This window comes from Sminthopsis crassicaudata, chromosome 3 (assembly GCF_048593235.1).
Source record: "Sminthopsis crassicaudata isolate SCR6 chromosome 3, ASM4859323v1, whole genome shotgun sequence".
Classification (NCBI taxonomy): domain Eukaryota; kingdom Metazoa; phylum Chordata; class Mammalia; order Dasyuromorphia; family Dasyuridae; genus Sminthopsis; species Sminthopsis crassicaudata.
Window position 1 is genome coordinate 537,230,280 of NC_133619.1, and position 144,179 is coordinate 537,374,458.

The window sequence follows — 144,179 nt, forward strand, 5'->3', positions numbered from 1 at the left end:
GAATAACCAAGAAGAAAAGAGTCAACTAGCCTTGTGCCTGAAGTTTTAGAACTTTGTGACAAGTATGGAGAAGCTGGATTTACTTATTAGGCCAATGTAGTCTTTTACTTTTGTTTTCATTATTGTGAGAAGAGCAGAGCTGTTTTGGGTCGTTAAATTTTTGAATGTTTTTTCCTTCATTATGACTCACAAGAAGGAAAGGAAGCTCCCCAAGGTGATGGCCACACATCATGGCCACAGGATGCCCTTTGTGTAAGCTGAATTTTTTCTTTTTCTTATTATTTTTACCAAATGAATTCTGACAAAGCAAATGTTCACCAAGTGATAATATTTAAAGCTAGCCAGATTTATCTGATATGATACTTTATTCCTACCATGGTAAAAATATTATAAAATAATGCAGCTTAGAAATTTACTGTTCATACCCTAAAAAATTTTAAAATAGTATTTGTCAACTCACACTGACAGTAGAAAGGTAGTCATAGAGCTGCATGTAGATTTCAAATGTATACATTTCTGGAGATAAAGCAGTTTAGGATATTTCTGATGGAAAAGCTATTTATGTGTTTATAGCTGAACATTTAAGACTTGGCATCAGTTTCAATATCTAGAGTTGATGCAGAGGTTTGTGGTTCCTAACTGGATTGTTGATAGAAGAGAATAAGATTTCATTTTCTCACCAAAAAGTGATTTGTCTGCATTAGCTCTCAAACTGATGACACGCTGTGTTTATGGCAGTTTGGGAATGTATTGCTTTAGATACAGTGATATTGTTAGGAAAATCTTTTTTTTTTTTTTTTTAATATTAAGACATCTTTATCTTCTTACTAAAGACAGATAATGATTAAGGCCAAGGTTTTCATTCCCAAGTCTTACCAGAATAATAATATAATAATTAATGTCAATAACATATAATAATATTGTTAATACTAATAATATATAATATAATAATAATATAAGCTTCTTTATAATTTGCATCATTTACAGCAGATATTTATGGCAATTTATTAATTAAGTCTTAGAGGTAAGATAGACTTATGAAAAGACCCCTTTTGTATACTAGGTAGTAACTCCAATTGGTATGGGCTAAATAGAGACCTACATGATGAAGGTGGGCATGGGCATAGCCATAATAATGATTTACATCCTACTTGCCACTTTGGGGGACATAGAGACTGGATCATAGAGCCAGAAATAATTCAAGCCCTCTCTCTGACACATGTTGACTATGTGATCCTGAAGAGGTCTCTTAACCTTTTAATTCCATAAACAACTTTCTAAGACACACAATATACCAAATTTCATACGTGGCATTATTAAAAGTTTCCAGCATAGTTTTCTTATTCTCAGAATTTGGAAGAAATGTTCAAATTGGAGTGCTTCTATTACCCAAAGTGAAAACATGTTCCCTACCTGACTGTTGTAATTCAGTAGGAACCCTTGGGTAGTTTAAAAACTGAAAAAACATAATCAAAAATTAGGAAAATTATCAATAGTCACCATCCACAGTAGATGGGAATTTTCAAGAATTACTGTTATTGGAGTTGTGAGTTTCATCCTTCTGGAGAAATTGCTTGAGTAAAGCATTTTTATTTATTTTTTTTCATTCCACATGGTTTTAAAGAATTCTACATTATGATGTATTATATTCTTCATCATGATGACCTTGACTTTCAGCATCTCAAATAATTTATAAATATTTCTTCCCATATATGGTAGTGAGGTCCTTCATACTGTCTAGGGACAGTATACTGCAGACATTGCCCAACAATGAGGCATCATTACCAGCAGATATTTATGGCAATTTATTAATGCAGAAACAATGTGGCTAGACTTCCTAGTCTCTTAACCCCTATACAAAGACCCAGAAAACTATGCAATGCAATCTCTCTACCTGTTCTTTGTGTTAAAGTATTAAAATTTGTTCCTTACTTATGAAATCAGGGATTGAAAAGAGACACTTATTGGCTTCTGGCTAGTTCATCTACTTCTTTGCTGGATCCTCCTCCAGAGCAAGTCTCCTATTTTTAGGTGTCTCTCATGGTTCTATCTTGGCCCTCTTCTTTTCTTTCTCTGACACTACTTTATTTAGTGATCTCATCAGCTTCCATGGATTCAAGCTAATGAGATAATGAGATATTAGGTTCTTACTAAGTGCTAAGTCGGTACTTAACAATTCTCTAGTTCTGGCCTTTACTGGGAGTTTTACTTGTGAACTCCTGGGGGAGGAGCTTGCATGCTTAGGAGGAGCAAGTTCATTGGTTGAAGTACTTTTCCCCAGAAGCTCTTGCGTTATCCCATGCCCATTCTCTGGGAGGATAAAAGAGGGCGGCACTCCAGAGATAGAGAGTCTCTGTTCTAGGTCAGAGTTAGAGCAGCTCTCTGGAGGAGAGAGAGTCTCTGGTCTGGGCCAGACTTGAGGTGGCTCTCTGGAGGAAGAAGTCTCTCCTCTAGACCAGAGAGTAATAGGCAGTTTCTGGAGACAACAGCATGTTACATATTGGCGTCCACAAGGTGGGGCAAGGACTTTTGCTTATCATGACAAGGACTTATTCTGAGCCCTTCAGAGGAGCTAGACCGGACCATTGCAATTTGGCGCCCAACATAGGGCAGACATAATCCTGATTCCAGTGGAAAAGACTTTCTGATGCAGAAATAACCGTAAGTATCAAGGAAACTTTGTTAAAGATTAAGTGAGCGTTCTAATAGACAAATAAGGAACTTAACTTGTTAAGGGCTAAACCAGCAATCTCTTATAGTGAAATGGGTCAAACACCTTCTGTTCAAGGAAAATGTTTAGAGAGCATCATCAAGGTTATGAAAAACCAAGGATTGATTATAATTTTGGAGGAGATTACTGAACTTTTAAAAACTGTGCAGGTCATATGTCCTTGTTTTTCTCTGGAAGAAGAAATGGATCTAGATGAATGGGAATTAGTAGGAAAGCAATTAGGTGAACACTACAATTCCAAACCAAACTCAATTTCCAAAGATACACTTCATACTTATAATTTAATCCAAATGGCTTTAAAAAAGCTATTCTAAAGGAAGAGAAGAAGGAGCAAAATGGGGAAGTGTCAACTAAACTAGGTGAAAAGGATGAATCAGATAACAATGAAGTTAAGTACAATTTTGAGCAACAGGAGCATTTCCCATCTCTTCCCTCAATTAACCCTTCAGGGGTGGAGCAAGAAGGAGGAGGGGAAGAGGCAGAAACACAAATAGAATTGCCTGTGAAGCAGCCTAAGCCTATGACAAGATTAGAAAAAGCATTGGTTAAAGCTAAGAGAGAAGGACAGGATATAAGTGATTTTATACATGCATATTCTATGATTGAAGATATTGACTCTGTAGGTCAAAAAAGGAGAACCGAGAGGTAAACCTTTAGATTTGAATAAAATTAAATATTTGAAAAAAAGTTGTACCCTTTATGGGGCTACATCAGCTTATGTTAAAATGTTACTAGATGGTTTGTCTTATGAAGTCCTAACTCCAAATAATTGGAAATCCATAGCAAGGACATGTCTAGAAGCTGGACAAAATTTGTTATAGCTTGCAGAGTTTCATGAATTATGTAAAATCCAAGTCGGATGTAATTTGGAAATAGGAGTTAATACACAATTCACTTTTGAGCACTTAGCTGGTGAAGGTCAGTATGGAGAGAATTCAGAACAGATTAATTATACCATGACAATATATGAGCTGCAATAAAAGCTTGGGATATCCTCCCTGGACAGAAAGATCGTGGAGAGGCTTTCACTAAAATAGAGCAAGGTCCCAATGAACCTTTTGCAGATTTTGTGGGACATTTGCAAACTGCTATGCAGCTACAGAAATAATGACCAGACATCTGGCTAAGGAAAATGCCAATGAGATTTGCAAAAGAATTATATGGGGATTAGACAAAGATGCTCCTTTAGAGGAGATCATAAGAATATGTGCCACAGTGGGAACAAATGCTTTTTACACCCAGACTATGATGAACGTGGAAAGACAGGGTCCCTCCTGGCAAGGGACTTCTAGAGAAATTCGTCGATGTTTCCAATGTGGAAAAATTGGGCATCTAAGAGCTCAGGGTAAATATGGAGATAAAGTGAGAAGACAGGGTGAAAGAAGACCTAAAACCCCATGTCCAAAATGTAACAGAGGACTCCATTGGGCATCGGAGTGTAGACTAATTCAGGGAAACAGGATGAGGGGCCCAGGTCCAGAGCCCTAGGCAAAAAAAAAAAAACTTGGGGCATGATGGCAGCTGATGTTGCACCCAAAGAGCCTTTAGAAGATCAGGATTCTGATTTGATCAGCCCGCAGAAAAGCAATCACATGGCAGAAAGGGATTACCTGATAAATCAGCCAAAAGGCAATTAGATTGCAAAAATGGATCACACTTGGGGAGAATACAGGCCTTTTAAACCAACAGGGCTGTGTCCAGTGCAAACAACTCCAATGTAGTTGCCAGATGATGAGAAGAGATTTAGAAAGCGGTAAATAGAAAGTAATTAGATAGGTTAACTGCCTGGGAGAGAGGGTATGCTTGTATTTCTTCACATGGAGAAGGAAACAGATGGGTGCCAATGAGTCATATTCACCTTGTCCATCGGAGAGAGACAGAAAAAGAGAAAGACCTCAAAACAAAGGAGAAAATCTAAGAAACATCTGACATTGAAAGAGCATGGCTAATAAGAAGACTGTTAAAGAACTTTAAAAGCAGCAGGAATCATTGGATTTCCTAACACAAGATGAGACTTATGGACAATGGACTTGTGGACATTTTTAAATTCTCAATTTATAACATTTGATCATGTTATTTGTTACATACTTCTAGCATGTACTATGTTATTTTGTTACTATGTTACTATGTGTTTATGTAATCTATGTAATTATGTGTAATGCCTCCCATATTGATGGATTTATGTTTTAAGGTCATGATCACCCTATATTCTAAATCAAAAGAAAGGGGGAGACACTTAGTAAGAACCTAATATCTCATCTCATTAGCACTTAGTAAGAATCTAACAAATTACCATCTTCCTGGTGATGATTCTCAAATCTATTCTGTCTTAATCTCTTTGTTGACCTCCAATTTACCTTTCAGAAATTCTTAGGCATCTTAAGCTTGATGATCAAAAATTTATCAAAAAGATAAATTCATTATCTTTGCTCCTAAATTCTCCCCTACTCTATTTTCCTTATGACTATAAAAGGCAACATTATCTTCCCATTTCTTCACATTCACAACCTAGGAGTCATCCTGGATTCCCCTCTCTCTCTCTCATCTTCCCAATATCCAACCTTGCCAAGGCCTGTTGATTTACCTTTATAATATCTCTTGAATTCTCCCCCTTGCTTCCCTGACACTGCTACTACCCTAGTACAGACCTTCATAATCTCACATCTAGATTATTGTAGCAGCCTGCTGGTGATTCTGCCTACATCCTTCATTAAGGGACTAAAATGATTTTCCTAAAGTTCAGTTACTATTATACCACTCCTTATTAAATAAAGCCCAGTCACTTCCTATTGCTTCTAGCATCAAATACAAAATTCTGTGCTTGGTATTCAAAGCCCTCTATAGCCTAGCCTTCTTCCTCCTTTCTGTCTTCTTAAACCTTATTCCCCAAATATGACACTGGCTTCGTTGTTCCAGGAATAAAAAACTGCATCTTTCAGCTTTGGGCATTTTCTCAACCTTTTCCCCATTCCTGAAATACTCTTCCTTGTCTGCTCTGACTACTGACCTCCTTGGATTGTTTTTCTTGTTATTTATTTGAGTCTGACTTTACAAAGGTTTTCTTATCAAAGATACTGGAGTAGTTTGCCATTTCCTTCTCTCCTGTGTCCCCATTTTACAGAGTTACTTGACTGAGCCCTTATTTGAATTCAGATTTCAGGTTTCAACTAACATCCTGCCCTTAGTAGGAAGCTTTCCCTAAACCCTCTTAATTCTAATTACTTCCCTCTGTTAATTATTTTGTATTTATCCTATATTTGTCTTGTACATGTTGGTTTGCATGTCCCTTGCACAATACTCCTAAATACTCACGTTGCTTACAGACATCTATGTCCTGGGAATGTACTATTTATCAAGCAGTACTTTAGAAAGTTCTATTTGTAAAAAAAGTATTTCATGGGGCGGAGCCAAGATGGCGGAGAAGAAACACACGTCTCTGTGAACGTCCTCACTCCCTCACAACCAATTAGATAAATAAGTCTCAGAATTAGCTCAGGACTGATAGATACCATAAGGACTGGAAGCACGACTTACCAGCTGAAGAGAATCTGGAGTTTCAACAGGAAAGGTCAGTTCCCAGGGGAGGAATAAGAGAGACCAGCACAGACGGTGGGGTAGTGGCACACTGCACCCATTGCGCTGGGAAGGTCTCTGGGATCAGAGAAGCCACTGAGGTAAAGGAATCTGGCACAGGCTGTTAGCTCTTCTCTGCTAATTATTTAGCAGTTCAGAAGAGAAAGCCAAAATATTTTAAAACTCAGATTGGATTTTCCCCGGACCCTGGAGGTGACTCAGCAGATCTCGGCACCAGGGGGTGTGGCCTCAGCTACCACCAGAGAATAGTTAAGAGATTGACAAGTGGGTGGATATGGCCCAAGGCAACACACACTGCCTAGCTTAGCTGGAGGGAGTGGAACTCAGCTCCAGGAAGTCCCAGAGAAGCGGAACCTTTGAACTAGGGACCGCGGTTTCTGGCAGACACTTCCAGTTTGAGCACAGGGGCTTTTCACTGTCACCTGCTGCAGACATCCACTCCCCACCCGGACACATAGGCTGGGCTTTGTGCTGTCTTTACTATTCTACGCCCTCAAAGCACAGTAGTGCTAATCACCTCTGAGGCACTTCCAGGGAGGGGGTGGGGAACTCTCTCCCAGAGCTCTATCTTAGCTCAGGCGCAGGAGCCGCTGCATCCATCTGGTCTGGAAGGAAGCTGGTAAAGAAGTAAATACATAATTTCCTACCCCAGGGACAGACCCCAAAAGATTTTTTAAAATATGAGCAAAAAAGCTAGAAAAACCATAGATTCCTTCTATACAGAGAAAGAGCGGGTATCCAACCCCGAGGAAGTTAACAGCAGAGAGTCAGCAGGTAACAACCCAAAGGGGAACGATCCCTGCCCCCCATCACATAACTCTCTCCTAGAAGAAACTCTTAAAAAATTGAGGGAGATTGAAGAAAAATGGGGAAAGGAAAGGGAAGCTATGATAGAGAATAACAACGTCCTAAAATTGGAGTTGGAAAAAATAAAGAATTCACAGGAGATGCAGGGAAACAAAATTTATGAATTAGAAAAGGTTAAAAAAACACAGGAAAGTAGGATTTCTGAATTGGAAAAGATAAAAAAGTCTCAAGAAAATAGAATTTCTGAATTGGAAAAAGAAAATAATTCTCAAAAAAAAAATTAGGGAAATGGAAAAAAATTCAATAGAGCAAAATAATTCATTTAAAAATGAAATTGGGTATTTACAAAAAGAACTAAAAACTGTGAAAGAAGAAAATAACTCCTTAAAAGTCAGGATGGAACAAATAGAAATGAATGATTCACAGAGAACCCAAGAATCAGTCAAACAAAACAAAAAAAATGAGAAGCTGGAGAACAACATCAAATACTTACTGGGAAAATCTATAGACCTGGAAAATAGATCTAGGAGAGATAATCTGTGGATTATTGGACTTCCAGAAAACTATGACCAAAAAAAGAGCCTAGATTCTATTTTACAGGAAATTATCAAAGAGAACTGTCCAGAGATAATAGAAAAAGAAGGGAAAGTAGATGTGGAAAGAATTCATCGAACTCCTTCTGAAATAGACCCTAAAAAAAGAACACCACGGAATATAGTGGCTAAGCTGCAGAATTACCACACAAAGGAGAAAATCCTGCAAGCAGCTAGAAAAAAACAATTTAAATACCAAGGTGCCACAATAAGGGTCACCCAAGATCTGGCTGCCTCCACATTAAAAGATAGAAGGGCCTGGAACCTGATATTCCGTAAGGCAAAAGATCAAGGACTGCAACCAAGAATGAACTACCCAGCTAAGTTTAGCATCTTTTTCCATGGAAGAAGATGGTCATTCAATGAAACAGAGGAATTCTATATGTTTCTAAGAAAAAAACCAGACTTAAACAAAAAATTTGATCTACATCCACAAGACTGAAGAGAAACAGAAAAAGGTACACAGAACCCTTGAGAACTGTAACTCTGTTGTGGGTATATAAAAAGTACTCAAGGATAATTTGATTTTACTGATAGAAAAGAAAAAAAGGGGGGTGTAGTAAAGGGAAGGAGGTCGGTTCAGAAAAAGGGGAAGGAATGATAAAAAGAGGGAAACTACATCCCAGGAAGAGGCATAGAAAATACACCATATCTGAGGGAACTTAGTGAGGGGGAGAATCATTGTGTGAATCTTACTCTCATCAGGAGAGGCTCAAAGAGTAAATAATTAACATATTTGTTTTTCAGAGAATTTTCTCTCACCTCATTAAAAGGGGGGAGAGGAAAAGGGAAAAGGAAAAGGAGAATAAGTGAAGGGACTTGGAGGGAGGGGGGAGGGATCCTAAAAAAAAAAAAAAAAAAAGAGGGAGGGTTGCGCGTCACAAGGGGGGTCTGTAAATTAAATATCGGGGAGGGGGATCAGGGGGGTCAAGGGAAAAAAGCATAATCTGGGGATTATACGATGGCAGGAAATACAGAATTAGTAATTTTAACTGTAAATGTAAATGGGATGAACGATCCCATCAAACGGAGACGGATAGCAGATTGGATCAAAAAGCAGAACCCTACAATATGTTGCCTACAGGAAACACACTTAAAGCAGGGAGATACATACAGAATAAAGGTAAAAGGTTGGAACAGAGCCTATTATGCTTCAGGTAAAGCCAAAAAATCAGGGGTAGCTATCCTTATCTCAGATCAAGCAAAAGCAGAAGTAGATCTCGTTAAAAAAGATAAGAAAGGAAACTATATCCTGCTGAAAGGTAGCATAAATAATGAAGCCATATCAATACTAAACATATATGCACCAAGTGGTATAGCATCTAACTTTCTAAAGGAAAAGTTAAGAGAACTGCAAGAAGAAATAGACAGTAAAACAATAACAGTGGGAGATCTCAACCTTGCACTCTCAGATTTAGACAAATCAAACCACAAAACAAACAAGAAAGAAATTAAAAAAGTAAATAGAATATTAGAAAAACTAGGTATGATAGACCTTTGGAGAAAACTGAATGGCAACAGAAAGGAATATACTTTCTTCTCAGCAGTTCATGGATCCTATACAAAAATTGACCATATATTAGGACATAAAGATCTCAAAATTAAATGTAGGAAGGCAGAAATAATAAATGCCTTCTTCTCAGATCACAATGCAATAAAAGCTACATTCAGTAAAAAGTTAGGGGTAAATAGACCAAAAAGTAATTGGAAACTGAATAATCTCATCTTAAAGAATGACTGGGTGAAAGAGCAAATTATAGAAACAATTAACAATTTCACCCAAGATAATGACAATGATGAGACATCATATCAAAATCTTTGGGATGCAGCTAAAGCAGTAATAAGGGGAAATTTTATATCTTTAGAGGCTTATTTGAAGAAAATTGAGAAAGAGAAGATTAACGAATTGGGCTTACAATTTAAAAGGCTAGAAAAAGACCAAATTATAAACCCCCAACCAAAAATTAAACTTGAAATACAAAAATTAAAAGGAGAAATCAATAAAATTGAAAGTAAAAAAACTATTGAATTAATAAATAAAACCAAGAGTTGGTTTTATGAAAAAGCCAATAAAATAGATAAACCTTTGGTAAATTTGATCAAAAAAAAGAAAGAGGAAAATCAAATTGATAGTCTTACAAATGAAAAGGGGGATCTTTCCACCAATGAAGAGAAAATTAGAGAAATAATAAGGAGTTACTTTGCCCAACTTTATGCCAATAAATTTGATAACTTAAGTGAAATGGATGACTTCCTCCAAAAAATATAGGCTCCCTAGATTAACAGAGGAGGAGATAAATTGCTTAAATAGTCCCATTTCAGAAAAAGAAATAGAACAAGCTATTAATCAACTCCCCAGGAAAAAATCCCCAGGGCCAGATGGATTCACATGTGAATTCTACCAAACATTTAAAGAACAATTAGCCCCAATGTTATATAAATTATTTGAAAAAATAGGGGATGAAGGAGTCCTACCAAACTCCTTTTATGACACAGACATGGTACTGATACCTAAACCAGGTAGATCGAAAACTGAGAAAGAAAATTATAGACCAATCTCCTTAATGAATATTGATGCTAAAATCTTAAATAAGATATTAGCAAAAAGACTTCAGAAAATCATCTCCAAGATAATACACTATGACCAAGTAGGATTTATTCCAGGAATGCAGGGCTGGTTTAATATTAGGAAAACTATTAATATAATTGACCATATTAATAATCAAATTAATAAGAACCATATGATCATCTCAATAGATGCAGGAAAAGCATTTGACAAAATCCAACATCCATTCCTACTAAAAACTCTTGAGAGTATAGGAATAAATAGACTATTCCTTAGAATAATCAGGAGCATATATTTAAGACCTTCAGTAAGCATAATATGCAATAGAAATAAACTGCAACCTTTCCCAGTAAGATCAGGAGTGAAACAAGGTTGCCCACTATCACCATTACTATTCAATATAGTACTAGAAATGCTAGCCTCGGCAATAAGAGCCGAGAGAGAGAGATTCAAGGAATTAGAGTAGGAAATGAGGAAATTAAACTATCACTTTTTGCAGATGACATGATGGTATACTTAGAGAACCCCAAAGACTCTGCTAAAAAGCTACTAGAAATAATTCAAAATTTCAGCAAAGTGGCAGGATACAAAATAAATCCACATAAATCTTCGGCATTTTTATATATCACTAACAAAATGCAACAGCAAGAGATACAAAGAGAAATTCCATTCCAAACAAATGTTGAGAGTATAAAATATTTGGGAATCCATCTACCAAAGAAAAGTCAGGAATTATATGAGAAAAATTACAAAACACTTGCCACAAAAATAAAATCAGATTTAAATAATTGGAAAGACATTCAGTGCTCTTGGATAGGCCGAGCGAATATAATAAAGATGACAATACTCCCCAAACTAATCTATTTATTTAGTGCTATACCAATCAGACTCCCAAGAAACTATTTCAATGACCTAGAAAAAATAACAACAAAATTCATATGGAAGAATAAAAGGTCAAGAATTGCAAGGGAACTAATGAAAAAAAACTCAGAGGAAGGTGGTCTAAGTGTACCTGATCTAAAGCTATATTATATAGCAGCAGTCACCAAAACCATTTGGTATTGGCTAAGAAATAGACCGGTAGATCAGTGGAACAGATTAGATACAAAGGACAAAAAAGGGTACATCTATAGCAATCTAATCTTTGACAAACCCAAAGTTTCCAACATTAGGGATAAAAATTCATTATTTGGAAAAAACTGTTGGGAAAACTGGAAATTAGTATGGCAGAAATTAGATATGGATCCACACTTAACACCATATACCAAGATAAGATCAAAATGGATCCATGATTTAGGCATAAAGAGGGAGATAATAAATAGATTAGAGGAACAGAGGATAATCTACCTCTCAGACTTGTGGAGGAGGAAGGAATTTATGACCAGAGGAGAACTAGAGATCATTATTGATCACAAAATAGAAGATTTTGATTACATCAAACTAAAAAGTTTCTGTACAAATAATACTAATGCAAACAAGATTAGAAGGGAAGTAACAAATTGGGAAAATATTTTTAAAAACAAAGGTTCTGACAAAGGTCTCATTTCCAAAATATATAGAGAACTGACCATAATTTATAAGAAACCGAACCATTCTCCAATTGATAAATGGTCAAAGGATATGAACAGACAATTCTCAGAGGGAGAAATTGAAACTATATCCACTCACATGAAAGAGTGTTCCAAATCACTACTGATCAGAGAAATGCAAATTAAGACCACTCTGAGATACCACTACACACCTGTCAGATTGGCTAAGATGACAGGAACAAATAATGATAAATGTTGGAGGGGATGTGGGGAAATTGGGACACTAATACATTGCTGGTGGAGTTGCGAAAGAATCCAGCCATTCTGGAGAGCAATCTGGAATTATGCCCAAAAAGTTATCAAACTGTGCATACCCTTTGACCCAGCAGCGCTACTACTGGGATTATATCCCAAAGAAATACTAAAGAGCGGAAAGAGACTTATATGTGCCAAAATGTTTGTGGCAGCTCTTTTTGTTGTAGCTAGAAACTGGAAGATGAATGGATGTCCATCAGTTGGAGAATGGTTGGGTAAATTGTGGTATATGAAGGTTATGGAATATTATTGCTCTGTAAGAAATGACCAGCAGGAGGAATACAGAGAGGCCTGGAGAGACTTAAATCAACTGATGCTGAGTGAAATGAGCAGAACCAGAAGATCACTGTACACTTCAACAACAATACTGTATGAGGATGTATTCTGATGGAAGTGGAAATCTTCAACATAAAGAAGATCCAACTCACTTCCAGTTGATCAATGATGGACAGAGGTAGCTACACCCAGAGAAGAAACACTGGGAAGTGAATGTAAATTGTTAGCACTAATATCTGTCTGCCCAGGTTGCATGTACCTTCGGATTCTAATGTTTATTGTGCAACAAGAAAATGATATTCACACACATGTATTGTACCTAGACTATATTGTAACACATGTAAAATGTATGGGATTGCCTATCATCGGGGGGAGGGAATAGAGGGAGAAGGGGTAATTTGGAAAAATGAATACAAGGGATAATATTATAAAAAAAAATATATATATATATAATAAAAAAATTATTAAAAAAAAAAGTATTTCATGACCAGTGAGATTTAATGTGGCATAGTGAATAGAAAAGTGGCAACCAGAGTTTAAATCCTGCTTCAAACATATACTGGATAAATGCCTTTGGGCTAATTATTCAAACCGTCAATTTAATTTAATGTAATTTAACTAATTTTAATTTAATATTTACATATTACACATGTAATAAAATATATAATAAAATACATTTAAATTTAATTTAAATTTAAAAATTAATTTAAACAGGTCAATTTAATAAATGCTTTGTCTCTATTCCCTTCCTCCATATAACTTTTGTTGTTGTTGTTGTTTGTTTGTTTGTTTTGCCTGTCCTGTCACAAAAAAATCTTTAGACTAAAAGAGATCTTAGAAACTATTTAAACCAAAGCCAGCCTTTAAAAGTAGTGCAATAAGAATTCCCAACATAACATATCCAATATGTGTTCATCTAGCTTTTGCTTAAAGATTTCTAGTGAGAAGGAACCTATTATCCCTTGAGGAATTCAATTTAATTTTTGTATAACTTTGATTATTAGGAATTTTTTCATTAAATCATCCAAATTTGTCCCATTGGAATTTACATCTATGGCTCCTAGTTTTGCTTTTTGAGAGCAAACTAAGTTTGATCCCCCTTTCATGTGATAGGCCTTCAAGTACTGAAGAGGGGGCTTTTATATTCTCTTCTGCAGATTAAGCTTCTCCAAGTTCTATTAATTTATCCTCCTGATCCTGAGTTCAGTCACCCAATTTCCTTTAGGTATCTTTAATTTGTACTCCAACTGTAGTCTGACCAGTTACAGCAACTCTATGTTGCTAGTCATAGGCATAGTGTTTCTTAATTTAGCCTATAATCACATTAGTTTTGTTTTAGTTTGACTTGTTTTTTTGGATATTACAGATATAGTTTCCAATGCAATAAAATCCAGAGATGTTTTCCAGGTTAACTATTATGTAGCAATGCTTCCTTCTATAGGTAAGAGTGAGTCATTGATGTTTTTTGAGTTTGAGTTATTTGAGTTTTGATGATTTTTTGAGGATGAATAAAGCCTGAAAAATGATCCTTGACCTTATCTTTTTACCTGGGCACATAGAGTCTGTTTTGATTCTGGCACTTGTTCTTCAATCCAGAATGATGGATCCTTAGATACTAATTATTGCTTATTGCAAGAGCCACTTTATGTTTTCTGGTTTCTTCTTGAGCAGGAACTAATCATAGTATTTTCTTAATACACAATCAGGAAGATTTCAACCTTGCAGGCTCTAATACCAGCTATTCCTCCCCAATCTTGTGTCATTCATAGAATCAATACACATCACCCATAGCTTCAATGACATCAGTTATTACACACCTTAGCTTATTCTAGGCTATAACATCCTTAATATTATTAAGTATTACTCTTATAGGACAATGTTACTCTCTGGTAGTTATCCTTTTGTTGCCAAAATGTTTGTATGTATATACACATATACATTTGTATGTATGTATATATGTGTATAGACACATATAGACATATGCATATATTTGTTCACACACATATGTTCCTATGTATTCACAATGACATCTTTAAAGATTTCCCTTTTCTCCTTTTGACTATTTTTTGTTCAGTTGTATCTATCATGTCCAACTCTTTGTGACCCTACTTGGCATTGCAATGGCTAATTTTACAGATGAGGAAACTGAGGCAAACAGTTAAGTGACTTGTTCAGAATCATACAGCTAGTAAATGTCAGAGGTTGGATTTGAATTCAGGTTTTCCCAATTCAGGTCCAGTTACCTTTTGGCTCTTTAAAACTTTTTAATTTTCTTGGGACACCTTACCCTCTGAAATTTTGTGTCATAAGATTTTGGTTATTATTTTTTTTCTCTCAGGATATTTTTTCCCTCAAAAATTCTGAAACTTTTTCTTTCCAAGTCAAAGATATTTAGTATAAAGGTATGCAGCGATCTCAGACATCATCTAGTACAATCCGTTTGTATTTCAGTTAGGGACACTGAACATCAGGAAAATAAATAGTTTTTTTTTAAGTGGATATAAATAATATGTCAGAGATAAGATTCAAACTCATGTCCTCATCCTCCAAGACTGTACATATCTGATTGGATATTATCACCCTGGGTCTAGAAGAGACCTCAAGACGCTATCTAACCTAACTCCTTCAATTTTTACAGATGAGAAAACTGAGGAATTCCCTTAGCTCAAGGAGAGATAGGTTATAAACAAAGAGAACCCATGCCCTCTGATTCTAGAATCATGAACATCCAGAATCATAGAGTTAGAGATCATTAAATCCGAGGCTCAAGTTTAATAGCTTGCCTAGAGTCACACAGCTAAATGTCTGAAGCAGGAATAAAGCTCAGGTTTAATTGACTCCAAGTCCAATACTCTATTATGTTATTGTTCAGTTTATTTGGATATGCCTAACTTTTCATTACAGCACAGACCATAGCATGTTAGACTCTTTATCATCGACTATTTCTCCAAGTCTTTCCAAACTTGGGCTCATTCTTTGGGGGAATATAAACTTGACATTTTTTTTTTTTTATCTTTCTCTTTAATCTTTTTGGTCACCCAATTAGTTACTATAATATTCTCATTATATTTGATTCTCCTGAGGATGCAAACAATTTTCCATTGGTATGCTCATCCTGAATAAATAGGAAAATAAGGGAAATAAGAAACAGGGAAAATAGGCAGCTTACATAATGTGTCCATGCCTGTTTTATGTTATGTAATGCTAATTGTCCATTTAAAATAATGTAGAGATTAATGAAGTCAATCAGTCCATTAATAACATTTTTAGAAATCAATGCATCATAGGGAATTTAGTATGCATCTTGGGGAGTTAGAGAAACAAGATGAAATAATATTTACATGATACTTTTGATGCTATAGATTTCTTTAAATGCAAAATATTATGAATATTGATTTGCTATCTGCAAAAGGTAAGCCTTTTTCTTGTAGCTAGAGATCAATAATATTTAAAATTCTTCATGGCTTGTTTAAAGTTTCCACAAATCCACAGATTATCTCTTTTATTACTTTCTCTTCCTAGCTCCATGCTATTCCCCATCTGGTTAACAATTTAAAAAACATTAGTTAAGTACTGTCCTATCTAGATCCTCTCTCCCAATTTAGTTAATAATTTTAAAAAGCATTTAAATATTTGCTGTGTTAGAGGTTATTAAGTCCAGAAGATCAAAAAAACAAAACACAAAACACAAAACACCCAACAATCTGGAAATAGTCCCTGCCTTCAGAGAGCTCATTTTCTAATAAAAGAAACAAAGGCACACAGAGTATATACTGTATCTACAGATAGAAGGAATCTTTAGGGAGGAAGATACCAGCATGATTTTGACTTACAAACACTATTCTATATCTACAGCCTCCTCTTGAAAATCAGGGCAGATTAATGGCTCAGAGAGCTAATCCTAGAAAGAATTTTTTAGATACCATTTTAATCATAGTAGTCAACATTTATACAAGACTTTTAAGTTTACAAAGTGTTTTAATTGAAGGGTGTACATATTTAATACCAAAAATATCAGGGCAGATTAAATTGTACAATGACCTTTGGGACATTATTTCATTTGACCGCCCACAATAACCCTTTAAGTTAAGTGTTATTGTTATCCCCTCTCTTGCAGATAAGTAAATTGACCCAGGCAAGGTCACATAGCTAATATTTGTGATAAGATTCAAATTCAGGTCTTCCTGAGTACAATTACAATGTTCTATCAACTGCACCATTCAGTTGCCATCTAATTCAGTCTCCTAATCTCACAGATGACAAAACTGAGACCCCACAACTCAATAAAGCTTTATTAAGCACTTGCTCTGTACAAGGAACTAAGTGCTAAGTGCTGGGGAATACAAAAAAGAGGCAAAAAGCAGACCCTGACTTCAAGAAGAATACAATCTAAAAGGTGACTGACTCAAGATTACATAAATAGAAAGATTCATAGGCAGGATTTGACTCATACTTCTCTGATCTCAGAACAAGTTATCATCCCACGGTTCCAGTTCTACTTGAGACTAATAGTGGGAATGGAGGAAAGGGGCTGACTCATGGTACTTTCAATAGCAGTTGGCTATATACCATCTGGAGGTCAGTTCTTTGGTCAGCTTTGATTACTCTTCTACACTCCTGCTTCTCTAAATATTTACCTGATTATCTTTCAACCACTTAGGGGCTGCCTTAATTCCTTTTCATAGACATCTGTTCTATTTATTCCTATCTTTTTCTCAAGTGATATTTAGAATGCACCTTTAAAAATATTTTATTTTTGTTTTGAACTTAACATATGAAAAATAAAATGGGTATTTCCATATATGTAATATGAGAAAAAAAGGAAACTAGATTTCTGTTATATGTAGCTTATTTTTCCTTTTGAGTACATAAAAAGTTCATCCTAGAACTTTTAAAGCTTTCCTGCTTGTCTCTGTTTATTTTGGGCTTTCTTTTTTTCCTTTCTGCATTTAAAAAAATGATATCTCAATTATCCATTTTCTCATCTATTTTTTTAGATTGATAAAAAGAGGTTTATTGTAGGAATTTGGAAGTAAGACATTTAATTTTTTCAGTTAGAAAGACTCCAGGGCCGTAGGTGGCCGCTGGGTGGGCAGGAACTCTTATGTGGCTGGAAGGATGTGGCTGGACCATGTGTTGGGGGGAGGGCTCCTGCTCATCTAATTTTTTTCTAATCTTTCTATCCCATCTTGCCCTTCCCTCACTCCTCTCCCACCATCATTTGAAAAAGAAAGTTCCTGCAACAAGCATGTTTAGTTAAATAAATTATATATATATATATATATATATATATATATATATATATATACATATATATGTATATGTATATATAGATTGACAGAAATATGTTTTATATAATTTGAGTCTGACATCTCTTTGTCATGGTTGCTCACTGCATTGATAAAAGTTCTTTAAGTCTTTCAAAATCATGTGTTTTTTAAAATGACTTTTGATGTTTGTTGTCTATGACTACAATTATTGTCTATTATGTCTACAATTTTCTTTATATTTAAGTAACCCCACAATCTTAATATTAATAGAATACATATTTTGCTTATAAATTTTAATATGTTATGGTAGCCAATTTGCTAATACTTTATGTAATGCTAGTTAAATTCTTTTAATGTGTTTGAATTAATATTCTTTAGGGATATTGTTCTATAATTTTCTTTATGGCTTTCTTAGCTTGGTCTCTACCTAGTTTAGGTATCGGGACTCTATTTGTCTTACAAAAATAGTGTGGAACAGTTCTTTATTTTTCCTGTTTTCAAATAGTTTATATAATGTTGGAATTAATTGTCATCTGAATGTTTAGTAGAATTGACTTGTAAATATATCTGTTTTCTTCTTGGGATTTCACTTGAGCCTTATTGGATTTTTTAAAATATCAAGCTATTTAAATAACCTATTTGTCCTATTAATATGGTATTTAATAGTCTTGCATATAACCATTCACTTTATCTAAGTTATCAATTTTGTTAGCTTCTCATTGGTCAAAATAGTTTTTCATATATTCTTTTCTTTCCATCTCAGTTAATTTGATTTCTACTCTTTCATCCTTGATATGAATAATTTAGCTCTTATTCTCTCAGATTAGCCAATTGTCTATCTTTTTTATTAGTTTTTTTAATAGCTCTTACTTTTATTTAGTTTAATTTTTATCATTTTTATTTTCAAATTTCTAGTTTGAAATGTAGTTAGGTGTTTTCATTTGTTGGTTTTCTAGTTTTTTAAGTTACATGTTAAATTAGGTGATTTGTTCTTTCTTTTGCTCATAAAATATTTAAAAATATGAATTTCTATCCTAAGTACTCCAACTCATATTTGGTTATTTTTTTCATTACTGTTATTTTATTAATCAAATTTCAATTAAATTTTTGACTGAGCAATTCATTAACTTAAAAAATTAATTTGTTTTCTTCAAAAGATTTATATTCATTAGAATGTGTATTATGTTGTTATCAATAAAAGATGTATTTAACATTTTTGCTTTTCTGCATTTTGCTAGTTTTTATAATTTAATACATGGTCTTCTATGCATGGCTGAGAATATCTAACTTTTCTTTTTTCTATTCCCATTCAGTAATCACCAGGTATCCATCACCCTTAATTTTCTAAGTTCTATTTATGTTCTTAACTTATTTGTTCTTTCTCTTTTCCTTATTTATCTGACTGTGAAAATGGCATATACATGAATTTGATTATTACTTTTCCTTGCAATCCAATTAAAATATTTAAATGCTATGTCATTCACTATATATACTATTATTATTACCATATATTTTTTTTGGCAAGACAATTGGGGTTATGTTAAATGGCTGATGCTGGATTTTGATTCTGATTTTGATGCTGGATTTGAATTCAAGTCTTCTTGACTCCATGGCCCATGCTCTATCCATTGTGTCATCTAGATGTCCCTGCATATTATTATTATTAATATATTATTATTATATTATTGCATGATTCATTATGGTGCCTATAAGCATAATTAATTATTTATGTAGCTGAGCATCTGTTTCTGCTCCATAGTCTCTCTTCTCTTCCTTTTGCTCAGCTTCCAAACATAGGTTTTTTAACTCTATTTTTCCCCTTTTAATCTTCTTTTAATGCTTCTCATCAAATATTAGTTTGTTTTATTTACTATTAGTTCCTCACCTAATATTGATCTCTCTCTTAAATGCCCCTCTTTCTCTATACTTGCATCACTTGAGGCACACAAAAATACTTGCATCTATTTTGCATTTAATGCAATTTCATACTGTATTCTCTCTTGTATTTGTCTCTGTTCTTTCTCTCTTTGTGTGTTGTTAGCCTTCCTTTAACTTTGTTCAGATTAAAGTGACTTTTATGAAATGCCTAAACTCTCTAGTAGAATCTTGTCAGTGAAATCCTGCCTGTGGAGTAGCCTTCCCTTGAAGAACATGTTATTTCACTGGTGTGGGTACATCCTCCATCAGTGTAGATTGCCATGTCTTTTTTTTCTCTGGGATTCTTAAACATGCCTTTCTAGAGATATTTCCTAGAGGATCCACATTTTTTTCTTTTTCTAAAAAATGAATTTTTTATTTATAACATTATTTGCTTCTAAAAAATTGAATTTCAAATTCTCTCCCCCTCAATAATATTCCATTTTAGTCATATGCCATAACTTGTTCAGCCTTTACCCAATTGATGAACATTTTCTCCAAGTCCAATTGTTTACCTCCACAGAAAGAGGTGCTATAAATATTTTTGTACAAATAGGTACCCTGGAGTTGTTTTAATTTTGTACTTTTCTAATTATAAGTGACTTAGAGCATTTTTATATGATTATTTATTGCTTTGATTTTTTCTGAAAATTTTCTGTTTATATCCTTTAATACTTTATCAATTGGGGAAGGGCTCTTATTTTTATAAATTTAACTCAGTTTCCCATATATAATTGAGAAGTAAGACCTTTATTAGAGAAATTTGCTGTAATATTAAAAAAATTACTGCATTGTCTGTGATACCTTTTAACAAAATGTAGTTTCCCTGTATGTCTTTTAAGTAGGACTATTTTTGCTTTTGTTTTCACTGAGATCATGATTTCTACAACTTATTTTTTAACTTCAGCTGAATAAGTTAGCTCTAGAATAGATTCTGAATAGATTCTGCTCTAGACCTTTATTTTAACTCTGCGTGTCTTCCTATTGTTAGTAAATGACATAAATAACAGATTCTTGGAGTCTGATTTTTTTTAAATCAAGTGTTATGCTACCAGGAGCCACCTGCCAGTGTAGACCTGTAGAATGGATCTCTTCATGTGAGAGGAGGATGATGATCCAAGGAGACTGAGAGGCAGTTGCTTTGTCTGACCTCTCTCCTCTTCCCTCTTGCCTGCAATTTATTTCATTCCCAGTTCACAAACAACACCTGTGTCAGCAAAGGCTGCCCTGCAACTCCTTCAGATGTTATGATCCACAGCTGCGAATTGACCTGTCCCTTAACCCAGGCATGGTCCTTAACAATCAAGCACAATCATTTTAATTGTTAATTTAAAGACACAGAATTCTATTACAGAAGCATTAATACATTCAAAGTCCATCACAGAGTGCCATAAGCATCAAAAAGCAATTCCACATGATCTTTTACAGTTTATATTTACATCTTAAATATGGATATCAGTTTCTAAGTGTTTTAGGCTACTTATTAAGTATGTTAAATAATAATAATGTAAATAATATCAGGGATTTTGTGATATAAAAATAAAGGTAAAATTTTTTTCTCCTCCCCATGCCTACTGAAGATACTTTTTCCTACCCTATCTATTATACTATCTATGGGATTTTCATTAATTATTTTCAAAAGCACTAGATCTGACAGTCAGAAATATACAAAATTTTAATCCTCTAAAAATGAAGAATCCAGTGCTATTCCTGTAGTGTATAAGTAACTGCAAGGCGTGGGATGCAAGAGAAAAGATTTACATTCTTTTTTTTATTAAAGCTTTTTATTTTTCAAAACATATGTGTGGACAATTCTTCAACATTAGCTCTTGCAAAACCTTGTGTTCTAATTCCCCATCTCCTTCCCCTATGCCCTTCCATAGATGGCAAGTAGTCTAATACATGTTAAACATGGTAGAAATATATATTATGGATTCTGATTTCTAACCCATACTGATTTATGTTTTTATTTTATGGGTAAACTCATCCCATTCACATTCATGGTTATGATTACTAATTATGTATTTCTCTCCATCCTATTTTCTTATGTTTCTCCTTTCTTTTTATCTTGTTCCCTCCTCAAAAGGCTATTTTGCTTCTCTCCAATGTCTTAATCTTCCCCCTTTATCACCTCCCCCATATCTTTTATCCTCTTCCCTGCTTATATCCCTATTAAGTCAGATAGATTTCTATATCCTAGAGAGTGTGTACAGTCTTTCTTCTTTAAACCAATTCCAGTGAGAGCAATGTTCATGAACTGACCATCCCCTTCACCATAAAAGATCTTCTTTTTGTGCTTCTTTTATCTGAGAAGAATATCTCCATTTTATCCCTTCCTTCCCCCTTCTCCTAGCCTATCTCTATTTCTTACTTCATTGTTTTTTTGGATATCATTCCAACTAATCAACTCACACTCTTCTAGCTGTTCTAATAATGAGAAAGATCTTAGATACCACAAGTGACATCCTCCCTTATGGGAATGTAAACAGTTTAAACATATTAAATCTTTTATGATTCCTCTTTTATATTTAGTTTTTTTTTAATGCTTCTTTTGAACTTTGTGTTTGAATGTCAAATTTTCTATTTAGCTCTGGTCTTTTTATCATGAATGCTCAAAAGTCTTCCATTTCATTAGATAGCCATCCCTATACCCCAAAGAATTATGCTCAATTTTACTGGATAGGTTACTCTTAGTTATAATTCTAGTTCCTTTGCCTTCAGGAATATCATATCCCAAAATTTTCGCTCTATTAACATGGAAGTTACTAATTCTTTTCTGATCCCGACTATGGCTCTATGATATCTAAATTGTTTCTTTTTGGTTACTTGCAATATTTTCTCCTTGATTTGGTAGCTCTGAATCTGGATAGAATAAATCCTGGGAGTTTTCATTTTGCATTCTCTTTTAGGAAATTATTGGTAGATTTTTTCAATGTATTTGCCCTTTGGGTTCAAGAAATCAGGGAAGTTTTCTTTTTTAGGTTTGTTGAAATATAATATCTAGAGTGTTTCTTTGATTATGGATTTCAGGTAGTCCAATGATTCTTATATTATCTCTTTTCAATCTGTTTTCCGGGTGAGTTTTTTTTTTATGAGATATTTCACATTTTCTTCTATTTTTTCATTTTGTCAACTTTGTTTTATTGTTTCTTGATTTTTTTCATGGGGTCATTAGCTTCCATCTACCCAATTCTAATTTTAAAAAAAAATTCTAATTTTCTTTAGTGAGCTTTTGTACTTCTTTTTCCATTTGATAAATTCTGCATTTTAGGAGCTCTTTTCTTCAGTGGATTTTTGTACCTCCTTTTCCATTTGGCCTACTCAGCTAAGGAATTCTTTAGTGACTTTTTGCATCTCTTTTTACCATTAAGCCAATTCTGTTGTTTACGATATGTTATTTTCTTTAGGATCATTTGTGCCCCTTTTAGAAAGCTGTTAATTCTTTTCCCATAATTTTCATATTTTTTTTCCCACTCCACTTTCTTTTACTGTTCCACAATTGTTAGTGCTCCTCTGTGCCCTGAGAACTGTGATTAGGGCCTCATTTCCCTTATGATAAGTTCACTTACCTTGTAGTATACTTTCCAGGGATGTCCACGTTGATTATGAGATTGCCACATGCATAGCCAAAGGGAGACTGAAGGAAAGTGTGGGAGATATTAGACTGACTACCAAACAGAAGGTCTTCAGAACCATTGTGATGACCCCATTGTTGTATGCTTGTGAAACCTGGACCTTGTAACAACACTGTGTCAGGACACTGAATTGCTTCCATTTGAATTGTCTTAGGAAGATTCTGAAGATCACCTGGCAGGGTAAGATGCCAGACACTGAGGTTCTTTCTTGAACTAAACTGCCGAGCATTCCACCTCTACTGCAGACAGCTTTGGGGCTGTCCATATTGTTCAAATGCCAAATGTATATTTGCCCCCTGGTGTGTGTGTGTGTGTGTGTGTGTGTGTGTGTGTGTGTGTGTGTGTGTGTGTATGTGTGTGTGTGTGTGTATACACTTTTTTTTTTTTTTTGCAGAATTCACAGGGTAAGTGCTTACAAAGTGGTCAGAAAAAGCAATACAAGGACGTTCTCAAGGTATCTCTTAAGAACTTTAGAATAATTATCTGACATGGGATACTGGCACCTGATTGCAGCATGGCGTGCCCTCATCAGAGAAGGTGCTGTGCTCTATGAGCGAAACAGAATTTAATTAGCCTGAAGGAAATGTGAGATGCACAAAGTTAGAGAATCCACTGGACTTTTCCCAAGTACTATTTGTGTCCGACCTGTGGCAGAGCATTCTGAGCTCGTACTGGTCTGATCAGCCACAGTCGGACACACTGGACCTGAGTTCTAACATGATGATGTCATTTTGGTCCTGAGAAATAAGGACAACAACCATCCACTAACTCAGAACCAAGTTCGATAACCTAGAGCTGCTTATGGCAATAGAGTTTCTAGCAAAGGGTCAACTTTAATCATTTTCTGATTAGTTGTACAATTCTCTTACTGTCTCTGGGTTGAGAGCTCCCAAAGCTTCTGTTGCTGTTGTCCCTGTTGGGGCCCCTTCTAATACTCACAACTGGTATTGCTTCTGCCCACAAATACTCCGGACAGTGCCACAGAACTTCTGCTGAGCTCCTAAGTTGTCTGGGCTGGGAAACTTTTACCTTGATCTCTTGTTGGCTCTATTGCTCCAAAATTTTAAGCTCTTTGGACAGGAATGTTGAAAGAGTTCAGCTGGGTTGCTGTCTGTCCTTTAGCATTCTTTTGTTTTATTTCTTCTAAATACTCTTGCAGTTCTTTTTTTTTTTTCAAAGGCTCTAGTTGCACTCATAGAATTTTTTGCTTCTTATGGACTTATCATATGGGCTTCTCTTAGGGCAATGTATTTTTTTTCACTACTTTCACTATTTTCTTATATCTCTAGCCTCAGGTTTTGGATTGGCAACTTGTGCTTGATCAAACACTGGTCTTTTATTCTGGTTGGTAAGGGGAGCCTTGCTTGGTTTTGAGTTTAATGGCTAAGTATAAGCCCTAGCTTTTTGCAGAAATTGTACTTTGTAGATTGCCAGGGTTCAGGCTCAGAGTGTTTTGGATGTTAGTCTCAGTCCTGCCTCTTGTCCCTTCTAGGGATCCTACTTTCTGCTGTGAAACCAATATGTCTAAAATTTTGCCTTTGGTAAACTCTACTTTGTCTATTTTCTACTTCTGTAGTATTCTGGTAACATTTTTGTGCAATTCTTCCCTAGATGGAGCTGATTGTTTTCTTTATCATTGTTTCTTCTACTAAATTTTTAGATCTGGGGTATTTGTAGAGGACTTGAGTCCCTTTAGGTCCTAACACATCAGAATCCCTTTAAGATAAGGCTACTAATTATCTCTTTAATAGTTCTCTGCAACTCACTGTGAATTCAGAAATTTTGTACCTTGTTTAGATTTTTAGTCCAGAATTCAGAATGATTGAATTTTAAAATATTATTTTCTACAACCACATAAAGTTATTTACTCCTTCTAATTTGTCTCTCTCCTCTCCTTATTCAGCTCTTTTCAAGGGAATGATTCCTCTCTTTTAATAAATGGCTTTTTAAAGAGAAAAACTGCTTATTTTTTAAGTGCAACTTTGAAACTATGAAACAAAAGATGGCACAAAAAGTAAAAAAAATAGTTTCTATACTCCCATAGAAACTCAAAGAGAATGTAAATATTTTTCATTGGCTCAAGATCAGTTCAAATGTTCTTATTTCTATTGACTACTTCCCTTGTCTCTATGTTTTCTTTTTGTTTAAAATTTGGCCTTTACATTATAGAAAAACCTGCTTGTTTTTACTTCTTAGGGGATCACTCATTTAAAATTTGGTTTTATTTTTACTGTATGTTTTGAAAAGAAATATCTTACATTCTAAATAAGACATAAAGTTGAAAGAAAAAAATCCTTAAGGCATAGATGATATGTGAACTACAGCTGTTCATCTTACTAGCTACAAATGCTATTTGAAAAACAACATTGCTTTGAATTTTTCGGGATTTTTCAGTATGATGCTGAAACCTGTTCTCTCTGCCTACCTCTCACTATGGTCTTAAACCTTAAAGGATAGTTATCTTGCTATAATTTGATTTCTAGTGAATGTATTCAAACATCAAAGGATGAATGTGATCTTATCCTAAGTCCCACATGGGCAGTAAGGATTATAGGATCATTAATTTAGCACTGGAAATGGTCCTAAAGGCCATTATCCAATACTCCTCTTATTTTAAAGATATGTTAACAGACGAGATATTAAGTGAATTACCTTAGGCTAATATTTACCAACTGTATGAGTAAGAAGGCACTTGAATTGCTATTCTCCAATTCCAGATCCATAACTTTTAGGATAGGGCTGATTATTGATTCTCATCTGGTTTGTCAATAAATCCCTAAGTGCTAAAAGGGAGTGGGCTCTGCCAATAGTACTGAAGACTGACCTCTGACAAATTTTTGATTAATTCCAAGAAGAAAGTTTTCCTTTATCTTCTACTCATTTCTGTGTATTAAGATCTCTTACTTTCATCATTGGAAGCTGGGCTGCAGGCACAACTAGGAATTGGGTGTCTTGATGCTACCCTAGATGACCCTGATCATCTAGAAACTTAGCATTGTATGTTTTCATTAGGTCTATTCTTTGATATTCTAGATTTGGAACTGGAAGGAGCATCATCTAGTGCAACTCTCTCACTTTTTACAAGGAGACTGAGATCCTGAAATTTTAAGCAATTTAACTAAGGTATTACATGTGGACATCATATGGATTTTGTCTTTGTGTATGATCCTATTACATTTACACATAGATATGGGACATTATTAAATAGTAAGTGAAAAAAAGAATTAAGTTTTGACTTTCAGAATGAATAAATTATAGCATCAAGCACGATTTTCAAGATTTTAATTGTTGCCGAGAAAAATCTATATATGCACCCACGTAATAATTAACTAGGTGGGTAGCATTAGATAAGAATAAAACTTTCTTCCTATGGCCTTTTGGTATATTATTTTGAACTAAGTTCTTCTTTATACTCTAAACATCATCCTTTAGAGTTCATTGTGTTAATTTAAAAGGATAGCCTGAGGTTGAACAGCTAGAACAAAGCCTTAAGGATCTTGGTGGAAAGACAAAAACTCCCAATTCCATGAAAAATTCTCCCTTCATCCACAGAAGCTGCTTCTGCCCAGGCAAAGGGAGACTTAGTAAAAGCTTATTAAAGAAGAGGAAGTTTGCTCTTGAGGGGAAAAAAACCCCAAGAATTGTGACTCAGTCATTCTAATTACTCATCTGAAAGACTTTCAATTCAGTTGGTGTATGCATAAATTTTCACTTAGTTTTCTGATGTATATTAAAAAAAAATTTATATAAAACCCTACTATAATATGTGAACCAAGGTATACTGTTACAATGAAAACAAATATTTGGCTGGATTAAGCCATTTCTTATGCTTGTAAGCAATATTTTTTAAAAATCCATTAATTTTCACTTCCAATTTAGGATGGAATCAGAGCTAAAGTTGTAAGAAACTCTCGACACCATCTTGTTCATATACTTTCATTTTACAAAAGAAGAAATTGAGACCCACAGAGATTATGGGATTTTTCCAAGATCACACAGTTAACAAATATCAGAGGTAACAAGTACTAGGTTTTATGACTCCAAGTCAATGCTTTTTCCAATGTATCAAACTCTAAATAATTTTCTTTTTGTTTTAAAAAAGTTTTTAAAACACCTTTTTTTAAAAAACATATTTTTAAAATTCCCATTTATTATTGTGACAATGGAAGTAATAAGCTCAGTGTGGTCAGCTGTCTTAATTAATTAATTAATGCCTATATTAATTAATGTCTTAATTAATGTCTATATTACCTTGGAGACAGACTAACTTGTGAAATAAATAAGTCACCGTTTATTGAATGAGCACTTTATTCAGAACACTAGTTAGGGCAGTATTCTATTGGCAAGTCCTAACTCAAAATGACTATTCAGAGATTTCTCAAAGTGAAGAATAGAAGCTTATTAGGATCTCATGAGAAACAGACATCTACTCACTGAGGTTCTCCAGTGAAGGGGAGGTCAACTTCCACAGAAGTCAGAGGTGATTATATAGTCACAAACCATAAGAATCCATGGCATCCCCCTTCTCTTTATCCGGTTGATTCTCAGTACCTTGCTTAGTACTTGAAAATAGCACAGGTTTGCTAAATTCTAGTCAGACCCATATGGTTGACTTAAATTTTATGGTGGTCAGTTTTAGATGGTTTACAACTGTTTACTTGAGCTAGTATGAGCATTCTATTTCATTTTCCCAAGGCCATCAGACCTTCATAAACTGAATTTAAGTTATAGGTTCAATCTATCTTAATAATTTTATGAAAAACCACAAAATCCCTCATACTATTACCTTAATAATGTAGGTTTTAGCTGATGACAAGTTCATTATAATTCCACAGTGCATACTTCTTTTTTTTCCACCAATGAGGGGAAGTTACAAACTACTGAATTTTAACAAACTACTACTACAACTACTGAATAATTTAATTGTTGTAATAGTAAGAACCTCTTCAATAGCAATACAGGTTGCTTTATGAAATGTCTGAAAAGAGGTTACAGAATTCTAAGTTCTAATCTCACATAATCAAATAAGAATGTTATGGGAAAAATTAGGTAAAGAAATGAAAGCCAAAAAAAACATTATGAAAAAAAGAATTAGTAGTTTGTTAAAAGAGACACAAAAATACTGAAGAAAATGGCAGAATTGATCAAATAGAAAAAGGGGCACAGAAGTTCATTGATTAAAATTCCTTAAAAAGCAGATTTGGCTGAACTGAAAAAGAATTACAAAAGCTCACTGAAGAAAACAATTTCTTAAAAGTTAAAATTGTTAGTAGGATGGGAAGGGAATGAGAGAAGGGGAAGATGAAGAAAGGGATGGCAGGTAAAAGTAGGCAATGGCTAGAAGCAAAAAAAGACTAGAGGAGGGGTAAGACAAAAAAGAAAGAAAGAAGGATAAAGAAAGAAATAAGGATAAACAGAAGAAAACAGGATGGAAGGAAATGTACAGTAATAATCATAACTCTGAATGTGAGTGGGGTGAACTCACCCATAAAATGGAGAAAGATATCAGTAGATTAAAAACCAGAATCCAACAATATATCGTTTACTACAAAAACACCTGGAACAGAGACAAAGTTAAAATAAGGGACTGGGGGCAGAAACTATAATGTTTCTGCTGAAGCAAAAAAGGCAAAGGTAACTATCACAATCTCAGACAAGGCAAAAGCAAAAATAGATCTAATTAAAAAGAATAAGTATGGAGACTATCTTGCTAAAAGAAGCAAACCAAAGACAATGAAGTAATATCAACATTACATATATACACCAAATGGCATGTCATCAAAATTTTTTTTTAAAAACGTTTTTATTATTGTTAAGTTGTAAAAGAAAACATACATCTTCCTATGAAAGAAATGAAATGAAATTTCATGTGAAATGAAAATGAAAATAAAAGCCTTCAAGAAAAAATAAGTTAAAAATAAAAAGAAAGATAGAGAGAAAAAAAGAGAATGCTTCAATCTGTATTCAGACTTGATCATTTCCTTCTCTGGGTATGGTAGAATTTTTCATCATAAGTTTTTGAGAGTAGTTGTGGAAAATTGTACTACTGAGAATATCAAAGTAATTTACAGCTGGCTATCTCAGAACATTGCTATCACTTTGTATACAGTCTATTTCATTTTGTTCATGAAGGACTTTTGAGGATATTTTTCTTTTTTCCTAAGAGCCTCCTGCTCATCATTTACCAGAGAACAATAATATTCCATCAAAGAAACTTGCTTCAAGTTTTTTTTTTATACAATTACCATGACTAACTGTATTCCCCTCATTTATTCTCTCTTAATTTTCTTTCTTATTTGATTAAATATTTTCTAATTACATGTAAATTTTTTTTAATTTTGAATTATAGATTCTCTGTCTACGAGAAGACAAACAATTTGATTGCAATTATACATGTAAGGTCATACTAAACACATCTCTATATTTGCCATGTTGCAACAGAAAATGCAAACAAAATAAAACAACAAAAAAAGAAAGTTCTTAAAAAAAAGTATATTCAATCTACATTCAGAGTTCATAGGTTCTCCTTACAGGGGCAAATAGCATTTTTCATCATGTCCTTTGGAATTTTCTTGGATCATTGTCTTGATAAGAATATCCAAGTCTTTCACACATGATCACTGATAGAAATACTGCTGTTACCACATGTATGTTCCTCTGTTTCTGCTCACTTTACCGTGCATCAGTCCATACAACTATTCTCTTGTTTTCCTGAAACTATCCTAGTTATCATTTATGAATACTATAGTATTTATATTCTAATCATAAGTATTCCATCCTAATCATAAGCCACAAATTGTTAAAATTTTTTTACATGTAATTGGAAAATATCTAATCAAATAAGTAAGAATAATTTTTAAAAGTTAAGAATTACCTGTCAAATTTAATTTAACTTGATATTAGGTTTCTGAGGTCATTTTCATTTCTAAAATATTAGGATTCTCTGACTTGATAAAACTGATTTCTTTAGATACATGAAAGTGGTTGATCAGTTTTCCATTTTAAATAACTATAGAAGAAAGTGGAAAACAATTATTCCCTTTCACCTCTAATATTCTGTGACATTATGTATTGAGATTAAAATTTGTACAAGGAATAAAATTGTTTTTAACAGCAAAAATAATTAGTAAACTGTGGAATGGATGATCAAAAATATTAGGGAATTCTTTGTCCCTAAACTAGTCTAAAGGAAAACGATCAAAGACTTTCCTATCATGAGATTATTTTTAATGATGATTATAAAAGTTAATGGCAGTCATCTCTCTCTCTTTTTTTTTTTTTCAGAAAAGCTACAGTGTTGAAAGTGAACTTCTATAAACTTCAGCCCACAGATTTTTGAAGACATTTTGTTTTTTAGTATACACTAAAAAATCAAGGATTTCAAGCCTAAAAATAAACTTCTGTGAGATCTGTTTACTATCATAACATATACAACACTATACCAACTACATGGATGAAAAGTGAATTAAGTTAGGACAAGAATTATTTTACTAATGGAGGGGGGAAATCAACAGAAAGGGAATCCTGAATCTTTGTATTCCAGATCTATTCTACAGTGAGTTACTATTAAAATATATCAGAAATGACGTATTTGGACGTATTTTTAATGATATTCAGTATTTCATTTTAAAAAAGCTTAGGGAAAATATATTTAGAATTTTTAAAATTTATGCAATTGTGTTAAAACATAAAATGATAAATATTTTTATAGTAAGAGCAAAATAGTCTTAAAATTAGTTGTAATTTTAATTATTTTCTCCTGGACTATTTTGTCATTCTTCTTTTTAAAGTTACTTTCCATCTGTATTCCTCTCAATCTGAGTCATAAGGTCAGAAATAAATATTTAGAAAGATGTTAAAACTTTGGGATTTTTTGTAAGCAACAGCAGTGATCGCATACACTTTGACCCTGTTAAAAAGTCTCAGGAGAAGGCTGTGTTAGGCAGAGTTAGGAAGTATATAAAAAAACATGAGATCTGCCAATTTGTAAAATCTTTGGAAGACTTTTTAAAAAAAGTTTTTTTCCCTCATTTTCCTTTTTTCTATTTTTCAGGGCTCTTTATTAAGAATGAATTTGTCTGAATTTTATATTCAGAGCCTCTTACATCTATAAATTGAGTTTTCTAATATAGTGCACTTTTTTGTTTGTAAGTCAGGGAGTATTCACTTTTTTGTGAATAGTTATATATCTATCTTCCTTTTTTCTTGCCTTTCCTGCTACCACACGACACAAAGTTGTGTTTTACTTTTTGCAGCTAGAAGGTACCTTGAGTTATAATAACTAGACGCTGTTGATACCAGAATTACCTTATTGGGCTGAATAGCTCAAAAATCTGGAAACAATAATAAAATTAGCTTTCTATTTGTTATGAATGGAAAGGAATGGTGATTTGAGTAACTCAAACTATGGAATAAAAAAATCATGCCTGTTATTTGAATTTGAATATGGACATTTGTGTCACAATACTTACTACTTACGTCCTTACTATTTGACAGCGATTTGCCACAAGGATTATATACCATAACTAGATGGGATTTTTGCAGGAATGCATTGCTGGTTCAATATTAGGAAAATTATCAATTGATTATATTAAAAACCAAATCAATAGAAATCACATGACTATTTTAATAATACAGAAAAAGCTTTTTGACAAACTACAATACTCATTCATATTAAAAACACAAGAGAGCATAGGAATAAATAGAGCTTTTCTTAAAATGATAAATAGTATCTATCTAAAACCACTAATACACAACTATTATTCAATATTATACTAGAAATGGTAGTTCCTAGCAATAATAAAAGATTAAGAAATGAAAGGAAATAGGATAGGCAATGAGAAAACTGAGCTATCACTTTTTGAAGATGATATGATAGTATGCTTAAAATTATAAAAAATCAACTATAATAGTAGTTGAAATTAACAGTTTCACCAAAACTATAGGATGTAAAATAAAACCACATATATCATCAATATTTCTGTATATTACCAACAAAGTCCAACAGTTAAGAGATAGAATAATTCCACTTGAAATAATGGTAGATACCATTTATTACTTGGGATTCCACCTGCCAAGACACACCCAGGAATCATATGAATGCAATTGAAAAACTTTTTACACAAAGTCAGATCTAAGCACTTGAAAAAATATTAATTATTCATGAATAGACTGGGCTAAAATTAATTAAGAGACAGGCCTAAAACTTATCTTCTGATTCCAAAGCTTTCCATATATACATATATATATATATATATTATAATGCTCAAAAACATAATGAAGGATTATCTATATTTGAAGAAATATTAAAGTTCATAAGGATGGGTTTTGCAAGAGAGGATTGTGTCTTAAAGTATGAAGATAATATTGAGGTAACAAAAATGTCTCATTCAACATGGAGAAATGAAATTGCACAAAATAAATTGCACAAAATAAAAATAAACATCATTTTACATGTATTGTCTCTTTAGGATTTCCAACCTTGGGATATAGATGCTATTGGTATTTTTATTCTTATCTTCTAGATGAGGAAACTAACATGTACTAAGTTTTCCCTGTATGTTTAGTATATTATTCTCTACATCATATTGCCTCTCTAAGGAAAGGAATGTGGAATTAAAAAATTCTGAATATGTAGAGAATTATTTGAAATTGCAAAAAAAAAGTCTGGCAGGCACACTGTCTAGACAGTCACGTAGCATCTATTAAGTATCTATTATGTGAGAAGCCTGTGCTAACTGCTGGGGATATTTAAAAAAAGGTCAAAAGATTTTAAGAACTCACTGTCTCTTTCAGGATATAACATGCAAACAACTATGTACAAATAAGATATGTACAATATTAATTAGGGCTAGTCTCAGAGGGAATGTATTAAGAGGGATGAGAAGGGTTTTTTGCAGAAGGTAAGATTTTAGTTGAGATTTGGAGCAAACCAAGAAAGCCAGGAGATGGAAATGAGAAGGGAAAACATTTCATGCGTGAGGACAGAGTTAGGAAATGGAGTCTATTGTGTGCATAATAGTGAGAAAGCCAGTGTTAGTAAATTGTAGATTATTTGGAGGGCAATAAGATGTACTAAGACTGGAGATATTAGAAGGGGCTTAGATCATGAAGGATTTTAAGAGTGAGAATATTTTATATTTGATCCTAGAAGTAAAAGGGAGCCAATGAAATTTATTGAATTGGGTGATATTATCAGACCTTTGTTTTAGGAAGATCAGCTGAGTGAAGGAAGAACTACAGTGGGAAAAGATTTTAGGTAGTAAAACCAACCAAAGAGTTCATGCAGTTAGTCCAAATGAAGTGATTAGGGCCTGCATCACAGTGACTACAGTATGAGAAGGGAGAAGGATTCTTTTATAGGATAGATGTTATGAAGATACTATTGATAAATCTTGATGAAGATTGGATATAGAGGGTGAGAGGAAATGAGGAGTCAAGAATGACACTGAGGTTTCAAGTCTGGGTAAACAGGAGAATGGTGGTAACCTTGACAATAGTTATATCAAGTAGTACTGCAAAAAGAGATACCAGAGTTGATGTACAAGTGTGCAATTGGTTAATGCATATCTATATTAAAATATTTTCCTTTAATTGAAAACTAGAGAGGAGATGTGATATAACTTATAGGGAGCTAGCCCTCATGTTATGACAATGAAGCTTCAGTTGTTTCCTCTGGAACATCCTGGATGTGTGACTCTGGGAAAATAACTTAATCTCTTAGTCCTCAAAATAATTCCCTAATTCTATCAGTTGGAAAAACAAAAAAAAAACAAACCCCAAAACAAAACAAAAAACCCTACTGATCTGCACTGGTAGAAAAAAATCTTGCTAAAAAGGTTCCCTATGTAAAGAAAATTACAGGTCTAGTTTAAGAAAACAGACACTTAAAATAAGTGTAGTAAGGAAAAGAGATTGAGAGATTGTTTTTCTGTGTTCTATAAACCTTGATGAGTAGAAACTCAAGCACTCAGGCCAGTCCAGCTCTCTTGAATAAGCAATAATGAGGATGTTCTCAGGGACAGATTGATATCACCAAAAGAAGAATGAGTCACTGATTGCCAAACTTATGATACAGTATATGCATCCAGTTGCTAGGTAGCAGAAACAAATAGCAGCACAGTAATGTGCACTATTCTAAAAATGTACTGATTATTTGAAAAGAGATAAATGTAAGACCCAAATTAGTCAGATGTGGAAAAAATCAGAAATTAAAAGGAGTACAAAGTAATAGACTATACACTTTACTCCTTACTCACTAGTTCTCAAGCATTAATCAAACTTGTGTTGCTAAAATCCATTCATTGTGTAAGTGAAGGCAATATCTATTGGTTTTCTTAGATAAGTTTGTTCCCTCAGTATTAAATGAATGGATATTTATGAATACATTTAAAATATTTTTGTTTGGTTAAATAATTCCCAATTACATGTGAAACTATTTTAACAATCATTTAAAATTTTTTCGAGTTCCAAATTTTCTCCCTCTCTTCCACCATAATCCCTCCTTGAGAAGGCAATTTGACTGCAAGTATACATATGAGATCATGTCAAATCCATTTCCATATTAGTCATGTTGCAAAAGAAAACAAACAAAATAAAACAAAAAACAAAAATTTAAAAGTATGCTTTAATTTGCAAGAGTTCAACAACTCTCTATGAAAGTGAATAGTATTTTCATCATGGATCCTTTAGTATTGTCTTGGATCATTGATTTGACTGGAGTAGCTAAGTCTTTCACAGTTGATCATCCTTACAATATTGCTGTTACTGTGTACAATGATCTCCTGATTCTTCTCACTTCCCTTTGCTGATAATAGTTCATATAAGTCTTCCTAATTTTTTTCTGAAATCATCCTGTCCATTTTTAAATAGTTCAATAATATCCCACTAAAATGACTTAATACAACTTGTTCATCCATTATCCATTTGATAGACATCCCCTAGAATTTCAATTCTTTGCAAAATCAGTTGTTACAAATATTTTTGTACACAGGTCCTTTTCCTTTTAGTTTTCCTCTTTGAGATAAAGAACTAGTGGTATTATTTCTGCATCAAGGGTATGTACTGTTTCATAGCCTCCTGGGTAGATTTAAAAATTATTCTCCAGAATGCTTGACTAGTTCACAACTCCATCAACAATGCATTAGTATCCCATTTTTTCCATATTTCCTCTAGCATTTGTCATTTTCCTTTTCTGTTTGCTTTTCAAACTTCAAGACATTACAAAAACTAGCTATTTTATAAAATAAAGTCAGATATTAATTTTAAGGCTTTTTTCTGTGCATAGTAATCATTATGGATAAATTGGATTGATTCATTTCAATAAACATTTACCATGTACTACTGCTTACAGAGCAATATATCAAGCTCTGAATAAGGTATATTTATATTAAACACACTACCTTACTTCATAGAACTTTCTATGAATAGGGGAAAAATTATACAAATAACTTCACAATATACAGATTACTGGGCCTGGAGCCAAGAAGATCTGAGTTGAAATTCAGTTTTAGACACCTATTAGCAGTATGCTCCTGGATAAGTCATTTAATACTCTATGTGCCTCACTTTCTTCAACTGTAAAATGTGGATAATAATAATAACATCAATCTCAAAACTCCTACATTTCAGTCTCAGGGGCTGCACTAAGATGAACAAAAAAAAGAAAAATTACACCAACTTTTCCTCTGTTATTCTTAGCTTGTAGCATTTTAAGTTAAATAGTTTACCTTCAGTGTGGTAGTTGACCTCAATTTATTATTTTTGCCAACCGTGAAGAGTTAGAAGACACCTGCTTCATTAGCTTCTGGCAATACTCTGACCCAAAACATAAGCTTTGCACTTTTCTGAAGGTCAACCGATTAAGAATCTGTCAGGCTATAGTGGGTAATTGTAAAGGCCAAGAACCACCAAGTAAAATGTGTTGCTATACTTCTCCATTTCTCCATCTTGTCTTCACTCCTTTTTATCACTCTACAATTCAGAACTCAAATGGCAATTTGAACATCAAAAATAACTTTTCACTAAAGGAAAAACAGATGAATGTTTTTAATTTTTATTTTTAAATGGTGATAAGATTTGTCCGTGTAATTTTAGGTATGATTTAACTTTTTAAAAAAGAATTTTAAATATTTATACTTTAAATACTTTGCTGAATTATTTATAAATGATTTTAATTGATCACTCATTTGTTGAGGAGCAGTTTGTTGGGTTGATATGGGTAGTACAGACCTTTTCCTTTGTCTAAAACACTAAAATATTTACTCAGAAAATGTAGAAAGTAAAGAGCAAGAGAACTGGCTCTGGAATTGAAGAAGCTGGATTTTTATCCTGCATCTTCCAATTATTATCTGTGTGACTTTGATTAAGTAATTGAAAATTTCTGTGCCTCATTTTACTTATCACTAAAATAAAAGAAAAAGGTTAGATATTCTTTTAAGGGCTTTTCTAGCTCCAGAGCCTATAAGTTTTCTCCATAGAGAATATCAGAGGAATTTTATTCCTGTGGGGAAAAATGCATTTCCATATCCAGGAAACATTTTTGAAACCAATAGCTAAGTTTTCAGATGATGCATTCCTAAGGGAATTTTCATGACTGGAATCTACAGAGCCAGACACTGTAGATGCTCAGGACCTGGGTAAAGCAGACTCATTTGCAGATTTGATAAAAATGTAAATCACAACATGCATTTGTAAGTACAATTAAAGCAATCTAAACAGATGCACACAGTAAATGTACACTAAGCTTTAGTGGTCAATCTAATAGCAAATGCTTCTAAAACATCTGTGTGGCTATTCTGCTGTTCCTTAGAAAAAGAGCAGATGGATGTATAATCTTTTCTATAGGGTGGGGATCAAAATGGCTCTGAATCTCTGATGAAAATAGTAAGTAGTGAATGACAAAGCAGAGAAGAAAGTTGTAAGTGGAGATAGATAAATCTGTATTCAAATATAGCTTCTGGCATAATGTGGATCCCTAATTTTGTGGCCAAGAATAAATCATTTGATCTACCTGAGCCTCTGTTAAACAGTCAAAGCCCCTTCATATGACAGCCTCTCCTACTTTTCTAATCTTCTACACCTTAATTCCCAAAATGTACTCTGCCATCCAGTGATTCTAGCTCTCTGTTCCATGAACAAGTTACTCCATCTTCATCTCTGCTCTGGCTGTCCCCCATGCTTAGATTGCTCTCCATCCTCTGTTCTAACTACTAACCTCCCTAGCTTCCTTTAAATTCCAGATAAAAATCTCTTCATTGAGTAGAAGTCTTCCTCGTTCCTTCTTAATTCTAGTGCAGCCCCTCTGTTAAATAATTCCTATTTTTCCAGCACATAGCTTGATCTCTCTTTTTTTGTTCTCTTTGTTTCTTTGTTGCTGCCTTTCTTTTTTATATTGTCTCCCCCCTTTGATTGTAAGCTTCTTGAGAGTGGGGATTTTCAGTTCCTGGCATATAGAAAGTGAGAGAACTTTATTATTAATAATCAGCTTTTATGGAGATCCAGGCCTTTCCCCTCTTCTATTTCCTTGTTCCAAGACCAGCTTTTGAAGGACATTATTTATCTCTGCCAAAAATTTACCCCACATATACCATCTTATCTAGGTGAATTTCTGCTTGTTGTGTTCTAGTCAGGTTTAGGTGGGGATAAATTTTTTGATTAGATTGCTCAGGACTGAGGAAAATTTAGAAGTAAATTACAAAAGTTACACCTACAAAGCCTTTATCAGAATAGGTCTACCTCTCATTGTAATATTCATTCTCTTATTAAGTGTTAATTAATTAGAGTTGTTTGTCACTTTCTGGAACTTCTCCAAATGCATATATAAGCTTAACATCATTATAAATTGCCAAATGACCACTCCTTTTATTAATAAAATGCTAGTAACATTAATAAAAGGATTAATTATCAGAAACTTATATCCTTTGAACTTTTAAAATGTCAGAGTAGGTTTTTAATAAATGGTTATTGATTGATAAGATAATCCTTATAGTGCCAGCTTCTAGATAAAATTTTTTCAAGATATATGTAAAATGGTTTGCAGACTTTAAAGTGCTATATAAATGTTAGATATTTGTAAAGCAAATTACACAGTAGGTTTCCTTAAGAGATTGAAATTTTTATTTACTATATCCCATCACTTAATCACTTAACAGCTCAAGGTAAATTTCATTAAGTGAGTCCTGACTTTATCTTGGCTAAGCTCACTAGCATACAATGTGAAGATTCTATTCTCCCCCCACTTTTTTTTTTGAAAATTGGGAAAACATCTGCTCCTTTTTATTCTTGGGGTACCTCTCCCATTTTTCATAATCTGTCAAATATTATTGACATTGGCTCAGCAATTAGTCTGACTTAGGATGTCATAATCAGGGTTATCTAACTGCTCTTTTACTATCTCATTACTCATCTTGGGTATTTATTCCCTGTCAATCATTTTTTCTTCTCTCATTCCCAGTATAAAAGTCATTCTCCTTTTCAGAGAAAAGATATTTATAATACCTAGCATTTATATAGTGCTTCAAGGTCTGCAAAGCACTAAAAATACCTCATTTGATCTTCATGACAATCTTGGGAGGTAGGTACTATCATTCCCATTTTATAGATGAGAAAAACAAACAAGATTTAGATGATTTGCACAGGGTCACATAGCTGTTAAGTATCTGAATGTAGATTTGAACTAAGGTTTTCTTGACTCTAGTCCAGCATTCTATTCATTGTACCACCTAGAAACAAAGAGCCAAAAACTCGGCCTTCTCCCTGTTTTTTAGGTTTATCATTGTTTCATTCATCCTTACCAGAGGTCCTGTCCTTTCTTTAATCCTGCTTTTTCTTTCAATGTAGATAAAAGAAACCCTTTTTGTTGTCCATTCTTACCTTTAGTTCTTTTCCTCCAATTTTTAATAGGACAACACCACAATCATATTTATTTTCTGATACCCTAAATAGCTTCTATTTTCTGTTCCTTTCTTTTTTAATATCTAAATTTACTGTGGAGTTACTTTCGTGTATATATCAGATTTTTTCAGATAAATCCCAATTTATATCTCATTGGAATGATTCCAGATCTTACTCTTAAGTTTTTTCCATCTATGCTGTGATGAAACATTGTACTCTTTGGGATCCTATTTCTTTTTTCTCTGAACTCTTTGAAATCTGCTTTTCCTAAGTCTTTGATACATTTCAGATGATCTCAAGCATTCTTTGACTTTTCTATCACAAAGTCTAGTACCAAGTCGTCACTTCCCCTACAGACTTTCTCTTATTTATATACTCCAGTAACCAGTGACCTTGTTAGTAATCAGAGTTGGAACTGACTTTTTCCTTATTGGTTCCTCCACTTCTTGAAGGAAGAAAAAACCAATTTTTTTTACTAAGGCAAATTATTAGCTGCTCTACTTTTGGCAATAAGAGAGCTCCAGCAGGTGTCTTGATAAATCAAGTCCCTAGTGACTCTGATTTAATATCTTTGTGACAGATTGTTTTCCCAATTCCTCATGTATTTCTTCTTTCAAAGCAGGTGTTTTGTAGTATATTTCAATGACAAATTTACTTCTGCTTCTCCTTCCTTTGGCTTTCACCCAAATACTCTCTCTCATGTTTTACACCTTCTAGTTCTTAGATTTCCTCACATGAACATACCTTCTTAATATAGAATAATATCCCACCAATCTCCTCTGCCCCACTTTTGCTTATTTCATTTCTTTTAAATAGTATATACCAAATGAGAAATAATCCAATTGCACTAAGGCCCAGTAATACCTATGAAGTCAAATTTCCCCCTTGTCTAAGATCTCTACTTCCTTTTGTTTGTGGTTTAACCATTGGATTTTTTAAACATATAGATACTTGAAACAATGGGTTTTACTTCTGGGTCTTTTCCTGTACTTTTTTCCTGTGAATTTTTGTTTCCCCCCCTTCTTTTTTTGGCTATTCTATATAATATCTAGCTTTGTGAATATGCTGACATGCATATATATAAATATATGTATGTATTTAAATACAAATACATATGTACATATATGTGTGTATATGTGTAATATATATATATGTATATATATATATATATATATATATATATATATATATAGTGTGTGTGTATATATGTATATCCACACACACATATTTTGTTTCTCTCCTTCAGCTTCTCTCCCTGTATTAACTAACCTTGCAAGAATCTTAGAAAATATATTCTTATCAGCTTTTATTAATTGTGTTTCATATCTTGCTCTCTGATACTTAGTTGTTCACTTCCAAAATTTATTTATCTAAATATATCCTTTAACTTCAGTGGGACAAAGTAAAAAAATATATAATTTGGACCTTTATGGTCTTGTCCAAGACTTCATAATCATTGGTGGTCCTTTTTAGATTTCTTCTGAAAGAGTCATTCATACCTGTTTGAATCACTAGAAGTTGGTAGTAGCAGTCAGAGATTAAGTGACTTATCCAGGATCTCATAAATAATAAGCAATTTCTGGGTTTGAACTTATTTCCAATACTCTATCCACTGAGCCACTAATCCACTAAGCTGCATATAGCTTAAGGAGAACCGTGATAAGAAGAAAGTTCCAATAAATAGCAAAATAGTTATAATAGCACTTTTTGTGTTAGCAAAGAATTGGAAAAATAAAACAGATCTATGTTGATTGGAGTATGCCTCACCAAATTGTAGTACATGAATATGTTGGAATATTATTGTGTTGCTGTAAGATGAGAAGATGTGAAGAATACAGAAAAGCATGGAAAGATCTACATGAAAAAATGATCATGATGATGAAGTAAACAAAATCAAAAAAGCCTCCCAAAACAAAAGCAATTACACATGACTATGACAATGTAAATGGAATAATAAAAACAGAAAAAAAAGTCAAAAGTAAATGTTGCAAAATTAAAAAGAACAAGAATGGCTCAAAAGAAGAGCTATAAAAAGACAAATTCCACTCTGTCCCTTTGCAGAAGCGGGAGATTCATATGAGTTATACATTGCATGTATTTTTAGACTTTTTCAGTATACATTGGTCAGTTATTATGATTTTTTTCTACTTTTTCTGGAGGAGGGCTTTAAAATAGTATTTGTTATATGGAATGATTTTATTGGAGGTGACAAGGGAGAGATAGTGAGAAAATTATGGCAATATAAAAGGACAGCAATAAATTTTCTTAAAAATTTTTTTCCTTAAAAAATCAGCTTTGGATTATATTAGAGTTACATTGAATGCCAGATTTCCTATTTATTTGTTACATTTGAGACTTTCTAGGCTTTTCCTTTCCTCATTTGTAAAATAAGGAGATATGAATGTATGATCACCAAGTTTCCCTTCAGTTCACATCAAGTTAAGGTTTTGGCCATAATCTAGTAACGTCTTTATCTGTGTGCCATGAGTCAGCAGATCTCTCTCCTAGAAAAGGAGGTGAAGGACCTAGGAGAAATATTCTTCATTTCCAGGTTGTTAAAGAAGGTGGAGGATTCCTAAAGAAAATAGAAGCAAGACTTCACAGGGAAAAAATATAGGAATTTGAGATAAAGAAGAGGAGTAGCATCAGGATGATAGAAATAAAGAAGGCTATATAGCGAAAATAGAAAAAGTACTAATAATGCAAATAAAATTTTAAAAGAATTAAGTTTCTTAATAATAACAACTAAATTTTATATAGTAGTTACTATGTGTCAGATACTGTGCTAATTAATAGCTTTACAATCATATTTTTTTCACAACAATCCTAGTAGTTGTTATTTTTATTCTCATTTTATAGATGAGGAAAATGAGGTAAACAGGTTATGACTTTTTCAGGATCATACAGCTAGTAAGTGTTTGAGGTTGGTTTGGATCAAATTCTTTAACTTATTTGTATACTATGAGGTAAACTGAATAGTTAAGATTCTAGTAGTTTTACTACAGATTGAATTTAAATCTCTTATTTATTTGAGTTTTGTTGTCCTCTGATACTTCTACAATAGAGAATTGTTTTTATTTGAGGTGGAAAAGGGTTATCTCAATTTTTAAGGGAAAATTATGATAGTGTGTTTTTTATAGGTTTTTGAAAAAGTTAGTCTAAAATCCCTACTTACATAATAGCCAGTTTCAATCTCTTCATCTGAGGAATTTGTTCATAACAAAGCACATAAATGAAATTTGTAGGCATTGTAAATTTTATTACAAAATTAAAACATGTTACAAATATAGATTTGAGTAAAGAAACATGGTAGCAAGAAAAATAGAGTTGGACTCAGAGTTGTGAAGAATGTTATTCAAATGCTTCCTCTGGCATAGAAAAGCTGTGTGATGTTAGACAAATTACTTAACCTTTATGTACATCAGAAACTTCTCTCACTAATCACAGAAGTTACATTGGTATTGGTGGAGAACTACTACAATCATCTGGTTCCCACAAATGAAATCACTGATTTCCTCCTATATTTGATTCTTCCTATTCCTCTTATATTTGGGGTAATATCTGTTTATTGGTTGAGAATATAATTTAGGCAACATTGAAATTCAATAGTAAATTAAAGATGCTATCAAATAAGAAGGATTCTTTTCAAATGAAAACTTTCAAAAAACTTTTATTATGATAACTAATGAAATAGAAACAAATGAATTAAAATTAAATACTACAGTAATGGTGATAGAATGGCAGAGAAAGGAAGCATATGATGATAGGAGTTACTTGACAATGGTAAGGGTAGGAGAAGTCTTTCAGAATTAAAAGAATATATTTTCTTTTTTTTTAAATGGTCTGGTTCTATAATTTCAGATATGGGAACATCACTTCATCTGTGAAGACTCTCAACTGTATGGCCTTAGAAAGTTGTCTGGCACTGGTAGATTAAATAATTGACTGTAGTTACATACTATGTGTGGGGTTAGGGTGAAAACTCTAGAGATGTTCTGTTCTAAGTAAAAAGGAAAGTTCTGAGAGTTAAGTAATTTAATGGCTAGGATTCAATGAGCTTAGTTTTTCCAGGTCTGGAGGGCAGTGTGAAGAAATGGTAATCTGTATGAACTGTGTATACCAGAGGAAGGAGGGGGGTCAGGAATGGTCATTTAAAACTTAGGCAGGCCATGAGGGTTGGCTACTTTTGTTAATTCCTGTTATTTACCTTTTTTCCGGGTTTGCTCTGGGTTAATTACTTTGAGGTTAACAATCTTCTCATCAGGGGAACGTGGCTTCCAGCCTTTCAATTCTACCCCCAGCTGAGCATCCTGAGGAAGTATTCTGTTTTCTACTCTGGAACTGGAAGGAAATAAAAAGGTAGCCAGAGTATGAACAAAAATTGAGTATGGAACAGGTGGCTTTATTTACACAGAGTAAGGGAACTGGAAAGCAATAAAGAATCAGAGAATGGGGTACATTTACTTGGCAAGCATATTTGTAAGTCTCATTGGGATCTTAGAAGCAAGGCTGATATTTAGCAATTTTACATCTCACCTTCACTGAATTCAGACTGATCAATGACAAATAGGCTCTTTTCTCCCAATGGCTTTTCTCTGGGTGGACAAATTTTTCCTTCTCAGTTGCTGTTGCTGCTATTGTCAGAGCCAAAACTGCTCTTGTATCAGATACCATTCTGCTCAGGTGCCTGGGAAGACAGGGAGATGACAATTATCTTTTCAAGATATCACGAGTCCCTGTATTTGGGGGAAAACAAACAAACAAACAAAAAAAAAACACAAAACAGTAGTTGGTTTTATAGCAGCTGCAGATTTGTTTTCGGGAGGGAGGAATGAAGAGTATTCTCATACCATTCTTCCAGAGTACAGAAAATCTCTCATATCCAGAAACCTGAATGATTGAGAGTTCTGAACGGTTGTTTTCAGTCACATCCGACTCTCAGTGAGCCATTTGGGGTTTTCTTGGCAAAGATACCGGAATGGTTTGCCATTTCCTTCTCCAGCTCATTTTGTAAATAAGAAAACTGAGGCAAACAGGAGTAAGTCACACAACTAAGAGTCTGAAATAATATTTGAACTCAGGAAGGTTCTGACTCCAGAACCTGCACTCTATCCACATGCCACCCACTTGTTTTTCAAAATGGGAGTGGACCACAGAGTGAAAGGTGGGGGGAGATTGGTGGGGGGGAGGCTTTATCATACATCTCTCAGGGAATATTACAGAGTATTTTTTTTCCTTACAAAACATACAAGGATAAAAATATTTTTAATGGATACTCGTGTAATGCTGGTGTTGGTGTTGGTGAGGGTTAATTGACTCCTTGAAACATATTTGAGCATTCAGATTAAGATCACTTTTGCTATTTTCCTCATGAACTCTAGCTATTAGTCTAGGGTACGTAACTGAATAAAAGTGAAGGGAGCTCTAAGATTCCTATTATATTGGGGAGATTTTCCTCTAGAGATAGGAGAAAAAACAGCATATAAGTTATACAAAAAGAAGACTTAGAGAAGAGGCAGGAAATACAGTGAGAATGTAGCTGATAACTCATTTTTTTCAGATATAATGGAGAGGGGATTCTATCAGGTACAAGTTAACCTAAATAGTTCAGGAGATTCTTTCCAACTCTAAAAACCTGTGATTTTGTGATTTATTGTTGAATATCTAGGGCTGGTATTCAGGAGAGTAGGTGGAAAGTAGACAGGTTTAGAAGTTCCCTCTTGGGCATTTGCTACCATTCAATGTGGGCGAGTAATGAGCCTTTGAGTCAGTATGTATTCAATGGGATGTGAGTCAGTTCTTTGTCAGCATAGAGAGCATCAGAAGCTATATGATGGTGTGGTGGAGGAGGGTTTGTTCCATTGTGGATATCTGGATAATTTGATGGTGAATTTCAGATCTTTGGATGGGCATTTCTGGAGGGATTGGGAACATGGTGACAGTTGGAGTTGTGACTACATACAGACTAATGATCTTTGAGCTAGGATAGTGAATGCTTAGGTTTTATTACTGATCCTCATGTATTACTATCAATACTTTGGGACTATGATGATGAAGCCCTGGTAGATATCATATGAAATTGGCCTAGTTCTTTACCCTTAATTTGGACTCTTGTAATGGCAATAGTATTTTCAGAGCCAGAGACAAAATCTGAGTGTGTATTTTATATAATGATAGATTTTATTATGACTCATTTTTATGATTCTCTCACTGTTTTTTTCACAAGCTGCATTTGATATATTGTTGACTTTGATTTGCAGATTGCCTCATTTGTCATGTTGCCCTTTAGAGAAGTTTTTATTCATTGCATTTTTCATTGCTTCCCAAGTGACTGAAAGTTTTTACTTCTTGTATTTTATGGCATACCAATATTCATGGATCCTTATAGCCAGTACTAAGGAGTTAAATTTTCTGCCCTGATTCTGAGGAACACTTCCTCATCGGTCCACACCATATGAATGTAGCTAAAACTAACCCAGGAAGCTCAGCTTCTATTAGTCTATGCTTTCAGTTTATAAGAATACAAAGTGTTAATCAAAACTGCATTTCTTTGAAGTATATGGTGGTTCTATATCTTGTGCCTTATGAGCAATCAATTTTATATTAACTTTGATAGCAAAGTTCATAATTGATTAATTTAAATAGCCTATAGATATGCCATAACTTTTTTTTTTTAACTCTGGTATGATAGCACTAGCCAATAAGGTACAATTGTTTATGAAACAATTTTGCTTTATGAAAAGCAAATCAGAACTATACTTCTGAATAACCTTGTCAAACTCCTTCGCTAAGGCTATGTTGGCATCCTTGACTGGTCAGATATGGTTTGTATTAAAAATATGGTGTCACAAACAACTTGATTGATTCAACTAAATTATTGCTTAGTGAATACAGATCCAGAACAAAGATAACTAGGTATCACAGTTTAGGAAAGGCACTGAGAAGCTGGAGAATATGTAAGGAGAGAAGGGCAGATGAGAATGACCTTGAATCTATGTCAGAAGAAGATAGGCTGAAGTAAGTCAATGAACATTTGTATGTGAAAGGTACTGTGCCAGGTCTGGACATAGAAAGACAAAAACAAGTTGTTTTTTTTTTCCAACATGTATATATATATATAAAACAAAATGCAACCACTATGAATGGAGGGGAAACCAAGTCTTTCTCATTTTACAAATAAAGTAACTGAGGTATCTACAGATGAAGTGACTTACATAGGGTAATAGCTAGGGGGAATTTCAACTCATATTTTCCTTATTTCAAGGCAAATCTTTAATCCACATGTCCACAGCTACTTCTATTGATACAAGAGGAACTTGGAAAATGGAAATGAAGTGAAATGATCAGTGGAAATTATCTGGACTCTTATTTAACTCTTGTTGGATTCTTTAATATGAAAAAAATCAAGTCTGGTATATGAAAAAAAATATCTGGAGACCTTAAGGTTTCTTAAGATGTTAGGTTCTCACTTAGATTTGTAAGCTACAGTAAATTTCAATTAATACTTGTAAATGTGTTAGAACTGCTATAACTGTGAATGTTTAGTCTAGAAAAAGAGAAGACTCAGAGAGAATATTTTAATAATCCTCATGTATTTGAAGGGCTGTCACACAGAAGAGGGATTAAGATTTATTCTGTTTGGTACCAGAGGGAGATCCAGGAATGTGTAGAATTTGCAAAAGAGACAAATTAAATAGAAGGGAAAATAAACCAAACAAATGAAAAACAAATTATTTTTTATTTAAATATCTTTTTAAATTTTATAATTATAACTTTTTTTGATAGTACATATGCATGAGTAATTTTTTACATTATCTCTTGCACTCACTTCTTTTCCAACTTTTCCTTTCCCTCCCTCCACCACCTCCCCTAGATGGCAACCAGTCTTATACATGTTAATTATGTGATAGTATATCCTAGATACAATATATATGTGCAGAACCGAATTTCTTATTGCAAAGGAAGAATTGGATTCAGAAGGTAAAAATAACTTGAGAAGAAAAATAAAAATGCAAACAGTTTACACTTGTTTCCCAGTGTTCCTTCTCTGGGTGTAGCTGATTCTGTCCATCATTGATCAATTGGAATTGAATTAGATCTTCTCTTCCATCAGAATACATCTTCATACAGTACTGTTGCCGAAGTGTATAATGATCTCCTGGTTCTGCTCATTTCATTCAGTATCAGTTGATGTAAGTCTCTCCAAGCCTTTCTGTATTCCTCCTGTTGGTCATTTCTTACAGAACAATAACATTCCATAACATTCATATACCACAGTTTATCCAACCAATCTCCAATTGATGGGCATCCATTCATTGAAAAACAACTTAACAATTAGAACTGACCAAGAATGAAATGGGATGCCTCAGAAAGTACGGCAGATATGTAATAGTGAGGTTCCCATCAAGCTATAAATTAGATTGGGTGATTGTTGCTATACATTCCATCAGTTCTAAAGTTGTGAAGTTGTTCTGTTTAACCCAGAGGTCAGAACTGAGAGCAATGGGTAAAAGCTGACCATGGAAAAATTTATTAATATCACTTGTGATTAATTTTAATCTAAAATGAGAGAGTTGGGCTAGTTCATCTAAAAGATTCTTATGATTTGATGCCCAATGTTTTATTTAAATATATCATTTTCCACTCTAAAAATAGATCTGACCACAGCCAAAAATGCCCTTTCCCCTTGATGCACCTAAGAAAAAATGTTTCCTCTTCAAATTTTTTATTGGTCAACAGAAACTTCTGTTATCCCAATGACCTTCAGGACATTTTAATTTGCAAAGTTAAATATTAGACTATATGTTCATATGATACTTTCTTAATCTCAACATTTGTTATTGATTTTTATAGTTTTAGTCACAATTTTTAACTTTTATATAGGCCTTTATAATAGTTGGTGAAAATTGAAGAACTAAGTTAAAAAAAAGCTGGATGTCCTCAAACATCTGAATACTGGTCACTGATCTCAAGCATCTGGAATTTGTCTGAATTCCTCCCTCAATTGCTAAATATTTTTCATTTTATAAAAATTGTCTTCTTTTACTTTCTAGCTTGTCACACTCAGTGTTCCACACTATTTTCTGGCTCTTTACTGCAGTGCCCCACCTAACGATTTTAATAAATTATACTAAAACCCTTGAACCAGTACTATGACTTAACTAATATAGTCATAGCCTACAGTATACCATCCTTCAGAACTTTGCTACTTCTATGTTCCAGGACTCAAACAAATTTCTATCCTTTCTATCTATTCCTCTTTAATCTGCTCATTTCCCTACTTATGGGAAGAGGTCTACTTATGACCTCTACTTTCTTGATCTTTCTTTTCTTCTGAGTCTGTGTTCTAGTCCCATTCTTCTCCCTTCACAATCTTACACCTTTTCCTCAACTCTCAGGATTCAAACTTCTATTTTACTAAGGAAAATATAGAGCATCTATCATGAGCTTTCTCTTTTTCTCTATTCCATTACTTAAAAGCACTCCATAACACTTAGCTCTATTTTTTGCTTTAATTTTTGATATGGAATTTGTCCCTACTAAAATAATTTCCTCAAATTGGTGTTCTGACCTAATCTCCCCTGGGAATTTTCCCCTTCAATCATTCCCTCCCTTTTTCTCAATTCTAGTTTTTTTGTTTTATCCATAGAAAATACATGTTTCAGATCTTCCCTGTCCTTAAAAATCCTACAAAAGACTTGCCATTTCCTTATATTATTGTCCTATATCTTGTCTGCCTTTTAAAACCAAAATTATAGATAGCATCATCTCTGCTATTTGCTTTTTTTCTCACCTCCTACTATCTTTCAATCTGGCTTCCAATCCAACTACTGCTCCTAAATTACTTTCTCCAAGATTACTAACAACATTAAATATCAAGACCTTTGATAAGTCTACTCAATTATCTCCTAGATTCTTGCATTGCCTTTGGCTTCCATAATATTCTTTCTTGGTTCACCTACTTCTCTGACAGGATAGTGGGTAGGACACTATACTTGGGCTCAGGAAGACCTGAGTTCAAATGTTACCTCAGACATGACCCTGGGAAAATTATTTAACCTCTGTTTATCTCAATTTTCCTATCTGTAAAAAACAGGGAAATAAGATTATTATATTCCTCATATTTACTCATGTTATGAGTAAAACATTTTATTCCCATCTCCAAAAAGTCTGGGACATGTTCTCCTATCAGTACTTACAGAGTTCTAGATTGTAGGAAGAACAAATAAGATAACATTTGTAAAACACCATATAAATGCTAGCTATTTTTAAATAATCTTCTTTGTTAGATTCTCTTCTTTCTCCTACCTGTTAGGGGTTCATGTGATTCAAGACTTATGTCCAATGCCCTCTTATTCTTTTCAGCCTCCCACCTCATCAATTCTATTGGACATCTTTCCTATCAGGGTTTCCAAATTGTAATGTTCAAAGTATAACTAATAATATTTCTCCTAAAATTTATCTTACCTTCAAGCTTCTTCTTTTTCTCCCACTAATTGAGGGCATCACCATTATACCCATGTATTAACCTTTTAGTCATACGGTACAATGCTTTTCACATAGTGGTACTTAACAAATTTTTTTCAACTAAACTAAATTCTAATACTAAATCTACTGTTCTTTTCACTATAGCATACTGCTTCTACTTTTATATATTTTTGTTTTCAAAAAAAACATTTCATGCAAAACTTCATTTAAAGTATGCCTTTTTGAGGAAAAAATTCATCATTGAATTCATCCTCCATGCAGTTCCGGAAAATGGAATATTTTCACTATGCTATCATTTTAGAATGTCTTCTACTATCAAGTCTGATTATAATTATAGTTAAAAGTCACTTAATTTGTGTGCAACTCTGCACATTGGCATATGGTCATCTTAGATAATGATATAGCTTGTAAATACCAAGTATGAATATCAATGCAAGGATGAAAGTTCCCTGGTTACTAATTAGTGAAGGAAAAAACCTAAAAATATGGATCTAATGACATAGAGGGAAAAGTCAGGTAGTCATGTACAATTTTTTTGAACTTTATTAATCCTCTGGCATTTGAATGCCTTGGCTTTCAGGGAATGAGGACTTCACTTTTGAAACTCAGGAAACTTCTTTTGACCATGAAGCCAGGAAATTTCTAGTTGGTAGCTTCTGGAAAACTAATTTTAATCTCTTCTCTGGTCATATCTAATGAATGCATGCTAGAAGACTTATCTCTTCTCATCTCTCTCTGTCTCTCTCACCTTGGAGATGAATTGAAAGCTTGTGACAATCTCTATTCAGTGTTGTTCCAAGGACCTTAAAAAATTCTTTGGTTTTATTGGGAATTTTTTTTTTGCCATGTAATTGCAAAAAATGGATAAAGCCTATAATCTTTTTATTATTCAGAGATTATATTGTAATTATATCTTGATACAAACATATATACATGTACATATGCATGTATTTATATACATACACATATTATAATCCTAATTGTGTCATAGTCTTGAGAGAGTTGTACAAAATAGAAATAGATGATTTTTTCATTCTATTTCTAAAGCTTTTGAAGTTTTAAATTATTTTCAATTCTGAGTTAACTATTGTTAAAATTTTCATTCCTAGCCAATCAAATAAAAAGTGTTTTCTGAGATGATTCAGATTTTGGTTTTTTTTTGAATAAAAAATTTGTTTTGACATAAAAATACTCTTGCATTTAAGCTCTTGAGCTATTCTTTCAACCCATAAGTTTTGGTGGAGTGGATATTGCGGGTCTGAGAGTATATCTTCATTGATTATCATTTTATGTCATTTAGTTAGCCAGATTTAATTTGATTTTTGAAAGCTATATTTGCCAAGGTTGTATAGTAAAACACTTAATTTACAACGTCTCCCAAAAGTCCGTGACACATTCTTTCACCAGTTCTTATAGAATCTATTTAAAATAGACTCAAGTCTTAAAGAACTTACATACAAATGTTCATATGGCAAATGTGAAACTTATAGCTCTTAGCTGCTTAAAGACCATTTATCTCTTTTTTGGGGGAACTCAAAGTCTGTATAGTTTTGTGTATCTTTTCTACTTAATAAAAATGCAGTCTTGAGGCTTGACACTGCCTTTCTTGAATGTGTCTAATTTATTCTTGGCTACTGATGCAGACACTGCTACACTTATGAATGTTGGAGGTAAATCTATTAAGGTAGAATTTAATTAACTGTCATAAACTTTATATTTAAAGATTAAAGTATTGATTCCTTTGTTGTATTAAGTACTAATGTTTATATCAGTATCAGAATAGGTCCTATATTTGGACTCAAATAATATTTTTCCAAATTGAAGAAATTTGACTACATGTTTCCATAAAAAAGGGATGACAGTTTAGGAGATTATACTCAAAATATGTAAATAGTAAACATGGAAGGCAGATTTATAGTTGGAAGAATATAGAAGTCATAGAAGTCATCTTTTCAATATCTTTTGTTTTTTTTTTTTTTAGATGAGAAGCTTAAGGTCCACTGATATTAAAGACTTTCCCAAGGTTGCCCAGGCAACAATTACAAAAGCTTGTATTAAAAACAAGATCCTCTGATTCTAAATTTAGTTTTCTTTCTACTGTACCTTTCAGGCTACTTGTCACAATGTTTTTGGATCCTAAATTTTTGGATCCTAAATTCAATGTTCTTAGTATGTAGATCATCTTTTTTTTCTTATATTGTGTTATCTACAAGTTTTATTACTTGTTATCTATGCTACCTTCAGACAATTCAGACAATATTACAGAAATATTAAACAGCATAGAGGCAAAGTGAATTCCCTGGCAATCATTACTAGAAACATCCTTCCTAGTTATCACCTACTCGTTAATGACAATTCTTTAAGCTTCTTCAATTGATTATTCAAGCAGTCCAAAATCCATCTAATTGTACTCTAATTATGCAAAACCAATTTATTTTTTAATTCAAGGAATAGATATAAATTAGAAGGATTCAAATCTCTCTAATTTTAAAAGTAAATCTTTTCAATGTAACCAATAGATTTTACATTAGGAACCAACCAAAAGTCCCAAAGAATAATTTTTTCTTTTGATATGATGCAAGTCATCAATGCAAACTCAATTTACCTACAAGCTTGTATGATAGGATTTTACATGGGATATATATTTTTCAAAAAAAATTAAAATGAGAGCAAATAATCATTGAAAAAATTATAAATTTTTAGAAAAATTAAAAATATTTTTAGAAATAATTTATTTAAAAAATAGCAAATGAATCTCCTCTACGACAACAGTAATACATGAACTCTGCAGTTTTTTACTATAGTTGTTTAAAAGTTATGTACTTACTATTTACAAATGTTCCTCTTGGAAAATTAAAAAAAAAATTCATTTCCACTTAAAATGCATTGGTTTCATACTTATTAGAACTTCCCTTTGGGGCTATATTCAAGAAAAAAAATCTCTTTCCAAGTGACTTTTGAAATAGTAAAAGTTGATCTAAAGTAATAAAAATGAATTGAAATCGAAGGTAACTGGTTCTTTTAAATATGTAGTAGCATCAATAACCAATCAGATATCATTGTTGATTAATATATAAATCCCATTATAGGAACTTAACTGTTTTTATAAGGGGGCATTGTAAAGAGAGCAGGAGAACCCTGGGTACCAGAAGCAGGGAAAAGGAATTAAAATGATGGAGGAAAAGGGAAATGAAGAGGTAACTAAGGACAGATGACAAACTTTGAAAACTTTCTCTTCCTCTGCCCCCATATCTGTTATACTCATAGTTATTCTTCCAGTGCTTTAGCACAGTACTTGATACACATAATAAACACTTAATAAATGTTTTTTATTTCATTAATTTATTCAATACAAATTATAATACCCCCAGCCATTAATAGATTGTATGTATGAGTTGTTGTAGCTGAAAATTTTAATCATCAGGCAGCTAAATTTCTGGTGATGAGCTACCTGGAACTTAACTAGACTGGTTCTCAGAAACAAAACAAAACAAAACAAAACAAAACAAAACAAAACAAAACAAAACAAAACAAAACAAAACAAAACAAAACAAAACAACAACAACAAAAAAAAACATTGTAGTTGGTTGTATCTTTTTAACTTAGTAGAGCCAGAGCTTGTATTTTATTTAGATATAAAGATCTTCTCTGAACCATTTAGAAAACCACCTTTAGAAAGATAAAGGTGTTGGACTGGGTACTCTTTAGGGTCCCTTTAAATCTATGATCTTTTTTGACTTTATTAAAGTGATATATTTATTATGGAGATTGGAGCAAAAAAACCCTTGGTTCATTTTGCTACCCTGTTAAAATCCAATATTTACCACTTGTAACCTGTGTAGCCTCGAATGAGAAACTTCTCCAATTCTCAATTTCCTCATCTATAAAATGAGGGGGTTAAACCAGATAATCTTTAATGTATTTTCCAGCTCTAAATCCCTGACTCTGTATATTAATTATCTGCTATGTATTTTATCATCTTATTAGAGTATAAGTACCATGAGGGGAGGATGTAAATCATAAATTTTGTTCCTTCTTTGGTATATTCTTTGTCTCTTTTTTATGCATGTATATGTGTGTATGTATATATATATATATGTCTGTGCTTATATACACATATGAATACATATCCATACATATATGTATGTGTGTCTAGATCTATTAATAAACCTAAATGTGTGTTTTCTAAATAGAATTTAAATTCACATCTTCACATCTTTGTAAAAAAGCTTTATTATATTATCTTGTTTGAGCCACCCTACTTTTGAGTTAGTAGTACAGATTCTATTATCCCTATTCTAAAAATAGGAAAATTGGGCTTCAAAGGGTTGTCTAACCAAGTTCCAGTAGTAGGTTCTTCCAAAGTCCAATTTTCTGTTTGGTATTTCTCTGTCTTTCCAGAGATGAATGAGGTTGAACTGATCAGAGAAATCAATAAAAAACTACCTCCAAAGTGGGCAGGGCTGAGCTTTGTTTGTATTCCATGTCCCTGTGTATCCATATTAACTTCTCTAGTAGAGATTTTGTACCTATATTATCCTTCTTGCATTTAGCAAGTTATATTTAAGATATATGTCTTACATTTGTGCCAATCAGGAGTAATTATGGGAATAGAGGAAGGAATACTTCCTGCATGCAACAACTATCAAGGCATTCTACTTGGTGCACGAAGTCATCCGACACCCTCTCCAGGTAGTTAGTCTCCATCAGAAATATTTTGAAAGGAAGGAGTTTAGAAGTTCCTAACTCGGAATGTGATCTTGTACTTACAGTCTGTCATCATAACTTCTTCCAAAAAAACATATGCTGCATGGAATGGATACTAATACCAATTATACTGTAGATGACCATTTCTGATCTCATGTCACATTTGCTTCTAGAGAACTTCCGATATGTGCTAGAGATATTTGAGTTCTTACCAACTCTCAGTCTCACTCTTAAAAGCCTGTCCCTTTGAACCCGTCAAGTTGCTGAACTCACATACATTCCCTCATTCTTAAATTTTCATTCTCTAATCTGACGGGAACCTATTCTCAGAATATGAGAGAGAACATATTTTCTAGCTGTAACTGATAGGCTAATCATAGGGTGAGATTAGTAACCATATCACAATAGGGCTTAGAGGTCCTGGGTTTTAAATCCATGGACTTCTGTATAGAGTCAAACTTTTGTGAAGAGTATTATAAACCTTAACAATATATTTTCAGGGACAGGAATTAAATCTGTGATTTGTAGAGGGAACTCATATATATAATCTTATAGAACAAACTAGTGTTTTGATGGAATAATGACTTGGCCAGAATATTTCAGAAGCAGGACTTAATTTGATTTGATTTCAGGTCTTCCTGGCTCCAAGGCCATCTCTGTCTTTCTACTACTCTGTATAGCCTGTGTAACTATAGTAATAAACAAGGCAAAAAAATTAAGTATTGGCAATGATAAAGCCAGGCTACCTCTTTTTTTCTAGATAATATGCTGTATGCATAGAAAACTCAAGAAAATAAACAATAACAACTAATGGAAGTAACAAATGACTTTAGTAGTTGTGGGATACAACTTAAAACCACAAAAATAATTTATATTACCATTACTAAAAATCAAGAAAAAAATGAAAGAAAATATATTTTATAATAATAACAAACTATTTAAAATATTTGGTCAACTCACCAAAACATATAAAACCAGTGCAAAGACAACTTGTTGATTTTAAGAGAAATAAAGTGGAAAGTATCATACTATTCATAGTTAGATGAAGCAAGCAATAATAGTGTCAATACTTTCTAAATTAATTTATAGATTTAATGCAATGCCAAGTAATATGCCAATATTTGACATATAAGAGTTAGAGGTATAATGAAGCCATCTTCTTTTGATACTGTCCATTAATTTTCCTATATCTAGTATATTATGGATTTTTTGGATCACTGGAGTAAATTTCAAAAAGTCAGTACAACATTCATATGGAAAGAAACAAAAACAGATGGACAAGGATATTGTAAACTATTTAAAAAACCTGCAAAGTAAGATTAGTACAGCTAAATCTCAATATATATATAATAAAGTGGTAGTAATAAAAACTGTCTGATGCTGAGAAAGAATAGAGAAGTAGATCAAAGGAATAGAAAACCAGGAAATGGGGTTCCAGTGTATAAAATACTATTGTCCAGTAAACTATTGTTTAAGGAAAAATATAAAAACTTGAAAATAGAATTCATTGAAATTCAATAAAAATTGCTGGGAAAACTTAAATTAACATATGATCTTCTCTTCTTGCCCCGAATTTCATTTGAATCCATACTTGATATGTGCACCATGACTCTAATTGGATCAGTGAATTTCAATGTTTAAAAATTATCTTTAAAACTGTAAGAGAAAGGAATAATATATTTGTCTCAAGTATGAAGTAGAATATATTAATAAATCAAACAAATGGAAGAAATTGTGGCAAATAAAACTGAGGGATTAGTTATATGAATGTAAAATATTTTATAAAATAAAAAGCAATATTTAAAATTAAAAGAAAAAAATTGGAAAAATTATAAATTTGTCAGATAAAAAGCTGACATTTGGAATCTAAAAGTAACAAAGAGCATCTTCAAAAGTAATTTTTGAGAGAGTAAGAAAGAGGAGACAGGAAAGGAGGGAAACGGAGAACACATTCAGATAAATAATGCATTTATTATGTAGCTTCTAAGTTCCAAGTATTATGTTAACTGCTAGAGACACAAATATAAGCAATCACAATAGTTTCTTCCCTTAAGGAGTTTACCTTCTTAATGGCAATGGACAACATAAAAAAAGGTAAATGGAAGGTTTCATGGAAGGAGCAGTCTTAGATTAAAACTCTTTAAGAGCAGGAGTGATTTTATGCCTTTGTGTTCCCAATAACTAACACTGCATGGCACATAATAGTTGCTTAATACATGCATATTGATTGATTGAACAGTAGCATCTGGAACCAGCTGATGCTGCTTGGAGATATGTGATTATTAAATTTTCAGGGTAAGCATTTATACTTTGGAAATGGGTGAAAGTTACAAATAAGGGCTTTTATTTATTATTGTTTTGTTGGATAGTATAGACTCTAGACAGAACAATATTAATGATGCTGATAAAACTTAAAAATGTATTGTGAGTTGTTGGAAGAGCTTGTTAAACATTTACCAAAATATCCCTGCATAGATTAGTAGTTGAGAAAAAAATCATAGGAGTGAGGTGAAGGGAATGGGACCAGATCATAGGGGGATACCCATGGGAATATCTTGTTCTATGAAGTTAAAACCAGAGAAATCGATGCAAAGTCGCCCTCCCCCCATCCAGAGGGAGAAGAGGCTAAGGGAGGTAATGTCAATCAAGAGTTGGGTTAGCCATATGATGGTGAGTTTAGAAGAGATGAGTTTAACCTGGGAAGGGCTCTTGTTCTGTGGAGTTGAAAGAAGGCAGGGCAGCAGATGCAAAATGGAGGGAACCACATAGAAAGATGCTAAATTTCTGAGCAACTACAAGAGGCCATTTTTCAGCCAGTAGAATGGCAAACATAGCAACAACAACAAAAAGATAAGATATTATATGTGATGAGACTGTGAGAAATAGATATTAGGTGGTGTAGTAGATAGAGTGCTAACCTTGGAGTCTGGAAAACAAGTTCAAATCCTGCTTCAAATATCACTAACTCTGTGGTACTAAAACACTCAACCTTTGTTTGCCTTAGTTTCCTCGTCTATAAAATAGGGTCCACAATAGCCCTGACTTCCTAGGATTGTTATGAGGAGCAAATAAGATAATAATAATTGTCAAACATTCAGTATAGTGTCTGGCACATACTAAGTGCTATATAAATGTTAGCTAATATCATTGCTATTTCCACATTTTGGTGGACTGGAGGTTGGTGAAAAATTTAGGGGAGCAATAGAGGAACTTGCAATATACTATATATTTTAATTCACCAATTTGAACTCTAGCAATTCTAGAACTTTATTCGAAATATATTATACAAAGACATGGAAAGAATATATGGCCAAAGATATTTATAGATGCTCTATTTGTAACACAAAAAAATGGAAATAACCTACATAAACAAAAAAATTGGAAAAAGCTTAAAATACAATAATGTCAAATTCAAATAGAAATGAATCCCTGACTTCTGCATATTGACTTAGAGAACTACAAATTAACATTATGTATATTGTATTTTATCTTTATTTATTTCCCAATTACATTTAAATCTGCTTTTGATAGTACTCTGGAGTTTTGTGGACTGTGAATTTGATATGTCTGGAATAGATAGAACACTGGATTTGAATCCCATCTCAGATACATACTAGCTTTGTGACTTAATCTCTTTGGGCTTCAATTTCCTTAGATAGAAAATAGGAAGAGGGGATTGGATTTTATTAACCTTAAGGGCTCTTCAAGTCCTAAATCTGTTCCTATGAATTATGGCATTCTAATGAAATGGAAATATTATGTCAAAAACAGTAAACATAAAGCATGAATTAATGTGATTAGACCTACATGGAATCATTCAAAATAAAATCAGCAGAAACAAAACTGTATTGTAGTTTTTTGTCCTTCAATTTCTAAGAGAACTAATGACATTATGGGTGTTATCTTGGCTTGAATTGGATTTAAGTGAGGCAGGATTGCGCATACTAATTGGAATTACATTTCTAAAAAGAAGATTAAAAAAATAAAACCTAGAAATTTTAGAACTACAAATAGACCTTGGAGAACAAAAGCTTTTTCTTTTTTCTTTTCTTTTTCTTTTTTTTCTTGGTGGGGTCTTAGGGATGTTACTTTTCTTTGAGAATTCATTTGAGAACTCTTTAAATGTTAAGGGTTTGTGTAAGATTCTACTCTTTATTTTGTGTATTTATTTGATGATTTGCTTTTGCTTATACTTGTTAATTTGAATAAAATGTCTATAAACATTTAAAATATATTTTTAAAGGCTATATGCCGTTCATATAGACCAAGGTCAATTAATTATTAAATCTGTGACAAGATTATTTGGAAGATTCCCTTGTACTTTTACTTTGACTATTAGTATGTATTCACTTTGGGATCTAAGAGCCTTTCATACAAAGAATAATGCTTGACATTTTATAGAACTCTAAAAGGTTGCAAAATATTTAATGAACCTTATACAAAACTGCTGATATTCTTTTCCTCATTTTTCCCAACGAAGATATTGATTTCAGAGCAGATAGATTTTTTACACATGGTCACACAGCTAGCAAGAATCAGAGGTGTTATTTGAATTTAGGTCTTCCTGTCTTCAAGTCTAAAATTCTATCTTGATAATCTAAAAAGTAAGGGCTCAGAAATTATTGCACTCACAGAATCTCAAAGTAGGAAGGAAGAGACTTTTGCACCGAACTAGTTCTACTCACAACTGAGCAAGCATCACAAACATGTTCAAATTTCCCATTTTCAATGCTCTCCCCACTCTTCAGCGTTCAGTTCATACCTCTCACCCTCATTTACCTGCAGCTCAGTGAAGTTGACCGCCCTTATAGAATACATAATCGAAGGGAAAGCACTGCTTTTTAATCTGTACATTTCTAAAACTTCTCCACCCACTGCCCAAGAATAATTCTAAACAAATTCTGTCACTTCCAGAGACCAAGAAACTCCCACATAAAATGGGAATGAGATTTTCAAAATGATTCATACAAGAGAAGATTCAGTCCCAGGACTATAATTGTATATTCAGAAATGACTATGCTATCAAAAAATTAATAAAGCTTTTTTGAAAAAAATAGTTTTAGATAAAATTTATTCCATTTCCCCTATGTTTTCAGCAAGGTACTAAGTAATGTAGAATTCATTGAAATCTAAATTATTGTACTAAATCTCATGTTCTTTCATATCAAATCAACATGGTTATTGAGAATCTCATATATGTGATATAGTACATATTTTAAGGAGAAGGAAAATTCAATACAAACCCTTCTCTCAAGAGCTTTGTCAACTAACTGGAGCAAACCATAAATGCATGAAAACAAAAATACCGATAAAAGATAAAAAATTTAAGACCGAGTCAGAAGAGAAATCTGAGCAATAAAAAACTCTAATGTTTCTCCTTCTGCCTTGCAGTTTATCTTCACCTCTAATTCTGAGAATCCTTTGCTTCCTTCAAGATTTAACTCAAGTACTAGCTTTTAAATGTTAGAAGTTCCCTGTCTTCTAACTCACTAGTACTCTCCTCCTTTTCAAATTACTTTACTTGATTTATCTGTTTATAAATTTTATCCTGCAGTAGAATGTAAGATTCTTGAGGGTGAGCACTAGTTTTTATCTTTGTCTCCCCAGTACATAGAGGATACTTATTGTATTAGATTGAATTGATTGCCAAAGAAACCAGACAAATGGTTAAGTGCTATAATAGTTTGGAGGAAGAACAAATCATCCAAATACATATGGCAAGAGAATGAATCTTTGTGCCCCATGCTTTGATGCAGTACAATTTATTTTATTAGGAATTTTCCAGAAATCCAAGCATGGCTTTTTTTCTATTGAAAGAGCCTCTTAAAAGGTTATGCCATTTCTTTGCTCAAAATCCTTAATTGACTCCTATTGTCTATTAAATGTTTGGATTTCTTTTTTTAAATTATTTTTTTCTGATTATTTATATATATTAACCTTTAAAAAATATACATTTCTTTATGAATCGTGTTGGGAGAGAAAAATCAGAACAAAAAGGAAAAACCACGAGAGAAAGAAAAAAAAATACAGAAAAAACAATTGAACATAGCATATGTTGATTTATAATCAATTATCTCCATAGCTTTTTCTGGATGCAGATGGCATTTTCTATCCAACTTTTTTTGGGATTATCTTGTATCACCAAAGCACTGAGAAGAACCAAGTCTTTCATAGTTGATCATTGCCTATTCTTGCTATTTACAATGTACAGTGTATTCCTGGTTCTGCTTGTTATGCTCAGTATTAGTTCATGTAAATCTTTCCAGACCTTTCTAAAATCAGCTTGTTCATCATTTTTTATAGAAAAATAATATTCCATTACTTTAACATACAAGAATTTATTCAGTCATTTTTTCCAATTGATGAGCATTTACTCATTTTCTAATTCTTTGCTACCAAAGAAGAAACTGCTACAAAACATTTTTGCACATATGGATCCTTTCCCCTCCTTTATGATTTCCTTGGGATAAGGACCCAATGCTGGGTCAAAGATTATGCATAGTTTTATAGCCTTTTGGCTACTCTTTCTATTGTATCATTCATGCTTTTCCCCCTACTGCTAAATGAGCCCAGATTTCTATCTTTTAAACTGATAATGCTGTCATTTTCTCCCTTCATTGTCATATGTGAGCCGGAATATTTTTTACTTATAATCTGTTACTTTATTTAATTCATATTCATTCAACTTATGAAGTAAAGTGAATGGAATTTGTCAGAGATGTCTATCATCCATAGCAACTGGTTTTGCTATGTGATGCAGAATCAACTACCTCTGTGCCCAGTGTACTACTTGGGAAATAGCTATGGTACTCTGGAAGTTCAAGCCAGGAAAACCAGTGAAGACTGACCCATCGTCTAAAGAAAAAAAATCACTGCTGAAGCTCACAAGTTTAAAGGCACTCTGGGAAGCAATGCTCAACATAGCTCTTAAAATGTATCCTTGTGAAGAGATATCCTTCCTTCTACCAAAAAAAATATATATATATATATATATATATATATATATATATATATATATATATATATATATATATATATATATATATATATATATATATATATACAAAAGAAGACATCAGAAAATACTGATCCATGTGCCCCTTTCTCATTTCTTTAAAATATTTATGAAAATAGGCTAGACATATATCTAGGATATTCTTGCTGAAAATATGAGAAGAAAGGAAGACTTTCACAGGCATTTTTGTAAATGTAGCAGACTATAGCTAGAGAATATAAGATCCCACTGTTTTATTTGGTCCAATGAGGAATCTGAGTATGTTAAAGTACTGTCTTCTCATTATGTGGATAAAGTATTTAAAGTTTTGCTTCAAATTTGACCTTTTAGCGAATAGTCTGAACTAATTTCCTTAATTATTGACTGATTTGATCTCCTTTCTATCCAAGGGATCTTCAGAAGTTTTTCTCCAGCACCTAATTCAAAAGTATTGATTCTGAAGCACTCAGTTTTCTTTATAATCCAATTCTCACAGCCATATGTTGCTACCAGAAAAACTATAGCTTTGACTATTTGGAACTTTATTGACAAGGTGATATTAGTGTGATGTCCAGATTTGCCATTGTTTTCTTTCAAAGAAGCAGTGTCTTTTAATTCCATGGCTACAGTACCTGTCTGCAATGATCTTTGAGCCCAAGAATATAAAGTCGGGCATTGCTTCTATTTCTCCACTCTCCATTTGCCAGGAAATGATGGGACTAGTTGCCAAGATGTTAGTGTGTGTGTGTGTGTGTGTGTGTGTGTGTGTAGTGTGGTGTGTGTTTTTTAATGCTAATCTTCAAGCTAGCTTTTATACTATTTTTTCATCCTCATCAAGAGGCTTCTTAATTATTCTTCACTTTCTGCCATCACAGTGGTCTGCACATTTAGAGAGTGCAGATATTTCTCTTGGCAACTGTCTTTTTGATTCATCTAGCCTGCATTTTACATGATGTACTCTGAATATAAGTTAAATAAGGTAACTATTTACAGTCTTGTTGTATTCCTTCCCAATCTTAAATCAACCCTTTGATGAAAAAAAACCATCAAAATAGATAAATTTATTTGATTAGGAAAAGGAAAAAAACACACAAAATTACCAGCATCAAAAATGAAAGGATGAGCTTACCATCAATACAAAAGAAATTAAAGCAATAATTAGGAGTTATTTTGTCCAGTTGTATGCTAGCAGGTCTGACAATCTAATTGAAATGAATGAATGTTTATAAAAATATAAATTTTCAGATTAAAGAAAAGAGGAAATAAATTACTTAAATAGTTCCATTTTAGAAAAAGAAATTGAACAAACCACCAATGATCTACCTAAGAAAAAATCTCTAGGGCTAGATGTATTTACAAATGAATTTTACCGACCATTTAAAAGAACAATTAATTCCAATACCATGTAAATTATTTGGAAAAATAAAGAAGTCCTGCCAAATTCTCTTTATGACACAAATATGGTACTAATATCTAAACCAGAAAGAGGCAAAATAGAGAAAAATTATAGATCAATCTCACTAATGAATCTTGATGCAAAATTTTTAAATTAAATATTAGCAAAGAGATTACAACTTATCAGCAAGGCAATACTCTATGAGCAATGCCAGGTGGGATGGCCCTAGTTTCTGCTACTTGTGAATCTTCAAGCTTTGGTCAAGGATAGGTATATGTTAGTTGAGTGTTTTCTCATGGGCATGGAAGAGGGAAGGCAGTTTGTACCATCCCTGTCAGCATTCCCTACATTTAAACAATTTGGATCTCTTACAGTCTGTCTTTTGGGGGTGGGGGAGGGGTTTTGTGTTTACTTCAAAGGAAAATGTCCTTTTCTAACAGGGAACTTGGGAGTATGAAAGAAGTTTCTCCCTCAGCCCTTATAGGAGTGAAAGGCTGGAGAGAATCTTCATTACATTATGATCAACTAAGTCTAGGAAACAAATTTTTAACCTTTGTTAAGAACTTGCCCTTTTGACAATCTGGTTGAAGACAATCTACTCCTTGTCAGAAGAAGATTTGTTGCCTACATTCACAACTGAAAGAAATGTTCATTTTTTTTTTATTGGAGGTTAGTGAAAATAAAATTCCTCTTTGTACATAGTAGGCACTTAATAAATATTTGGCAAATGGACAAACATTGCTTTTTCTTTGAAATTGCTTTCTTATTTAGGGCCACTTGCAGATCTCTTTGCTTTCCCCTTTTTATTGCTTTTATTTTCATTTGTGAAACAAAAGAACTTGATAATATCTACCATTTACAAAGCACTTTAAAGTAAGCTAAAGACTTTCTACATATTATCTCACTTGTGCCTCATAACAGGTCTAAGGAGTAGGAGATACTTATAAGTAACATCATCCCCATTTTATAACTAAAAATATTGAGTCTCAGAGAGATTCAGGGTGACAAAATTTTGACAAGATAAGAGATGAAAAAAGAATCTAAGGATTTCTTACTCCGAGTTCAATCCATTATACCAGGATTTCCTTTTTTTGGTTGTTCTTGTTCAGTTATTTCAGTCATATCTGATTCCTTGTGATCCCATTTGGGGTTTTCTTGCTTAAGAGACTGAAGTGGTTTGCCATTTCTTTCTGCAGCTCATTTTATAGATGAGGAAACTGAGGCAAACAGGGATAAGTGACACCCAGAGTGACAGGACTCCCTCTGATGCAAAATATTTCTTCTGTCCTTAGACAATTGCTTATTTTATGGGGATTAGCATGGATTTATTCACATATCTTCTGTTTGAGCAGATATATAAAACATATTTTGCATTTGAAAGGCAGCATCATTTAAGTATTTCCTTTTTCCCCCCTTTTACATTAAGAATAGAAGTAGTAAAAAGTTATTCATTAATTAATGATTGCTAAGGTCTTTTCTTGAATTAAGATTTGATTTGTTCTAGACAATTCTATTTTTTTTTTTTACCCATTTTAGTAAGCATTGTATTTCAAAATAACATTATGATAAAGACTGAATCACAGAATTAGGGGAACTAAATGGCAGAAGACTCAACAATTCATTTAATTCCTTTCTATGTCAGTATAGAAGCATTCTCAAGAATACATCTATTCATTAATCCTTTACACTTCCCACGAGACAAAATTGCTTATATTCTTTTTTCTACTTTTTTGTCTCTTAATTCTTGGCTTTATTTGTTTTTGTTGTTCAGTCATTTCAGTTGTGTCTGAGGTTTTGTGAACTCATTTGGAGTTTTCTTGGCAAAGATAGTGGAGTGATTTGCCATTTTCTTCTCCAGCTCATCTTACAGATGAAGAAACTGAGGTAGAGTTAATTGACTTACCCAGAGTAGTATAGCTAGTGAGTGTCTCTAAATCATATTTAAGCCCAGAAAGATGAGTTTGTCTTAACACTTTAAGTCACCTGGCTGCCCATGGCTTTATTTACTAATAATTTCCATTTTTTAGCTCTTTGTATTACCATATTTCTTTAATCATATTTATAAACTTGGACTTTTTCTTCCTATTATATTTTCTTGCAATCTAATATGTACATGTTAGTCCTCCAGCACTCTATTGGTGACCTTTAGCATGCCTATTTCTCAAATCTCTCTACTGAATTAGATATTTGTAGTTTTATTAAATTTCTGGATGATCATGAGATTTATAGATGGGGTCATATTTTGTCCTATTCTGCTAGCTATGTTTTTATCCAGTTCCTTCTAATTCTTTAACAAGGCAGCGTGTTCTACATCGTGTCTCTTATTTTGTTGGATTTGTGTTTTGCCCACTCACTGTTGCTGTATCAGAAAACTAAGCGTTGAGCCTTCTCTCTTTGCACTCTTATTTGGTGACATCAACTCCAATTGGTTAAATTATCATTGCTGTGTGTATGATCTATAGCTAAGTAATACAGTGGATGGAGCACTGAACCTGGAGTCAAGAAGAACTGATTTCAAATCCAGCTTCAAACTCTTTCTAATGACTACAGGAATCGCTTAACCTTTACTAGTTTCCTTGCTTAAAAAATAGGTGTTTTAGTTGGAGAGCTAGCATGATCAATACCAGCAAAAATGTAGCCATCACCCATTATGTTCAGGGCCACCTGAAAAGCGTTGCAAAGCATACAACAATAGCTAAAACATGGACTTTGTCTTTGAAGAGTTTAAAATCAGGTGAGTATCAATCCAATTCAGGCAGACCATTTTGGAGAGAGCAAGAAGAAGTTTCTTCTCTTTGCGGGTGAAGACAGTATCTTGTCCAATGATACCATGGTAGATGGAGTGATAAGAAAATAGAGACAAATTAGATGTCAGTAGATTTGAGCTTTGATAAGATAATTTTAATAGGTTGTTAGTAAAGCATGGTGGCTCATTCTATTAGCTCAACCCAGACAAAGAGACCTATTTATCATCTTAATAAGAGTACAAAATTACTTCATTTGGGAATATTTTCCTACAAAAATATAAAAGACAAAAGACATGTAAAAAATTCATAGTTGGAGAGAGAACTTTTTATGATTTTTTTTTTACTCTTGGATATTTCATATCTTTTTCCCTAAAAGATTCTACTTGGCAGCTTGAAAAGGTGAGAAGAATGATAAATCTCTTAAATAAAAAAGATTTAATAATAAAAAAAAAACCTGGCCAGAATGTAAGAACGCTACAGATTTTTAGAGGGAAGCTTTTTTTTTTTTTTTAATATGAAAAGTCTGGCTCCCCTATTTAACAACTGAAGCTATTAAATTTCTTTTCTTTTCTTTTCTTTTCTTTTCTTTTCTTTCTTCTTTTTTTTTTTGGCATTTCAATTATTTTTTCATCTGGGTGGCAAGAATAGATATAGCTTGTATTTAGCATGTTTTGAGACTTAATGAATTTCTGAAAGTTGAATATGTGAGAGGCTTTGAATGAACTTTTTTTTTGTTTGTGTATGTATCCTTTTTATTTTTTTTAAACTGGACCCATGATTTCATCTATGTAGGAGGCTCCAAATGACCAGCTTCTACAATGCAGACTGTTCTCTTTGTAAAATAGAGAATTGTCTAAGGCGCTGAGAAGTTAATGACTTGTTCAGGGTCACACAGCCAGTATGTGCCAGAAGTAGGCCTTGAGGGCAAACCAGATTTTCCTGACTCTAGGACCAGCTTCTTCCAAGACCCAAGAAATTTTCCCCAAAGACCTAGGATTTGAATCCTGTTATGGTGTAAGTCCAGCTATAGTCATGGAAAGCCTAGCTATCCACTATACACTGCAAGCTTTAAACTCTTTAAGGACAGAATTATATATTGCTTAACTTAGACCCTCTCTTTTCCTTAGAGCATGAGCAGATTGAAACAAATAACCACAGAGAAACTCTGAAGAACAAAAATAAAACATATCATCAAAAAATCACTGAATGACAGAATGATAATTTCAGCATTCAGCTGATACAACAACATTTGATGGACTCTTATTATGTTCTGGGCACTGTACTACATATTTGGGATAAAGAGAGAGAGAGAGAGAGAGAGAGAGAGAGAGAGAGAGAGAGAGAGAGAGAGAGAGAGAGAGAGAGAGAGAGAGAGAGAGAGAGAGAGAGAGAAAGAGAGAAAGAGAGAGAGAGAGAGAGAGAGAGAGAGACAGAGAGACAGAGAGACAGAGAGAGAGAGAGACAGAGACAGAGACAGAGAGAGAGAAAGAGAGACAGAGAGAGAGAGACAGAGACAGAGAGAGAGAAAGAGAGACAGAGACAGAGACAGAGAGAGAGACAGAGACAGAGACAGAGAGAGAGAAAGAGAGACAGAGAGAGAGAGAGAGAGAGAGGAGAGAGAGAGAGAGAGAGAGAGAGAGAGAGAGAGAGAGAGATGGAGGAAAGAAAGAAGGGAGGGAGACAGAGACAAGGAAAAGAGAAAGACAAAGGAAACTACTATTCATTGACACAGTGAATTCAATATGACTTTGCTGATTACAATTTTGTTTGTCTTCTACCTCTGCTCACTAGATGAGAATTCAGAATTTTCCTTGGAGTCATTCTTGCAACTGGCCACTAGAGAGAGTATTTCTTTATTGTCTGGCTTAGAGCAGCTCAGCTTCAGGAGAAAATGTTAATAAAATAAGTTTTCAAAAATCATGCAGCATTAAGAGCAAACATAAGTTGACTCTAGTTTTTTTGTCATGAAGAGGCTATCATCCCCAATGAAATCAGTCTCCAAGGCAAGATCATTTGTTGCATCACCATTAGCAAAATACTTCTTGATTTGTGTGTATATTTTATATACTTCATGGAAGATTTTCTCTTGATTTGAATTTTATATACTTCATGGAAGATTTCTGTAGGCTACTATCAAGTGCTCATCACTTTGGTACTGTGTTCATCTAAAAAATGACAGTTAAAACAATCAAAAAGTACAAAAATCCAAAAATCATATACTGTTAAATTGCATTTATTTTAAGCTATCTTATTCCCTTGCTAATATATTCCACTTACTTATCCTTTTCTAATCCAGACTAAAAAGTATCTTAGATAGACATAGGCATGAATCATCTTTCCTGACAAGATATTTTACTTATCCCAAGTGCTTTATGAAGTGGGCTGTCTATTTTTGATGGGATTTTGGTTCAGTAGACAGAGTTGAAAGTGTCTTCTCTCTCTTGGTGTTTCTTTGAATTCCTCTATTTGTCCCATAAACTATTCTTAGTTTAACTTTCTAAAGATAAGTAAAATTATAAGCGGAAATTGGATTTTTAGCATTATTAAACAAAAGTGAAGAGCAAACTTTATAAGGAGGGTAAATATTAAAAGAACATTCAGTGTGCTCTTGTTCACAAAAAAATCATTCAGCTTAAGTTTAATAAGACTCGGTTTGCCTTTTGCTCTTTTAATTCAAACTTTGATTATTCAGAGATGCCACATGGGATAAAAATGGTCAGAGGATTGTATACATTGGGATGTTCAGAAGGAAAATGCTGCCCAGAGGGTATAAGTTAAGCAATGTACAATTCTGTCCTTAAAGAGTTTAAAGCTTGCATTGTTTAGTGGATAGCTAGTCTTTCCATGAATACAGCTGGACTTAGAACATAACAGGGTTCAAATTCTAGCTCTTTGGGGGAAATTTCTTGGGTCTTAGGTTTCCACTGCTATCAAATGAGAATTTTGGAATTACTAGTTTCTAAGTTCCCTTTCAGCTCTAAAAAATAATTCTATAATCATTGCTCATTATTATGTTTTCTTTCTACATTACCCCAAGGAAATAGAATCCAATAAGAAGTAACAAAGTCAGGGGTACAAAGAGAGGGTTTGTTCTCAAAGAACAAACTAAGATACATTTCCTATTACTGGGGTCCTATGTTGGAATGAATATATCAGGCAAGCTGATTTAGATCCAGGACTCTTTCTTTTGGTTTCTACTGTGCTAAAAATTGTTATCCATTGAAATCTTCTGGGAATAGGCAAATGAGTCCCCTTATGATGACTGAAGGGATTTAGGTGCAAAGAGCTTATTTAGTCTGTGCATACTTGGGCTTACCAGGATACATACAATTTAATTTGGGGGATAATATAATTTAATTAGGACCAAGTGGTCACTTCCTTAAAAAAAAAGTCTTGAAATGAAGATTAGATCTATGTAATACTGTGTTTGATGTAGTCAGTCCATTTCTAAGCTGCAAATGTTACTAATTAACATGAAATAAATTCCCTTACTTGAGGAGATTTTAAAAAATCATGTTTTTTTCTTAGGCTTGACTTAGCTTAGAAATTTTTCTATTTTTTTTCCATTTTTTTTTGATATAATAGATTGCATGATTGCTGATTTCTGCATAAATCTTCCAAATGAGTATTTAGTTGAGGAAATAAACAAGGGTAACTAAAGATTGAGTGTAGGTGACTACAAAAAGGAACAGTAAGAAGGAAGGCCAATATCAGCATGACTATGATCTTTGAGGTGTTTTTAAAATATTATGTTAACTTTGTAGCACTAGAACGGACTCTGATTATCCACTTGGGACAGCTGGCTATTTCTCAGCTGTTAAGCTCCACCCATCAGATCCACTGTATTCACATTCTTAAAATCTGTCCATGGATAATATCTGTGCTTATCAAATAACTTTGGCCCATGCCTTTAGCAGACATCAATTCCCCTCCCATTTCTTTTTGCTCACTGCTGGAACTCTATCTTTCCAGAAATCAGCAAGAGTCAGGATCACTAAACGTCTTTATTCTAGATCTTTACCTTCTCCTCCAACGCCCGGTCACGAGTGCAAGTGAGCGTGAGTTCCACCACCCAAGTTTCTCTTGCTCCTCCCACACAAGTCACTTCCCTCTCTTTGTCTCACCAATCAAGTCAGCACAGAACAGCTGGGGAGGGTCAACCTTAAACAAGTTAATAGGGAACCGTCCAATTGGCAATTAGTCTCACGTGCTTCATCATCCAAGTGCATTGCTCAGTTCTAGCCCTTTACATCTCCCGCTTTCTTTTGTTTTAGACCACAGGAGGTCGCGCCATCCCTGACCTTTCAGGGAGATGAGAACCCCAAAAAGGACGTGATCACGCCCCCCCTGACTTCTCAGGAGGGGAGATGAAAGCACTAAAAAGGAGATAATCACGCCCTCCCTGACATCTCAGGAAGGGAGATGAGAAGCACCAAAGAGAAGTGGGGATTTGCTAGCGGGTTTCTGGATTGAAGGGCCTTATTAGAGACAAGTATGCACAAACCCATCAGCATGGGAGTTATTACACAAGCACATAGCAATAACGCAGAGGCTATTAGTGGTGACTCTCCCCACAGTCAGTGCAGACTTGATGTGGTGTAACAAACAGGAATTGTACATGCAAATAGTGACATAACAAACAATATAAATCAACATGGTATTGTAAGAGATTTCCAGAAGTCCTAGAAGGAGGGTATGTAGACACCAGACACACATACCCCTTCTTCAGCAACCAAGAAATAGTCCAAAACCAATCTATTGTCCATTGCTTCACTCTTAGGGAATCCAATGATCCCCACAAGTTTTTGAAATCCCACATCAGTCTTTTTATATGTTAGGGAATCCAATGATCCCCACAAGTTTTTGAAGTCCAGCAACAGTCTTATGATGCCTCAGAGAATCCAATGATTCCTGAGGACTTTCAGTCCTACAATAGTCTTATGATGCCTCAGAGAATCCAATGATTCCTGAGGACTTTCAGTCCTACAATAGTCTTATGATGTCTCAGAGAATCCAATGATTCCTGAGGATTTCAGTCCTACAATAGTCTTATGATGTCTCAGAGAATCCAATGATTCCTGAGACTTTCAAGTCCTACAATAGTCTTATGATGTCTCAGAGAATCCAATGATTCCTGAGACTTTCAAGTCCTACAATAGTCTTATGATGTCTCAGAGAATCCAATGATTTCTGAGGATTTTCAAGTCCAACAGTTTTTGATGTCCATGGGTCAAACGCCATAACTGCCAGGTTCTTTCAGTGGTGGGCACAGTCAGCAACGGAACCACCCGATGTTTCTTGGGCCTTCTCCTTCGTTTCAAGGGTCTGCTCTGTCTCTCTCCGATGGACAAGGCGAATACGGCTCGTTGGCACCCATCTGATTCCTTCTCCATCTGTAGAGATACAAGCAAACCCTCTCCCCCAAGCAGTTAACCTATCTGGTCCCTTCCATTCACCACTTTCTGGGTCTCTCCACATCACTTGGCGATTATCTAAAGACAGTGGAGCTGCTCGCACTGGACACTGCCCTTCCGGTGAGTTATAAAACCTGTCTGCTGGAGCCAGTGCATCTTTGTCAAAAATTAAAAAATTAATGGTATAGAGAACTAAATTTAGAAGTTCTCTAGGGTTACCCGTGGCTCCCCCTTTCTTTTGTTTTTGGAGGAGTGTCTTAATATCTCTGTTTCTTCTCTCTACTATTGCCTGCCCTTGAGGATTAAAGGGTATGCCCGTGGTGTGTAAAATCTTATACTGTGCACAAAAGTGTGTAAAATGTTTAGATGTATATGCAGGTCCATTGTCTGTTTTTATTGCTTGTGGCACGCCCATAATTGCAAATGCTTGTATAAGGAATTCAGTGACCACTCGGGCTGTCTCTTTTGCTGCTGGTATTGCAAATGTGAATCCTGAAAAGGTGTCTACCACGACATGGATAAAAGATAGACGACCAAAAGATTTATAATGGGTCACATCCATTTGCCAAATTTCATTAGGTCTCAAACCACGAGGGTTCTTCCCTGGAGGGAGTGTAGGAGCATGGAAAGGAAGGCAAGCTGTACAGGCTTTTACTATGCTCCTAGCTTCTTCTCTTGTTATTCCAAACTGCAAACGTAAAGCTCGGGCAGCCTGATGATATTTAGAATGAGACTCTTGTGCTTCTTGAAATAAAGGAGTACTGGCCAGCATGGTTAGAAGGCTATCTGCCTTTGAATTACCATCAAAAATAGGACCTGGAAGTCCACTATGGGAGTGGACATGCAAAATATAAATCTTACCCGGATGCTTTCTCACTTGCTCTTGAAGCTCTTTAAAGAGCTGATATATATTGGAGGCTACAAATTTTATTTGGGCTGTGGCAATTCTTTGTACCACACCTACTGAATAGGCTGAATCAGATATTATATTTATGTCTCCCGGATAATAAGCAAGAGCTAGAATGATTGCATACAATTCATTCTGCTGAGTGGACTGAAAAGGAGTTCTGATTACTCTCTTTATAGTTAAGTCACGAGAATACACAGCGCAAATATTATGTTTGGATGCATCTGTAAAGATAGTTGGTCCTTTAAGAGGAACTTTAGAAACCTTTTCTTCAAGAATCCATTGCCAATTATGTAGCAGTCTGGTTATCTTTAATGGAGACCCGTGTGCAAAATTTGGAGCCATGGCTAATAAAATTTGCCACTCTGGGATGGTTTCGCAGCACACATTAACTTGTGCATTAGTATAAAAGGTATATATCTTGTCAGGTCTTGTCCCAGATAATTGTACTGCTCGTTTAATGGCCTTTAATAAAATTCTAGCCACAAGCACTGGGTAAGGAATAAGGCTTTGTTCTGGTTGTGCTGGGAGGTTCACCCACTCTATCACACTGTCTCCTTGATGAAGGACTGCTGTGGGGGCCTCTTGTGTAGCAAAAACTGATATTTCCAAGGGTTTTTGAGTGACTCTTTCAACCACATTGGATAAAGCCAGTTCAACTTGTCTCAAAGCCTCTTGAGCTTCTTTTGTAAGCTGGCGTGGTGAATTTAAAGCACTGTCTCCCCTTAAAATGTCATATAATGGTTGCAATTGACAGGTAGTCAAGCCTAGCACGGGACGCATCCATTGGATATCTCCTATCAATTTCTGGAAGTCATTTAAGGTGTTTAGCTTCTCTGTTCTTAAGGAGAGTTTTTGTACTGTAAGCACCTTAGGATATACTTCATATCCTAAATATTGAAAAGGAGCATGTCTTTGAATCTTTTCTGGAGCTATGTGCAATTTATAATTCCTTAGTGTTTCTATGGTTTTTTGTAGACATGCTTCTAACATTTGTTCCTCAGGTGCACATCCCAATATATCATCCATGTAATGTAATAACATTACTTTTGGAAATGCTTTTCTTACTGGAGTAAGAGCAGCAGCAACATACATTTGACACATAGTAGGGCTGTTTTTCATTCCCTGTGGCAAAACTGTCCATTCATATCTTTTATAAGGCTCAGCTAAGTTAACGCTGGGCACTGAAAAGGCAAATCTTTTCATATCCTCCTTATCTAGAGGGATAGAATAGAAACAATCCTTAATGTCTATAACCCACAGAGGCCATTCTCTAGGCAACTGAGTAGGAGATGGAAGTCCAGGTTGAAGAGTTCCCATAGTTTCCATCTGTTCATTTACCTTTCTTAAATCAGTCAACATCCTCCATTTTCCAGATTTCTTTTTTACAACAAATACTGGGGAATTCCAAGGACTTAGAGAAGGTTGTAAGTGTCCTTGATCAAGTTGTTCCTGTACTATATCTAGTAAGGCCTGAATTTTATTGTTATCTAAGGGCCACTGTTCTATCCACACTGGTGTATCAGTTTTCCACTGGATAGGAACAGGTGAAAGTGTTGGCAGGCCTTCAACAGCAGCCCTGCCTAAAAAACCGAAGTACTCATTTTTAACCCTAATTGTTGTAAAATGTCTCTTCCCCACAGATTGATGGGGATTTTTTCAACTATAAAAGGAGTAAAAACTCCTGTTTCACCTTCAAATACCCATCTTAAAGGGGTAGCACTAACTTCAGCTGCTATCGATCCTCCTACCCCAGACATGTAGGTGTCTGCCTTAGTCTTTGGCCAGTGACTGGGCCAGTTGGCACCTCTAATGACTGTGCGATCTGCACCTGTGTCCACCAGTCCTTCTAATGCTATGCCATTTATATAGATGGTGAGCATAGGTCGGTCAGCTGTCACAGCTGCTGTCCAGTATATTCCTGGGTTTTTCTGCTTGGAGTCCGAACATGGGTGACTGTCACCAGGTTGCTTATTAGGAGTCTGTATCAATAAACCCGATGCTACTACTTCCCCTGGTTGATAAGTCACACATTGTCTCCCTGTGTTAGTGACTGGGATATTATCTACACATTCCCCAGTTTCCCACATCAGTGTATGAATGAACACTGTCTTGTAAGTACTCTCAGGAGGTGAAATGGTCAAGCCTACTGTGCCTGGAGGCAAGGGATCCATAGGTTGGAGAGGAACAGGTTTCACCTCTCCAGGGGGTATCTCAATTGTCCCAGCTGCATACAACTCTATCCTCCCTAATTGTAGTCCCTTTCTCCCATCATGTTGCTTCCTGGCTGACTGATTGTGTAATCCCTTTCTCCCCTCAGATGGCTTCCTGGCTGATTGATCATGTCTGGGTATTGGACTTGGAGGCACTCTCTGGGTGTGGCATCGGCTGCCATCATGCCCCAAGTGTTTTTTGCTTGGGGCCCTGGAGCTGGGCCCCTCATCCCGTTTCCCTGAATCAGTCTACACTCTGAGGCCCAATGGAGTCCTCTGTTGCATTTTGGACATGGGGTTTTGGGTCTTGTTCTCCCAGCCTGTCTTCTCACTCTGTCTCTGTGCCAACATTGAGCTTTCAAATGGCCTACTTTACCGCATTGAAAGCATTGACGAGTCTCTCGGGAAACCCCTTGCCAAAAGGGATCCTGTCTCCCCATGTTGGGATCTTGGGAAGTCTGCACCATAGCCTGGCTATAAAAGGTATTTGTGCCCATTGCGGCACAGCGTCTTATGATCTCCTCTAAAGGAGCATACTTACGTAGTCCTAGTATAATCCTTCTACAAACCTCATTGGCATTGTCTCTAGCAAGTTGCCTCACCAAAGTGTCTGTTACTTCATTTTCACCATTTGCCTGTATGACAGCTGTCTGCAAACGTGCCACAAAATCAGCAAAAGGTTCATTTGGTCCCTGTACAATTTTTGTGTAGGTCTCACCCTTGTAGTTTTTACTGGGGAGAGAAGCCCATGCTTTGATAGCAGCAGCAGAAATTTGCTCAAATGCTGTTATGGAGTAATTAATCTGTACCAAAGTGTCTGCATAAGAACCTATACCCATTAGTAGGTCATAGGTGATGGAAGTATTAGCTGCATTTTGACTATTTTGTTGGGCTTGAATTCTACAGAGCTCAGTAAATTCAGAAAGCCACAACAAATTTTGTCCAGGTTCTAAGCACACTTTTGCAATGACTTTCCAGTCACTAGGGGTTAAGGTTTCATAAGCCAAATTGTGTATTAACATTTTAACATAATCTGATGTAGCCCCAAAGACAGTGCAAGATTTTTTCAGGTTTTTAAGGACATCCATATTAAAAGGAGCATATCTTCTACTCTCTTGACCTGCAGAATTACGCTGTTGAATCACGGGAAAAATTTGAAGTTTGAAATCATTATCTACTTCTTTTCCATTTTCAATTGCTTCAATAAGCCCTCTTTCTAATCTAGTTACAGGAGTGGGCAGTTGTTGGGAGGGGGGGCTCTGTGTGGGAGGAGGGGGGGGCGCTGATGAGGTCACCGCCCCTCCCACTACTCCTCCTCCCTCTATTGGTGAAGTTGGAGTGGATGTGGGCTGATCAATAATCTGCTCTCTAGGTGGGGTTGAAATTTCTTCAGGACAATCAGAGTCTACACCCTCAGATTCCTCATTCAAATCCCCTTGCCCTCTGGCAATGTCCTGAGTTTGCCTATCTTCTATCTTTTGTTCCTCACGCTTCCTTCTCTGAGCCTTTTTAGAACTCTTCCTTCTTCTAAACTCTTCTTGATAGCTTAAGTCTAATAGAATCAAGTTGTATAGGTAAAATACCTCTGGGAAAATTTGAAAATTCCCATTTTTTGAGTAAAATTCTTTCATTTCAAGTCCCACTAGCTTCCATTTATCTATACGTAGTTTTTCTTCATTTAAGAACCAAGGGGACGTGCGAATCAATGAGTGTATGAGATTATTCATTTGTGGGATGGGAACAAGTAAACTTTTCTCATCAATTATCTTAATTATATCCTCTATAGCATTGCTAGATGAGGCAGGGGCTGGGGTTGGAGCAGGGTCAGCTGAGGCCCAGGATTTACCTAACATCTGCCCCATCTCAGTTACTAGAGATTGCTGATTTAGTCCTTAACAAGGTAAGTTCCTTATTTCTATTAGAATACTCACCTAATCTCCTGGTCACAGGAGGACTTCGGTGGAAGTAGGGTGCCAGCCACACGTTGGACGCCAAATGCTGGAACTCTATCTTTCCAGAAATCAGCAAGAGTCAGGATCACTAAACGTCTTTATTCTAGATCTTTACCTTCTCCTCCAACGCCCGGTCACGAGTGCAAGTGAGCGTGAGTTCCACCACCCAAGTTTCTCTTGCTCCTCCCACACAAGTCACTTCCCTCTCTTTGTCTCACCAATCAAGTCAGCACAGAACAGCTGGGGAGGGTCAACCTTAAACAAGTTAATAGGGAACCGTCCAATTGGCAATTAGTCTCACGTGCTTCATCATCCAAGTGCATTGCTCAGTTCTAGCCCTTTACAGCTCACCATCTCTCATTCAATTGCCTTACCAAAAAAGCATTTAATCAAAATGGTCAAAAAACCTAAGTAAAATAATATCAGAACAATAGCCCCATGAATGCTAAACTGAGATTTTCATTCAATCTCTGCTCCAAACTCTCACACAGAAAAAAAATTCCAGTTGGACTAACATCTCTTTCCTCTCTTGGCAACTACAGCCTCATGTTTCCCTGGTTTGGGTTATGGAATGGCTGGAGATCAGTATCTGTTTATAAACCTTCTGACTCTCTGTATGAGGAGGTGAGGGGAGTGTCAGTTACTGACATAGTTTGGGCTGGAAACTGTATTGTATTGGACATTGTAGTACAGGCTACAGGATTTGAGATTTCAGTTCTGTCACCTTTATAAGCTGTTCATTCACCAACTAGACTTGTTGGATCTCTTTTTGTTCCTTGTTGCTCATGGCTTCTTTTTAGTAATGGAATAGAAAACTTCTTCTTGAGGAATGAGGGAAACAGGACATGGTGGAAAATTCTTTTACAGACCAGTTCTTTCTGCCTATTAATTTGAAAACATCTGAACCCCAGTGACCTCATGTCCTGTCATGCTCCCAGTACCTACAACTCATCCCATGATGCAGTCTCATAGCTTTGCGGGAGATATGGTCCAGGAGGAGAAAACAAGTCAAATTCAAATTCTGTCACCGGCTTGTTAATAAGGGATTCCATTTACCACATGTTCAACAAATTGTAACCCCCCTTTTCTGCTTATATATCTAGTCTTTTCTTTTTTGAGACAGATCTAAACATTAGAAATGTTTTCTTTACATTTATTCAAGATTTTCTTCCCTTTAACTTATATACATTAGTTCTATTCCTTCTCTCTATGATCAATCAAAATATAAACTATAATATTTTATATATCTATTGGACATCTGATAGGGAGATTAAGGAGGAGATATTTTGTCATCATACAGCCAATGATTTAAATCAACCACAGCAATAATCTATTCCTCAAATAATTTTTTTTTCATCTCTCTTTCCCCTAGTTTTATAGTATAGGCCTCAGTGACTTGACTACTATTATAATGTTCTTCCTGTCTCCATTTGCTTTCTGTTCCATTCTATTCTTTACCCTGTTGCAAACTTATCTTTTACATGCACAAATCTGGTCATGTCCTTCTTCTTCTCAGAGCACATCAAAGACTCCTTATTGTCTACCCAGCAACATGCCTAGATATTCAAGGCCCTACTACCCGCACTTTCCAGTCTTATTTCACACCCTATTCTACATTCCCACCAAAGTGAAAAATTCTGTTCTTCCAAAATTCCTTATTAATTTTTATGTTTGGTATACACTATAGCCTAGCCTAGTCATTCCCACTTGTTGAATCTTTTCCTATTCATAATGAAAAGTACGATTGACCAATGTCCAGGGTCATTTAGAACTGATCTTCAGTGTATGGATATCTGGAGGTATAATTTGTGTTTAATTGTGTCTGACTCTTCATGATAGAATTTTGGAATTTTTCTGTTAAGATATAGAGTGATTTACTATTTCTTTCACCTGCTCATTTTACATGTGAAGAACTGAGGCAAGCAGAGTCAAGTGATTTGCCAAGGGGCATTTGGGTAGTAAGTACTTGAGAAGTTAAAAATCATGAAGATAAGTTCTCCTGATTTCAAACTCAGTACTTTTCCTACTGCACCATCCAGTTGCTCATCCATCTTTTGTGTAACTGGTCACCTAGCTCTTACCCGTGACTCTAAGAAGCTGTAGCTTGCACACTGGCCACTCCCTGGTAACACCCTTGGGCTAAATCCAGCCGAGGGTAACCAGTAGACTTCAGATCTGTCCCATGACTTAGGGGATGTCTATACCAAGCAAATGAAGCCTTCCCCTGGAGGAATGGGCATATGGTAGCCAAGTGTTAATAGGACCTTACCTTTTGCTATACCCTGGAGCTCTCAGAAATTCTCTCACTAGATATATGACAAGGAAGAGAAAGCAAGAGATGGTTTGATCATACCTTTCAGATATATACCCTTAATTCTGGCTCCTTGGCTAATTAGGAAAGTCAGAAGCAGAATGGTGGTGCATTGTATAGAATGTTGGATCTTAATTCAGGAAGTGGTGAACTCAAATTCAGCCTCAGACACTTACTAGCTCTGTGATCCTAAGCAAATCACTTATCTGTTGCCTGCCTCAATTTCTTCAACTGTAAAATAGGGATGATCATAATAGTACCAATGTTGTTGTGAAGCTCCAATGATATAATATTTGTAAAGCATATGGAAAACCTCAAAAGTGCTATATTAATCTTATTATTATCATCAGTCTTTTAAAATCTCTCTTATGTATTTTTAATGTGTTATCATTTGAGTTCCAGTCATATTTTCCCATTACATGGTAAATTCTGAAGCTTGTCTTATGTAAACTTTGAATCTTTTCTGGGTCTAGTCCAATGCTTTGCCCCTAGTAGTTGCTTAATGATATCTGATAAATTGAATGGATATTGCTCTGAGAAATTAATAAAGCCAATTCATTTTCCTAAATTCATATTTATTATTAGCTGAGTTTACATTAGAGTTTTATAGTAAAGACGGAAGCATAAGAAAATTCTTCTTCTGCTTTGATGTTGTTTCTGAGAAACATAATTTTTTCATTTTCCCAGTGGCTCATAGGGCAACCCACACTTTCTGAGCGTCTTGTAGCAGATGTGGCCTTCCACCCCTAGAAATTTGGCTTGATGACCTGCCATCGTGAGAATTAGCTCAGACCAATTTTTGGGGAAGGCAGGAGAGTCTCAGACATAGCTCATGTCTGTGTGGCTGCTAAACAAGTTCCTCTCTCAGCCTCTTAGATCTTCAAAATCAATATCAATCACTGACATCAGGTCTATTACTTGATTAGGAAATAGGCAGAAATGAATGAGTTAGCATGTCATACTATTTCATTTGTTAAACATTTTGTGGATTTTATTTATTTCTAAGTAAGAATCTTTGTAGCGAGTTAATTCAGTGTACTCAGCATTGTACCATAGCAAACATTTTGGGAAAGAATTGGGGCAAATAGATGTGTTTGTTTCACTCATTATTAAATAGTGGGATCAGGGAGGAATTGTGTAATGGAAAAAAATGCAAGATTTGGAGTTGGAAAAAATGGAAGATTCTGCCTCTTATCATTTGTGTAACTCTGGGCAATGCATTTTGTCTTAATTTCCTTCTTCTACTAAACTAGGATATTGGATTTTGAAGGCATTTAAGGTTACTTCCAGTGAGTTATTCAGTCAATAAACATAAATTAAGGACCTATATCAGGCATTAAGCTAAGCCCCACAGTTAGAAAGAAAGGGGGAAAAAATTGTTCCTGCTCTCAAGGAGCTTTCATTCTAAGGGGAGAAGCATGATACAAACAAATATAGGCAAACAAGCTATATATAGAATTGCTGGAAATAATCAACTGAGGGGAGACAGTAGAATTAGGTTCTAATAGGGATCGGGAAAGATTCCTGTAAGAAGATATTTTAGTTGGGACTTGAAGAAGTCAAGGAAGTCAGAAGTGAAAGATGAGAAGAGAGAACATTCCAGATATGAGGGACAACTAATGAAAAGTTAGAAAGTACCAAGGGGATGAAGTATCTTTTTTGAAGAACAGCAAGAAGGCTGATATCCCATTATGGCAAAGTATGGTGTAAAAAGGTGTAAAGAAACTGGAAAAGTTTTGGAATTGAGATGAGTTATGAATCACTTTGAATATCAAGGGGGGGTTTATATTTGCTCTTAGAGGTGATAAGGAGCCAGTGGAGTTTATTGAAGGTGATATAACTAAAAATGTGCTTTGGGAAGATCACAGTTAAATGGAGAATGAGCTAGAGTGGAGAGAGATTTGTGGGAGGTAGACCAACCAGCAAGCTATTATAGTAATCTGGGCATGAGATTATAGGGCCCTACATTTACTCTATGATCATCAAAAAAACCAAAAACCAATAGTTTAAAAATGTCATGATGAAATGGAAAATACATTGTTCTGGAGGCCAATGACCTGAGTCTAGTGTCAGTTTTGTCACTGAATAGCTATGTGACCTTGAACAAGTTTTTAAATTCTCTGAATCTTATTTTCCTGATTTGTAAAATTATGTGCATTATATTAAGTTCTCTTTTTACCTCTAAAATTGTACAATCCCCCTTTTTGCTTTATAGAAGATTTTTCATGAAAATCCACTTCAGCAACTCTCAATGAAAATTCAACTCAATCAATCCAACAATTACTTATTTAAATCCCTACTATGTGGAAAAGACCTAGCTGTCTAGCAACTTACTTTCTGTGTGTATGGGCATTTCCAATTGTGGTTAATTTTTTTTAACACTTCTACTAATTTTATAGAAAACAAACATGCTAAATTAAAGTTAAAAATAGAAAAGCAAGGCCAGAGTCTAAGGTAGCATAATTTAGAAAACTCTTGACTTGTATAGATAAATTTTAAACATAAAAATTATACTTTCTTATATTACTAGTACTACTAAGATTAAGGTACCATAGTTAGTTATCTTACTGAACTCTAGATCATTTTGTTCAGAAGTTGGGAATTAGCATTTTTCATAGATTGAACCCAATAAATCACTCTCATCACTTTGAAAGAAAGGCTATATATATCATACTCAATTAAAACATGGACCACTGGGAAAAGCAAAATTTAATGCAAGCAAACATAAATCTATCCAAAATAGCTTCTGTAGAACTAAAAAATATATCAAGTTTTCTACACTAACATCCACTCAAAGGAAAATGGCTATTTAAGTAAATTTTACCTAACATTCAAAGAACAATTAAAACATGATATAAACTTTTCAAATACAAGGAAAAAAAAGGATTCTTCCAAACTCTTTGTATGATACAAATATGATTTTTAATACCCATTAGGGCAAAAAAGCAGAGGAAGAAAACTACAGATCAATATCCCTGATGAACATTGGTATAAAAATATTAAAGAAGATATTAACAAATGAGCTATAACAGCATATTTAAAAGTTTATACACTATGCCTGAAATTAATTTTTGCCAATAAAAATAATTTTCTCCCAAAGACAGCAGTATTGTCCCACATGATGCAAATTAAATATGTGATCTATAACATGGGACTAATGGTCTCCAACCACCATAGGGAAGAAATATATCCCTTAATATTGACATCCTGAGATAAAGCCCTATCCTTCTGCTTTAGTACTCCTCTGTTGATCTTTAAGACAGAGTTGTCAAACTTCCATGTAGTTGACTACAAGCAACCCACATAAAATTTTAATTAGGAAATGTTTAACAAAACAACAACAACAAAAAAAACCCACACACACAATAAGACATAGGTAATGGTGATTTGTAGCTTTCTAAATCAATGTTATCTGATTCTACATGAGTTTGATACCACTGCCTCAAGGAATAAGACCAATTAAAACAGAGGAAGCTTCCCCTATAATTAACTGAAAAGTTGTTGCATCTTTCCAGACACATGATGCTCCAAACTCCATTTCTTTAGATCTTTTGCTCTGCTGGAATCGTCCTCTATTAAGATTTATCCAAGTAGTTAAGAGAAATCAGTAGTTCTAAGATCCGGCATGTTATTATGTGTGCAGAAAAACTTCTAAAACTTTTGAGTGGGCTATACTGCTATTTCAGAAGCTTCAATATTTGCACAACTCAAAAAACAACAACTAAATTATGAATTAACAATATATAGTGCTTTACATGTTATTTCATTTGCTACTTCCTCTTGGAATCTCATAAAACTATTACAACAACTCTGTACTTGACTTATCCTATTATAAATGGTATAGTTGTCTTTGGCTTATAGTCCTACTAGACAGCAGGCTCTAAGAACTGGCACTTTGTCATATCTACATTTTTTATCTCTCCCATCCCCCAGAATAGTACTCTAGGGATGTAATAAATGTTTCATGAATGAATGACCATAAGGAAGCTAACATCTATTGTTTTGGAGCTTCACACACTACTTTTTTTTTTTTTTTTAACCAGTGTACTATTTTTCTAAAAGCAAAGTCAAAACAAAAACATTAAGATGGATATAATGTGACCTTGATAATACTCTACTTCTAGTTTGTTAAAGATGCCAAGTACTTTCAGTAAAATCATCAATTGAAATATACTTCATAACCTCAGAATCAACCTTGACTTTTCCCTCCCCATCTTACATATTCAATTGGATGCCAGATCTTACATTCCATCAGGCCATGGTAAGTAGAAGTAGGAGCCACTATATTTATATAATTCCCTAGTCTTCCACTGCAGTTTACATCTTGTCTCTCTATTTCTCTGTCATTTCATGCCACTGAAGGACTCAGAACAAAACTAATCACCCTTCTTACCAGTTGATCCCTAAGAGATTTCTTTTCATTCTGCACTACTTAGTTAATTAAAGTAGAAAGTTGCTCTTTTACCATTAAATTTAGTCAAATTAAAGGTCATTTTTTAATAAAGCTTTTTATTTTCAAAATATAAGCACAGATAATTTGACAGCATTGACCCTTACATAGCCTTGTGTTTCAAAATTTCTCCTCCTTCCCTCCATCTGCTCCCCTAGATGACAAGCAATCCAATATATGTTAAACATGTTAAAATATATGTTAAATCCAATATGTATAAACATATTTATACAATTCTCTTGCTGCACAAGAAAAATCAGATCAAAAAAAGAAAGTAAATAAGAAAACAAAATGCAAGCAAACAACAACAAAAAGAGTGAGAATGCTATGCAATTCCCATAGTCCTCTCTTTGGGTGTAGATGGCTCTCTTCATCACATGACCATTGGAACTGGTATCAATCCTTTCATTGTTGAAGAAAGTCACGTCCATCAGAATTGATCATCGTACAATCTAGTTGTTGCCGTGTACCATGATCTCCTGATTTTGCTCATTTCACTCAGCATCACTTCATATAAGTCTCTCCAGGTATCTCTGAAATCATCCTGCTGATTATTCCTTATAGAACAATAATATTCCGTAGTATTCATATAACATAACTTATTCAGCCGTTCTCCAATTGATGGACATCCATTCAGTTTCCAGTTTCTAGCCACTACAAAAAGGGCTGCTATAAACAGTTTTGCACATGTGGGTCCCTTTCCCTCCTTTAAGATCTCTTTGGGATATAAGCCCAATAGAAATACTGATGGGTCAAAGGGTATGCACAGTTTGATAAAATTGGTCTCCTGAATGGTTGGATCTGTTCACAACTCCACAAACAATGTAAAAAATTAATGGTCATTTTCAAAAATGAGTTTAATAGTTTAAGGAAAAAAAACAATTTCAACATTAAGGAGATGACCTCCCACTCTAAAATGTGATGAATGAACTTCAAGAACTATAGCTGTGAATGAATGGATAGATGAATTAAAAATATTCAAGTGCTTACTGTGTATAACATATAATATTTGTATTCATCATAATAATGACTGTCATATATATTAATCTACATGTTATTTAATTTGATCCTTCTGACTTTCCTCTGGGAATCTAGTCTTCAAAAATTGTACTTCAACACTTCTATGAATCCACAATTTCTTTAGTATGGTTACATCCATCATTGGCACTGATAACTACTCATCTATGCCTTCTTATTTTGTGCAATTCTTTATTTTTCCCCAAAATTCCTCTATAGGAGATCTACCCCACATGCTAGAAATCTTCCTCTAGGACTTTGAATAGTAGTTCAATCATCGGTCTTCTCTCTAATTGTTCACCTTCAATGTTATCTTTTACATTGCTTCTTTTGTGTAACCATCCTTAATAATGTGTAGCATCCCACTTATACCCACTAAATATAATTTTCCATTGCCCTTTGAGTGACCTACAATTCTGATTCTTCTGAGATTCTGGATACCAAAACTTGTTTATATGTAATCTCTGGCAGAATGTTTGGGTAAAAAATGATGGGCTTTGATGGTGATGGCAGGATCTGGAGAATCTCTTTTAAGTATAAGGGATTTATCTTCCATTTAGACTTTGCAATTTGGCATTGTAGATAAATAGATATTTTGGATATGTCTATTTTAAGAAAGCAGATGCATTAATCATATGCTTAGCATATATTTAAAAATATTATTTACAAAAAGAATATGGGATTTAAGAAGGTCACATAGTATCTTGCAAATGTTCAGAAAAAATCCTTATCCTTATGGATATTATCTATTGTATCCAGATATAACAGGATTTCATAACTGACCATCTTGCTTATGATATTTTCAGATACAGATCTTTTTGAGAGACAAAACCATTCTATAATGTTGGCTGCTTGTGTCATTTGAAATTTCTGGACTTGTGGATTGCAAGAATAATTTATACAATACTTTATTACCTACTTGTATACAATATATGATACTATTTAACTGTTGTGACCATGGATATCTTAGAATCAGCTGGAGTCAGGATAAGCAAAAGTCTTTATTCTTGTTCTTTTGGGGTCTCTCTCAGGGGATTAGATATGGGAATCTTTACACCACCTTCCTCTCTCTCTAGGGCCAAAGAATGAATCTCCTCTTCCTACTCTACCCACTGATCTCACTTCCCCTTCTTTATCCACACCCACCCGATAGAGCCAGCACAGAATAGTTAAGTAGGGTCATCCTCCAAATACGTTAATAGAGAATTGTCCAATTGGTAATTAGCCTCAAGTGTTAGGTTATCTTGCATCTACTCAGTTGTAGCCCTCTATATTTAACCTCACAGAAACCTTGCAAGAAAGGTGAAATAAGTTTCATGATTCCAATTTTATAGATGAAGAAACCCTTGTCAGTGGAGGAAATAAGAACCAGGTCTTTTGATTTCTAGTTCAGTACTTTTCCTACTACAGATATAATCCTAAAAGAGGATGTATTACTATTTGGGTGACCTTAGACAAGTCACTTAACCCTGATTGCCTCTCAAAAAAAAAGAGGAAAAATTCCAGTTAGAAAATATCTCATGCTATCCCACTCTCCATAGAAACTGTTTCAATCCTTCACATCTCTTCTCAATGCTCCCATGACACCATCCTTCCCACCCTTTTGACTTAAAAAAGGAAGACATATTTTAAGAGGTCCTTCTTCTATTGTCCCACATCTCTCCTCCATTTATTGGGTAAAATTTGTCTAGATTAGGTACCTCTAATTTCTTCTCCCATAATTCTTTTCTTAACACTCTGCAATCTGTCTTCCAACATCATCATTCAACTGAAATTGCTGTTTCTTTGAAGTTAACAATAATCTCTTTTAAAATATTCATTTGTTTGTTTATTTTTTACAATTACTTTTTGTATCTCTTAACTTTCCCTAAACCCAATGAACATTTTTTGTAAACACCCCCAAAATCCATCAAATTAAATTCCCATATTGTTCATATACAAATATGCATATCTCATTCTTGATTTTTAAATCCATCATTTCTCTGGCAGGAAGTGGGGACATGATTTATTTTCAATCCTTTGGAATTGAAATTTATTATTGTATTAATCAGAATACTAATGTCTTTCCAAGCGTTCTTTATCTATAATCTTGTCATTTTACAAATTGTTCTCCTAGTTCTTGTCATTTTATTATGCATCAAATCATAGAGATTTTCTTGGTTTCCTCTGAACTGATCTATTTAATCCCAAGGATAATTTTAATTGACAAACCCAGTGGAATTTTTCAATCCTCATCATTCTTGACCTTTCTGCATTTAACCCTGTCTAAATTTGGACATTCTCTCTTCTCTTTAACAAGAAAACATTAACAAGGCTCTCTCCCAGTTCATTTTATTTGTCTGAATTTTTTCTTTTTGATGTCTTTTGCTAAATCTTTATATATGTCATGCCAACTAACCATGGTTATTCCCAAGGTTCTGATCTGAGCTTTCTTCCACTTTTCAGCTCAAGCTAAGAAAAAACTTCATGATGTTTTAGATATCAACTGAGGACATAAGAGAGATTAATAATCACCAAGATAGAATGAATTGTAGCCCAGCAAAAGTAATAGAGTATCACCAGACCATTATTAGAAATCTTTGTGAAAGTACAATTATAGAAGTCTCACAATACCAAAAAATTGGTTATATGGCAATTTTTTTTACAAACAGAATACTTCTAACAAGAGGCCAATAAACTTATCTTTGTTTTCTGGGCAGCTAGGTGGTCCAGTGGCTAGAGCTCTGGGCTTGGAATCAGGAAGACCTGAATTTAAATCCAGTTTCAGATACTTACTAGCTGTGTGACCCTGGATTTAACCTAGTTTGCTCCTTATCTGTAAGATGAGCTGGAGAAGGAATAGAGGAACCACTTTAGTATCTTTGCCAAGAAAATCTCAAATAGGATCAGAAAGAGTCAGACACAACTTCTTCAAAAGAAGGTTACTCAGGACATTCTATCAGGATATAAAAGTCAATATTATGTAACACATTATTAAAGGAATAGTTAAACAGAAATATAATTAGGTTACTTTACTATACCATACCATACCATATCTGCAATACCATAATTATGTCATCCTGTTCCATGCCATGCTGGGTTATCCACAATTTTTAGGGTGAATACATAATAATACAATAATTAATAAAATACATAATCAAATGTGCAAACTAGTTTTTAAAGATAACAAGGATAATAACTACTTTAAAGTTCACAAAGCACATTCTTTTCATCAGATCTATGAGGAAGCTAATGCCAGTCTAGGATCCAAGTTTCCTGATTCTGAGCCCAATGTTCATTCTAGTCTACTGTCCTATAAAGTTAAGAGTAAATAAAGGGTAATTTCATCACAACTGGGAAAAGAAAAAAATTAAAATATTTTCATTTTCCCATGACCCATTACGCAATTGACTACTTCCTGACAGGACATTGAAAATCAAAAAACAGTTAACTTTCAAACTTGGTCTGATTCTTTTATATCTTTTTAGAAGTGATGATATTTTATCTTCCTTTAAGAAGTCACCAAAAATTGTGTATAAAATGAAAAAATGGAATGAATTTCTCTTTGAAATGTTTTTTTTTTCCTTTAAAAAATACTGCCAGAGCTAAGTTTAGGCTTACAAGGATTTATGATTCTGAGTTACTAATCATTGGTTGAGCGACTCCCCTTTTCTGATTTGCTTTGTATGTAAAGCATAGGACCATTTAAGTGAGGTTTTAAGCATTTTTTCCCAGGACATTTGAACTGACTTTATGGCTAATGTTTTTCAATTTTTGGTTCTATCAATGTGCAGTTTGGCAGGATGTATTAAAAGATTTTCATGTCTATTCTCGTGGGCATCTTGGAGCCAGGGTGTCTGTCACCTGTAAACAGTACAGGGCATGAATTCATGAAACATTTATTAAACACCCATTGTCCACAGGGTTGGCAATTGGGCGAGGCATAAAATTTAGGTAAGATAAAATCCTTGTCTTCATGAATCTTACAGCAATAAAAAGAAGAGAACAAATGCAGATAATTGCAATTGTACCAAAAACTATAAGATAAATGCTTTTGAGAGGTATAGAACAAAGTGGAAGGAAGATGGAAGTTGTCAATAGGGGAGATCAGTTAGTATTTCTAGATAAAATAACCTTTAAATTAGTCTTTAAAAGGGATGTAGGATGTAGGATATATTATTCGGAGACAAAGGAAAAAGATTATCATTGTTGAAGGATAATCTTCTTCCAGTGGTTAAAATCACCAAAAGTTTGGGTTTGAGTTCAGTTTTCCTAAATTTATTATCACTCTTGTGGCCCTTGGGCTATAGAAAGTGTCTTTATATTCAAGAGACAAAGAAGGCCAAATATCTGTCAACCACAAATAACTGAGTGTTCTTTTCTTCTCCATTCTCACCCCCACCATCGCCAAGAAAGAGATATATCTCTGTTTTAGCTTCCCTTTTCCTTTTTTCCTCTCAAGAAATTATTTCCCCCAATATATTATTTTCATTAGCACATTACATATTATCATACAAAGAAATATTTATTGATTACTAGAAAGGTGGATTGGGAGAAGACTGCATTGAGAAATTTGGAATTTATTCTGTGTAAATGGGATTCTATTTTTTAAGCATATAAAGCTTGATTAATATCAAGCTGTAACAAATATCTATCTTATCTATGCCCATATACATACACACACACATATAAGATATGTGTATGTGTGTCTGTCTGTTGATCTATGTATGTACTCGAGTCACAAGTCACACCTTTTGTGTAGCTTCCAGGGAGAAGAAGTAAATCCCAGCACACCATGGGATTTTTCTGTTCTGCTGATAGACTGGTCACTAATTGGAATATACAGGAAGACAGCTGCCATAGTACTAAGTACAATCCAATATAGGACCATTGGTATGCTGGCAGGGGTGAGTAAGTGAGAAGATGGGGAGAAACATGTCCTTAGAGAGTACAAAGCCCTCTGAATTTGTAAGGAACAAAGTGAAATCAAAACAATAATATTACAAATGGGAAATGGATTCCTACATGGCCACAATCTGAGGGAACAGTATGAGCTGTTTCTCCAAAATGACTCCATCCTTTGCTTCTGTGCATTTGCAGAAGCTATCCACCAAAGCTAAGGCTTGGCATGGTACTGAAATGGACTGACACGAGATAGACAGCTCTGACCAGATTATTCAATTTAAAACATAATTAATTAGCTGGCCGGTGACTGACCCCACTAGACAGGCTAGTAGAGATCATCCCCGAACCTTTAGTGAGGTGCACTTTTAAGCCCATTAGCCACATCCTGGTACAGCCTTGTGGTTACAAATTTTGGGAATCACTGACAGTTTCTCCTTTACAATGGGGAAGTGTCTGGATGAGAGTGAGCACACAACAGAACCTGTTGGCATGTTTTGCAATGATGTCCTGACTTTCTTAGACACCTACTTCTACAAAAGTCTAGGGTCTCATGAACCGGAGGATGGGACCCAGTCTGAACATAACACTTCCCTTAATTTAGATTAAGCAACATTTTCCTATAAGCCTGAGGCCCCTTGACCCAGGGATGAGGGGGCCAGTCTTTTGTCCATTTCACTCCCCCCCTTTTTATGTTCATAGTTGTGACTCATCTGAGGCCAATGGGAAATAAGTTGTCGTGAGGGTGAAAGGTTTCAGAGTCTGTAGTGACTGATACCTTATGACAGGCCTCCTGGTCATACAACCACTTACACAAGGAGGCGAGCAATTCCCCTGACCAATTTGCAAAGAAGCAACAAGATTCTCCCAGTGCCAAACATAATCCCCCTTGCTTCATGAACAGCAAGTCTAACCCACAGTGCTTCTGTAATACCACATCTACTAGGGAATCCACTGATTTTTCTAAATGGGTGATGAGACTCTCTAGAGTCCTAATGTCTGCATCCCCTTGGGAGCTAAGAAGGCAAATGTAGGGCCGGAGAAACTGAGGCAACATGGAGTCAGAGAGCTCCCAACCTTCTATTAATTGGAGAGTTTGATTGACTGGACAGGACTCTATTTTAGAAGCATCCAGTGGTGAATGTGAATTCTCAATGACATGTATACACACATGGCTCAGTTACAGGAGCAGACTAAGGCAGGGGCAGGGCAGAACATTGAGAATGGGAACAGATTATCAGTCTGGTTCTGACAGCATGGTAGGAGACACCAGACATTCTGGTAGGAGCCACGAAGTCTGAACTCCCCCTTATCTTGAGTCTCACATTAACAATTTATAGAGCAAGTGACCCTCAGTCTTCAATGAATCAGAGGGGAGGTTTGCAAATAAGGGAATTGAGGCAGAACAGCCAAGGAAACTGAGGCAAAACAATTTAGGGAAACTGAGTCAGGACAATTCTCAAAGTATAACAATTAAGGAAACTGAGGCAGATCAATTTAGGGAAACAGGCAGAACCAATTAGGGAAACTGAGTCAGGACAATTAAAGAGGACTATGGCACACCATTCCACATACTCTCTCTCCTGAATAAACCAAAATAAAACTAGAAAAGAAAAAATGCAAGGACAGGTAACCTGATAACGCCAGAGTTAACAGATATACAAAGGCTCCCTTGTTGCAAGCATGCCAGGTCCTCTGCAGTTGGGGCACCATCTCAGCCAGAGAATCCAGTTTGAGATGGACAGTTCACTGTGAGTTAGGTGGTCTGCAGTCATTTGTGCACTTAACTCAGTCTCTGCTTACAGAGCAGCAGGGTGAAAAGCCCTCTCCAGGGGAGAACGGTGAGGCTTGGAGCAGCTTCACCTATCCTCTCTCAGAGAAAGAGACAGGGCTGCAGAAAGGATCAGATTGCAGAAGAGATTATGCACAGGCAGGCAAACCCCAAACTTTTAGATTCCTGATATAAAACTTCAAGGTCCTTTGAGATTGATGGAACTAAGGAACTGGGGTTACAGGACTGGAAAAACAGATCAGAGAGACTGCCAGTCCTAAGACAGGTGTCTGATTTCTGGCTGTTTCTTAAAAAACAAAACAAAACAAAACAAAACAAAAAAAAACTAATCAACTAATCTCAAGAAGTGAGTCTGCCAGGGCAATTATTATGACAGAATAAGGGGTTCCAAAGCTAAAGCATCTGAACTAATGAGATAGGGGGTGGGGTAGAAGTGCATAAGGGAAAAATATACCAGTTTCTCCAAAGTTCTATCTCATCCTCCTTTTTTTTTTCCTCACGGAAATGACCATTCCAAATAAAAATCCTAAGTGCTGAATTTCAAGGGGGTAGAGGGGAGCAAACCTATCCATTTGGTTCCCTGAACCCCAAACCTGCCACTAAACCTTATCATTTAACTCCCTGACCACCAGAAACCCTAATCTCATTTTGGTCCCTAAATCTAGACCTTATCATTTGGTTCCCTACTAAAGGGAACCCCAAAATCTAAACCTTATCATATTTTCATTTCCATACCGGGACCCCCCATACTTGATTTTACCTCATCATCATCATCATCATCATCATCATCATCATCATCATCATCATCATTATTATTATTAATTGTATCCCCAGTACTTATTACAGTGCCTGGCACATAGTAGGTACTTAATAAATATTTATTGGATTATATTGCAATTTGTGATAAGGGGACAAGAAACTCAGGAGGGTGATGGTATAAATTGGATCCTATTCACCAAGGAGTCATTAATGTCTTCCTAATGATTAGTGTGCTGGTCTTCTGAAAGGCACTCTAGCAGGAAGCCTCAGCTTAGGTGCCATTCACTTTTCTGAGTTCTATACTTGCACATGTTTCTCTTTCTCTCTCTCTGTCTGTCTCTGCTCTCTCCTTGCCTCCAGAAATTACTTTCTATTTGCTTATCTGTGTACATATTGTATCACTCAAATGCCACCATATAAGCCCCTAGAGGGCAGGACTGTTGTTTTTTTTTTTTTTTTTTTTGCCTCTGTATACTCAGTATCTAGAAGCACAGTTTGTTGTATGTGTAGGCATTTTATAAATGTTTGTTGTTGAAGAGAATAGAAGAAAGCAATGGAAATTACTAAACCCCATTACAATTTGTAGAAGGGGGAAGACAATTGATTACAGCTGGAACCTGTATCCAGGAGCCAAATTTTTCCTCTTGTTAAAAAAAAAAATGAAATAAAACTGGAAGAATAGGTCAAGCAAAGGGACAGTGACTTTGAAATCACAGAAGTTGGGTCAAACCCAGAGATTTAAGAGACAAGAACTTGTGGACTCATTTGAAAACTTTTTAAAAGCTGAAATCTTTTTTTTTTTTTGTTTGTTTGTTTCTTTTCCCTTCTATGTTTCAGAGCCAGCTAAATGGAACATTAACTTGATACCTTTTTGTTGTGAATAGGTTTGCTACTGATAAGGACAAGGCACTCTACAAGGTTCAGAAATGCTTTGTAAATGTGTTTAATGTATTTTTTAGATTGCTAATAACCCTGCCCCAGGTATTTTCTTTCACAATCTACAGATTTAGATCCATCATAAAATGTCTTTCTATAGGCGATCTGAAGTAGTTTTGGTAACTGTTTACAAAACCACCAAAGCTTTCATTTCAGGAACATTTCAGCCCTGAATTTGAACCTAAAAAGAGGAGACTCTGGTAGGGTTTCTTAGTCCTATAACTGAGAAGTAAAGCACAAAAGATTGAAACTGTGTCAACTTGAAGTTGGGGGACTGACTGAACTACTTTATTATATAATTTCTTAACATAGGATAAGTGACTGTAAAATTTAACCTTGAGGAAACATAGTACCCAAAACTGTAGTGGATAATTATCCCTATCTCTTCATCCCCCCCAAAACCAGCAGAAACCCAACAAACTATGTTTGTGATATGTACAAATATTATATTAAGTAGAATATGCCTACTTGGGACATAAAATTTTGTTCTATTTTATGTGACCCTATAATAGGATGTATCACCATAAATACTGGCATACGGATTATATATTTCTTGTGCTTTGGATGTGATTAAGTTCTGTGTTTTTGACATGTATTATATAATGCATATTTATGGTTTTTAAATATATCTGGTTAATTTTAAGGGGCTGTAATGTTTATAACTGAAGAGAACATACCAGACAAGCAATAGTGAAAAAGAATAGGGATTCATTGGATCCAATAATTCATGGATCCAAGCTTCAGATTTTAATTAAAATTAGAGGATTGATGTTCTGAGTAGGAGGAAGTCAGAGAGAGGGAAAGACAGAGACAGAGACAGGGATAGAGATAAAGAGGGAGAAAGAGACACATGGGGGGCAGAGAGAGAGAGAGAGAGAGAGAGAGAGAGAGAGAGAGAGAGAGAGAGAGAGAGAGAGAGAGAGAGAGAGAAGAGAGAGAGAGAGAGAGAGAGAGAGAAGAGAGAGAGAGAGAGAGAGAGAGAGAGAGAGAGAGAGAGAGAGAGAGAGAGAGAGAGAGAGAGAGAGAGAGAGAGAGAGAGAGAGAGAGAAAGAGAGAGAGAGAGAGAGAGAGAGAGAGAGAGAGAGAGAGAGAGAGAGAGAGAGAGAGAGAGAGAGATTCATCCTTTGAGGTGTAGACCAGAGATCATATTAACATTTTTACAAGTTCTGCAAGGTCAAATTTGTTTCATATACACCCAAAGTTTTTATTTTAAACTCTCAGGTTGCAATAATATACCTCAAATAAAACTTAGGTCATCTTGCTTCTAACATCCTGACATTACTTTATTTCTTAATTTTGGGGCCTATGTTCACCAGATTAGGGCTGACTCAATGAGACCTCCTAATTAAGTTGATTGAACACTTCAGAAGACAGGTATATCCAAAGAGATGTTAACTGGTTTGTCTACATCAGGCAAGCTCTATTGCAGCAAACTTCCATATACTAAATAATAAGGTAAAGGGCACTGGACTTGTCTGCATTGAGCTGCATTACAGGCACTCCAACGCATCAAGTTAACAATCATCAATGAGTGCTTGCTAAGCACCAGACAGTGTGCGAAGTGTTGGGAATACAAATAAAAATGGAAAAAAAAGACAATTATTGTTTTCAGGGATGTTCCTATAAAAGGAAGCTGGAAAGAAGGCAAGTAGAGGTAAGAGATGATGTAAAGATATTATAGTTCAAGAAGTTCAGGAGAGCCAGGAATAAAGCCTGGAGAGGTATGATGACATGATTGGTCTGACCATCTTCTTTTACTTCTAGACTCTGGGAAGAACCAGCCAATCCCAGAGAGAGCTCCTTAGAAGGAACCAGAACTTCTAGTGTGGAGACTGAGCTCGTATACAGAGTTGAGAACTGACCAGGGAGGCATTACACATTTGAAAAGTAGGAAGGGAGATAATATTTTTGTAGTCTGATTTAATATGCCTACTAGATTTGGAAAATTTTGTATATCTGCTTCTAACATAGGGTTGGAATATATAAAAACTGGGGAGAGACCTGGTTTAATTGATCAAGAGAAGCAATTTTATATAATGAATAAAGTTCTAGATTGGCAAGTTCAATAATCTGATTTTAAACACTGCCTCTAGTGCTTACCAGATGTATTATCATGGGCAAAATGTTAACCTTTCTGAGCCTCAGTTTTTCTCTTTATAAAACAGGGTTAATAATTCCTATGTTACCTAATTTATGGAATTTTTATTATTTATTCCTTGAAGTCAGGAAGAACTGGGGTTTTAATCCTGCTTTAGATACTTACTACATTAATCCATTGCTCTGAGCCTCTACTTTCTCATCTTTAAAATGGGGAGAATAGTACTTTTAAAATTTACAGGGGCATTTCAAGGATTAAATAAGATAATGTACATGTATAAAGCACTGTGCACATCTAAGAGTGCTGTATGAATACCAGATATTCTTATTATAGTGATACTCTGAACTCACTCTCCTATGGTTCTAATAGTACTATTGAAAAGGCTAGGGTAGTCTGTCTTTAATATTATCAACTTTCCACTTCTATGTCCAACAGTATCTCCCCTCCCCCACTACTGTTAAATTACCAGTCATTACTTCCTCAGTTCCAATTAATCTTTAACAAAACCTTAACAAAAATATGTTTATTATAAAAATTTAGGAAGAACATAAGTTACAAGTATTTCCTCTATGGACACACTTTCCCCTAGACCATCTAAGACACTGGAGAGGGAAGTTTAAACACAGAATCATTTCCATATATCATTGTCTATATAGAAATGTGTTTATTAATTAATTGATTTGCCCCACAAGTTTCTTTTAAATGTGACATGGCTGATAGATGGATGAATGAGCCCACCTCTCTGCTACTGCTGGGCTGGGTCAAACAATAGGCTCAGGTTTTTCTTATTTACTGTCTGGTTTCCAGCAATTTGCAGCATAGAGTCTAACTCCCAGACATCTGCTGGCCACCATTCTCAGCTTTCAGAGCTCACAAGTTCACATCTTCTCCAATTTCTTTTGCCTAAAAACAGAAGAAAGTAGACACAACAGAGATAAGAAACAGCAGATCCATAAGCTCTTGGCTTCATGCTGTGTCCTGGTGAGATATGGCTCAAGGTCCTTCCCACACCTGTGGAGTCTCAGAGCTTTTTCTCCTTCGCCAGCACCAGCCAGGCTAGAAAGAACAAGAGCCAAAAACTTGTCCTGGATGGCAAGTACCTTCTGAATCTCTCCTACCACTCCTAATTCTGACTGCACAGCTAATTATAAAGATTCCTCTTCATCATGCGGCTTGTGAACTTAAATCAATAACAGAATGTTTGCCCATATTCCACAGTCTACATGGGGACTGTTATAGGAGCTATATATGGACCCCATATAGGGTCCAATGAGCAGTTAGAACTTCTTTGGCCCTTTGTACTTTTTAAAATTGTGATTTGCGACCCCATATTGAGTCTTGTAACTGGATGTGAGAGTTGTGAAATTATGATTTTAAAAATCAGTAAATGTTTGATTTGTATACTTATTTTATATATCTATATACCCGGGGTCATGTAAAAATTTCTTGAGTGAAAAGGGGTCATGAGTGGGAAAAGTTTAAGAAGCCCTGATGAAAGGTGGATTTTCTCATGGTCGTGTAGATAGATAAGGGGTTGAGCTGGGATTCAAACTTAGAGCTCCTTGCTCCAAATGGCCTAATAGAAGATATGACACATCAATAGCCTTGTTAAAAAATAATACTAAGCTTATTAAAGAAATGCAATTTTTTATTTTGAACCTGAGGTGGAAGAGATGCTTTCAGGGAACACTTAGAAGTAGATAGTATTTGAGTAGGGTTTTAAAAGATGCCCAGGAATTAAATAGGAAAAGGAAATTCCCTGGATATAAAGAAGGCAGTATGAACAAAGGCCCAGAGGCAGAAAAGTTCAAGATCCATTTGAGTGGAAGAAGAGCATAGTGAGCAGGACAGTTTAAATAGGACATGCAAAGAATGCTATAAGATCTCAGTTTCTTCATTTGTGAAATGGGAAGACCTCCATGGACATTTCAGCGCTTTTCTGTTGTAGATAGCTTTGAATATCAAGTTAGAGAGAAGGTAATAGGGAGCTACTTTTGTTTACATAAAGTTTTATATTCATTCTGAAGAGACTTGTGACCTAAAAATTTAACAATCCTTTGCTTTCTGTGTGTTAGAGTTAGAGAAAGAATTCTGAATTTGGAATTAAGAAGATTTGGATTTAAAACCATTCTTTGTTACTTACTATCTTTGGTTCCATGGAGTCGCTTTACTTCAGTTTACTCAGTATAGAATGTAAAGGTTGGACTAGAGAGAAAGACTCTGAGATCCTCTAAACTTCTACATCTATGATAATTTTAAAAAAGAAGATGACTTTTCAAAAATCTTTATAACATCAAACTTTTTGATCTTGGTTGGTTGATTGTGAGTTTGTTTTTTAAGGGAGAAGGATGGCAACATGTTTATTTTAAAACCAAAAATTGAGTAACTACATAAATCAACAGCACAAAGTTGGGATCCTGACACTCTCAATGAGGGAACTGTAAATTATGTAAAGGGTGATAGCCAGCAAAATAGACACAGAATGTGCCAGTTTGTCCTAGAATCAGAAACAGACAGGTGCCAAATCACTCTGAGGCTTTAACACCTGCTGACCTAGATAGAAATAATTCATATTTTGACTTTTTCAGGTACTCATGCCAATAATGCCCCAAATGGAGTGGATTGGCACTTGTAAAGTCAAATTGGACCTCAATTTCCTGTTGCGACTGTCCCTGAGGAATATCCCTGTTGATATCTCTTAGTTTCTAGGAATCCGAATTCACATTTATTAGGGAAAAGCAAAATATTTGTTGAGATTTAGAAGCTGAACTTTACAGAGAACTTGGTAAGCACAGGGGAAGGTAGAAAGCATTTATTAAGCATCTGTTATATGGCAGGCACCTTTCCAAGCCCTTTCCAAATAGTATCTTCTTTGATCCTCACAATCACTCTGGGATAAAGGTACTTTTATGATCCCAATTTTACAAATGCGTAAACTGAGGCTAACAGAGTTTAAGTGACTCGCCCATGATTACATAGCTAGTAAGTGTCTGATCTCAGATTTGAACTCACATTTTCCTCACTCCAAAAAAATCTCTTCCTCCTCCCCTTAGTAGAAGTATCCTATAAATATAGAGGGGTGAATTCAGTTTCCTATTATGGTTTTATGTAAAAAATAGCTCTGTATGGATTGATAAACAGATAGAAACAGTTTGGTCTAAAATGGAAAGGGCACTGTTTGGAATGAGGGCATCTAGGTTCCCAGAATTCCATATCTTATATTTGCTGTAAGCAGAGAATATTTCTCAAGCTTTATATATCCCACCAGGAAGGATGAATACATTAAGTTCACCAGCTAATCCTCTATTACAGTGCTTTATAAATTTTTTTTTATTATTTCTACTACATAAAAATCTAATAATAATTTTAATAATCTCCACAATGCAGAGAGAATATTTTTAAAATTTTCATTCAAAAAAACTAATTCTTTGTGAGACCCTGGACAAATAAACTGTTTGCTCTCCCTGACCTTTAGTTTCCTCATCTATTATAAAAAGGAGTGAATTCCACTAGATGGTATATACAGCCTTTTCTGGATTTAAACACTATGATGAAGAAAAAGCAAATGATTCTGGGAGTATAATCTCTTTTTCTCTTCTAAGGTATAAAAGTATATGGGTGCAGCATTATACATTTCACACTATACTATATATAGGACAATAGTATTTCTTCTAGTTCTTAATAAACCAGGATCTTTAAAATCTCTATTTGAGCTTCTGACCTTGGAAATCAGGAATTCTTTCTCCACATTACCACACAGGCATTTATTTTTAAAACATTTTAATGAAAGTATAATAATTTTTCATTTGGGCTATGTCTTATTGTTAGTGAATCAGGGATTCACGATCTGTAGCCAAGACACCCAAAGGCACCAGCCTTCCATCTGTTGGCAGCATCAAATATTTCTTTGTTTCTTGAAACAAAGCCTTGAAAAGAGATCATTCCCAGCTGGAGAATGAAAGGCCAACTGCTCTGAGGCTTAGAGAGGTGCCTCCAGGTAAATGGCAGTGTTTCTTTTCTGGAATAGGATTAAAATATAATGGTAACTGTAAGAGGTATAGAAGTCAATATAAATCAGAAATGTGAAAAGAAATCAAATCAATTCCACTCTTCCTTTCTAAGATCTTGGATCTCTATGTGATATTTCAGGAGAATTCTTAGGATGAGAAAGAACTTGCTGAATGCATATTTTTTGCAATCAATAATATATATTCCTCTTGTGCAACGAAAAGAGAAGAATAATAGATCTCCATACTGGAAATGACCTCAGAGAATATTGTCTAATCTATACTTGAATAGTCTTGGAGCAATGAATTGCAAGTCAAAATATCTGCATGCAAATTATAGCTTTTTACCTTTAGGTCTTGCTCAGTTACTTTTGTATATTGAAGATTCTTTCATGATGTGTGCCATGTTTATAAAATTTAAAATTTGTAAAGAACTTTACATTGTATTTTATTTGAACCACCTAACAACCCCATAAGGCAACTACTCAAGGAGTAATTATTTCCACTATATAAAAGGTAACTGAGTTTTCAGGATGAAGTCACTAATTTGAGGTCATACAACTTGTAATTATCAGATTCAAAACCCAGGTTTCTTGATCGCTGACTATTCTGACACTACACTCTTATTTTTATTTGACCTTCATTTTCATAGCGGACCAGTGACATCACATGATATTCTGACTTGCTAGTAAATTGAATTTGTGAGGCAGAATTGAACAAAGTTATCTGCCTCATTCTCTCTTCCAGAGTCAAGAGTCTCTGTCCAGTGGCAGGATAAAAGTCAAGACAACTGGCCTGGCCAAGGATGCCATGGATGACCTTAGCATCTTCAATGTCTGATCCAAATCTCAGCATTCCATAGGTACCTGATACACTTGCCTCTATGGCTGTTGGACAGATTGTTCTCACTTGTCCATTCTATCCGGAAATCTTTGCAAAGGATAAATACCCCCCCAAGTCACTGACAGGTTTGAAATCTGTTTATTCCCTCCACCTCATTTAGCCCATCCATCAAGACAATTTACCAAGAGGATAGCCACTGTGCATGCAATTATACCCTAATACTTGTCCTAATTACCTTGCAGGATTATCATAAAGTCCAAATGACATGACATATGTGAAGGCACCTTAATTATAAAATGCTATGTTAATGGCAGTGTTTCATAGTGTTGTCAGCATTGAATAGAAGAGTGGCCATGGAGTCGAGCTGACTTTTGGAACCCTGGACAAGCATTTATTAAATAATTATTGTATAGCAAGCATAGTTGTCATGAGTTTTGGAGATAAAGAGAGAAATTAAAAAAAAATCAGTCCTTGCCCATAAGAAGATCACAGTCTAATGGAGGAGACACTATGCAAATAATAACTTGCAGGATAAATTGGAGGTCTTTTGCCCCCCAAAAGCTACTGACATTCATGGAGACCAGGGAAAGGACTCTTGAAAGCGGTATTTAAATGACACTCAAAGCCAAATAACTTAACTTCTCAGGTGTTAGCTAACTCTCTATGTTGTTTGTCCTTCATTCTGAAGGCTGATCATGACAACAGGAGGTGATACCATAACATGAAAGTGAATTGAATTTTAGTGAGAATAGATTTGCAGTCACCTGCCTCACTTTCCCCTCCAGAGCCATCTGGGTCCAGTGGCCAAATATAGTTTAAGATGACTGTAAATGGGCAGGATACATGGGATATTTTCACCTTTTTAATGGAAGATCTTTAATGATGTCGGTTTGTTTGAGGCAATACTCATTCGGTGATTAAGAACTGAATGGTTTGAAGCTTGATCCTGCTACTTATTACATGACCAACTTTAGACAGGTCAGATCTCTGTAAAAGGAAGGACTTGGAGTAAGTGGCCTCTTAGGTCCCTTTCAGGTTTAAATTCATGTCGTACCAATAACATTTATTAATGCCTATTATAGCATTAAGTAATAATCTAATGATCATTAAAAATTAATAATATACAATAAAGTTTTACAACAAAAATTAATATTTACATGCCTGGTACTATTTTAAGTGCTTGGGACAAAGATAGACAAAAAGAGTCTCTGCCCTCGAGGAACTCACAATCAAATGCAGGAAGACAATGCAGAAAAAGAAGCTGAAAGGTGGGGAAAGGGAGAATAATGAAGTCTCAAGTCTGGAGTTAGGTAGGAAACAGAAGTCTGCCCTGAGCACCTTCTTAGAGCATGTGGGAGGAGCTCTTCTCAGTCCACCTTCCACTCTCTCCATCAATTATAACACAGCTATGGTACCTATTAGGTGTACGTCAGCCCTTTACAAATATTATTTCATTTGATTCTCACAACTTGGGAGGGATCTAACTTTTCCTTCATCTTCCTGGGTATTAATACAGTTATTACTGCCCTTTATTCTCTTCACATATTAATCACTCCACAATGAGGCAAATTTACCCACCATATAAACCCTATCAAACCTACTTTTACCCAAGAACACATATTAATAGCACTGCACCTGCTATTTATTTTGATCTGTTTACAGTTGAGGAAGATAAAGCAAAAAGAAATTAAGGAATGTTTTGGGATGAATTTGAATTTAAATCTTCTTGATTCCAGGCCCAGTGATCTACCCCATTGTATCATCTGAAGAAGGGTGATATCTGAGCTTTAGGTTTATAGGTGACACCAAGTCAAGAAGATTTGAATTCAAGTCCAGCCTCAGCAACTTCCTATATATATACATATAATCTTGGGCACAGGGATTAACCAATCTTCCTCAGTTTCCTCATTTGTAAAATGGGTAATAATTAGCAGTATCTACTTCCTAGGGGTATTGTGAGGATTAAGTAAGATAATATCTGTAAAGCACTTAAAATGCCTGACATAAAATAGATGCTTATGTGAATGTTATTACTATTATTTGTTATCTCATACTACTGAATTGTCATAGCCAATAATAAACTGACCAGTTGTTTATTTACACTGATAAATTATCTCTTTATGTATAGGAGCTCTCTATACTAGTGAAATCACAATTAAGAAAAATAAATCTATTATTACAGGGGATGATAACATTAACAATAACAACAACGACAGTTGCTTTATTTGTTAAATGCTTAAAATTTGTTAAATGCTTTCCTAGGCATTAAATCATTGGATCTTCTTGGTGATGAAACAATAGCTGAAGGTTAATATAGAAAGATTTCCATTTAAACTTTGCTCAGGATGCCTCAGAATCCTGAGTTCTCCAAGGTTGTGTCAGCTAAATGAAAACTCCATCAGGTTTTACTAAATTGGAAAGACTTTGAGTATTGGCTCAGTGATGATTTATTACTTTGTTATCCAGGAAGTAGCTCAGTTAACTCCGAAAGGGTCATTGATAAGTTGACCACAGGGTGATAAATTTTATGGTCAGGGCAGGTTCCTAAAATAACCTACAAAAGCTCCATAAGGATTGAAATCTATGAAGGAATCACAAATTCTTGAAGAATTACAAGTAGGAAAAATGGAGGGAGAAGTTGCATGATAATAAGAGAAAATATGGCAAAGTGAGATGATAGCAAAATAAACTTTGCAGGTGTTTGGATATATTGATTGTCATATTGATTACTGCTATTTTTTTCCCCTGCTACCTAAGATATATAGGTTGGCATAAAAATTTCTATGGTGAATATAGTTCAGAATTGAACAAGTTTAATTTCTTTTTTCTAAAAATGCATACTACAACTCCCTAGGATCTTTGTTTTTTACATTTATTTTATGTATGGATTTGTTTTTGTATGTTATCTTTGCAAGTTATATACACCAGTGATTCAAGGTGAAACAGAGAGAGCCAAGAAAACAATGAAAATTGAAATAAGAAGCACAAAACAATAAAAAGTGAATCACACATAGATACACACAAAACACAAAACAATGAATAAGCTTGGTTCTAAAGAAGTTATCTGAGAAGACATTTTCACCTCAATCTTTTGCAAAGATGGGAGATCAATGAGGGTGGTACATTTTATAGATATTTAGACTATCAACAAATTAATTCATTATAGCCTTTTCTCTTTCTTTTCTCTTTTTTTTTCCTTTAAAAACATTAGTTGTTAACTATAGTAATCTAATGTTTGACAAATCCAAAGACCCCAGCTTTTGGGATAAGAATTCACTATTTGACAAAAACTGCTGGGAAAATTGGAAATTAGTATGTCAAAAACTAGGCATTGACCCACACTTAACACCATATATCAAGATAAGGTCAAAATGGATTCATGATCTAGGCATAAAGAATGAGATTATAAATAAACTAGAAGAACATAGGATAGTTTACCTTTCAGACTTGAGGAGGAGGAAGGAATTTGTGATCAAAGAAGAACTAGAGATCATTATTGATGACAAAATAGATAACTTTGATTGTATCTAGTTAAAAAGGTTTTGAACAAACAAAACTAATGCAGACAAGATTAGAAGGGAAGCAATAAACTGGGAAAACATTTTTATAGTTAAAGGTTCTGATAAATACCTCATTTCCAAAATATATAGAGAATTGACTCAAATTTATAAAAAATCAAGTCATTCTCCAACTGATAAATGGTCAAATGATATGAACAGATAATTTTGGGGTGAAGAAATTGAAACTATTTCTAGCTATATGAAAAGATGCTCCAAATCATTATTGATCAGAGAAATGCAAATTAAAACAACTCTGAGATACCATTACACACCTCTCAGATTGGCTAAGATGACAAGAAAAGATAATGATGAATGTTGGAGGGGATAGAAACTGAGTGGATGCCCATCAAATGGAGAATGGCTGAATAAGTTATGGTATATGAATGTTATGGGATATTATTGCTCTATAAGAAATGACCGAGAGGATGATTACAGAGAGGCCTGAAGAGACTTACATGAACTGATGCTGAGTGAAAGAGCAGGACCAGGAGATCATTGTACATGGCAACAGCAATATTACACAAAAATCAATTCTGATGGACGTGGCTCTCTTCAACAATGAGATGACTGATGCCAGTTCCAATGATCTTGTAATGAAAAGAGCCATCTACACCCAGAGAAAGGATAATGGGAATTGAGTGTGGACCACAACATAGCATTCTCACTCTCTCTGTTGTTGTTTGCTTGCATTTTATTTTCTTTTTCAATTTTTTTTCTTTTTGATCTATTTTTTTTTGCAGCAAGATAATTGTATAAATATGTATGTGTATATTGAATTTAACATATATTTTTATGTTTAATATAAATTTTATGTTTAACATATATTGGTTTGCTTGCCATCTGGGGAAGGGGGTAAGAGGAAAAATGGAACACAGGGTTTTGCAAAGGTCGATGTTGAAAAATTGTCCATGCATGTTTTGAAAATAAAGTTTTAATAAAAATTGCTCTAGAATGTATAAAATACTTGGGAATATATCTATCAAGGTACACCCAAGAACTAGATAGCAACTATAAAATATTTCAGAAATAGAATTAAAGACATATCTAAATAATCAATGAAATATTAATTGCAGGTCAATGGGATGTCAATGTGAAAAAAAATCTAAGTTAATTTACTTACTCAATGTCATATAAATTGAACTATCAAAAGATTACTTTATAAAATTATGAAATTCATATCTAAGGAAGTCAAGAATTTCATGGAAAATAATGAAAAAAGTGAGAATAAAGGTGACCTGGTAGTACCAGATCTCAAACTATATGCTAAAAAATTAATTCTCAAAACCATTTGGTTAAAACAATGCAAAGCTAGATCAGTGGGACAGATTAAGTACATACAGAAACAAGAAAATATGGTAGACTAATGTTCAATAAACATAAAGACTCCAGCTACTGAGATATGGATTTACTATCTGATTTTTTTTAAAAAAGCATATCAGAAAATTGGACAAGTATAGAAGAAATTGGATACAGATCAATTTTTTATGCCTTATATGGTGATAAGACCAGTCCCCTGTACCTTATACTATGATAAGCTCTAAATGGACCTGTGACCTAAATATAAATAATCATATCTTTTTTTTTCATTTAGTTTTTTTATTAATTTTTATAATTATATAATTTTCTTTGACAGTACATATGCATAGGTAATTTTTTTTACATTATTTCTTGTACTCCCTTCTGTTCTGAGTTTTTCCCCTCCTTCCCTCCACCTCCTCCCCTAGATGGCAGGTGTTCCCATACATATTAAATATCTTATAGTATATCCTAGGTACAATATATATGTGCAGAGCCGAATTTTGTTGTTGTTGCTGTTGCAAAGGAAGGATTGTATTTGGAAGGTAAAAATAATCTGGGAAGAGAAAACAAAACAAAACAAAACAACAACAACAACAAAAAAACAATGCTCACAGTTTACACTCATTTCCTAGTGTTCCTTTTCTGGATGTAGCTGATTCTGTCCATCATTGATCAATTGGAACTGGATTAGCTCTTCTCTATGTTGAAGATATCCACTTCCATCAGAATACATCCTCATACAGTATCATTGTTGAAGTGTATAATGATCTCCTAGTTCTGCTCGTTTCACTCAGCATCAGTTGATGTAAGTCTCTCCAAGCCTCTCTGTATTCCTCCTGTTGGTCATTTCTTACAGAACAATAATATTCCATAACATTCATATACCATAATTTACCCAACCATTCTCCAATTGATGGACATCCATTCATTTTCCAGTTTCTAGCCACTATGAAAAGGGCTGCCACAAACATTTTGGCACATACAGGTCCCTTTCCCTTCTTTAGTATTTCCTTGGGATATAATCCCTGTAGTAGCACTTCTGGGTCAAAGGGTATGCACATTTTGATAACTTTTTGGGCATAATTCCAGATTGCTCTCCAGAATGGTTGGATTCTTTCACAACTCCACCAACAATGCATCAGTGTCCCAGTTTTCCCACAGCCCCTCCAACATTCATCGGTATTTGTTCCTACCATTTTAGCCAATCTGACAGGTGTGTAATGATACCTCAGAGTTGTCTTAATTTGCATTTCTCTGATCAATAGTGATTTGGAACACTTTCATATGAGTGGAAATAGTTTTAATTTCATCATCTGAAAATTGTCTATTCATATCCTTTGACCATTTATCAATTGGAGAATGGCTTGATTTCTTATAAATTAAAGTCAATTCTCTGTATATTTTGGAGATGAGGCCTTTATCAGAACCTTTAACTGTAAAAATGTTTTCCCAATTTGTTACTTCCCTTCTAATCTTATTTGCATTAGTTTTGTTTGTGCAGAAACTTTTTAATTTGGTGTAATCAAAATTTTCTATTTTGTGATCATTAATGGTCTCTAGTTCTCCCTTGGACACAAACTCCTTCCTCCTCCACAAGTCTGAGAGGTAAACCATCCCATGTTCCTCCGATTTATTTATGATTTCGTTCTTTATGCCTAAATCTTGGACCCATTTTGATCTTATTGTAGTATGTGGTGTTAAATGTGGGTCCATGCCTAGTTTCTGCCATACTAATTTCCAGTTTTCCCAGCAGTTTTTGTCAAATAATGAATTCTTATCCCAAAAGTTGGGATCTTTGGGTGTGTCAAACACTAGATTGCTATTTTTATTCACTATCTTGCCCTGTGAACCTAACCTATGTCACTGATCAACTAGTCTATTTCTTAGCCAATACCAAACACTGTTGCTTTATAATATAGTTCTAGATCAAGTACAGCTAGACTACCTTCATTTAATTTTTTTTTTCATTACTTCCCTTGAAATTCTTGACCTTTTGATGTTCCATATGAATTCTGTTGTTATTTATTCTAGGTCATTAAAATAGTTTCTTGGGAGTCTGATTGGTATAGCACTAAATAAATATATTAGTTTAGGGAGTATTGTCATCTTAATTATATTCACTCGGCCTATCCAAGAGCACTGAATGTCTTTCCAATTATTTAAATCTGACTCTATTTTTGTGGCAAGTGTTTTGTAATTTTACTCATATAATTCCTGACTCTCCTTTGGTAGATATATTCCCAAATATTTTATACTATCGACTGTTATTTTGAATGGAATTTCTCTTTGTATCTCTTGCTGTTGGATTGTGTTGGTAATGTATAAAAATGCTGAGGATTTATGTGGATTTATTTTGTATCCTGCCACTTTGCTAAAGTTCTGAATTATTTCTAGTAGCTTTTTAGCAGAGTCTTTGGGGTTCTCTAAGTATACCATCATGTCATCTTCAAAGAGTGATAGTTTGATTTCCTCATTTCCTACTCTAATTCCTTGAATCTCTTTCTCGGCTCTTATTGCCGAGGCTAGGGTTTCTAGTACTATATTGAATAGTAATGGTGATAGTGAGCAACCTTGTATGACTCCTGATTTTACAGGAAAAGGTTCCAGTTTATCACCATTACATATGATGTTTACTGACGGTTTTAAATATATGCTCCTTATTATTTTAAGGAATAGTCCATTTATTCCTATACTTTCAAGAGTTTTTAGTAGGAATGGATATTGGATTTTATCAAATGCTTTTTCTGCGTCTATTGAGATGATCATATGGTTTTTATTAATTTGATTATTAATATGGTCAATTATACTAATAGTTTTCCTAATATTAAACCAGCCCTGCATTCCTGGTATAAATCCTACTTGATCATAGTGTATTATCCTGGGGATGATTTTCTGAAGTCTTTTTGCTAATATCTTATTTAAGATTTTAGTATCAATATTCATTAAGGAAATTGGTCTATACTTTTCTTTCTCAGTTTTCGATCTACCTGGTTTAGGTATCAGTATCATGTCTGTGATATAAAAGGAATTTGGTAGGACTCCTTCAATCCCTATTTTTTCAAATAGTTTATATAGCACTGGAGTTAGTTGTTCTTTAAATGTTTGGTAGAATTCACATGTAAATCCATCTGGTCCTGGGGCCTAGCCTATTTAATGGCTTCCCTAATTATTGCATAGTGCAGATAACTTCTTCAAAGACACCTCATTTTAGGACTTTGATAAGTGGGTAAGTGCTTGTTTTTATGAGTCACCTATAGTATATTTCCCTAATGCCTGTAATGCTGGAGAAACTGAGGCAAGATAAATATTAGAGAGTTTTAAATATTTTATTAATTGGAGAGTTTAATTGACTGGACAGATCTCTCCTCTCAAAGTATCCAGTGATGAATAGGAGAATGCCAAATCCTTTTATATCTTTCAAACAAAGAAAAAAGAGCGGTAAAGATTTTTACAGAACATTTTGGTTCTGTCAGGATGGGGAGAGGCAATAAAGTCTTACTAAAAAGCCGGAGTCAGGATGTTTGAATAAACAGAAGTAAAGATGTCAATTGAAGTATCCAGGATGGTCTTATCTCTTGGAATATTTTAGAGGGACAATGTCACAAATTCTTTGAAGGCAGAGGGAGCTAGGAGCCAGGATGTCTGATCTGCTACTCATCTCCCATTGACAATTTATAACCTTAGAGCAAATGGTCCTCAGTCTTAATGAATCAGAGCGTTTTTGCAGCTAGGAGATTGAGGCAGAACAGTTAAGGAGACAGAGAGAACAATTCAGGGAAAGTCAGGACAATAAGGGAAACTAGTCTAGGGAAACTGAAGTAGAACAGCTCAAGGAAACTGTGGCATAACAGCCTTGCTGTTGTAATATAGAAAAAAAGCAAGTTCAGGACTAAAGTGAATATCTATTCTATTTCCTTAACTCACCTGTTGCTCTGTAAGCAGAGAGTCATTAGGAGCCTTTCTTCTTCACAAGTTCCTATTCTTTAGAGTCAGTCACAAATTGATTTTTTTATTTGATTTAGCATTTCCCAGAAATAAAAGAGAAACTGATGTGTACCCTTGCCAGAATTATCCTTCTTTCCTTTTCTTTTCAAAGTACATCTGGTTTGGAATCTTTTCCACATTCTAGATTTTCTTCTCATTATATTCATGAAGGGAAGTTGTGTTTTTCTGGGAAATGAATGTAAACTCCCAGAGGGCATAGAGTGTTTTTGTTTTTGCCTTTGTATTGCCAGTGCCCAGGATAATGATTAATCAATTATAACAGGGACTTAATCAAGACTTGTGTTGAATTCCAATCCAATAAACATTTATTAAACACCTACTCTATACTATACATTGTTCTAAGCACTGATATAATTAATAAGAAAAACAGTTCTTGTTCTCAAAGAGTTTACAATCCAATGAGAGATACAACACACAAAAGGAGTGAGTTGAAAGGACAATCATATCATTCAATAAATATTCATCTAGAAGACCATACTAGAGGGAATGTAGTTTATTCCTTCTATGTTGGCAAATAGGCAAAAAGAACCAACTCCTAGTTCTTAGAACCAGAATCAAACATTTGTTCCTTGCTAAAACAACCATGTCTCTGATCTATTAGATAACTCCCATGGACCTTGGAGTAGGATAAGATTGGAACTGTTAATTAGAGGGGAAACCTCTATATACACATGTTAATACACACACAGAGAGATACAAATATATTGGTGCTATTATGGATGTTGTTGAACAAATGAATGTGACAGATTCAAACTTATATCAGGTACAATAAATCTCAATTTATTCTGCACCAGCAATTTGTGATTCCAAATGATTTTGCATCAGATTTTCTATGAAAGCTGTTATGTGTATGGGGTAAAAGGTGGTACCTTTTCTTGTAGTTCTTTGGTCTAAGTCCAAAGATTGTTTTTATCAGGTCCCACACCAAAGAATCTAGATCTTCCCTCTTCTATCATATGAGCTCTATGTTCTGCTTTTGTTCATATCATTACCTACTTCTAAAAAGACTTGCTACAAATTTTTTGCCCCAACCCAAAATATTAAACTCTTCATGCTTTAAAGCATGAACCAGTGCTTCCTCCTCTAAGAAGTATGTCATGGAGTCATTACTAATACCTTGACCACTGATGACCCTTTCTCTTAGGACTCACATAACATAGTATTTGTACCACTTTGATATATTTATCATATCTTTTAAAAAATACAATTATTTCTGTAATAAGCTATATTTCTCTCCTTCCCTCTCCACTGGATTGTAATCTCCATGAGGACAGAGACGATATCTTACTTTGCATATAGAAGGCATTTAATAAGCATTTGTTAAATTGAATTAAATTGCTTTCTACTATATATATATATGTATATATATATATATATATATATATATATATATATATTCTTCTTTTAGATTATAAGCTCTTTCTAAGGCAAGATATATTCCCCCATTTTTGTGTCCTAGTGCTTAGCACAACTAGCAGTTGTTACACCATAGTATATATTAAGTAAATGATAGTGAAATTGAACTGAAGTTCTGAGAAATGCCTCTTCTTCTGTTGTACTCTGCATTAATCAGCCAGACCCTTGTTTTGAGTTTGCCTAGTTTTGATCTGTGTGCTATTAAAAATATAGTTGAAAAAAAAAACCTAGTTAGGAGACTAAGATTTGGAGTGGAATGGAGAAGATAATTTAAAGAGGTGCCTTGAAGAAAGTTTAAGAAAAAGAATTTTTTACACATTTTAGGAAAAGCTAGCATGTGATGATTCCTGTCTTCAAATGTATGAAAGGATTTTTAGGAAATTTGAGCTAAAATAATCTTTTGTTTATTTGTATTTTAGTATATTGCTTGGCACTTAATAAGGGCTTGATAAATACTTTGGTATTCATTACATTCATTTATTCATCTTAAAAATAATGCATTATAACCAGCTGTTTAGTCAGCCATTTGGAGTATGGTTAGTTCTTGCTCTCGTTGAAATTCGCGCAGATCATCTTCTTATCTCTATGAAGATTCCCCTTAAATGTCTTTTCTTCCTCTAAATTGGTAGGGCTTCTTTATACCTTTAAAATACTTGTAATATTCTCCTTTTGGATTCTATTTATTTTCACATCTCTTCCCTCCATTGATATATTGCCAATTCAATGAGGGTAAATACCATATCTCATTTAGTGTCCCTTAGTGATTCTCATATTATCTGCACAGAATAGATTCTTAGGAAATGCTGAATTTCAAAAAGTGTTCAAGATGAGAAGTATAGCAGTATTAGATTTGACACATTTGTTCTTTACCCTTTTCAATCTAAAATGCTTGCGTTCTGGGAATCTCAGTACTACAACTGGTTTTGAGATGATTGATAAGGCTGTAAAAAAAAGAAAGAAAGAAAGTTAAATTTCCACCAGAGCATGAATTATTCTTGTTGGGTTAAGGGAAATGAAAAACACCATGGGCCAATTTTGCTATGGGAAGGCAGCTTTGTGATTGTCTTTAGAATAATAGCACAAAGGCAATAAAGCACCATTATGTTTAATGTAGGATTTTGTAGATGTATTTTCTTCAGGATACTGATGAGAGGGTGGTGGTGGTGGTGGGGAAAACTCAGTAGTTGGAGAAGCATCATTATTCTGATTATAAAGGCAGAGTAGCATTTTTTTCCCCATGGGTTAATGGAGAATCTGTGCAAAAGATTCAGTTTATGCTCTTTGATGATCTTTGATCAAGGTGAAATACCCTTAGTCAAATATAAACATAACTTGAAATAACTCTAATATATTATTCATCTCAATGAGAAGAGCAAGAAATAGAGGGAAAATAGCAATTGTAGAATCTGACATATCCACAAGGGAGTTACACTGTGCTTAATGGAAACCCCAACTGCCCTGACCCTGATTATCACCTCTGAAAGGAGATGGACCTAGATGATAGTTAAAGTTCCTTCTATCAGTGGCAGTCTTTGATTCCATGGATTCCCATAACTTCTCATACTTCTCATTTCTCATTTTACTGCACTATTTTGGCACTTCTCTGATGTATCCATCATATAGCTATGTCAGTTCCAGTCTGTGGAGCAACTCTATTCACAGAGGTTGTTTGTCCTTTGTTCTTGGAGAGGACCTTAACATTAGGGAAGGAATGCCATGACCTGCAAGTGAATGGAATTTAAGTGAGTTAGGGCTGTACAAGGGTACCTGCCTCCATTTCCCCTCCAGGGCCATCTGGGTCCAGTGGCCAGAGAGAGATCAGGATGGTTGGAGATGGTCCTGGATGCAATGGGAGATTTTGACCTTTTTAAGTTAAGGTCTTTAACAGGTCTTCCTTTAACTGAGGCTGCACCCATTGAATGATTAAGGCTGGATAGCAACTGAGGCAAAAAATCTCCTTTTTTACCTCCTCCAAAACCAAAAACAAAACCCTACATAAATAAATAAATTTGGGAAGAGAAGACTTTCAGGGTTTTTCTAGTAAAATGTCATGGCTCTTTCTTTCTTTCTTTCTTTCTTTCTTTCTTTCTTTCTTTCTTTCTTTCTTTCTTTCTTTCTTTCTTTCTTTCTTATAAGGTGTTAACTCAGTGAAATTGATAAGACAAAGTTTATCTAGTTTAGCATGGTGATTAATGTTTTTTAGTTCAGTATGATTGAATTAATCTTAACAACAAATAATGGTTCCCTAGTGATATGATTGGCTTATACTCAGTATGATGAATAGATTTAATTGTAATAGAGTATTTAAGAGGTCAGAATCAGAGAGACATTCACTCCATCTCCCACCACCGTGGTGGCTGTCCTGTCCTCCTGCTATCCCCACTGAGACCAAGGTCCATCTGAAGGGCCTCTAGAAAGTTAGCGGAGCCCCAAGTGAAGGAGACAGACTGTAAAGGAGACAATATAGAATTTGAACTTCATCCTTGGCTAATCTCATGGTGATTACTCAGCTGAAATGAAGGTTGGTCCCAAGACCTCCAGAAAACCAACCAGAACATTACACTTGCTTCCTTCTTTCTTTCTTGTTTGTATCCTCAGTTCTTAATATAGTCCCTGGCACAGAGTGGGTCTTGATACATGTTTATTGATTGATGATTCTGCCATCAATTTTAATATGGAAGGGGTTTTTTTGGTTCTGCATGATTCAAGTTCTGAGAAGGTCAGAAAAATGTTCTTAAAAATATAGAAAGTACAGTGGTACAGAAGAAAAAGTACTAGATATGAAGTCAGCAAGACTATGTTTCAAATAGCAGTTCAGTTTCTTCATCTGTATAATGGAGAGATTGGACTGGATGACTTTTAAATTTCTTCCCAGCTCTGATTCTATTTCACAGGGTATTAGATAAAATAACAACAGTTATTTTATACAGAACTTTTAATTTTGCAAACCTTTTTGTATAGCTCCTTGACAGGAACTGTCTTTTTTTTTTTTTTTTTTTTTTGGTCAATCAATCATTAAGCATTTATTTGACATTTACAATAAAGGGGGCATCTTGTAGGTACTAAGGATACAAAAACAAAAGAATAAAAACAAAACAGTACCTGCCTTCAAGAAGCTTATATTCAATACAGAAAAACAACATGTTCAACACATACACATAATAAGCATGTACAAAGTGCAGGCAGGCAATACAGTACATAGGATATGGTTCCTGGAATCAGGAAGACACATCTTCCTATAGTCAAATCTGGCTTCAGATACTCCCTAGCTGTGTGAACCTAACCAAGTCAGTTTTCTCATCTGTAAAATGAGCCAGAGGAGGAAATGCCATTATCTTTGCCAAGAAAACATTAAATGGGTTCACAAAAAGTTAGATATGACTGAAATGATTTGAACAATAATGATAACTAGTATATAAAAAATAATACAAAGAGAAGACCTTGATTTGGGGGAGGGAGGGGCAGTGATCCAGTGGAGGGAAGGGATGATCCAGTGGATTGAGTGGCTAGGATCTTGAATTTTATCACTCTATTACAAAGAACCAAAGAAAAAAGGATGGAGAAGGCTGATTTTCTGCTGGTAGCTTCTTTTCTTTTAATTATAACTTTTTATTTACAAAATATATGCATGGGGAATTTTACAGCATTGACAATTGCAAAACCTTTTGATCCAACTTTTCCCCTCCTTCCCCCCACCCCTGTCCCTAGATGGCAGGTTGACAAATACATGTTAAATATTTTGAAGTATAAATTAAATACAATATATGTATACATGTCCATACAGTTATTTTGCTATACAAAAAGAATCGGACTTTGAAATAGTGTACAATTAGTCTGTGAAGGAAATAAAAAAATGCAGGCAGACAAAAATAGAGGGATTGGGAATTCTATGTAGTGGTTCATAGTCATCTCCCAGAGTTCTTTCGCTGGGTGTAGCTGGTTCAGTTCATTACTGCTCTATTGGAAATGATTTGGTTCATCTCATTGTTGAAAATGGCCACATCCATCAGAATTGATCATCATACAGTATTGTTGTTGAAGTGTATAATGATCTCCTGGTCCCTCTCATTTCGTTCCAACATCAGTTCATGTAAGTCTCTCCAGGACTTTCTGAAATCATCCTGCTGGTCATTTCTTACAGAACAATAATATTCCATAACATTCATATACAATAATTTATTTAGCCATTCTCCAATTGATGGGCATCCACTCTGTTTCCAGTTTCTGGCCACTACAAAGAGGGCTACCACAAACATTCTTGCACATACAGGTGACAGGGCCTGTCTTTTGTCTCTTTCTGTATCCCTAGCACTTATTATGTGTCTATAATATAGTAGGTGATTAATTAATGACTAGTCAGTCAACTAGCATTTATTAAACACCTACTATATGCCAGGCACTGTGCTGTTTCATTTGACATTCACATGCTAAACAGTTATCATTGGTATTATATTTATATATAATATATTTAAAATATAATGCACATTTAAAATAATAAATGTTATTGTTTATTGAATAGTTGACTTCTGAATTGTAAATAACTTTGAAAATTGTAGGGTTTTTTTAGTATTGATTTTGATGGTAGTATTTCTCATTAAAAAACAAAACAAAACAATTGGGATTTTATCTGAAGCTTTCTAGATAATTCCAAGAATTATTATCTCTGCCCATATGTTTCTCATGAAATAAAATATCTGGAAAGTTGTTGTTAGAATTAAGAAGACCTTGGTTCAGTTTCTGCTTCTGACATAGATTAGCTGTTTGATTTTGGTTAAGTCATCTAACCTCTTATTGCCCATAGATGCCATGGAAGAGGAAGTTACAGATGCATTTTTCATCTGCATCATTTTCTACACTAATGAAAATGCATCTCCCTAAGAAATTTCCTGTGGTACATATTTGCTGAAATATTTTCCTTGAGCTGCTTATTTTACTATTAAGAAATAAACAAAAGAAGAAAAATGATTGGTGTTACTATAAGATGGAACATTGTCCTTATATAGATGCAGAATAAATTATATCTAGAAGAACTTTATGTTTTAAGGAGACCCTGTAACTAGCAACCTAAATGAACTTATTCTCTTATGAAGCAAACAGTCTTAGTAGACATGTCTAATTATGCCTCTGCCACCTTAAATGTATGAGTAATTTCTTCAGGGATAAGAATATTCCTTTGAGTCTCTAAACTTCTGATATATTTTTATAAATCCAGAGTTGAAAAGGGAAGATCTTGGGACTGAAAATGTGAATCCAGCCTGACAGCTCTATAAGCCTTTTAAGTGGCATCTTGGAGCCATATAGAAAAACAATTGGACTTTTTCAGGGAAATTCTCTAACAATGAATTTAATCATTTGAGTTTTCTTGTGCTTTTACAAATCACTTAACATTATTAATTTTAAAAGATTTACTTTCTATGTCTTAAGAGAAAAATCTGAGTACAATACACATAATAGATTATAAAGACATCATGTAAACATTGCTAGTATTTTTTACCATTTTAGGCATCATATTTCATTGAGGAGTGATTCATCTTTCAAGTTAAAGGTTATTTTCCTTTTATGAACTATAGTTTCTTTTATAGGTAGAAAAACAAAGCACTTAACTATTTGTTCCACGTCATTCATTCATTGATTCATTCACCATTTATGGACCATCTAGCACACATGTCACTATGGATTAACTAAGTAAAGTTCATACTTTAGAATGTAAAAATACTACTAAACTCAAAGTCAGAAGGGACCTGGGATTTGAATTCTGCCTCTATAATTTATTTTAATATTTATATTAATTTTAGTATTAATATTAATTATGTAACACCAGGAAATTCCTTGTCTCAGCCTCAGTTTCCTCATCTGAAAAGTGCTGAAAATAATAGTTGTGTTGTTGGAGAAAGTACTCACATAAATGAAACACAGTGCCATTTTATTATCTACCTTGCCAGGTATATAAAAATGGCATTGACAATGTTTACCTAATAGCAGGTAAGTGGTACAGCACATCAAGGGCAGGACCTGGAGTCAGAGAGACCTGAATTTAAATCCACTCTCAGACACTTAATAGTTATTGGAAGAACCACTTAACTTCATATGCCTAATGTCCTCATCTGTAAAATGAGGATAACAATAGCATCTACTTTCAAGGGTTGTTGTGAGGATAATGAGATATTTGGAAAGTGTTTAACATAGTGCCCTGCACATAGAAGGTGCTTAATAAATAGTTGTTCTCTCTATTATATAATTATACAGTCAAATTCTTTTCTTAAGACAAAGTAAATCTTTTAAGATAATTAATATCTAAAATTGTTTGAAAAAACATTAATGTGAGAGAGAATACCGAAAAAGAGAGAGAAAGACAGAGACAAAGAGAGACAGAGAGAAAAGGAGAGGAGAAAGGAAAGAAGAGAAAGTGAGAAGAGAGACAGAAGGATAGAGAGAGAGATACAGAGACAGACAGAGACATGAGGAGGGAGACAAAGAGAGTGAAAGAGTGAGAAAGAGAGATAGAGAGAGATAGAGAGAGACAGAGAGAGACAGAGAGAGATAGAGAGAGAGACAGAAGAATCCAAAAGACCTGAGTTCAAATATGGCCTCAGTACATACTACCTGTGTGACTTTGGAAAGTCATTTAACCCTATTTGCCTTAATTTCCTCCTCTGTAAAATGATCTGGATAAGCAAATGCTAAACCACTTCAGTATCTGTTAGGATTACTAAGTGAGAACTGAGGTTGTCTGGATAGTGACAAGGTGAGAATTCAGGTTGGACAATTACAAGGTGAGAACTCAAGTTGACTTGATAGAGGGGGCAAGCTCATTGGCTAGGGTGGTTCTTCCCAGAAGCCCTTGCATTATTCCACGCCCATTCTCTGGGAGGATAAAAGAGACAGCACTGGGCCCAGAGAGCAGATCGGCCTGGAGAAGGATAAGAGCTGGAGGAGATTCAGAGCCAGGATTCAAGAAGAAGACTCTGCATTGCATCAGGCTTGACGGGGCTCTCTGCAGGAAGGGAAGTCACTTCTCTGGACAAGAGTTAACAGCAACTGCCTGGAGACAACGGTTCGTTACAGGAAGAAGAATCTGTCGGAGAGATTTGAGTAGAAGACACAGCAGATCTCTTCCCAGAGAGTGATCCGGCAGCTTCTAGAGACGACAGCTCGCTACAAGTATCTTTGCCAAGTAAACTCCCTAGAAAGGAAAAACCAGTCAACTCAACTCTCATGTGTATGTGCATATCTATATATATCTATATATATCTATATATATAGATATAGATATAGATATATATGTGTGTGTGTGTGTGTGTGTGTGTGTGTGTGTGTGTGTGTGTGTGTATGTGTATGTGTGTTTACCAAACCTGTGATTTCATTGCTATAGTTTCCATGTGGAACTTCTACAAACCAAAGAAGCACCAACTCTTAGAGTTGCCTGGGGACATTGAGAAATTAAATAAATTACTCAGGGTCACATAGCAAATATTTGTCATAAATGGGATTTAAGCTAAGTTATTAATTCAGAGACAGCTCTTTAATCTCTATGCAAGACTACTATATAAATGTCACAGTCTCTGGTGCATCATATCTAGCTGATTCCAGCTTTATTTCATGGTATAATTCCTTCCCTTTACTCTGTAGTTCAGGCAAATGATTCTTTGCTGGCCACTGCATATGCCCCATGCTCTCATCAATAGCTTTGTCCATGCCATTGTTTGACATTTTCTTCACACTTTCTCCCTTTTAAAATTGTACTCATTCTCTAAAGCCCACTTAAATGTTTTCTTCATGAAATCTTTTTTAATTTCTCTAGTTGTTGATCTTTATCCCCTCATACCACCGATAGTATTTAATATGAATTTGTATTATTTATTATTTGTGTCATACCTATTTGTAGATGTAATCAATTATAAAAGTCACATCCTATTTAAATTTTTAAATCCCTACCAGTCCCTAGGAAAATATTAGTTTTATGACAATTGAAATTGAGGGTCACTCAAAGGGCAAAGGAGGAGTATATATCTCCCTAAATAGAATATGAGATTAGGGGAGATTTTATTTTTTTATCTTTTTATATTGAGAGGCAGAATAATAGGTGATGTGAACCCGACTCAGAGTCAGGAAGACCTGGCTATATCATTGTGGGCAAGTCTTTTACCAGTTTACTGTCGTAGACCACTTTTTAATACTATCAATTGCAAAGAAAGTGTCAATATTCATTGATAGAATTTTCCTTGCCTGAAAGCCTATTATATCAATGGAATTTCAAGTGCATTCCTGAACTCTATTCCTTTACATTCCTAGCCTTAAGAGAGTAATAGGCATATAATAGATACTATTATGCATTAATGAAATAAATTAATAAATTGACCATAAATAATGAATTATTTTTATCATTATGAATAAATTAAACATTAATAAATAAATGGCAACTAAACATTTTAAAAATGCTTTTTGATTGATGATGTATGAATAGGTTGTATGAATAATTACAAAGGAGAAATAAAATCAAGACTCTATTAAAATCTATGAATGAAAAAGAAAACAGACTGGTTAACTTACAAATGTAAAGGATAAATTATGGATAGATACTTCAAAGAATCAAGAGAAAAGGATGAAGGTGTTTGGAATGGTGGACCTCATGGTAAATTTGCTGGAGCAAATAAACAAGAGTCAGACAAAATTGGAAGTCATGGTGAAAAGGTACTTCATGTTGGAGGAAGGATCCATGTGAAGGAGATGGCAGATCCATTTGAATGGTGAATTATTTGTAGAATAAATTCCTGCATTAATAAATGAATTAATATAAAACTGAAAAAGGCATAATTCTTTTCAATAAGGAGATTAACTGCTTGGTAAAGTATCCAGAGAAATTTTCTTTTCTGTATCTTTATTAAGAAAAGAAATATGCTATTCTGGATTAATTGAGGCAAGCAGAAAGTGCTAAGAAGTAGGACTGACTGGCTGCTGATTTTCTTTCTAATTCTAATCTGCACATTTAAGACAGAACTCAAGACAATAAAACTGGTGGAAAGAATTTCTCCTGTCCTCCTATACATACCATAATCAACATTCATTAACAGTATTTAATTTAGATCAATTAAAATTAAAAATCTTCATTCTTATTTACAAATATTTAAAATAAAAAAACCAAATTTGTTATTGTGACATAGATAAAAAGAAAGCTAGACAAAGAAGAAAGATTTTATTTATATCTAAATGAATAATTTCATTTCTTGTTAGTAAAAACATTTTACTACCTCTTCCAGGAAAGCCTTCTCTATTCCTTCTATTTTGGGCATGATCTAGATTAGTTGGAAAACATTTTGTGATTCACCCATTTAAATTGAGAAAGATTTGGGAAGTGAAAAGAACTTCCCTGAGCACCTCACTTACCTCTTTTGAGACTTTGACTAAGTCTTGGCTGAGCTCATTGAATGAAGGCAGAAGCTGTTGGGTAGATATTAGCTACATGTATCATGGTTTCTATGTAATGTTCTTCTTGATTATTTCTTCTTGGTTTTTCTGATGCTTGTCCATCTTCAATCTCTCCAAGTTCACTGTATTAAAATCTTTCTTTTCTTGTCTTCTCTTTTCTAAGGAAGATTTCTTAGTCATACTTCATAAGATTCCTTGTTTTGTAATTTCCAACCAAGGATCATGTAATGTTTCTGGAATGGTGGCTCAGAATTGTACTGAAACTGAGAAAGATATTAAGGCTTCAGTGCTAAAACCAAATCCACAGACTTGCCAATCAGAAAAAATCACGTTTGACCATGCTGATTATTGTATAAAATACCAAAATATCAAATAAACTAATTTAATTTCAGATAAGTAACAAACAGAATGGAAAAGCACAGTGCTAAATATTAGCAAAACAAATAGGAAATTAAGGCAGCCCAGTCTCTTAAAAGTTGACATTCTATTGGGGAGACAATACATAAAAGTGGGTTCATGTTCATGTTCAATCAATGGCAGCTGGATAGGATAGGTAGAATTTAGGTCCTGGTAGGGAAAGTTACAGGGCAGAGCCTTGAGTATAGTAAAGGCTTAGGGATGATCATAGGACAAATGGTCTCCCACCAAAAGGAAGATGAGTCCAAGGATGGAGGAAGAGTGTAGCTATGGGACACTCCTGTCAGATGTGGGGATGTAGTATAAAAACTTAATGATATTGAGAATCCAGTCTCTGGTGGGTATGGGTTAATAGAGCAATGAGAATTGGTTTTAAGAAGAGAAAAGATCTGTGTCTCTCCTCAGTAGCATCAGGTCGTTGATCCTTTTTTTTTTTTTTTTTTTTTTTAAGCCAAAAGAAGATGGGCTGATACAGTAGAGAAGTTCCCTAGTAGATGCATTATTGACTACTCCTGATCATTAGACCAATGTTTAGGTGATGTCTTCAATGAATAAATATTATATCCCTAAAAATAATGGCACAAGTTCTGTGATCTTTGTTGTCCTGCCTTGGATACTGCAAAGACTTTAACATTCACTTAAAAGTTCCTAACTAGGAATTTGAATTTAAGAAAAAATATATTTGCTACAAGCATGAGAATTCATACATATAGAAAATATATACAGTTCCATATGCATAGGCTCATGGAACATCAAGCTATTTACATTTAGAAGATACATTAATTTTCAGTTAGGGATCTAGCATCCTCTCTCCATATCCTTGCTTCCCTAGCCCAGGACATCGGACTCTGCTTCAGAGAGGACATTGTTATTTCTTCAGAGTTTATTTAGAGTCTTGATTTATAGGACTCTAGATATTTAGTTAGTAACGATCTTAAAAAGAATGTACTCCAATCGCTTTGTTTTCCAGATGAGGAAACTTAAACTCAAGCAGTTAACTTCAAGATCACATAGGTAGTAATGGGCGAGGTCAGTATTGGATCCCATATCCATGTGTTTCAACTTAAGTTCTTGTTGAACTGCCTAGGTCACTATCCAAGGAATTTAATTCAATTGAATCAAATAAGTATTTTACTGATCACCCTCCTGTTCCTTGTTAACTACTAAAGGAAATACAAAAGGAGCCTGTAGCATTATCTCTGACTATAGTGTGCTTACCTTCACCTTGAAGAGACAGAATTTATATTCATGAGACCACTAGTCTGATGATCCAGAGACCATTGTTTAACATTGGGAAGGTTTCAGAAATAACTAAAATTTCCTCTAAAATGATACAGCATCTAGAGGATATTTCCAAATAGAGAAAATTTCAGCCTATGACATTAACAGTTGGCCTTGCCTCTGTTATTGCAATGGGGATCAATAAGGGCTTCATGGAGGAGGCACCCTTTACTAACAAGATAAATGACTATTCCTTAATTGAATGTTAATATATGTAGTACAGATAACAAATTCCAAGGCATGTCCAGAAGCAGAGGGATCTGTATGTGCCAGAGTAATTAGGAAAGATTTTATCAAGGAGACAGAACTTGAGATGAATCTCAAAGCATGAGTATGATTTAGCTAGATTATAGTTTAGAGTAAAAATATTCTAGAAAAAAGCATAAGCAAAGATATAGAAAATGAATGGAAAATCATGAAATAACAACTGCAACAGCTGGTATTTATATAGTGCTTTAAGATTTGCAAAGCATTTTATGTTTCTTATTCCATGTTATCTTCATAACAACTCTAAGAGGTAAATGATCTTATTATTCCCATTTTGTAGATGAAATAACTTGAATCTGAGAGAGGTTAAGTGCTTTGCCCACACCACAGAACTAGTAAATATTGTCAAGCTTTGAACTCAGTTCTTTTTGATGCCAAGTCCAGTGTTCTCTACACTTCACCACCAAGCAAGTCCTTTTAAGAAGTTTGCCTTTATTTCACTGAAAAAACAGAGACCATTTTCCATGAGCTCTTCTCCTCTTCTTCTACATCTCAAAACCACTTGATATCATCTCTCACTGTGAAATCCTTTTCTCTAGTCTCTGATAATGAGGTAACTTTTTATTTTTATTTTTTTATTTTTATCAAGGCCAATACTTCTACATGTGTCCTTGTCCTAATCCCTCCTATCTTTTCCAGAAAAATTGCCTCCAGTATAATATTATACTCCTCTCTTTCTTTCTGTCTTTCTTCATGCACAGACTTACCTTCCTAATTATATTCACCACAAGCTTAAATAAAACTTGCATTCTGGTCCTGAATCTATAACGTACTTATCATCTGATCTTGAGCTACTTAAATTCTCTGAGTCTTATTTCTCTTATTTGTAAAATGGGGTTCAATATTATAGTTCTACAATTGTATTAGATTATTAATGTTTATTCTTCTAACAATTATTAATATTTACATAGTATTTTAATGGTCATAAAGCATTTTATGTGAATTATCTCATTTGATCTTCACAACAACCTTGTTGCTATTATCTCCATTTTACAGATGAAGAAACTGAGACGTTAAGTGAGACATTTACCAGAACTTAACCTATGAAATACTCCAGTGTCTGCTATAAAATTTTTGAGTGTATAGGAAAACTGACTCTAAAGGATAATTTTGAGCATAGACATTTAGAATTTGTGGTGTCCTTAGCCAAATTCCAGAAAAATTTGGCAATAATATGTGCTAAGTATTATTTGAGTAGGAAGCACATGCATTATGCAGTTTTGAGGGGTACAGATTCTAAGGGAAACATAGCAGTGAGAAGGTCCCCTGACTTAGATACTTCTGTTCTAATAATCTGTCAATGATTCTAAAGTTTTCTGGCTTTAGAATCAGTGATCCTGAGTCTCCCCCCCCCCCTCCACTTTAGAATGCTATTGTTCTAGAAATCTGTTCGTCAGTTATTGTAAAAGTTTTCTGGCCTAGGAATATAATAATATTTCTTCCCTTGGACTTTAGGGAAGATATATCAGTGGTCCTGAGGCCCTTTGATCTAAGAATGCTATTGATCTAAACAATCTGTCAATGATTTAAAAGTCTTCTGGCCTTAGAATAGTTTTACAAACATTATTGATTGACAGACAGATAATCTGTTGGTCAGTGATAACCAGGTTCCTGAGACAATGGTGAATAAGACCACCCTTCAAAACTACTTGAAAGCCATAAAATTAGCAAATAAGTAACATGAAGCTCTGATCTAACTTTGTCCTATAAATCTGTCTCCTTTCTCTTGGTTTCTTGCTAATTCTTTTTGGAACTTATTTTCATTGTAATAAATTTTCAATGTAATAAATCTTTGCCCTTTAACTTGGAGACAAACTGACTTTGCAAATTCTTTTGCCATACCTGCAACACCAACCTGGGGACCCCTAAACATTGTTGGGGTGCTTTATCCCCAACAATATGGTACACTGTGCTGGAGGATGCTTTGAATTTGAACTTAGAAGATTTGAAACCTGACTGTTTTATTCTGTCTATAGTCCTGGACAAGTCCTTATTTGTAAAATTAGGAGTTGGACTAGTTGATCTCTAAGGTCTCTTTGAGATATAAATTAAAATAAAAAACCAATACATAAAAGTCAGGCATTATTAGCTCAAGCACCACTTTCTTCAGGAGGCCTTTCTCAATCTCCCCAAACATATAATACTTTTTAAAAAAAAAATATAATGTAGTTACATTCCGTTTACTTTGTATTTATCACAAGTAAATATTGTTTCCTTTCTTAGAATGTAAACTCCTTTAGGGTAGGGACTATTTTTGCTTTTTTTTTTTTTTAATATCATCTTTGCTTAGTATGGTGTCAGGTACACAGTAGACAACTAATGAATGTTTGCTGATAGATTGAATAATTTAAAATTCAAAGGGCCTACTTTCTGATTCTGGTAAAGGTTAGATTAGATGACCAATGAAGTTATTGCCAACTTGCTAATTGTCTCTTTTGTTCTAAATATTAGAATTATGAACAGGATAGTGTTAATTTGCTAATTATTTTTACTTAATCTATTTTTTAGGTCTAATTTTTTTTTAAAAAAGTATTATATATTAGTTAGAATGCTAGATAATAGACTTGCCCTAAAATAATTAAAAAACAGAAAAGATTGTCTGAAGTATGCTTCATGGTATTACAAGATCTCTAGAGATTTCTCATTTTAAAATTACTGTAATATTGACTTGAAAAAAGAAATAATTGCTAGCAATTGTCATCATAGTTCTTCAATTTTTCTGATAATTTCTCAAGAAATAATAACAACAAAGAATAAACTAAAGAAAAACAGATGTTTGAAGTCAGTTTCTGGCTAATCCCATTTTGAGCGAAAGTAATTCCAGGATTTCTGGGTGATCTGCTATGTTGATAGGGCTGCATAAACATTAGTCTACTATTGTGGTCTTCTTTTTCTTACCCCAGTTACGCCAGGTATAAAATTAAAATTTGTTCTAACAATCAGGTGTTTCATCTGATCTAGTCTTCTCTGAGTACATTACCTGCAACAATGAAAATTTAAAAATGAATTTCAATTTTTTGAATGTTTATGAGAGCTCATGAGCTCATGGCTTCTTTGTTATCTAAAATATGTCCATAGTTTATGACCTCAAAAGGAATTGAATGTCTCTCCTTAGTCTCTGGTTCCTTGGACAGTATTTACCAAGTTATCCTGAAACTAAGTTAGGAGTTTTATCATTTTGGAATTTCATTCATTTAGTAGTCTGTTGTTTGAAACTGCCCATTACAAGAAGATACAAAAAGAAATCTGCCACAATTAAGTACCAGGATGAACAACAAGAAAAGAGATGATTTATACTTGGGAAATCAAAGATACTTGAGGGAATTTTGTTTTTCCTTAGGGAAAATTCTATTGTATCTAAACAAAAATTAATTTTAAAATTTTTATGATTTTCCCTCGTTAGAAATTGTAATTTTATGAGTGTATTAATTAACAATAATATTTGTCACTTACATACTGCCCCTTTGTAGAAGAGCTCAATGTTTAATTAATTCTTATCGTGCCCTTAGGGAGTATGTGAGTCTATGAAGTGTTTTTTTTTTTTGGTTTTTTTTTTGTTTGTTTTTTTTTTTTAATTTGCTGCAGGGTTTTGCAGAGTGAGAAAGAACCCTACAAATAGTCTAATGGAAAAGAAAAAAAGAAAGTAGTTTAATCATTTGGAAATAAAATTTAAAAGAAAATTTATTGGGTTTCTACTAGCTAAACATCTAGGTAAGCACAGTGGATATTACACTGATCTGAAATCAGGATAAGAATGATCTGAGTTCAGATCATTCCTTGGACACTTACCAAGTCCTTTTACCTTTGTCTAGGTAATCTATTTCTTAATCTATAAAATGGGTATATTATAGCATCTACTTCCCAGGGTTACTGTATTTGTAAAGTACTTACCAAACTTTAAGTGCTATAAAAATGTTAACTATGGTAGCTGCTCTGTATTACAGCCAATGATTCTCTTGATCTCTGAATCATTCCACATTTACTTGTTATGTGATTACCAGGTACAAAATGTAAACAAAAAGCAAAATATATGGACCTGCTCTCAATCTATTGGAAAGAATCATGACTTTGCAAGCTGGGACTACTGAATTTGTGTTCCAGAGTTTCCATGTACCATCTATGTGGCTTGGCTTCCCACAAGGGGCCTCATTTCCTTCATCTTATAAAAAAATTGGTTGGATTGGATCCTCTATAAGGTTCCTTTTAGTTCTGATGGGTCTTTCTTTCCATGGTCCTATTTGGAGAGAAGAAACTCAGGTATACAGAAAGATAATTAATAAATGCCAGAGTGAATAGAGTTTTTTAAAATTTATTTTGAATACTGGAAAGATGTATTTTATATTCTTGCAAAAATGGTTGCCTAATTGAGTAGACATTGAGTAGACACATCTTTGAAATTCCAAAAGCAGAATTTTATTTTCTATCCTGAAGCACAAGTCCTTCCTGATTCCCCATTAATTGGATGTTACAGAAGTTATAGGACATGAATTTCAATCCCTCATTACATAGTCAGTCCCTGCCTCAAAGGAACTTGCATTCTAGAAGGAGGAAGGTAACAGAGGAGGTCTACAGACAAAGAACAAAAGATTCCTTTCAAATTTCTGGCTACCTTCTCTGATTACAAAAGTCATTGATTATTCCTTGATGAGGACATCAATTTGTTTCATTTCTCCAATTTAATTTTAATAACCGTGGAAACTAAAATGCCCATCATTTTTTTCATAATTTCCTTTCTCTTTTTCTTTTTAATAATTTAGTTTCCACTTCCTTTTCTAACCCCTCAAATTTGGCTACTACTGTTTACATTCCACTTCATAAAAAGTCTATTAACCCTGCCCAGATCTCCTTACACAGAGTGATTATAGTTTAAAGATCTAATGAATGTCATGAAGAGAAAAGATTCTCTTTGCAAGGATCATCAGGGAAGACTTCACAAAAATGGATGGAATTAAGTTAGGATTTGCTAGATAATAAGATAAATAATAATTCACATTTACATGGAAATTTAAGGTTTACAAAATACCATCCTGACAGCACTTCTGGGATGTATGTGCTACCCATTTAGTACTTGTTTACCCCCCACATGATTTGTCCTTTTTTGGCTCTGAATAACAAAAACAAATGATAATACAACAAAGAAGAATCTTTGGGGTTGGAAAGGTGATTTGAAGCCAGGTTTGCTTAATGCCAAATTCAATACTCTACCTACTACCCCATACTGCCTTTTTGGTAAGGAAAGGAGAAAAGAGGACATACCAATGGGAAATGATGGCATGAGCAAAGTCCTAGAGGTAATAAAGCACAAAGTTAAGTCAGGTGGTAGTGAAGAGATCAATCTAATTGGAGTGGAAGTCTCCTTTGGGGAGCAGTGAAAGAGATAAGTAGTAAAGTGGCTCTCAGGTAATGAAGGGGCTCATGTTAGAAGACCTGTATTCTCTTCACTTAAGCCATTATGTTAGTGGAAAGAGTCCTATGTCTGAGAAGAGAACAAGGTTTCAAATTTCAGATCTGCCATTTAAAATCTGTGTTACTGAGAACAAAAATCTTATGTTTTCTGTGCCTCAGTTTCCTCAACCATATAATCATCATGATAATACTTTAGTAGTCTCACTGAACTGATGTCAGAAAAGTGATTTGTAGATATTAAATTCCCTGCTTAGTATAATGCCTTTCAGAGATCTACAACTTCAAAATTAGTTTTTATTTCTAATATGGTAAATATCTAAAAATATAATCCACATAAATAAAAAATCTTTTGATAGATTCTCAATAAATTTTAATAGTATAAAGATCTTAAGAAGAAAAGTTTGTGAACCACTATTCTACATGTGTCATTAGTTCTCTCCTTTTCTAATCCATCTTACACAATGCAGCCAGAAGCATTTTCCTAAAACAACATTTATATAACTGTCATTGACCCCTTTGCATATAGGGCTGGTAGTGCCCAGTGCTGCTGGGTATATGCCAGATTCGGTGGGCTTGTGCCTACACTTTTAGCTCCATTGATTCTGAGTTCACTTGACAGTGGCCCATACACTTGGCACAGGTATCAGTCCTGAGGGTTGCATAAGTGATGCTCATAAAAGAGCAGTTCTTCATGTAAATGGAGCCTACAGATTGGCATCTGCCTTTAAAAGGCTTAAACAGGTTGTGTTTTAGGTTTCTACTTGTCTGGCTGTCTCTTCAGTGAAGTACAAGGCCTGGCTCCAAGAGGAGAACAATTGTCAGGATTTTGCCACCCGTGAGGTACTATCTTTACCATGGAATATGAATTATTATGTGGCCATTGACTACAGTGCTTGTCCTTGAAGAAGGCTGTCAGGTGCTTTGTGTTCCTGGGAGAGCAGGGGCCTACTGTGGCTGGATATTCCACTGATCTTTGAACATTCCAGGAACTGAATCTGTGCTAGAGGAGCCGCCAGCAGGTTGGTAGTTAGGGATGAGGGTAGCTAATAGTCTAAGATACAACTGTATAAAACTCCACCTTTACAAATGTGGGATAAGGATGGGAAGTCACTGTGATTAGGATAAAGTTCAGTTGAACTTACTATCCAAGTTCCTTCACAATTTAGTCCTTTTACTCCTCACCACTCTTTGTTCCAGTTCACTCTGGCCAGTTCATTTGTTACCTAGATGCTCATTCTTCTTGATACACTATTTTTCTTCACTTAAAATGGTTCTTCTCACTTCTGTATCAAAAATCCTACCAATCCTTTAAAGTGCAAGTAGGCTAGAAAAGTGTTCCATCTGGGTTTGAACCCAGGTCCTATTTGATGCTTCCTATTTGTCACTGTTGTTGTTGAGCTGTTGAGGATTTTCAGTTTGGGCTTTGTTTGTTGTTTTTTGCAAAGATACTACAGTATTTTGCCATTTCTTTCTCCAGAACATTTTACATATAAGGAACTGAGGCAAACAGAGTTGAGTGACTCAAGTCTTCCTGAGTCTAGTCCAGCACTCTATCTGCCCTTACTACCAGTGTGACTTTGGGAAAATCACCAATTTTAAATTTGGGAAAAAAACCTCAGCTTCCTCATTTATAAAAAAGGAGTTGAATTAGAAGGTCTCTAACATCCTCTGCATGCTTAAATCTCTGATCCTATGATCCTAAATTCTACCTACTTAGTGAAGACATCCTCCATCATGGCAGTCTATATTCATCTTCCTCAGAAGTACTACAGTGAGTCAGATAAGAATCATGGAACTAGAAGGGTCCTAGTTAATACCCTCTGTCCCACTGATTAGAGGGCCAGAGGGCAGAGCAAAGACCTTTTAAAGAGAGTTCCTGCATCAGTCATTAATTCATTTCTCACCAGCTGTATTTTTTGGAACTAGTCCAACACTTTTATTTTACAGGTGAAAAACTGAGACCCAAAGAAGTTATGATTTGCCTAAATAACATAGGTAGTTGCTGGAACTCTGTCTTCCCAGAAATCAGCAGGAGTCAGGATCACTAAATGTCTTTATTCTAGATCTTTACTGTCGCCTCCAACGCCAGGTCACGAGCGCAAGTGAGCGTGAGTTCCACCACCCAAGTTTCTCTTCCTCCTCCCACACAAGTCACTTCCCCCTCTTTGTCCCACCAATCAAGTCAGCACAGAACAGCTGGGGAGGGTCAACCTTCAAACAAGTTAATAGGGAACTGTCCAATTGGCAATTAGTCTCACGTGCTTCATTATCCAAGTGCATTGCTCAGTTCTAGTCCTTTACAGGTAGTCAGTGGCAATACTGGATTTGCACTTAGGTCTTTTCAACAACAACATAGCTGACACCATCAAATATACTACTATCTCATATTCACAGAGTTCACATATTTTTACTTTATCAATTACATATTACATTGTATCATTATTTTAAAGTAATTTTATTTAAAAATATATTTTATTTATATTTGTTAATTTATATCTTTAGCATATATTATAATTGTATATTTATTATGTGTATATAATTTATATGATTATATATTATGTGTATTAATTGTAGATAATATAATATATTTATTAATATTTTATATTACCCTACATTTTCCCCCATATGTTCCTTTTCCTCCCATCCAAAAAGTCATCTTTTATAACAATTTAAAAAAACACACAGAGAAAATATGAGGGAAAAAAATTTCAAACCCCATCAATACATTCCCCACTTCCAAATCTTACATTATTTCTGATGTTTCACATCCATGATTCTCTACTTCTGGAAAGGATAGATGTTGTTTCATAACTTGTTGCAGGGATCCAGTTTGTACTTTATAATTTCTCAGTGTTTAGCTTAATTGCTTCAAGATTATTTTTCTCCCACTTATATTGTAGTCTCTATCATGAAGTACCAGGTTCTGGGAGAGTGGTTTGGAATGTGAAAAATTCACTTAAAGATACTATCATAGTCACAAAGGAGCCCTTTATTGTTGTAAAAAGGTGCATGAGCTAATCAAAATGATTAATCAGTGGACTCGAGTGAAGAGGACCTTTTAAAGGTCAGAGATGAAGCATAAGGGAGGGGTCTAGAGAGTTAAGAATTAGGGAAATTCCTTGTCAAAAACAAATTCACATGAACTTTATGTCTATGTCAGTAACTGCATGATGGCATACCAGAAAATAGGATATGGTAATACAAGTTAATGAAGGTGTTTTGGTCACAAAGGTTATATGTAAGGTGAGAATGTGTCTAATGTGCCTGCACTAGGGAAGTAGGGTCCCTTATCTAATTTGATGAGTTGAGTAAGTCTTAGTTATGCTGATAAGTCTGTCCCAGGAATCTGGCCTCTCTTTGTGAGTGATAAGATTGACAATGGTTAGAGTTTACATCATTCCTGACAATAAATAGCTGCACTACATTATTTGTGTATATAGTTTTCCTGATTCTGATTACTTCATTCTACAGTAGTTTATGTACATCTTTCCATGTTTCTCTGTATTCATTATGTTAATTATTTCTAATAGTACAATATTGTTCCATTAGATTCAAGTACCACAGTTTATTTAGCCATTCCCCAATCAAGGGATATGAACTTTTTTTTTTTTTTTTTTTTTTTTTTTTCCAGTTCTTTGCTCCCTCAAAGAATACTACAACAAATATTTTGGTGAATTATAGAACCTTCCTTTTTGTTCATAATGGTGCTAATCATTCTTTTGGAGAAACAACATGATATTATGGATTAGAAGTTTTTTCTAGATAGAATTCATTCTTTTATACCCATTATACTTTTATATATATTTAGTACCTTAAAATCAGCTATTAAAAACAAGTTCAGTTTGGAGGAGATACAGTTAAGGGAGAGACACAAGGCCACACAGGAAAGGAAATATTAAACAAACAATGACAGATGGTGTAGAGAAGGATATTATGGAAAAAGGATGAAAAAATAGGAGACTGTGTAGGGAAGGGTTGATTTGGGTTTTGGACTGGAAAAAGAAGGAAGCATCAGCTTGCAACTTCCTATCTTAATTATCTATCCTTTCTAAATAAGAGCTAACTAAGCAGATTTTCTCCTGCTGAGACTAAGTGGCCAGGAGAAAAATACTGGTCCCCAAACCCTCATGTCTCTTGTGTATCTATCCTTTTTGTTGTTCTCTAAAAGGTGCTGCCTTTATTTTTGTGGCCTGTCTCTATGTACCCTTAAGAGAGGCTTTTGTGGTTGACCTAAGCCATGTTAGAAGATCTCAGTTCAGAAAAGGAAGATTTCAGTTCAGACCCTGATTCCTAGTAAGATGTTTTTTACCTTGATTAACTGATATGTCAGTTCTTCCAATAACTCCCACTATTACAATCTCATTACTCCTCTTTCCAAGAATTATACTTTCTCCCCTCACTAATCACTATATATCTTTATGCCTTTATCTCTTTTTTCCACTTCTCTTCTAACTAATGTCAGTACTTATGGTCCATTCTTAACTCTGATTTCTTTCTTATATAAATCCCTAATTTCTTAAATAATCCATTCCCCATTTCCAAAATTTTTGACATTCTTGTGTCACTATCAAAAACGACCATGACATCTCTCATGCCTTTTCTTTACCTTATTGATCTATGTCTACACTCACAGATCTGAATACTTAGCCAAAGAAAGAGACCCCCCTCCTAATTAGCCATTTGAAAGGAAACATGAAACACTATAAAAATAAAAGCAAATACTCTGTATTTGGATTCCAAAGAATCGGGTCAAATGTCATCTTGGCCATGTAGTACTTGTGCATCATTTAAATTTCCTAGAATTTATCTCTTCTATAAAATGAGTGGTGTGGATTAAATGGGCTGTAAAATTTCTCTCCATTGTAAACGTGTGGTCTGATAAAGATAGCCAAATATTTAGAAACAATAGAAGTTTCTGGAGGGTAAATAAAAACTTGGGACCCCAAAGTTAGAGAGGTTACCTTCTAACTCATTTTCCTTATGGTAAGTAAGTTCTACAATATTGAAGTTCTACAATATTGCACTAAGGGGTTGCTTTGGTGACTAACCTTTTTTCTCCCAATGTGATAAAATATAACCCCAGAATAAATTTATTGCAGAATCGTTGGAAGAAAAATAAAGACTTGAGCAGGTTAAAGGAGTAAAAAAATGTAACTTCAGACAAGCTAATGAGAGAAGAGGGGAAGAAACAGGCCACTGAAGATGTCTGCTTAGCACTAAGCTATAAATTCTCTCTCCAATTATTTCCCTTCAGCCAGCTGCGCTTCGTGACCCATTGCTCTGCCCAGGAGGCTTTCCATTTTTTTAATGGAGTATGACAAGGTATCAACTCACTCAAATTGAGGGCTTTGGGCTCTTCCAAATATGAAAGATGTGCAAATCCAGCTATCATATACTGGATATATATTTTTGATGCATGAAGGAGCTAATAATTTTTTCTCCAAATATTTTAAATATTATTGCTTAAATTGTCACAACAAAAATGCTGCAAAATATGGGTTATGAAGACATTATAGTAACTGATAGAGCATTTTTAAAGTTTGCAAAAAATGTCTTTACATGCATTTCCCCATGTGAGCTATACAACCACTCTCTGATATAGTTATTATCTCTATATATTATTAATCTCTGCATTGTAAATGAAAAAACCTGAGAAAAGTTTTGGCCCAGAGTCACACATCCAAAGGTGGCATGTGAACTCAGGATTTCTTCACTCCAAACCCATTGGAGTTCTAACTCCAAATTCTAACCCATCATAGTGCCTCTAATGTAAATTGTTTCCATTTCACTTAAATGAATTGGAAATAGTCATGTAAATATATATTTACTTTTACTTTTTCCTTTTTGGTTATCAAGTAATTGTCAAAGTGACAGTTTCTTTTGCATATGGATTGGATTCACCAGCTACTGTGGTATCTTCTGCCTCTGAAATTTCTGATTCTGCGATTGACTTTATGGAACTACAATCTGAATGTCACTTGTTGAGCAGGCTACATAAGACCTAAGGATTTAATTTCAAAACATTAATGACTTATTATAAAATAATTTTGGCCAGCACACATTATATGAGATATGCCTTTGTGCTGGGAGAGTTGCCTCCAAAAATGTGTCTTGACATTACTAAGAGGAGAAAAAAAAGGACAATCAAGGATCTTCCCCATAATTTCCAGTAGCTTGTAGCAAAGAGGAAAGAGGGAGTATCCACAGAAGACAATGATATATTTATACTAAAAAATAATACAAATATCAGTATAAATGAATATGTTACAACCATTAGCCTTCAAAAAGATCTAATATCAAGAAATAGCTAAGAAGCACTAAGTATATTAGATGGTAAATATTATTTTAGAAATGATGTATCAAAAGATTCCTAGGAAAAATGCTTCCAACAGCACTGGATTTTTGAGCTAGCAAGATGCTTTGCTTCCATTTGCTTAACTTGACTTGAGAATAGCCTTTTACATATTAGATTGTCAGTGACTTAGAGTTGGGTGAATTAGAGAGCTATGTATTTATCTGAATAATAATGTAAAAAACCCTAAAATGATTCTTTTTTTAAATAGCAAAAGGTTTGAGTTCAATTAGATGCAGCATGTCCTTATTTAAACCCAAATCATAAACTTAAAGATAGGTGAAGTGTACCTCTCCTCCATTCCCATAATCCAGACTTTATTTTGTTGGGGCATAGATCAGAATCAAGCCTCATTTTATTGTCTTTAGGATTGAATAGGGTAGGTGGCACGTAATGATGAGCCTGGAATCAGGAAGACTCGTCTTCAGTTCGAATTTTGCCTCAGATACTTTCTAGCTGTGTGATTTATCCAGGATCGTTGTCTCACCAGAGTCTTATCTAATTTGAAAAAGGATCCTTTAGTGGCCTTTCCCTTATTTTTGTTTATTTTGTTTTATTTCTTTGCATGTGTTAGTATCTCAGTTGTATACTTGTATCCAGATGCCATAACTAAAGCATGGATAAAGGAATACTGTTAAATTTTTTTCTTCTCCTAGGTGTGACTCACCTCTGTATTGTTTCAAAAAAATTTTCTGTACAGTATATAAGGCAATAGGCCCACCTAATAAATAAGTTTAGGGTCTGCAAATTATCCAAAAGAGCCACAAAGTGCATTCTACCCCAATGTTTGGATTTTTCTTGCTGGTTTTTCCCTCCTTTTTCCATGTATGATAGATTCTGAAAGTTGTTGGAAGAGCATGTGACATAGAAAAGAATGCACCCCTCTCTTTCTTCAAATTATAGGCAAGATTTAAATACACAGAAAAAAGGAAAATTTTTAATAGTTATTGATTAATAATATTATATGTTCTATTTGAAACTTGCTTTATACTTGTAAACTACAGATTTCTTTTGGTATCATTGACCCGTAAGAGACTATGAATGGGACTCCAAAGTCTTAAGATGCCCATTTTTGCTTACCGTCTCTTCCCAATACTGTCATATCTGCCACCCTATATCCTAATCTGTTGCCAATAATTTTTAACACAATGCCCCTTCCTCCCTCATCAGGCCATAATCCTGTATATCTTTTAACAAGGGACTGAGTCTTAAGGTCTATTGAAAGAGTCCAGAGTATCAACTTAGTAGAAACCCTCTGGACATCAGATCAAGGTATTCCTCTAATTATCACTATTATATGATAAAATATTTTAATAAGTAAACGAGGACATTTCTGGCTTATGCAAATGGGAAAATGAGGTGATTGGTTGGTTGGCTATTGTCCTTAGTACTCAAAGTGGACCAAAATGACTTCACTATGTTACATTTTGTCACATTATATCCAACTTGGCTGACCAGATCAATATGAGCTTTGGATGCTCTATCACAAGTTGGACACAGAATTATTTGTCCCTAACAACCTGTGGTAAGGCACAAATAATTCTTGGGAACATTTGGGGTGAATTCATTAAATTTGTACATCTAGTGTTTCTTTTGAGCTTCTTCAGTTTTGTTTTTCTCATAGAGTACAGTACCTTCTCTGATGAGAACATGCCATGCTGAGTAGTTTTTGCCAATGTCTCTCAAAGGTGGCTCTACCTCAGGTGTTAAAGTAAAGAGTGGAGGGAAAAGCCAGACATTTTTTTCTTCTGTTACTTCATAGTTTTGGCAAATCTCTAGGAGGTCTTGCCAGAAATGATCCTTTTGGTCTTGCCAAATGACTTGGGGCTGAACACTTTCATAGGTGACCATAACATTGCCACAAAAGTCCACTGAAACTCTGAAGTTTGTGTCCAATAGATCCTGTGATCCATATTCTAGAGAGAATCTTTCTTTGTCCAGATACATCTGGGTAATGTTTCATATACAAAGTTTGAGAGACATGGTTTTTGGGGAATTAATCATTTTATTATCAATCATGCTAGCAGGTAATTAACAAAAGGGATCAGTGCCTCTCTTGAATGCCAAAGATTCCTCATGGAATCCACTCACCACTTATTTGTCCCTTATATGCCCTTGGAAGAATGAACATTTGATGATAATGAACTCTGATTGGTTAAAAATTAATAAGAAGAATGAATGCTATAATTAGAGGTGGACCTATCCTAGTAAGATACTGGAGGGGCATGACTGATCATTCTCATTTCCAGACCATCCCCAGCTTAGGGCAATACAGACCAAGAATCTAAGTCCACTCAAGCCTGAGTAGGACATGGAAGTTACCTGAGATTAAATTCTTTGTAAGGTTCCCTAATTGGGTGGAGTGTCCCACTCAGCATTAAAAATCATGTACCTTGGGAATTTGGGCTATCTCAGCCGTCAATAAGGTTCATCAGAAGGGGTAGCTAGGTGGCGCAGTGGATAGAGCACCAGCCTTGAATTCAGGAGGACCTGAGTTCAAATGTGGTCTCAGACACTTAAAACTTCCTAGCTGTGTGACCCTGGGCAAGTCACTTACCCCCAGCCTCAGAAAATAAAAAAAATTAAAAAAAAAAGGTTCATCAGTTCAATGTAATTAAATAATTGATTATTAAAATAAGAGAAAAATAGTAATTTCTCTCAATAAGGACTGAATCTGTGATTCTGTTGATAAAGGGATTTTCTAGATGAGGAAGCTTTCTCCCAATATAGGTTAGCATTCAACTTACATTTTTAAAAGTTTCCCAGAACAATGAGAAGTTAAGTGACTTGCCCAGTGTTACACAATGTGAGACAGAGACCAGATTTACACTAATCTTTGATGCTGTCAGTTGCTGGTGCTTATGGAAAATTATGTCAAAATTTGGTTGCCAGAAGAAGTTCATTAGTATTGTTTGCCAGTTTCACAATGGCATGCTTGCCCAGATTCTGAATAATGGGTGATGCTCTTGAGCTTTCCCAGTCACCAATGGAGTGAAACAAGGTTGGGTGATTGTTCCCACATTTTTGGTGTGATGTTTTCAGCCATATTGTCAAACACTTTCAATAAAAATGAACATGACATCAAAGTCAACTACTGCACCAATGAAAAATTCTTCAACTTGACAAGGCTGCATATAAGCAGAAACTAAAGTGGAGGGAGAGTTAGTGTATGTTTTTTTTTTTTTTTTTTTTTTTTTTTTTTTTTTTTGTCTGCCGATGATTGTTTATTCAATTTAGCCTCTGAAGTGAAGATATAACAAAGTATGGATTGATTCTCTGTTGTTTGTGCTAATCTTGGTTTTACAATCAATATCAAGAAAACACAGGTACTCTATTAGCCAGGACCACACAGTCCTTATATGGAACCATTGATTGGAGCAAATAAGAGAAGTTTTGAATGCTGCAGATAAGTTCACTCACGTTGGCAGTATACTTTGTAGGGATGTACATATTGATGAGGTTGATACATATATCATAAGAGCTAACACTCTCAAGGAAAGGGAGAAAACATATTAGACTGACTACCAAACTGAAAGTCAATGCAGACCTCACTGTTACATGGTTGTAAAACTTGGACATTATACCAGTGCTATGGCAGGATACTGAATTGTTTCCATTTGAATTGTCTTAGGAAGATTCTGGAGATCATTTGGCAGGATAAGACACCAGACAGTGAGGTCCTTTCTCAAAATAAGCTGCCAAGAATTCAAATTCAATTACAGAGAGCACAACCCTGATTGAACTGGCCATTTTGTTTGTTTAAATGGCAAATATATGCTTGCAAAAAACCCCATGGTTTGGAAAACTCATACAACACTCGCATGTTAATCAGAAAAAGTGATAGGAGGACACTTTCAAGTTCTCTCTTAAGAACTTTAAAATTGGTTGTATGACATGGGGGACAATGGCACAGGACTGTCCAGCGTGATATTCCCTCATCAGAGAAGATGCTATTCTACCTCTGTGAAGTAGCTCAAAAGAAATGCAAGATGTGCAAATTTAGTGAATCTACCCCAAGTATTCATATGAACTATTTGTACCTAATCTGTGGTCGAGCATTCCAAACTCATATTGGTCTGATCAGCCATAGTCAGACATAATGCAACTACATATATTTAAATATCTGCATATATAGATATATGGTGTATGTATACTATAGATGTCACACATATATGTGTATATATTATATATACACATGTATACAGAAGATGGAACAAAACATAGGTAGCAGGAGAATACAAAAGCATAGCTGTATTGAAAAATATATGTATACACACATTATATACATATATATATATATATATACAAATATACATATACACATTTGCATATACATATATGTGTGTATACACACATATGTACACATACAGTTACAGATCCAGCAATACACAGATACAGACCCACACTCTATATATCTATATCTATTTCTTTCTATGTATATATATATATATGCACACACATGCATATATATGTACATACAGACAGACACACATATATTTGTGTGCTCTGTGCTATAGAGTTTGGCTACTTAGAAATTTAGTTCAAGAAAAGACCTCAGTGTCTGGTACGTCATCCTTACGGTGATCTTCAGAATCTTCCCAGATAATTCAAATGGAAGTGGTTCAGCTTCCTGGCATGGCACTGCTACACTGTCCAGGTGTCACAGGCATATGACAATGAGGTCAGTACAAGGGCTCTGTAGACCTTCAGTTTGGAAGTGAGTCAAACAAATAGCAGTAGTGTAAAGCTTGGAATGCACTGAGTTGGCAAGGGAAGCCACAAAAAGACAGTGGATGGTTTTAAATATACTGAGGGAAACAGGAAGATCAAAGAGGATAAAGACCTACTGCCTGAGGAAGCTAGGGCAAAAACTGACATTAGAAAGAAAGCAGAACTGCTGGATGCTTATTTGGCTTTGGTTTTCTTTGCCAAAAAGAACAGTTCTTTGGACCGGAAAGCACAGAACAAAAAATGTTACAAGGCAATCACTTCCCAAGGTAAGGAAGAAGATAGCAAGTGAATATCTAGTTGTCCTTGATAATTTCAAGTTATCAGGAACAGATAGACTATATTCTTGACTACTGAAAGAACTGACAGAGGTAACTGTTGAGCCACTCTCAATTATATTTGAAAGATCATAGAGACGGAGAAAGTAACTACAGGATGAGGCATTTTATACCACTTTTCAAAAAAGGGAAGCAAATGGAGTCTCTAAAGGAAAAGTTCCTGAGCTTGACATTCTTGTATAAGTTCTAGATCTGGTTTGTCAACTTCTAGCAGCTAAGGTGGGCAAATACATCATGTGGAGAGAGCATTGAGTCTGGAGTAAGAAAGACCTGTGTTCAAATTTGGCCTCAGACACTAAATAGCTATGTGATACTAGGCAAGTCACTTAATCTCTATTTGTCTCAGTTTCCCCAATGGTAAAATGGGGATAATTATCATGCCCACCTCTCAGGGTTATTATGAGAATCAAACAAGTTAAGAATTATAAAACACTTAACAAAGTGTAAGGCACACAGTAAGCACTTTATCAATATTAGCCTATATTTATTCTCATTCTTATTCAGAAAAGGATGGTGTAACCCACTAAAAATCCCAGATATTTTTCAGACAAAATGCTGCTAATAATGCACTTTCCATCTTATAGTTGTAAAATTCATATCTTTATGAGTTTATAATGTGATGTTGGCAGTTAAAAAATTATTGTAATCTCAAGCTTCATTAAGAAAGATTCAACTTTCAGGAATTCAGAAATGTTAGGATCACTGTATTATGTCATGACCAGACCTCCTATGAAGCAAGATATATAATCCTAGGTGCCATAACTTAGGAAGGATGTTGGAGGAGTCATTTCATTCTTTGGTTTGCAGTCTCCTTGTCTGTAAACTTAGGGTCTAGGAGCATATGACCTTTAAGGACTCTTTCAGCTGTATATCTAAGATTCTAAAACAGAAGTGAAAAATGAGAATAGTAAAATAAACATGGATAGATGAAAAATATGCATACATTTTTGGATAGAGATGGAAGCTTCTTTAGACATGATTTCATTAGTAATCCAATAAGGTTAAATAAGCGTGAATTGATAAACATATGAATTGATTCATTTTAGTCTTATTTAGGAAGCACTTACTATGTGTAAGTCCCTATTGATTCTGGAGAGACAAAGATTAAAGTGAAACAATCCATGCTCTCTAGGAGTTTACAGTCTAGGGTGAAGAGGGGTAAGATACAAGCAGGTGAATAAGGGTAATTTGAAATGATAGAAAAGAATAGTAGTTGGGGAAGGAGTAAGAAAGACTTCATGTAGGAGATGGCACATGGGTTAGATATTAATACTACCTTATGAGAAAAACTGCTAGTATATGGCACAATTTCCTACAAAACAAATTATTGTAATAAATTAAAGATTAGACTTGAGAAATGGAATTGCCAGGAATAGATGGAGGAGGGATAAATAGTAGTAAGTTCAAGAAAATATGCAAGATATAGTTAAAAGGTCTACTTGGACAGTAAAGTTCGGTTTTATGACTTGTCCAACTCAATTTCTAAAATTCCTTAGGACTAAGTTGCATTGTCCTCTTTCTGAGGTCTTCTTTTAAAATATTCCTTCAGGGATGGATAACATATTTAAGTTATCAATACCTTCATTTGCATAAATTTATCACATTTTGTTTATCATATATCAGTTGTTAGAGGCAAAGCAAAATCAAACTTCTGTCTCCTTGGAAGAGGAGTGAGAAAGAGTAGAGCAGAAAAGAACCTGAGAGAGGAAGGAAAAAGAGATCACTAAAGACAAATTTCATCTGCTTGAGAGACAATGGGATGTGGGAGAACAAGGACCAGCTTGATAGTTAGGAAATCTTGGTTCTGTCACTAAAAATCTGTATGATCTTAAGACACTGTCTCGAGCCTTAATTTTCTCTTCTACAAGATGCAAAAATTGGACAAATTTTAACATCTTATTATTTTCAACTGTGCCAAAGGACAGATTTCATAGCAGACCTCAGTGAAGAGAGAGCTGGACAGATTTTTGCTAGTAAAGGAAAATAGAAATGACAACGTCTTATGAGGTAGATATCAGTCATTTGATGGAATATCTTTATGCAGAAAGCCCTGTATTTGGTGTTCTGACAAGGAAGAGAATATTAAACACACACACACACACACACACACACACACACACACACACACACACACACATATACATAAACCCACACTCTACAGTTCTCAGTGTAATCAAATATCTCTAAGCTCATTGAAAACACAAGTATCATCGAAGCTTGACTCCAGAGCTTCCTTGTCCAGTCTAAATTCTTATACAAAAATAGATCTAATGATTCATAATATATACAGAAAATTTATTTTAAAATATGACATAAAACATCTAAAATTACTTACCAAATATTTAAACAATCTAGGGATATGCTTCTTGAATGTTTAACTTAGTTGCTTTGTCTTAGTTCAATCAACAAGCATTTATCAAGTGGTCACAAATACAGAGAATGAAACAATCCATTCTTGCAAGGAGCTCACATTCCAATGAAGACAACAAATACACACATATATTGTGCAGAATGATTATAAAAAGTATAAATACAAAGAGGAATGTAGTTGTTGAATGCCAAATAGTTTGCAAAGGAGAGTACTAGCAATTGGAAGGATAAGGAAGGCTTCATGACAATGGTGGTTCTTGAGCTGTGTCTGGCAGGAAGAGAAGAGTTTATGAGGAGAAAGATAAAAAGGGAATACATTCCAAGTGTGTGGGATGGCCAATGCAAAGGCAAAAATATAGGACATGAACTCTTGCATGAAGAGTAGAGAGATCAATTTGAATTTGTGAAAAATGAGTTTAGAAAAATAGGAATCTTTCTAAGGAATGCTTAAGGAATCTTTGACAGCAGCATGTAGGATGAACTGGAGTGAAAAGAGATGTACATTTATGAAAATCAATCAGGAAGCTGTTGGAGCTATCCAGGTGAGAGATAATGAGGGTCTACATAAGATAGTAGCTGTTCTTCACCTGTAGCACTCTATCTATCATTACCAAGCTTCTAAACTGATCATTCCCCTTGGTTGGAATGCTCTCTCTCCTCACTTCTTTCTACTTTCAGCTTAAGCATTACATTTTTCCTGAAGCATTCCCTGTTTCTTTCCTTCCTTGCCTTAACTGCCAATGCCTGTCTTCCCTCCCTCCCTCCCTCCCTTCCCCCCCTTTGCATTTATTGGACAAGAGGCAGTGTGGGGTAATAGTTAGAGCACTATCCTTGGAAGCCAGAGTTTTAAGTCATGCTTCTGAAACAAAATCTATATGATCCTGGCAAATTATATCTCTTCAGCACTTCTTTTTTTTTCTGAGAATATCACCTTTTATTTAAAATTTTTTTAAAAACTAAATAGTATTTTATTTTTAAAAAATTACATATAAAGATAGTTTTCAATATTCATTTTTATAAGATTTGAGTTCCAAATTTTTTTCTTCCTCCCTTCCTTACCTTCTCCCCTCTTCAAGACAGGAGGCAGTCTAAGTTATACATGTATACTCATTTTTAATATATTTCTAATGAAGGGAAGGAAATTGGGAATGAAAAAATCAGATCATAAGGAAAAAACATGGGAAAGAAAAAAATAAAACAAAAAAGATGACAATAGAATGCCTTGATCCACATTCAGTTTCCATAGTTTTTCCTCTGGATACAGATGGAATTTTCCATCCTAAGACTATTACAATTATCTTGGATCATTGAATATTGCTGAAGAAGCTAAGTCTATCATAGTTGTTCATCATTCAAACTTGCTGTTATTATGTACAATGTTTTCCTGGTTCTGCTTACTTCACTCAGTATCAGTTCATGAAAGTCTTTTCCAGACTTTTCTGAAACACTTCAGGAATTCTTAAAGACTAGAGAGATACTGATCTACATTGATAAAGAAAGCTCCTCTGTGGGACCTCCCTAAACCAATGAAAACACTGAGGCAGTCTCAGTCTCTGCCCTCTCTTCCCCCATTCTGCATTTGTACATTGGAAAGACAGCCACTCTGGAACATAGTGCCCACAGTGATTGACAAGGCTTCAGCAGGCAGGCAATCCCTGAGTTTATGTGCCCATTCATGGAATGTGGAACAATAGTGACCTCCTATGTAGAATGTGGTGGGGGGAGGAAGAGGAAGATGGGAGGCAAAACTACTAGGAGAGAACTAAATGATAGCTGAGGTTGAGACAAGAAAATCTATGATCAAAAAAGTCAAATCTAATTTAATATGGAATATTGAAGATAATATTAGGTTTTGGGTTTCCCTGAAGACATGCTGTCGCCATTCCTTTTTATGCATGCATTTTCATCCACAAGTGTGTCACTTACAGATTACAGATCTGACACTATGATGGTTGAGGGAGCCCTGTTGCTAACCTTCATGGGGTACTATTTAATCCAGGAAGTTCTTAGCAATCATAGCCCATAGCAACAGGAATACCAACAAACAGGTGCCAACCGTTCATTTGAGGTTGACAATTTCTTGATGAATAGAGTGGAAGACAATGTCAAGATTCAATAGGATTGATTTGCTGGAGGTGATAAAGATGACCCTTTTCATTTATAATGATAACAGTAGTAGATTAGACAGGCTTCTAGCAACCATTTAATCTTGGTTAAATAAATGCTAATACTGTTACAGATTTTAGTAAAAAAGAATTTCTTAAATTCTTTCTTTTTAAAGTCATGCTTGAACTTCAGACCCACACTTTAATGAAGAGTGAAAAAAATATATAAAGCAGTTACTAAATGCAAAGCACTAGGCTAAGTACTACAGATAAAAGTAGAAAACAATTTTCTTTTATTAAAGGAGTTTACATTTCCTTGTTGCAGATGTTTGCATTTTCAGATGATATTAATATAGATGTGGTCTATGGCTATGTCCTAATAGAGTCCCCAAATAGATTATGTCATGGCTAAAATAACTAGGACCTAACTCACTTGAGCTCAGGTTGGTCAGTGTTAGGTTTAAAGTCAGATACAGATCATTACCCAAACAATGGCTGCAAGGATGGTGGCAGTGAAGCACACATAACCTAGACAGCTGTCTGCTAATTGTTCAAGTTCGCCTTGTACCATTTGAAAGAACCAGAAAAATATGTAGTTTTTGTTTCTCTTTTACTGTATGGACTGTGTGCATGCTAGCCTTGGAATTCAAATCTTCCTTCTGACATGAGCTGTGTGACTCTGAACGAGTCCCTTAATTTTTATGTTTTTTGGGCAATTCGCTAAGACTTATTTGCCAAGTCACAGAAAGGTTGCTATTTGATCTACATGGGGTAAAGTGGAGGAAGCTTCCATACTGGAAGTTTCTACATGTTGTACTGTTCCTTTTGTGCCATATAGTTTAATTAATTATAATCACATTTATAGAAGATACATTGGGGAAGAGATTGATTTGTGACTTCTCATATTCCTCCCAGTTCTGGGATACTATCCCCACATGTATGACCACACATACATGTAGCTTGTTTTTCTGTATATTTTACTGTTTACAAAAATCCCATGCCTCCATGTATACTTGCTGAAAGTATATAGATAAAGAAATTAAAGCTCAGGGAGACCTAGGGGTTTGCCCTACAGTTAGAATAGTATTTAGATTTGCTAAGTATTTTGCATTTCTTATCTTATTTGATCTTTACAACAACCTCATGGGGACAGATGCTATTATTATTCCATTTTGTAGGTGAAGAAACTGAAACTGATAGAGGTTGTGTCTTACCTAAGGTCACCCAGTTTTCACTCTCTGAAGCAAGATTTGGGTTTGGAATTCACTGACTCAAAGTCCATTGTTTTATCTAGATGTCTTAAGGTAACCCAGATCACATAGTTAAATGACAGAACTAAAACCTGAAGTCAAGTTTCTCTATTTGAGGTCCAGAGTTTCACTCAGTTTAACATAATGTGTCTTAAGATTCAACGTGAAACTTCTAAAGAATCACAGAATCACAGGATTCAGTTGCAAAGAAACTCTGTGTTGATCTAGTCCAAGCAATAACACCAAAATCTCTAAATCATGATGCAACCCAAGCAATATCTTCTATATGAACCCTTTCCTGACAGTTCTCTATCTTCTAAATCACCTGTATTTTAATTACTTTGTATACAGTATTACCTCAATTTATTGTGCTTAGCAGTTATTGTGTTTATTTTTGTATAAGTTGAAAGTTTTGGCTCCAGTGATTGCATGTGACAGCATGTGCTCACCTTGTTCCTCTCTGCCACATTTTGGCAATTCTCACAATATGTCAAAAAAATTAATTATTATTATATCTGGTATGGTAATCTGTAATCAATGGTCTTTGATTTTATTATTATAAACAACAATTACTATTGTTTTGGGGTGCCATGAACCATGACCACATAAGATAGTGAGCTTAGTCAATAAATATTATACGTTTTGTAACTGCTCCACCAATCAGGGGTTACCGGTTCTGTAGCTCTCCTCAGGCCTCCCTACTCCCTGAGATACAACAATATTGAAATTAGGTAATTAATTATCTACAATGGTCTCTAAATGTTCAAGTGAGAAGAGGAGTCAATCTATATGAAGAATTTCATTGCCTTATTTTAAGAAATTGCCACATTGGGGCAGCTAGGTGGCACAGTGGATAGAGCACCAGCCTTGAATTCAGGAGGACCCGAGTTCAAATCTGGTCTCAGACACTTGACATTTCC